At 42.1% G+C, this 121,896-nt stretch overlaps 1 protein-coding gene across 1 annotated transcript; it reads right to left on the reverse strand.

Annotated features, from left to right (window-relative positions):
• Positions 1 to 36,438: 36,438 nt before the first annotated feature.
• Positions 36,439 to 119,001, reverse strand: qsox1 (quiescin Q6 sulfhydryl oxidase 1). Its single transcript, XM_028812418.2, has 12 exons — positions 118,692 to 119,001; positions 114,444 to 114,544; positions 112,495 to 112,543; positions 109,851 to 109,950; positions 105,614 to 105,704; positions 104,445 to 104,590; positions 92,414 to 92,548; positions 92,005 to 92,134; positions 63,945 to 64,067; positions 60,649 to 60,796; positions 58,285 to 58,467; positions 36,439 to 37,794 (listed from the first exon to the last, which is right to left on the reverse strand). Exons 1-12 carry the CDS (start codon positions 118,966 to 118,968, stop codon positions 36,974 to 36,976), a joined length of 2,304 nt encoding a protein of 767 aa, XP_028668251.1. The 5' UTR covers positions 118,969 to 119,001; the 3' UTR covers positions 36,439 to 36,973.
• Positions 119,002 to 121,896: the final 2,895 nt, after the last annotated feature.

Raw genomic sequence — 121,896 nt, forward strand, 5'->3', positions numbered from 1 at the left:
AGGCAACTCCCCCCCACATGGTCCACATTGATAAAGGGGCACTGAAGAGTTAAGTTTAAGACGCCCAGATCCACACAGACATTGACACATACAAAAATAGACTTGAGCACAACGTGCTGACATACTGGCAGATGACGAGACGTCGCCCGCATCGCACAAGACGAATTCTGCATACTAGTGGGACCTGCGAGACGTCCACTGAATTTGATTAAGTCACTTCTGTGCAATGTGATGACATCATGTCGGCGCATGCCAAGAGTTTGCCCACATTCAAGTTTTAGACAGATATCCCTGAGGATGGCAGATTCACCCACAGGTTTGTGACTGAAAACTTCAAATAAAGGCTGCCGCTGTTTTCTCTTTTGCTTAGAGATGCTTGGCATCTTCCCAGTATAAAAATATTTAATAAGTGAACCTTCTGAAATGTTTACACTCAACGTCACTTTGAAGTCTGATGTGCGGTTATGAATTTTAAAATTGTCTGCTTTAATATTTCCAAAATAAGGATATTTATTTTAGATACGTCTCTATACCTCCCTGTGAAAATTAGATAGATAGATAGATAGATAGATAGATAGATAGATAGATAGATAGATAGATAGATAGATAGATACTTTATTAATCCCAAGGGGAAATTCACATACACCAGCAGCACCTTACTGATACAAAAAACAATATTAAATTAAAGATTGATAATAATGCAGGTAAAAAACAGACAGCCTATTCAAAGAAGGGGAAAACAAATCAAACTGTTCAGGGAAAAAAATCTTACAAAATCCTGTTTGCATAAGTGTGCACAGCCCTAAACAAACACTTTGTCGAATCACCTTTTCATTTCATTACAGCATTCAGTCTGTCTGGGTAAGAATCTATCAGCTTGTCACATCCTGACTTGGTCAGATTTTTCCACTCTTCCTTGCAAATGTGTTCTAGGTGTGTCACAATGTAAGGGCATCTCCTGTGCCCATGCTCTCTTCTAGATTCCGCGCCAGCTAGCTGCTCCACTTCAGGCACAGATATCAAAACGGACTCACAATGGCGTTTTTTACCTGATTGCTCCAAGACGTGCCCAGACTTATGGTAAACGACACAAGTCACATCATTCAAACATTCTGTCAAACGTCAGGAGCGAAAATGGAGAAGGGCTTCAAGTTACATGTTTCAAGCTACATCCACAATTATAAAGCTAAGAGCCAGACGTATTGAAAACTTGTGCCTATATAGGAATAGGATTACATTTGGAATTTGTCAGTAAACTTTATTCAAGGACAGATAAGCATGTATGTAATCTTAATACTGCAATAGCTCTGGACAAGTCATATCATCCATGGATGAGTCACAAAAGAATGAGCTGGCATTACACCATCAATAGCAGAAGCACCTATAAAAACGGCAACTCTGCACAGTCACACGCGCTTTTCCAACAAGTGCAGCAAAAGGCAAGCAATCCTTTTAAGGATAACATGACACCTCAAAGAGCCATGTAAAGAGCAGAGAATCAATCCATTTGTGGCGCTTGGCACCGACACTACAATACATAATACCATAAGTCTGCTGGACATCTTACCTTGTAAAAAATGCGAATGTCCGAGCAAACAAAATGGTGCATGCCAAACCGCTGCTTCATTGTAAGGATTTCAATTTGTTTCCTCAGCTGGAGGACCTTCCCTCTCATAGACACGATTTTTTTCAAGTGTTAGGTCGACAAATGCAGGATCCGGAGCAGAAGTGTAGTTGTGGTCCTCAAGGATTTTATCATTTTCCTCCTTGCCCAGTGTGTCACCCTCTGTTGGTTGCTTTCTCCTCTCCCAAAGTCTTGACAGTGGAATAGAGAAATTGTTCCACTAATACAACACAGGAACCGCTCCCTTTCTCAACAGTCGCTGCTCTGGCTTAGACCCTGGATCACGAAAAAATTAACCGTAAAGCTCTCTCCACAAATAGTCACGATCCATTTAGATCGGGTTTCCATATCAGAGGGAAATGTATGAAAACTAAGTACCTTGTTGTACTTACTGCAAGCTCGACACAGAGGTACTCAACAATGTTCAGCTGTACAACTATCTATATGTGGAAACAAACTTCTTTTTCTCAGACATTCTTACCCCCAAACAAAAATCACAACTGCAGCATGGACAACGGATGTGACTGAGCGGGCTGAGATTCACCGGACATATGTCAGCCCCACCGTGTGCATATGACCTATACCAGTGGTTCCCAAACTCAGTCCTGGGGACCCCCTGTGGCTGCAAATTTTAGAGTCACAATAAGTTATAATAACTGATCCTTTTAAATTAGCTGGTCTCCCCCCCCCCCCATTCTTCTTTCAGAAAAGCACAGTATGACTTTTACATTATAAGACATTTATAAATTACTATTTTTTTGCTGTAGCTTTAAAATGTTTAACTCTTTGTTGTTTTCCTATTATTTTTTTCCCTAATTCTGTGTAGACTTCTCTCTTCATTGCGTCCTAATAGTAACAAGCAAATAGACACCCAGGCAAACAACATTAAAGTATGAAAGGCTGCAACTGCTTCAGCGTCAAACCCACTAATTAGTCAGTAATGGAAAGGCAGAACGGAAATGAACATGAATAAAAAGTTTTTAAAAAACATCCACATAACATTAATTTTTATTAAAATGTATTAACACGGTTTTTTAATTTCTTCATTGACCCCAAACCACAGAAACTAGGAAATAACAACTCACTTAATTGGGCTAGGAGTGCAACTGAAAACAGAAATTGGTTGGAACAAAAAAACCTGCAGCCGAGTTTGGGAACCCCTGGCCCATACAAACATCAGCCGTAAGCGGAACAAAAAGACGCGCAGCACGTGTAGCCAGAGGGAGGAGTTCTCATCGCTGCAACGCATTGGGAAAACCAATGAAAAAGCAGGCGGGAAACTTTCGACATGGACGTTTACGCTTGCGCGCGCTTTCGAGCAGACTAAGTGTAATGGGTGAGTTAAAGAATTGTAATTTTTCCTAAAGTGTCATTTGCATTATTGCGGTTTCTGTTTTATTATAGCATTACATTGATTTTTGTTTCTTGGCTACTAACAAAATATTGTACGTAAGAAGGACACACACTACACTAAGTAGGCGTCTCCCGGCTGCTAAAGCCTACAGATCGAGGGCTGTGGCCGCTGGGGAAGCACGGATGTGGACCCTGACCTGAGGCTACATGAGGCGGTGCCGGTCGGCTTGCATTGTGCGGGCAAAATGAAATAAGTGCCTCGGAGCGCGTGGAGCCGCAAGAGCTGAGCGGGTGCGTCGGAGAACCCAACTACTTTCTTTCGGACCACCCAGCACCCGTTTAGCTTAACGTGGCTAATTCCATTTCTCCTTCTCTCGAACCCACGTGCCCTTAGCATATTTTGAAAAATATATCCTGTAACCTACTTACCGCACACTCCGAAGTGGTGTTAGCCTTAGGTGGTCGCTAATACGTAGTTGTTTTTTTTGGCGGGATGTGAAGCATTCTGGGTGGGCGGCCTCCGTCCACGTGTGGTGAGTGACGGTGTCCGGGTGAGTCTCCCGCCGAAATGTTCGGTTTGGTTGAGCGCCTTGAACAGGTTTGAAACGCCGGTATTCTTCAAGCTTCCCAATACTAGTCGACTTTCGCCCGTGCGGAGCTCAGCAGCACATCACAGCTCTAGTAACTGTCCATTTGCAGAACCGCATCGCCGTGACGTCGGATCAGCTGGGGGACAGACGTGTTAAGGTAAGAGTTTAGTGTGAACGGCGTAATACAAAAAGCGGTTTAGATTGAAAGTTAAGATTAGAGTTTGGGTGGCCAGGGTGTATGTAGAGTTAAAGGGATTTACATTCACCGCACTAGTTATTTCAAAAGCAGGACATTCGTTTCAGCCTGGGGAAGTCTTATTTTCTCACTCTATACAAAATCTAAATATTAAACTGCATTCCTAATCACCTCACCCTTGGATGTTTGCTTTTCTATCCACGTATGTAAAAGTTTTGGGATGCTCCTGTACACTTCCTTCTTAAAATTGCACTGACACCGAGGCGCATCGGCTCTGCGAAAGATGTTGCTCGCCACGCTTAATTTTAAATGTATTAGATAGATAGATACTTTATTAATCCCAAGGGGAAATTCACATTCTCCAGCAGCAGCATACTGATACAAAAAAAAAATATTAAATTAATGATAATGCAGGCGGCACGGTGCCGCAGTGGGTAGCGCTGCTGCCTCAGAGTTGGCAGACCTGGGGACCTGGGTTCACTTCCTGGGTCCTCCCTGCGTGGAGTTTGCATGTTCTCCCCGTGTCTGCATGGGTTTCCTCCCACAGTCCAAAGACATGCAGGTTAGGTGGATTGGCGATTCTAAATTGGCCCTAGTGTGTGCTTGGTGTGTGGGTGTGTTTGTGTGTGTCCTGTGGTGGGCTGGCACCCTGCCCAGGATTGGTTCCTGCCTTGTGCCCTGTGTTGGCTGGGATTGGCTCCAGCAGACCCTGTGTTCGGATTCAGCGGGTTGGATAACGGATGGATAATGTTAACGTTTACCCCCCCCCCGGGTGGAATTGAAGAGTTGCATAGTTTGGGGGAGGAACGATCTTCTCACTCCGTCAGAGGAGCAGGATGGTGACAGCAGTCTGTCGTTGAAGCTGCTCCTCTGTCTGGAGATGATCCTGTTCAGTGGATGCAGTGGATTCTCCATTATTGACAGGAGTCTGCTCAGCGTCCGTTGCTCTGCCACAGATGTCAGACTGTCCAGCTCTGTGCCTACAATAGAGCCTGCCTTCCTCACCAGTTTGTCCAGGCGTGAGGCGTCCCTCTTCTTTATGCTGCCTCCCCAGCACACCACTGTGTAGAAGAGGGCGCTCACAACAACCATCTGATAGAACATCTGCAGCATCTTATTGCAGATGTTGGACGCCAGCCTTCTAAGGAAGTATAACCGGCTCTGTCCTTTCTTACACAGAGCATCAGTATTGGCAGTCCAGTCTAATTTATCATCCAGCTGCACTCACAGGTATTTATAGATATTAAAACAGTTTTATAGCGTCCTTACTGTCACGTTCACGGAATACAGTGGCAGTCTTAACTGCTGTCTACTAACCATGCGCCCGTCGCCACTCAATAGATCCACAGCTAGAAGTACAGAATTAATTGTAATTAATAGAAAACACAAATGGGCTTACTAAAGGCACGCCGTTTCTGTGCTCCTGGATGCCGAACAGGACTGTCTTATCTGCATTAACCAAGTTGGCCTTCAGTGGCCGCAGGTTCGAACAATCGGTCTTAGAATCGGTGACCCATTTTACCTCGGCTTGATCTCATTGCTTAATTATCTGGTCTTATTTTGTGTTTAGACCAGTGTTTCCCATCCTCGGTCCTGTGGCTCCCCCTGTGCCTGACTGCAGGTTTTTGTTCCAACCAGAGTCCTATTCAGTGACAACACCCGATAACACTGATCTCATTTAATTAGCTACTATTTTTCTTGTATTCCACATTCAGAAAAGCACAGCAGCATGATTTTTGCATTTATAAGACATTCAGAAATATTTCTGCTTTTGCTATATATTTAAATGCTTAATTCTCTTTTGTTCATTATATTTTGTCCTTTCTCTGTGCAGTTTTTCCCCTTCGTTGTAACTTATTAATGACAATTAAAAATGAGCAGAGCAGACACACTGGCAAATAACACTGAATAATCAAAGGCTGCAACTACTTTAGCATCAGACCCACTAATTAGTAAATAATGGATTAATTAAACAATTAGAACACCTAGAAAAGTAGAATGAAAATCAAGATGAAAATATTGTTAAAAAGAAAAAAAATACATTATTCCCATATAACTGCTTGGTACATTGTTTTCTAATTTCTATATTGTTCCCAAAACACAGAACTTGGGAAATAACACATCACTTAATTAGCCCAGGAGTCCAATTAAAAACAGAAGCTGGTTAGAACAAAAACCTGCAGCCACACTGTGCCCCCAGGACCGAGGTTGGAAATCACTGGTTTAGAAAAATACAAGAGTGAATTACATTTTAAGGGTGAATTTATCCATTGCTTTAAATGCTTTGGTCATTTTTACTTTAATTTCTCATACACAAAGTACAGGTATAATATAGTAATCGTCCCAAAAATGTTGTTGAATCTCGATGTTTTAGATCTCCCGGAGTCCAAAAATATTATGTCTGTGTGTGTGTGTGTAAACAAGATAACCTGAGTAGATAGATACTTTATTAATCCCAAGGAGAAATTCACATACTCCAGCAGCAGCATACTGATAAAAACAATATTAAAGAGTAATAAAAATGCAGGTAAAAACAGACCATAACTTTGAATAATGTTAACATTTACCCCCCCAAGTGGAATTGAGGAGCCGCATAGTTTGGGGAGGAACGATCTCCTCGGTATCCTTTCATTTAGGTCAGGGGTCTCAAACTCCAGTCCTGGCTGCAGGTTTTCATTCTAACCATTGTCTTAATTAGTGACCTGTTTTTGCTGCTAATTAACTTCTTTTGAATTAATGCAGAGTAAGAGGCTTTCGTTGTGGCCTTAAATTTCAAATTAATGCAACTCCTTTTGTGCCCCCCCCCCCTTCATGATTTTATACTTTCTTTCCTGTGATGATGCTTGTAGACTATGCCATTTGCTTTTAAACTTTTTTACATTTTTCTCTTTTACTGGGTTTTAATAAGTCTGACACTTAACATTCGACAACTTCTTAAACCTGCTACATTTGGTTTATGGCCATGTTGAACTGGAGCCTATCCCAGCAGCGCTGAACATCTACCAGGAGCTGGGTGGGGTTGGATGGGATGTTTGGAATGCAGTATATCTCATGCCTCAAACTCACTGGGCCTAATTTTAAAGTCTGAAGTTAACAGAATTTAAAGAGTCTGTCAGTATTTCATTTAATAGAGCTACAAGTTAATTCAGACTAGAACATCTTCAGTGTTAATTTGGTTGTGTTAAAGTTCAAGAAAAGGTTTTCCCCTCTCAAAGGCATTTGTTAGGTCAGTACTGCAAGGATGGGTTTCATGTTCATGAAGGGCACAGACAGGTCTGGGGTATTTAATAATTTCAAATCTGCTTAATCCAATTCGGGGTCTTAGAGGAATATAAATGGTCGTAATTAAATCATAATGACAGTTCTTCCGGGAGACTAAATGTGAGAAATTTATTCCAAAACATTTAACAAAGTTAGTGTTCTTACACCATGTCCAGTCCTGCTTACCTGTTCCATTTGTTACCATGTCTAATCGAAAGTGTTCATTGTAGCTTAGTGTTGGTTTTTACCATGAACATCTCTGTTTAGAGCAGACTTGAAAGCATATGGGCCTGAGTTGAGGGAGCAGGGGTGGCATGCCGAGTTGTAAGTAACTGAAAGACGCAGGTGCTTGGAGATTTCTGGAAATTCCTTTCATTTTGCACCCATTATAATGACATTTAGTGGGAAACAATGAATTCATATGCCTAGAAGATAAGGTTTTTTTACAGGTAGAGTGAAAGGTATGTCTGTATGTACTGTGACCTTCTTTGTTTGCGATGTTGCATTTTTTATGTAAGTCCACAATGCAAGGCAAACAATGAAAAGGATCAAAAGATTTATAAAATCCAGGGTTCGGGCTTAAGCACAAAAATACGGCGTACCTTCCTGTAAGTGTTAAGACCTTAGATTATTCATTTAGAGCCTTGCTACTTTGTAAACCTTGGAGAAGAGGATTAGGAGAAGTTGGGCAACAGTGTGAGGTAAGAGGACTTAACTTCATTTCATTGTGCTCAGGTTGGGTCCTCTCTGTAGTGTTGGTCACATCAGGGACAAGCTGGAATAGCAGACAAAGGCACCTTACATATAACTGAAATTCCTGGGAGCTTTGGTGGTCCAGCCTTAACCCTGATGTTCCTTCCTTTGAAAAAATATTCACTATTTAAGGTGGGAGAGAAATGTCTTAACTTTTGGCTGATACCACAGTTGGTGCAAAGTACATGCTGCTTAGCCTGGTTTGGACAAAAATGGATAAAGGACAATCCTTCCACCTGATTTAAACTGATGTACTAAAAAAGACAACTGAATCCATTAAATGGCTTGGGAAAACCTGCTGAATATTTCAAAGACATAACTAACCCTATTTATGCTTTAATTTTGTTATTTAATACAGAGAGTATCTTTGGGGTGTGTGTGGTGTTTTTTTAAATTATGGTATTTGTAATGGGATTCTCACCATAGTGTTTTAGTATGGTGGAGGCTTACAAGACAACAGTTTTAAATGCCTAAAACAGTGTTGCAGAATCTGCTGGTTTTATTTACCAGAGTGATTCTATGCTATAGAACTGACTCCGTTTCAGGATAAAGTACAGCTTGAGGTGACTGTGCAAAGATCAGATTCGAGACTTTTGACAGAAAACAGAGTTTGTATTTGATTTAGCTTCTTTTCTTTAAATGGTGTTCTGTCTCTGAAAACTGAGAGCAGTTTTTTTCTTATTTTTGTGCTGCCTGGAGGAATGAGATTGGTTGTGTATTTGAGTGAACATGCATACACATGCACATCTATTTGCTCTGGCTGCTGGCTTATTAAAGGAATACCCCACCCAAAAATGATGATCTTTGTATCCGTTACACTCCCATGTTCTTTCTAGTGATGGCCCTGGGGAAAAAAAAAAGTTGTTTTCATGGAGAAGAACAGATATTACTGTACGTATGTCTCCCGAGGGGGAAAATTGATCTTTTACAAACAAATCAAAAAACATAAATGCCACCAACAACCATAGACAGGAATTATAAAAGAGAAGAAGAATCTTTTGACCTAGCTAAAGATAAGAGAGCAGTCCCAGTGAGGTATTTATAAAGTAATATTGCTGAAGGTATGAAGGATCCCCAGTAGCACTTCTTGACACACTTTTCTGCTTAATAGTTCATTGGCTAAAAGCCCTCACTGCTAATGTATCAGACAAGATTTGCAGCGTTGTTTGTAATGGCAGTTCTGTCTTCATTTTGTATATCCTCCAGAGTGTGCCCCATAACTGAGCTTGCCTTCTTAAGCAGCATGTTGTGGACCTCTCTTGAAGTGATGTTCTTGTTGGCTGCCCAGCACACCACACTGGCAATCACAGAGTAAATGGAACATGTAAAGGATGGCACTCCCCACATTAAAGAAATGCAGTTTCCTAAGAGAAAAAAAGTCTGCTCTGCCCATTCTTATATAGTAACTCTGTTACAAGACCAGTCCAGTCTGTCATTGATTGTGGACTCCCAAGTACTTGTAGCAGTGCAATGCATCCGCTTCCTGAATAGTGACTGACAGTGGGCTTCAATGGGGGCCCAAACTAAACAACAGATAATATAAAATATCCAGAAAGTCCTAGATAACTCGTGTTGCATAATCCAATTTTCAGGTATCCAGTCACATGTCATGCTCACCAACAAATTTGAATGCACACCTGCAATTTCAGGATCCCAGGGGTCTCTCAAGGTGGAGAAATGACAATAAAGTACTCTCTAGTCTGTCCTATACCATCGCCTGCCAATCCAGAGAATGGAAAAGTAGGATGAAATGAAGATCAAATCTTGATATTTCCACATGTTAAAGAATTTAAAAAAAAAAAAAAAAAAATGAATGGGTTGTACTCTTTCTCATGATTGTGTATACAAAAGTATAGTGTGTGGGGGTGTGTGTATATATAATATATATAATTACTTGTTCCTGTGGTTTACTGTTCATCAGCCTAATGGTTTGTGGGTAGAAGCTGTCTCTGAATAGATTGGTGTCAGTGGCCATGTACCATCTGCCAGAAGGAAGGCATGAGAAAAGTGTCTGGGATGGATGGCTGAGGTATTTAATTTATTCTGTTCCCTTTCGAAAGCAGCGAGTGTTCTACATGTCATGAATAGAGCTGTAAAACCACCAAAGGCAGACAAACTTAACACTGTTGGACAAATATATTGTGAAGTAATTAACCCTCTCACCCAATAAGTTGTTTGTTCAATTGATTGTGGTATGTTGATACAGTGAATACTGTGGATCCTTCCTAGCAGGAGGAAGGGGTGTGTGTGTGTGTGTGTGTGTGTGTGTGTGTGTGTGTGTGTGTGTGTGTGTGTGTGTGGAACTAGTATGTTCTTGTGTATCATTACAGGTTTTTTTCCCATATTCAAAACAAGTGCTTGTCAAGCAGTTGTAAGTTGTCCGGTTATGAAGGCATGTGCCCTATAAAAGAACAGTACATTGAGCATCCTTGGAGCTTTGGGAAGAAACAAAGCACATGAGGGGAGAACATACAGGCTTGATGGATACAACAGCCCGATTTGGAGTTCAAACCCAGGACACAGGATCAATAAGGCAGCCACTCTGATCACTCTGCCTCTATGCTGCTCATTTTATTTAATGTTAATTGAAAACCTCTAATAAACATTTATTTAACATGATCCAAGCAGGCCATGTACAGTATGTCCCCCTTTTTTTAGGCTTCAGTCCTTTGAGCTATTTTGCATAGTTTTTGTCATCGGAACTAGTGTGGTGCTGAGGTGTCACCTGTTGCATGGCTGTACTCAGGTCCTAATCTGGGATCCTGACTTGGTTTGTCATGTGGCGGGTGCGGCAATGCGCTGTATCAGCGCGTGCTCCTAACCTCCTCCTCCTTTGTCATTTTCCTTCCCTTCTTTTCAGAACTTAGGATGGGGATTAGTTGTTAAATATACTAAAAGACGTTTTTATTGCAATATAGTTGACTTTCAATGTAGTGTTCATAAACAGATACACATGACCTGCTTGGTCACCAGGTCACTCTTAGCACCAAAGTCTGTGCTTCATAAAGTTCTGTCTGTAATGAATCTAGTAAAATTAGAATTAAGGATGTCCTCTCTAAAAGAAGAATTGGTCCTAGGACACCTGACATATTTTTCTATGTGAAAATGCTCATGATACAGGATATAACTTTATGAAACCAGTTGAAAGAAATAAAATAATTTGGAAATATTAAAATTACAGAAACTGCTGTTTTTCGTTTAAAATGAATGATGCAAGTTTCAATACAAGAGCAAAGAGGATAAAGCAAGTTCCTTTGATTGCTTTTAATGCAATTATGACCGAGTGTTGACAACTATGGATGCTTTTTAGTGTTCCCACTGCCAGATGCCTAACCATAGATCTTTCTGCATGTCCTCTTGACAGTCAAGTCACCTGACTGCCAGGGTTGATCAGAGGCAAGAGTGATGTACAGTAAATGCCAAGACCTTGCCCTCTGCATACTCTTTAATGGAAAAGCAAAAGGCTTGGTCATGGTGCATTTGGGGTTAGGAGCTTAACACTGTATGTGATATATTTCATCATTAGTAAAAATTCATCACCATCTCGATGATTGGGCCATTATCGAGTAGCAGGCAGACTTGGGAGGTGTTTTATGGAAGGTGCACCTCTCTCTCAATGTGTAAATGGCTCACCTTTATCAGAGGTGGGCTAATGTTGCTCATATTTTTTGGACAAAATCAATACCCAGAGGGAGAATATAAAAACGAGAGAGAGAGAATCCAATATTGTGCCTGTGTTACAGTATTTTGTCGAAATGTAATGAGAGAGAGAGCAAGGAAACTGTGCTGAAACTGGCTGCTTTGCAGAGATGTGCTGCCCTTATGTGGTCTGCTTTTAAAGAAAAGGGGGATTGATTGCTTATCTAAGAAAGAAGACATTTGTAAATGTGTGCACAAGTTCTTTTTGTTTGAATCGTTTTTAGGGTCTTATAATGTGAAGCAGGTTTGCCTATTACACTGATGTCCAGATTTCTTCCATGCCACTTCTATTAAATGGTTGGTCTTTCTGTAGTTGTACTCGCTTAGTTGGAGGTGGCCCTTCGCATTGGAAGGCATGTGGTAGTTGTGCAGGGCCAGCCCAAGAGAGAAGAGTATTTGTGGCATCTCTTTGGATAAACAGTTTTGCAGAGCTGCCTTTGCTACCCATGCAGTGCGAGTGGAGGCATAGTGAATAAACAGATGGTGGGATGGCCAACTGCTTTTCTTGACCACTTTTACCCAACTGGCTCTCACAAAAGACAAAGCTAACTGGCTATTAGGTGTCATTTTTAAAAAATGGAATCAATATAGACTACACCTTTAGTGTTTGAAATAATTGTGCAAATGATCCTGCCGGCCTTGAATTCAGTCTTGATTTTCTTTCGTGTTTATCAGCAGTTTTTATTAATTTGTTTGTGAATATTTCTGAGTGAAAATTTACAATGTATACATCTATTTAGGGTTTTCAAACTCCTACGGTTATGCTGCAGCACCACTTTTTTTTTCCCTTATAGGATATGCCAATTTAGATCAAAAGCATCTGGTGTTTCCAGGGCATCCCTACCCATAATTCCCTAGAATGCACAGCATGTGTGATATCACCAGAATAACAGTATAAAGGTCAGCATTGGCATTTCTGGGGTGTCGAAGATTGTGAATGATCTCTGGTGTTGTGTGAGAACATAAATCGTTTTGATACTGTAAGTCTTGAAGTGTTTATATATTTGACAACAGATCAGGTTGCTTTTCAGCACTGACGTTGGCTTGTCCTGACTATGTTCATGTCTGTGCTCTGCTAGATGTGGAGAACTAGCAGTTTCAAAAATGTGTTGGACCAATGTACTGTAGTCAAAAAAGAAAACCGCAAAGTTATGACTTGGAAGTGACACTGTCGTCATATGAATAAGGTGAATCAAAAATCGTAGTTGGAATTTCAGAGTCAAGATCAGTAACCAGGGACATTTTATATCCATTCATCCATTATCCAACCCGCTATATCCCAATCCCAGCCAACACAGGGTGCAAGGCAGGAAACAAACCCCGGGCAGGGCGCCTGCCCAGTGCAGGACACTTTATATGTGTGTGTATAACTCGGGTAAAGGAAGAAAGGGAGAGATCTCATACTGTACATTTCTTGGACTCCTCAATCAAAATGCCTACTGTAGTATGTGGTGTTCAGTGTGTTTTTTTTTTTTTTTTTTTTTTTGCAGCTGCTATTACATCAGTACCATGCAGCTGTTGGGTAAACAAAAAAAATAAAATTAAGTGCATCTTTAACCCGTTGTGATCCTTCCTATTCATTTAGCTCAGAAAGGGTGACAAGCCTCAAAAGACAAAAGTCAAACCTGTGCATCAACAGCATAGGCTTCACCACTTCAGGCAACCGGGCCTCAAACTTGAAAGGCAGGCTGAGAAGAGGGGCACTCTACAGCCCAAAATATTTTCACAGGGTGAGAGGGGGGAAAAAACATTAAAAAAGCTCTGCCCCCCCCCTACATTTATGAATTTATTGAATGGATTTAAAAATATCATTTATACAATGTAGTGGCAGGAGGGGAATAAAGGGGTTTGCCTAAAAATCAATCCAAAATCGGGACAAACCAGGAAACCCCAAAAAAAAAAAACGTAGTCCAAAAGATGGGAACAAATCTCTGTGCCAAAGCAGCCATAATAAATTACTCTTCATATTTGATATAGCTTTGTCAATAGTTTTATTACTATTTTTAGGATTTTCACAGCTTTTCTTCCATCTGTCTTTTAACAAAACATTTTTTTTTTTCATTTTTCATTAACCATAATATGCCTGAATTGGGCATGACATTGTTCTTAACATCAGACTTGTTGTATAGGAAGGAAGGAGAGAACACAGAACATTTAATTTCTTTAAACTGGGCCTTCAATCAATCCAAAGTGTGCAAATGAGATGGGTGGCAGTTTTCTGTCCCGGTCTGCATTGCAATAGAGTGAGGTGGGAGGGAATCTGCAGTCAAATGAGATTAATTTGACCCTTTTTGACTTCAGCTTAAGGGGTAAATGCAAGAAACGGGGGTCACTGCTTAGACTGAATGTTTTAAGTGTATCATATATTCAAGCTCACTTGTGCCTTTTTAATTAATTCACCTCTTCCTCTGTATTAACATCAGCCTGAGAAGAAGCTTTATGGTTTTATTAAAATCGGCAGAGATTGTAGAATCATATTAAAAATGCCTGGCATTTTAATAAGGGGTTGGCCATAAAAACCTTTTGAGAGGTGGAGGCTGTCAAACGGGAGACTCCGCCAATAAAACTTAATGTGGCTTAATTTATGGAGTGCAACATGCAGCGTTTAGGGGGGAGGGGGTTGTGTCAACCATAAGGATGGAAAATGGCATTTCCTCTTCATGCCATCATCTTCATCAACTGTTGGGATGTCACCTAAGCCTCTGTCCTCTTAAATGTTTAATCTCGGTAATGCCAATCTAGTCCTTTTGCATAATTAGGTTGCAATATATTCGTACACAACCTATTTTATGGCATCTGTCATGACATTTCTCTGAACTGATTACATTTGACTATGAAATGCTTTTGTGTTTTTAGGGCCATCTTTACAGTTTAAGGAAACTGTTGTCAGAGCAGTGAAAGCTTTTATTTCCATTTTTTGTATTTGTACAGACCATCATGTAGACCTGACTAGTTTTACCTTTTTCTGAAGTGTTTACCAAGCAACCTAAGCCACTCACTCGAGGGTCCATTTTCTTTTTAATCCACTGCTGGTTGTCACTTTAAGGACTCCACTATAAACGTATTGCAGGCATCATGCATTAAAACGGACATGCAAAAGTGGATCAATTGCCCAACAGGTGGAAATAATTAAAAATTGCTGATGACATGACTAAAAATAAATGTTAAATAAGTGAAGATCATAATTCTGGAGAAATAATGCTGCGGTGGCTGTAACAAGGCCAACCGAAGAAAATGGAGAGTCAGGCTGTCGGATTTTGCTGCTCTACCTAGAAGCATATTTAGCTGTTCTTTGCATTTTTTACCTTCAAGGTGAGTCTGTCAAATGGAAAAGGAATTATCTAAGAATACATAAACACTGCAAAAAGAAACTGGGCTGTGCAAACTGTCATGATATGTTATGGAACGGTAGTTACTTTACACGTTTTGTAGGAATTTCACAGTATTTTTTTGGATAATGCATATTTTGGAGTTTTTCTACCTGAGAAATTTGTTTCAACATTTGTGGTTTTGTTTATAGAAGGTTTTAGTTATTTTTCAGTCTTTCGTTTTGTTTTGTTATGGGTGTATTGTTAATAACCATGCCAGTACTACCCTGAAAGACCCAGGCATACAAGATCTGTGATGCCACCAGAGTGACCGCTTAAAGGTCAGGGCAGTCCTTATCTAATTATCAGCAACCGGATAATAATCACTTGAGGCAGCACCTTATCCTCAACCTGGAGAGGGCACTCCACCCTTTTGCCTAGTGATGATCTGGCAGCCCTGATATTATTTGAAGTACACTTCTGGTGTCTGTGGTCTTGTGATTTGTAAGGCACTGACATGCTGCAATTCATCTGCAAAATGTATGCCTAACATTGTCAAACTATCTTAAAGTTCAGGGTCTGGGCAGAGTGGAGTCTCTCTCTGCAGCATCAGGTGCAAGGGTCCACTCGTGTACACATGGCCAATTTGAATCTTAATACACGTGGACTCTCATAATAGTCCAGACAGACATGAAAGGTGTGTATAATCTTCACACGCAAATGGCAACTGTTGCAAAATTTTAAAAGTTGCACGCCACACCCTTTGGGTGTTATTCTTTTCAAATTGTTAGAAATATTTTCATAAGAACAAACCATTCAGCCCAACTAAGCCTGCATATTCCATCCACCTAATGTCTCCAAAATAACATGAAGCTGGTTTAAGGCCTCTGAAATGCTACTTGGTAATTTATTCCAAGTGTCTGTGGTTCTCTGTGATCTGCTTGTCTTACCAGTCAGTGGGAGACCTGCAGTCGTCTTGTAATGTGGACATCTGTGTTGTCAAAAAAAAAAGAATCAAGTATCACTTCAGAAATTTTTGAACAATACAATACTTACTGTAGCGCCGCTGCCTCACAGTAAGGAGACCGGGGTTTGCATCCCAGGTCCTTCTGGTGTGGAGCTTCTCCCCGTGTCTGCGTGGGTTTTCACCCACTCTCTAAAGACATGCAGGTTAGGTGAATTGGTGACCCTAAATTGGCCCTGGTATGTGTTTGGTGGGTATATGTGTTTGCCCTGTGATGAATTGGCACCCTGTACAGGGTTTGCTTGTGCCTTGCAGCCTAGGCTAGCTGGTGTAAGTGCAGGAGTGGGTGGGTTTGAGGAAAACCTTCCACCAGGTCAGGAGGCCATAATGGAAACAATGCAACAATGGAGGCACAAACCAGCTGGAAACATCCTATGTTTCGATCCTGTTTGGCAGGATCATTTTAATTAACTGGCAATTTGGTCCCCAGAACAAGAGGTGGCGGAGCTTCTTTGACAGAGTCTCAGTTTGGACACTCACGGGGTTGCCTGAGATTTGTAGCACACAAGGGCAACCCTTTCAGGGTCGTTGGGTGCTGTTGGGCAAGGACCTCCCTGTTATGGGTCCACCTGACCCAGAAGTGTTTCTGTCGTGCAATGCTGTGACACCAGCAGTATTCCCAGGTCCAAGATTAAAGGAGCTGTCTTGCCTCATTCAGCGAGATTTAGTCAGGAGGTTGAGGACAAGGCTTGAATGGAGGAAATGCAGCATCGGATTGTGCTTGTGATTACTGGTGTGTTGGAGGAAGGACCTTTGAAAGGGGTTTAGTGTAATACACCCAATTTGTACTCTTGACAGTGTTTTGTATTTGTGTCTGATATCTGGGGCTGTAGCGTGTGCCCCCTTTTAGTTATATTGGGGTACACTCCAGCCCCACCCCTACAATTCTGGTTTGGACTAAGCAGGTTAGAAAATGACACTACATGACAATACTTGTTTTCAATCCACATCAGATGTGCTTTCCTACACACTCGTTCTGACTGCCAGTTTAACATTTATTTCTGATGCTCATTTTCATACAAGGTATCTGGCCCAAAGAGCGTTCGACCCACAGACTTTTAAATGCACAAACGCCGCCATTGACATGGAGCAGCGGCATCACCTCCTCTTGTTCACTGAGCTACTGTAAAAAAAGGCTGCCTTTAAACAAAGGTGCCCCATAGAATTCAATGCCACTTACAGTATAATATAGTGCTGGCACGTTAAGGCTGGATTGATTCTTATCTCTTTGTGCTCATTGCTTCTCCTTTTGTTTTGACCCATGCACTTAGTTCACTTTCCCTCCGACAATTTTACTATGTTAAGGAAAATCGCATAGACACAGGGAATTGGACAGACCCCACACAGACAAGGGATCTGAATCCAGGCCACTGAACCCCTGAGGTAGCAGGGATAACCCTAGCACCATTGTATCACATATGAAAGGTTAAATTCATTAATTAAAAAAAAAAAAAAAAAAATCCGATATTTCCTTGAAATACAGGAAAAGCAATGAAAGTAGTAGTAAATGACTGAGGAAAGCTATGCTAATGGGGTAATGGAATTACCTGGGCACAGTTTTGCAGGGCCCATTAAAACCGGATACTGTGCCTGTCTGAGTATCGCCAAGGTTGGATGTATTTTCAACATTTTAATATCTAGCAGGTGAACATTTTCTATTCTGTAACAGGTGGTGGTGGTTAGTTCATTTAGGATTTTTGGAACAAAAAACTTGAATTGCTTTAAGTCCTCTGGGAAAGACCAAGAGGATCCAACAGTTGCAGACAGAGCGTATGCTGGGGGCCACATGTCCTCTTATCTTAGTTTAAACTATCTTTTTGCAAACAGGATGGAATAAAATGCAGGGATGAAAGTTTGAACTGGGGCATCCAGCAGTATGGTGAATGGTGAGGAAGGATCTTTTGGCATTGCTGAAGCCGTTCTTGCCTCCTGTATGTTTAGCTTTTGAGCATTCCATGCAGTTTGAAGTCATGTCAAAGATTCTGTTGTCCAATCAGAATGCCCAGGAGAGGGTGACTGCCATTTGGCAGAGGCCTCCAGGACTGTGACTGACTTCTTCAGTTATAACAGACTGAGGACCTCCAACCCACAGAGGTTTATTTTCTCGAGGGACACTGCTAACTGGAGGTTTTGCTTTCCTCTCCTCCATTATCAACTGGCTGTAGTCCAACAGTAAATTAATGGGCAGACATTGTTAGATTCCATTTGTTAATCAGCGTCAAACTACTTTTCTTTTCCTGTCTAACTAAATAGGTGTCTTTGTGTTCTCATTATTTAATTAGTACAGTGGAACCTCGGTTCACGACCATAATTCGTTCCAGACCATACAAACTGTATGTAAATATATATTTTTTCAAAGTTTTTAAGCACAAATATAGTTAATTAAACCATAGAATGCACAGCGTAATAGTAAACTAAATGTAAAAACATTGAGTAACACCGAGAAAACCTTGAACAACAGAGAAAAGTAACATTGCAACAGTTTGCGCTATACTGTAGCCTTATGACCCGATCGCTGTAAACACTTTTTGAGTTTTAAGCACAGGGTGAAAAAAAAGGAACATTTTGAACAAATCTGAACTTTATTTAAAAACCAACCATAAACCACCAAGAAAGTAACATTGCAGGAGTTCACTCTAATAACCTTTCAACCCGATCACTGTGTAAACTTTTTTAAATGAGTTTTAAGCACAGGGAAGAAAATGAACATTTGAAAAAAGAGAAAAGTAACATTGCAACAATTCACGCTACGAACCGAAAAATGAACATTTGAAAAATCCGTGATACAAAAACTAACCATAAACCACCAAGAAAACTAACCTTGCATGAGTTGAGTTCTGGCATGAAGTGAGGAGGAACTGGATGGAGAACAATCCGGTCTCGTCGCCGTTGAAGACTGTTGTAACCTTTGTCCTCCACTAATTTTGTGAAATTTTTCACGAATTCTTTCGCAGCTTCAGTGTTGGAACTAGCAGCCTCTCCATGCCTTACCACACTATGAATGCCACTTCTCTTGCGAAACTTTTCAAACCATCCTCTACTGGCTTTAAATTCCTCACTTTCGCCACTCGTAGAAGGACAGTTTTGCAGCAAATCGCCATGAATCTTCCTGACTTTCTCGCATAACATCGCCTTGCTTACGCTGTCCCCTGCACGTTGCTTCTCGTTCAGCCACACTAGCAACAGTTTTTCCACCTCTTCCAGCACTTGAGGCCTCTGCCTGGTTAACGCTGTAACTCCTTTTGCAACATCAGCTGCTTTAATAGATTCTTTCTGCTTTAGAATAGTCGAAATTGTAGATTTTGACTTCTTGTACTCGGTGGCAAGATCAGTAACACGAACGCCACGCTCATACTTTTCAGTAATTTCTTTCTTTATTTCGATTTCAGTTTTCTGCAAAACTTTCTTCTCACCACTCTTCACTTGCTTAGAAGCCATGGTTAACTGCAAAAGCACACGAAATACTGTACAGTACAAAGAGTTCACAGGTAAAGCACGCACGTCTGACTGAGAACAATGAACAGGGAGAGGCTGAACATGTGCTTAAATACAGTAATCGGCGCGTACGAACCAGAAGGGAAATGAAATTGAGCACAAAGAGTTCACAGGCAAAGCATGCACGTGTGACCGAGAACAATGCAACACGTGCGGAAATCATTGGCGCGCACAAACCGAAAGGGGAACTGGCTTGTTCGTATACTGAGTGTGTGCCAAACTTTTGCCTCGGTTCACGACCAAACTTTAACTGTAATTTGTACAGTTTGTCCTTGCATTTACCTGTGAGCTTGTTACAGTGTTCAGTGCCTGTACTCTGTGAAAAAGAAACTGAATCAGTTTAACTGATGGTATGGTCGGAAAATTTTATAAAGTCATGGTTTTGATTCCTTGTAATACTGATTTTTTTTTTTTTTTTTATCTTTTATTTTCCTAGGTTGAAAATCACAAGTGAAAACTCTTCTTTATGCAGCAACACACTAAATTTTTCATGGACCTCCAGGAAGTTGTGCCCTGCTGTTTTACAGCATGCCTCTGAGTGGAGTTTGCATCTTCTACTCCTGGGCCGCCTTCATACACTATCTCTGAGACGTGAAGGTAAGGTTAATTGGAGACTCTAAGTTGGCTCTGTATAAGTATCTGCGTGATTGTGCCCTTCTGATGGGCTGGTGCCCCATCTAGGGATGTCTCCTTCCTTGTGATAAATGCTGTCATAATAAGCTTTGGCCTTCAGTAACCCTAAATTAGATTAAATGCGGGCCCTTAACATTTAGGCCATTCTGCTACTCAAGGTGGCCTTTTTTTTTTGGCAACAGTAAAATATCTTGGGAGCTCAACCTGTGTGACAAGGTGACTTTCGTATTATTCTGTGACTTCTCTATTAATGAAAGTTGGCTGTTGGTCACTGCTGCATAATAAACTGGTCATCTGTTGATCCTGGTATGGCCAGAATAATTTAAAATTGATTGTAAAAAATTGGAAAAAAAAAGTCTGTCTAGTTTTGGTGTTTCACAGAATTATGTCCTATGCTCTTTATGGAAAGGCCACTAACCATTCTTTTACCATGCCTTCCTGTCCCAGTGCCGTCTTTGTGGGCCTCACTCAAGGTTGCAGGCCCATAGCCTTATCCAGCAGACAACAGTGAATACACATTTAACCATCAAAGCTCTTCAGTTTTTGTTTTTTTTTTCTTTTTTCCAAGGATGCATTTCTCTTTCACTTTTTGTTCACACGCTGTCCTTCAAGCTGTAAAATGAGAATGGGGGCTGATTGATTACAGCAAGGGGGAGTCGGTGGAAGCCATTTCAAAAGCTTTCCCTCCATCAACGTAATGACTGGGCCATCCATATCCAAGAACAACAACAGCACCACTGGCCCCAGCCTCCTGTAGAAGATTGCAAGTTTGCAAAGGAAAAGGTCTTCAAAGCTGATTGTGTTCTAATAAAGTTTATTATCAAGAAGGGGTTAATCCTCCTGCTAATCCCCACGAGTCCAAAGGAAAGCTGGATTATGTACTTGCTATAATCCCAATGAAATTGTTAGGATTTAGTTAGTTTTAGGTGACCAGATGGCTTCAACTGGAATCCCCTCCCCACCTTTTACATCCCCAGCTCTCGCACCCCTGCCTCCCTCCTCATTTTGAGTTTATACCCACTGTTTCAGAGCTTGGAGTTCATAGTGTTAATGGGAAGTGATTTGAAATGGAGTCCTTGCAAGCTTAATTTCTGTTACAGCTTTGACTACTGTATATAAAGAGGCTGCTGACCAGCACACCTTTTTTTTTTTTTTATTTATTTAATCCGGGATATTGCATGGCATTGAACAACAGATCTTGACTGCCAGATTCTCTTCCCACTGCAATACGTAGTAGCTGTTCTTATTTACTGTATCTGTAGAAAGGTGGCATGGTAGTGCAGTGGGAGTGCTGCAACCTCTGGGTTCATATCTAATGCCTGGTTATTGTGCATATGGAGTTTGTATGGATTTTCCTCTGGGTACCTTGGTGGAACCTTTTAAATCGATTCAGTATCTTTTGGTGGGGTTGGTGGAGTGTAGCCTGGCAGCACCTGGTACAAGACATGGACAGAGGACCAGGCCATTGCAGGGCCCACAGGCACTCACTCCACTGGGGCCGAGTTAGAATCGGCACTTAAACTAACCAGCATGTCCTTTTGGGTGTGGGGAGAAAATGTCTGCAGACAGGTGGAGAATTTATGCACTCCAAACAGTGACAGGATGCATGATTTGAAACCATGAACACCCTGTATCTGTTGGGTAGTAGCACTTGCCACTGTGCTACCATGTGTTTCTACCTCGCTAACAAAATGAGCAGCAGATGTGATATACCATCCCTCCACTTGTGAAAGGGGTTATACAGAATAACATATTAAAGTCAGGCATTTACATTGGCTGCCTTCATTTGCACCCTGCATGAAAATTGTTAGTCTGTTTCTGTAGCATTGCATCATATGCAGGGTTTTTAAAAACTGTTTAATATGCTTGCCTTTTCACTTCTGCCATTGATGTCCCAGCCTAACTTTTTATTTTCCCATTTTTCCCTGTGAAGGTCCAGTGCGGTCTAATGAGGCAATTAAGAACGCAAATAAAATAGAGGATTACTTTGCCTTGAAGTGCAGAATATAAATCAAGATGCCTCAGTGGAAGGAAATGGAGAACTACATTAAAACAAGTGATTTGGAGAGATATCCTGTTGTACCCAGGAATGACGAGAATAGCAGAAATGTTGCTGAGGTGAGTAGAATTAGTGAGTGCAAGAGGATCACACTAGACATTGGCAAAAGTGAAAAGTAGACCACCAGAAGTGGTACTTTTCTGTGATGGCTGGCTGTTTTTTAAATGGTGTGGAGGTGAGGTAGTTTTACTGGACCAGCCAATTTGTGCTTCACTGACACACTTCCCACATCTGCTTCATTTGCTTATCTTATGTATATAATTTTGTGAGGCATTTCTGCAAACCTCTGAATTCATAGTGCATTGCACCAATACTTGGTTATGAAACATTTCTTCCAAAATGTACACTTTTCTGCTGCCTCAAGCTGAAACTACAAAGCCACTAGCACAGCAAGATTCCAGTTGTGGTGGCAGGTGTTGACTTGCATTCTATGATGAAGAACACATTTTTCTATTTCTTAATGGTGCTTGACATAAATATAGGATAAGCAGTTGCATGGGAGCAGAGGTTACAAAAGGGTGCCTGCCTCAAACAGGGTATCTGCCTTTCAGTCCGAATGTATGGTTGGTTTGGGGGATATATTAACTAGCAGCATCCTGCCTTCTAAAAGTACTCCCCTTCCAAACTCATCTTGGGTACTCCTCTGTAACTGTGTGAGCAAAATAGGTGTTCATGAATACTAGAAGTCTAAGTTAGTGTAACCGGATACAAGTGAGTAATATGACAGATGTGAATGAAAAGAAATGTCCATAGAGTATTGAAACAAGCCAGTAGTTCATTTTCAGGGTATACTATGTTAAATTTGGCAGCCAAGACTTTATAGTTTGCCCCTGATGTAACTCCAGTGTGTGTTTCTCCTTATTTGTGTTTGCCTTTTCAGTGGTGATACATAAAGTAAGATGGAGAGACTTCACAGTTAGGTTTTCAAGTTGAAATGAAAGAGTCAATCTTGTGTACAGCAGATTTTTTTAAGATTTCTGCCACATGGAAGAATATATGTATGATATGAGGCTTCTTGACCCTACTGGTCATTGCTGATAATGGGACTATGATACTTGTGTATGTGTGTCATGTCAGGAAGAATATGCAATGCTCACAGAAAAGTCAAAAATTGAGCTGGTCAAAATTGAGCTGGTTAAAAGGGAAAGAACTTTAAAGCAGGGATTTGTAATGGCTCATCAATGAAGAGAAATAAACAAAGGCACTAACTATTGTTTCACTTTGTTGCTATGGATTTATAATCATTCTTTTGTGACAATTGTCCGTATCTTCTTCTTTTGGCTACTACTGTTATGGGTCCAGATCATCTTTTTCCATATCTTCCTGTCCTTTGCATCTTGCTCTGTCACACCCACCACCTGCATGTCCTCCTCTTAGGCCTTTCTCTCTTCCTTTTGCCTGGCAACTCCATCCCTAGCATCTTTCTCCCAATATACCCAGCATCTCTCCTATGCACGTGTTCAAACCAACGCTTTGCCTCCAAACTGTCCAACCTGAGTTGACTGTCTAATGTACTCATCCTAATCCTGTCCATCCTTGTCACACCCAATTCAAATCTTAACATTTTTAACTCTGCCACCTTCAGCTCTGTCTCCTGCCATTTGGTCAGTGGCACCGTCTCCAACCCATATAACAAAGCTGGTCTCACTACAGTCTTGTAGATCTTCCCTTTCACTCTTGCTGGTGCCTGTCTGTCACAAATCACTCCTGCCACTCTTCTTCACCTCTCTTCTACATTTCCCATGACTGTGTACTACTGTTCCCAACTATTTAAACATGTATTCTGGCTTTCTCCTACTGACCTTCATTTCCCTCCTGTCTAGAGCATATTTCCACCTCTCTAGGGTCTCCTCAAGCTGCTGCCTACAGATAGCAGTGTCATCAGCAAACATCATAGTCCATGGGGACTCCTGTCTAATCTCATGTGTCAACCTGTCCATCACCATTGCAAAGAAGAAAGGCTGAGTTGATCCCTCATGTTATCCCATCTTCACCCTGAACACATCTGTCCCTCCTATTGCAGACCTCACCACTGTCACACTTCCCTCGTACATATCCTGTACCACTCTTACATACTTCTCTGCCATTCCCAACTTACTCCTGCAATACCACAACTCCTCTCTAGGCACCCTGTCATATGCTTTCTCCAGATCCACAAAGACACAATGCAACTCCTTTTGGCCTTCTCTTGATTTCTCCATCAACACCCTCCAAACAAATATCGCATCTGTAGTGCTCTTTCCCAGCATGAAACCATACTGCTTTTCACTAATCATCACCTCTCTTCTTAGCCTAGCTTCAACTACTCATTCCCATAACGTCCTGCTGTGGCTGATCAATTTTACCCCTCTGTAGTTGCTATAGTTCTGCACGTCACCCTTATTCTTAAAAATTGGTGCCAGTACACCTCTTCTCCACTCCTCAGGCATCCTCTCACTTTCCAAGATTGCATTAAACAATCTGCTTGAAAACTCCATTGCCATCTCTCCTAAAAACCTCCATGCTTCCACAGGTATGTCATCTGGACCAACAGCCTTCCCATTCTTCATCCTCTACATAGCGGTCCTTACTTCCTTTTGCTAATACTAATACTTTGCACTTCCTGGTTCACTGTCTCCACATCATCCAACCTTCTCTCTCTTTCCTACCTCTATCTCCTCTATCTGTCTATCTCTCATCATTCATCAACCTCTCAAAGTACTCTTTCCATCTGCTCAACACACTTGCTTCTCTCTTTTCACCTTATGCCTTATCTCTTTGTACTCCTGTCTACTTTCTTCATCTCTCTGACTATTCCACTTCTTCAACAACCTCTTCCTCTGTATCCTCTCCTATACTTCCCCTTTCCACCAACAGGTTTCTTTGTCCTCCTTCCTCTGTCCAGATGTCACACTAAGCACCCATCTTGCTGTCTCCCTTACCACTTCTGCTGTAGTTGCCCAGTTATCTGGTAACTCTTCACTGCTACCTAGTGCCCATCTTGCCTCCTCTCTGAATTCCACTTTACAGTCTTCTCCTCCCCCCCTACACCAATGTCCACCATTTAATCCTTGGCTTTGCCCTGACTGTCGTCCTCTTCTTGATCTCCAACATCATCCTACAGACCACCATCCTTAGGATGCCTAACTATGCTTTCACTGCCACCACTTTGCAGTCTCCGGTCTACTTCAGACTGACCCTCCTCTATAGGATATAATCCACCTAATGTGCATCTTCCTGTACTCTTGTACGTCACCCTGTGTTCCTCCCTTTTCTTAAAATACGTATTGACCACAGCCATGCCCATCCTTTTCGGAAAATTCACTACCATCTGATCTTCTGCATTTCTCCATCACCTCCTCATCCCCTCTGTTCCCTTGCCCAACATGTTCATTGAAATCTGCTCCAATCATCACTACCTCTCCCTTCGGTACACTTTCCATTATTTCATCCAACTCGCTTCAGAAAACATCTGTCTCAACCATTGCACACCCAACTTGCAGGGCATATGCAAGAAAATTTCTCATCGCACCTTCAATTTTCAGCTTCATAATCAACACTCCGTCTGACACTCATTTCATCTCCAAAACACTCTTGACATACTGTTCCTTCAAGATGACCCCTACCCCATTTTTCCTCCCATCCAAAGCATGGAAGAACAATTTGAACCTGCCTCGGATACACCTGGCCTTACTCCCCTTCTATCTGGTCTCTTGCACACACAATATATCAATATGTTAACCCAGGCCTCAACCGATATGGTATGGAAATCTGTATTGTTGTCTGCATCTCGATTTGGCAAAATTTTACACTGCATGCCCTTCCTGACGTAATCCTCCTCATATATCTGGGCTTGGGACCAGCACAAAAAAAAGCACGGATTTGTGCATTAACCCCGTGACTGTATAATATCTTTTGAAGGACAAGTTTGAACTGGTTGCTTAAAAGAAAGAAGCAGCTTTCTGACAGTAAGAAATACTTGCTGTACTCCCCACGTACCAGATAAGAACCAGTAAAAACTTTGTTCTAGCTCAATGCCTACAGTAAAAAGCTTAGTATGTTCAGTTTCTGCAGTTGTCAAGAGGTTGAGTTCTGAATGCAGAGCCTGCCTTTTCCTATGAAGAGCCTCACTTGGACACCTGGCATGTTCTTGATCTATTATAGTAATTTCGTTGCTTAGCTTTGATACCTGCTTGGTTTCCAATTTATTTCTGTGGAAAAGATATGAGATAAACTTGCCCTCTTAAGAAGGCCTTCAGGGTTTCCCAGAGTATTCCTGCAGAGACCTCTGAGGATATATTTGTCTCTAGAAAAAAAATGATTTGTTTTGATATAAATTCTGTAAAGTTCTCGTCTGCTAATAAAAGTGGGTTAAGATGCCGTCTATGAGGTGAGTATGTGGGGCATAATGATTTTATCTCCAAGATCAGAGGGGCATGGTCAGAAATAACAATAGCGTCGTACTTGCAGGATTTAATCGTAGGCAAGAAATGGGTATCTACAAAAAAAAATAATCAATTCTTGAGTAGCAGTGAAGCACTGGTGAGTAGAAGGAATATGTCTTTGAATTTGGGTTTAGAAACCTCCAGGGGTCTGATAAGTTGTGGTCAGTTACAAACTGTGCAATTGTCTTTACAGTGTTTAGATGTCATCGCCCCTGTGACAGGAGACCTATCTAGGTCTGGATTTTAAACACAATTAAATCCCCAGCCATTATAATTTTATGAGTACAGTAATCCCTCACCTATCGCGTGGGTTACATTCCAGAGCCCCCCGCGATAGGTGAAAATCCGCGAAGCAGCGACCTATATTTATTTTATTATTTATACATATTTTAAGGCTTTATAAACCCTTCCCACACTCTTATAAACCTTTCCCACGCTCTTATAAACACTTCCTATGCTCTTAAACACTTTCTACATTCTTAAACACCTCAGACCAACACTGCACGCAGCGATCAGACGTCAATGTGCCTGCACTCGCTTTGTGAAGGGGGGCAGCTGAACTCACGCTGAGCAGAAATGGACTTTGTGCTGCTTCTGCCAAAATGCCTGCTTGTTGCTCTGTGCATTCCGAAGGAGGAGTGTGTGTGTGGGTGTGTGAGAGCTGAACGCACCTTCGCTCAAACCCCCCCTCCCCGGAAGCGCAGTACGCTCCTGCCACTTTGCATTGTCAAGGGGGTGGGGAGCTGAATGAACGCGAAGGAGAAGTGGACTTTGTGCTGGCTTTGTGCTGCTTGTCGCTCTGCGTGTCAATAATTTAAAAGCCTGTACAATCAGGCTTTTAGGTGTACATCACCTATTTTCCTGTCTCACTGTCTTGTCTTGCGTGAGGTTAAAATGTTTTATAATAGTGAGATGTTACTCATATCCTTAGCCCGACATCCACATATTATATGTGTTAACAAAGTGTGTTTTATAAGTTTACATGTGTTTAAAGCATGTGGGATGGGTATTTTAAGGCTTAAACTATAAAAATGTTTATGTATATGGTCTTTCTATATCGCGGATTTTCTCCTGTTGCTGATGGGTCTGGAACATAACTTCCGCGATAGGCGGGCAATCACTTGTATTTAAAAACCCGCGAAGTCGTGAATCCGTGAAAAGTGAACCGCGAAGTAGCGAGGGATTACTGTATTCACATTGGGAATGGATGCAAATACATTTTGGATGAATTCCCGATCATCCACATTAGGTGCATAAACATTTATCAAAATCACTTTACAATGAAATAAATTACTCATAACAATCCTGTATCTCCCTTCAGGATCAGATACAATATCTGATACTACAAATGAGACTGTTCTATGTATAAGAATTCCCACACCTCTAGTTTTTTTTGTAAAGCTGGAATGGAACATTTGGCCAGTCCAGTCTTTTTGCAGCCGGAACTGACCCTTGCCTAATAAGTGGGTCTCCTGTAAAAAAATACTATTTTTAGTGTTTAGACTTGTTAGGTGAGAGAATACTTTTTCTAATTCGTGATTCAGGCCTTCAACATTCCAGCTCACAAAGTTTAACTGTCCTGTCTTGGAGAAATTGATTCTGAAGTTTTGATGTCATTTTATAGTCTTAACCAAAAGTGAGACAGCTTTGACCTTAATTTCCAATTTTCCCAGGGGTTATTGCCATGCAGTCTGTTGTTACATTGATAATTATAAAGATTAAAAGGATAGATTAGATAGAGCTTGCTCTTTCTCCCCCTCCCTAGAAATTTGCCTCCCCACGTGAGGCTGAACCCCACTTCACAAAGTCCCAGCCCTCTGACATACAGAGCACGTCCAAAACAAAACCAGCCCCCAGCAGCGGTGTATGTGAATTAAAATAGAGATATCTATTGCTAATACAGTCTAAATACTATAAGCATAACAAAGAAAAAAAGAAAATCTTCAACATTCTTGAAATGTTAAGATAGTAAACCCAGGGAATGGTGTTAAACAGTCTTCTTTAGAATTAGTTAAAAAAAAAAAAAATCTTACATACATACATACATAAACATGTATTATTGTAATTAAAATAAAAACCAGATAGTGACCGAGAAGGGAAGAGGATGTATAATTACGGTACCAGTGTCATTGCATGCGGATCAGGCAGCTGGTGATATCTTCTTTACAATGCCATGACAGGGTGCGACTCATGGTCGTATTTCAGGAAAGTGTCGGGATCAGCTCTCTTAACTCTTTATCTGCTTTCTCTCTACTGGTAAATATGTAATGTTTGCCCTGAATCTCCACTTTCAGTTTGGCAGGATACAAGAGGCTGTATCTGATATTGGCTTTTTGTAAGCGCTGTTTAATATTATAAAAAGAGGCACGCTTAGCAGCTGTTGAGGGTGAGAAGTCAGGAAAAATACGAATTGACATTACATTTAATTTGATTGTAACTTCTCAAAGCACACAATAAAAGTCCTAGGCTTAGAATTGTTCGATCCCCATATGTGATAAGCTGCAGCTATCTTGGTGTCTGATTTAAAGTCTTCTCCAATTATTTTGGAGAATAGTTCAGCCACGAATTTCACTGGGTTTGGACTTTCACGATTCTAATATTATTCCTTCTGCATCCATTCCAGAGCAGCAAGTCCGTCCTGAGTTTTTTGCATTCGGAATTCGCAGCTGTTGCTTTTCTATCAGCGGTGGATGCTAGATTTTCGGCTATTTCAATTCATGTCGTGAATGTCTGCTTAACATCCTCCAGCTGATCGGCAAATGTGCTCAGTTTAGACTCATTTTCCTGAATGTGCTCAATTTTTTCCAGTATAAATTTTAAAGACCGCCTCAAACCGATTATATACGTGTTTCTCCGAGTCTTTATTATCCTGCTGCAGCTCCCGCCGCAGCTTCTCACTTGTCTTCTCGTTTATCCTGAGTATACTATTTCTTTCTTTCTTTATATCATTGTTTATCTCTTGCTGAAGCTTCGCGATCATCACTTTCAGTTCGGACAAATCATTTCTGCTTTTGTGCACCGTAGGTGATTCGGTGGGCTGTATTACAACCAATGTTCCCAGCTCGCGAGGAGTAGGTGAAAGCGCGGACTGCAAGGCCTTTTCCAGTTTCAAGTGATCTTCTCCAATCCGCGAGCTATCGTGGCCTGCATCACTTGCACATTTGCTCTCAACTGGAGACGATGCAGCGGACCATGGTCCAGAAGAGTCTGGACTTTCGCCTGTCTGTTCCAGGACAGTCTCTGATAGGTCATACCTTGAACTTGAACTTGGACTTGCCTGTCTAGGGTTGGATGTAGCTTTAGGTTTCTTTTCCGTTTCTTTCTGAGCCCCTTTCTTGCCAACCATGTTTATATATTCTTGCATATACTGTAATAGAACCCTCGGGTTGGATAAATACAGGATACCTCGGGATGATAAGAAATAATTAAGAAATAATAACACAGCTGCTAATGGAGCTCCGTTTCAGACGTCCATCTCCCGCAACGGACGAGACCAATCCATTTCATCTCATTTTTAAATCAAGACATCATTACTATGAACATGGAGAGAAAGCTAATGAGCTTTTAGCTCAACAAATCCACAAGCAAGAAGCTCGCAGTGCAATCCCAGCAAATACCAACACAGAGACATAATCATTGACCATAAAAATATAATGCACACATTTAGAGACTACTATAAATCCTTATATTCTACTAAGTTTAAAGAAGACAAGACACAATCTAATGCATTTCTGGATGCATTAGAGATACCACAAATAGATACTCTTTGTGCAGAGAAATTGGATAAACCATTGGCACTATCAGAATTATTAGATGCTATAAAGTCATTTCAGAGTGGGAAAGCAGAAGGCTTCGATGGCTACCCTGCCGAATTTTATAAGAAGTTCGCCACTCAGCTAGCCCCCATCCTATTAGCAACATTCACAGAAGCTAGAGACAATAAAATTCTACCTCAGACTTTTTGTCAAGCATTAATCACCGTCTTTCCTAAACAAAACAAGGACGTATTACAATGTGCATCATATAGACCAATTTCACTTCTGAATAATGATGTTAAGATACTCTTAAGTCCTAGCTAGAAGGATGGAGAAAGTGCTGCCTTCAGTAATATCGCAAGATCAAACTGGATTTATTAAAGGCCGACATTTAGCGTCCAATCTTCGATGCCTGTGTAATGTAATATACTCGCCCGCAAAGTCAAACATCAGATTTTATTATCCTTGGATGCAGAAAAAGCATTTGATATGATTGAATGGAACTACCTTTTCACTACATTGGAGAAATTTGGGTTTGGCCCAAACATTTGTGCATGGATCAAACTACTGTATACCAATCCAGAAACTTCAGTTTGTATTAACAACACTAATTCAGACTACTTTAAACTAGAACGTGGTACCAGACAAGGATGCCCCTTGTCACCACTACTTTTTGCAATCGCCATTGAGCAACTGGCAGTTCACTTTCGAAATGCTTATGAGATAAAGGGGATTATCAGAGAAGGACTTGAACAGAAAATTTCTCTATATGCAGATGATATGGTACTGTATATATCAGACCCACAAAATACTGTGCCTGCAGTCCTAACAGAATTTCAAAAGTCTCAGAATTAATTTGATTAAAAGTGTGCTCTTTCCAGTGAATTCTCAAGCACACAATATTAGATTGGACACCTTCCTTTTTATCATCGCAGATCAGTTCAAATATCTAGGGTCAAACATCACAAGTAAACGTAAAGCTCTTTATCAACAAAATTTCGCTGTCTGTATGGAAAAAAATCAAGCAAGACTTGCATGGATGGTCAACCCTTCATCTCAATTTAGCTGGAAGAATTAACATTGTTAAGATGAATATCCTCCCTAAGCTTGTCTTTTTATTTCAAAATATTCCAGTATACATCAATAAATCGTTCTTTAAGAAATTAGATTCAACCATAACCACATTTATTTGGAATTCAAAACATCCACGTATCCAAAGAGTGACCCTACAAAGGCAGAAGGTGGCATGGTTCTACCTAACTTTCAGTTTTACTACTGGGCAGCAAACATACAACATATAAAAACCTGGACATTGACATACGTAAATAGATGAACATATGCAGGCTTGGTCTGCAATAGAAATAAAATTCTGAAGTTCCTCTTTATATTCCTTGCTTTGCGCCCCAATAAATGCAAATTATCACCAACATACTAATAATCCAATAGTTCTTCACTCACTCAGAATATGGAACCAATGTAGGAAGCATTTTAAGATAGAGAATCTTTTATCAGTGGCACCGCTGCACGAGAACCACCCTTTTCAACTCTCGCAAACATATGCAGTTTTTAATGTCTAGAAAACAACATTTTTAGATTAAATCACTTAGAGATTTGTACATAGACAACGTCTTTGCATCCTACGAATAATTACATTCTAAATTTAACTTTCCAGCAACACATTTCTTTCACTATCTTCAAATTAGAAACTTTGTTAAACAGAACCTGCCCAGTTTTCCCCACCTCCCTCTGTGCTGGAAAAAATATTGATCAGTTTCAAGGACTTAGCACCTCTGCAATATATAAATCATTTTACAGTCCCTCCCTTTCAAAGATCCAAGAGGACAATGGGAAAAAGATCTCACTCAACATATCAGAAAAGGAATGGAAGGTAGCAATGCAGAGAATTCACTCGAGCTCCATATGCACAAAGCATACAATTATTCAACTCCGAATAACCTATTAAGCACATCTGTCTCACTTAAAACTGTCCAAAATGTTTCCAGGGCAAGATCCAACCTGCGAATGCTGCAATCAAGTTCCAGCCTCACTGGGTCACATGTTTTGGGCCTGCACCAAATTAACATCATTTTGGACCAAAATCTTTAAATGCCTCTCAGACAGCCTTGGGGTCACAATCCCACCTAACCCATTAACAGCTGTGTTTGGTGTACTTCCAGATGTGCTTAAAGTGGAGAAGGACAAACAAACTGTGATTGCCTTTACTACACTATTGGCACGTAGACTTACTTTGCTAAACTGGAAGAATCCTAACTCTCCCCTTTTCAGTCAGTGGGTAACTGATGTTATATATTATTTGAAATTGGAAAAAATAAAATTCTCACTTAGAGGGTCTGTGCAGAAATTTTTCAAAACCTGGCAGGATCTAATCAATAACATTTTAGAATAAGCTTTTAAAGCACTGAGGAAGCAGATTCTCTCCCTATTTTTTTCCTTTTTCTTCTCTATCTATATTCAGTTAATTTATCTATTTACTTATTTTTACTAGGTTTAAGTTTTATTCTGCTGCCCATGCTCTCTTACTCAGGGGTGGGGGTTGATTTGTTTTCAATCCTATTCTTGTAAAATCCCTCTATTTGTATGGAATGCTGTGTGATTTCAATAAAAATCAATAAAAAAAAAGCTTAGTATGCAAAAGTTTCAAGGACACAAGTCATGTCTCAACAGGACTGGTCAAAAGGCATGCCTTAACGCAACATACAAGCCCCCTTACACTATGACGCTCCATTGGTCCAAGAGGTATATCAAGAAAGTACAAGACTAGCATAAATTCAGGTTAATGGAGAACCCCACGGTCTATGTCCTTTCCATTCATCTAGACTGGAGACTTGGTCTCTATCTGTCTGCCATTCCATTCATTTAGAATGCTGGATGAGAGACCAATTGGCTTACAACACAAAGATCCACTTGGCTTTCTAGACATATTGGATGCCTAGACTCCGAGCAAGAGAAGCTGTTATCCATTTAGATTGTGTTGGTATTATTTTGTCACAGTCTTATTACTCTGCTTCTGTTTTTATGTATATTTGTGAATTTCCCCTTGGGATTAATAAAATCTATCTAAAGTGAATCAATAATGTGTGAATAAAAGAGTAAATCTTCTCTCCTGCTTGTGTTGGTACTCTTATCTTGTCAGCTAAAGTCAGATATAAAAGAAAGGAAGAAGTATTTAGCCAAAGTAGCAGTCACCCCTAACAATGACTGTAAGTGGAGCTATAGATTGCAGGTGCATCTCTGTGGGGATTTCTGCTCAGCTTCACATAATCAAGAATTTTAAAGTGAGAGAAGGGTCACTGTAGGACCATTCCACAATAAAATGGTCATCCATAGTAGCTGATGTGAAAAGTTGTAAATTATGTATAAGAGAGCATGCAACTTAATCCACCTTAATAAAAGAATGTGTCGGTGTGTCTGTCTGTGCATCCATCCTGTTGCTATGTCTGTCATTCCAAAAGATGGCACATCACAAACATTTTAGCAACAAAATGCATTATATATATATATCAGAATAGATTGCACATCACAGACCTTAACACTGCTTTTTTATGAATCCCATACCAAATGGCATATAACAGAGACCTATACATTGAATTGTGCACTGCTAACATTAACACAGAGGTCTACATTGATTACTTAGATTTCAGCCCCTCTTAGATGGGTAGTACCGCTAGTACTGCATATAAGAGGGGGCACTGATCTGTAAGGCAGACAGTTAGAAAATTTGAATTTCCCTGTCAGACAAATGCAGTTCTGTCCATCCCATGCTTATGCAGATTGCCATCAGGCTGAAACCTTTATAAATAGTGTATGTGTGTAAAGCTTCAGTTGTCTGCAAGGACAGTCTTCAAGATATAATTACAAGGGAAGTAGCATCAGACATCCTCCAGTGTTGACATTACATCAAATGATCAAATGTGACTCATTCTTACTGAGCTGTGGCCCTCCTAATACTGTATTTAGTTATCTAGTATGTTCATGCTTAACACTGCGTGTTTAGATTCAACACTGTTTAAAAAACAGAGAGACATACTTTGCACTTTAATGTGTCAAGGTGAAACCAGGAAAGGCCAGCAATCAGCAATTCATTTATTCTGAAAGAAATCTGGGAAGATGACACTTTCCAAATGGCTAGGTTAAAGACTGGCAAACTGCAATGCTTTTAAAGGTGACAGACTAAGACAGGCACCATTTGCTAGGCATCTTTAATGCTTGCACTTGCAGCCTCCATGCCAAAAGTATGCAGACAGGATCCTCTTGTGTGTGCTTTATCAGTTGATTCAGTTCTGCAGGTGGCTTTCTCTGTAGACACAATCCTTTAGCTTTGAAGCTTTTCTCGTTCCCTTTCTCTTTTTAAATTTCGCACCAAGTTCAAAATATTCACTTCAAGTCAGACCCCAAATGGTGCCATATCAAAAACTACTCAATGCTTATTATGTCTGGAGAAATTGTGAGTTAGTAGGTTTTCTTAAGCTAAAATTTACAGCTTGTGTTATGAAGGAATGATACTGTCAGAACAAGAGCTTAGTATTTTCATAAATTATATTTTAGCACAAATACTGTTTGTGTTCCAGCTTCTCTAATCACACTTGATGTGCCTCCTCAGTTCAGCTAATGGTCATGTAGAGTATCATATATTAAGTTTTAAATAACAGCAAAAACAGTAATCATGTGCAGTTTTTATATAAGCCAGCATTTTGGGTAGCACAGCTGATACCTGGTTATTTTGGTTTAGATTAGGCACTGCAGAAATGCACAACCTTAAATAACAACCTTAAACAATACCTTCATTTGGCCTTAACATTAAAAGTGGTTATTTATCTCTGAAACATGGCCTACCCAAATAACTTCACTTCAAAATTTTTAGATGTGGAGTAAGAGAGACGCATTTCTCGATGTTGAATTCTTCAGTATAAGACCCAGGAGTCCTTCATATTCACCAGTAATATTAGCAGCGTATCAAAGTCTCTTAATATGCCACACTGCACAGAGATGAATAACTGCTTTGTAAGTGTTAGAAGATTTTATGGTCTCATTACATAACAGTATGTGACTAGCAGATGCATTATGGGTAGTACTGAAGTAAAATGTTACTATTTTTTTTCCCACATGCATTTTTCTTTGTGGCTGGTATCAAGGCTTTGATGTGAAAGCGAAAATAAATGGAAAAATTGGTCAGATTTACAAAAAGTAAAAATAACTGGTTGCAGAGATGGGAGCATAATCTGTAGTGGTCCTGGGGCTTCATTCCTCTTCAATTTTAAAGCACTGGTAAGATTTTAGCTTCTTTCATTTATCATATGAACTCAAGGACATACACTGCACACACATACTTTCTCAAGCCGGCTTGGTCCAATTCAGAGTGATGGGATGCTGGAGACTAATTTGATAACCCCAGGGAGAGGAAAAAGCAGAAAGCTACCCTGGAGGTGGTGCCAGCTCACCACAGACACCCACGCATATACACACACTCGCTCACTTACACTGGGACCATTTTGAACTACCAGCTCCCCTAACAACCACATCTTTGGGGATGTGGGAGGAAGGCCCACTCAGACAAGAAGCGGAAATGTACAAATGCAACATACTGTAGATGTCAAATAGGTGCAGGATATAGACTTAAGAGGCTGGATTTGTTAGCACTGTATCACTGTGCCTCCCTTACCAATAAACAAACATGCCATTTTGTTTAGGGTGAGGATTATGAGCAACATCTGGAACTACATACTGTGAATAATAGTAAATGATATCGGGATGCAGTCTATTGGTCAAATACATTTTGTTTTCCTGTAGTAGACAATCTTATCAAATTAAGGTTATTTTGTCATCACCAGGAATGGCATTCCAGTCCATTAGGCTGTACTTCTAACCACTATGCCTGTGTGCCACCTATGGACCCAAGTGAGAGTGTGTGGGCTTTTTTATTTATGTATTTATTATTTCCCCTTCCTGTACTTCTCTGAATAAAACATCTGTGCTGGTAACTGGTAGGTTGCCGGTTCAATTTTCAGCAGTGCCAGAAGGAATGCTACTCTATTGGGCTTGCTTTTTGGGAGTGCTATACAAAAAGCTTCTCTCTCCCTCTCTGTGTGTCTCTGAAGAGTAAGTTTGAGTATACTAAAAATGGAAAAATCCTAAAGCAAGAAATTGTATTTGACAAACAAATTGAATTCAAGTTTTATGGCAGTGAGTAGTAAGTGCACATACTTTAGGGCTAGAGAAGTTAGAGAATTAGTCTTATACCCTAAGTTGCTCATTTCAATGAACATTTAATGTCCCAAAGTATTCCCTCTTATATTCTCTGTCCCATCACAAGAAGTAAAGTCTCCACCATCAATTTTATAAGTTACAGAATTGTCTTTATATCTATGTCAAGAAAAAAAAAATTCACATCTGCACAGGGTTAAAGTGAAATCACATCATTTTAAGGGAGTAAACGGCTGTGCAAATTTCCCTGAAAATGGACCTATATGTCCACCAGCCAAGCACACCTGGAAAACTGAAATTAAAAATTAGGGATAGCAGCTACTGTAGACCCCCCCCCCCCCCCCCCCCCCCCCCCCCCCCCCCCCCCCCCCCCCCCCCCTCTCGTCTGAGTGCATAGTAAATCAACTGGGTGACTTTTTTAATTGCTTGATGGCAAAGTTGGTCAGTTTTCCAGTATGGGAACAGAATTTTCAACTTTGATTGATGCATTGCTATCTCTACCCACCTACTACAATAAGCACCCAAGCCCACAGAAGTTCATTTGGTTTCCTAATATGAAATTGCAAAAGATAATCCTTCATGCCAGCGCTTGCTTCTGTTTCCGCATGCGTAATCTCAGCTTGAAGAACATGTACATCCCCAGAAGGCACATGGTGGATAGCAGATAGAGTAACACACAAAGACTGACATCCAGACGAGAGAAGCCCACGCTAAACACAGACAGCCAGTGCTCATTTATCAGGAGCTCTTCATTGACCATTACACGCTTACTTGACAGCCCTCGTTTCTTCAGGCGGCTGTGAAGCGCCATGTCATCCTTTAGGTCCAAGTCTTCAGTCTGAAACTGAAGTGGCTTATGTCTTTCTTCCCGTTTGCTCAGTGATCGCTTTCTTGCTGCAGCTTGGAGCGCTTTACTTTTATAATGCTGGTCGACAAAAGTGTCCAAGTCTACAATGTCATCCTCTGTCTCCCTATGTCTCAGGCTGCCCTTGACAATACTAGGCTTGTGATTTCTTCCCAGATCCACCTCCTCCATGGGAGCTTCATCCCTCTGTTCTTGTGGGATTCCTGGGTCTTCCTCTTCTGGCTCATCTTTGCCCCCTTCTACTGCCAAGCCTACCACTGGCTCCTGGGTCCACTTCTGGTTCTCCTGTGCTAATCTGTCAGATTCTGCTTGCCTTTGAGCTGCTAATTTCTCTTTCTGCTTGGCTAAAATCTGTGACTCTTCTTCGAGGTAGTCATTGAGGATGCGGTCCGCTGAAAATCGTTCCTTCAAGAACTGCAGGACTTTGTCCGTTTTCCAGGTGTGTTCACCGTTCAGTTCACTGTGACAAGCCAGACAAACATCGGGAGGTGGAAACTGAATCTTGGGGAATTTAGGATCCTCACTTGGTGCACCTAATTAAAAGGGGAAAAAATAAAAACATAAAGTAGCTTTAGTACTGATTTTTGTCATTGTCATTCACACTTAAAATAAGTGTGTCCAGAGCTGTGCGGTATTGTGAGTATTTAGGGTTTACTTAAAGACCCCCTGCCTGAGTATGGTGGAACCTGTAGATGTATTAAACTAAATAACCAGCTTATTCTTAGCGGTGATCTGTTGGAGGCTTGCAGTTTGGTGACACATTCCCACTATGCTATGAGACCTTCTAAAGTAGCATGGTGTCAGTGATTTAGAACTTGTGGATACATTTGATGTGCTAGTGTACATTTTCTAAACGCATGGACCTCTTCATCCTCAAAACTGCTGCTCATTTGTATTTTTTGCATGCTTTAAGTTCCTTGTGGTGGTCACTTTCTTCAAAGAGCAATGAAGACAAAAAGCTTTATTTGTATTTGAATTTTGACATTTTAACATTGTCATTAATGCTGTTTCAGACTGAAATGTTCAAAAATCAGCCAGGTTTTAAGGTCATCGTGACATATGGAATGAAAAATGGCCACCTGCCTTATGCGCTGTTAATTCATTTATCACCATTACGATCTGTGAGAGATTTTAGTGTTACGAAGTAAAGACTTAGTAATACATCTGGTAACTGGACCAAAACCTAGATCTTCCAAGTTCTTGCCTTATTTTTTGTCTGTTGCACACAGTGCCTGCTGGGAAGTGAAGTACAAGTACTAGACCAGTGTTTCCCAACCTCGGTCCTGTGGCTGCAGGTTTTTGTTTCAATCAGCTTCTTTTTTAAATTGGACTCCTGGGCTAATTAAGTGATTGTGTTATTTCCCAAGTTCTGTGTTTTGGGAACAATATAGAAATTAGAAAACTAAGTTTGGTAATATATATATATTTTCATCTTGATTTTCACTCTACTTTTCTAGGTGTTCTAATTATTTAATTAATCCTTTATTTACTAATTCGTGGGTCTGATGCTAAAGTAGTTGCAGCCTTTGATTATTCAGTGTTGTCTGCTCTGCTTGTTTTTAATTGTCATTAATAAAATACAACGAAGTGGAAAAACTGCACAGAGAATGCGCAAAATATAATCAACAAAAGAGAGTTAAGCATTTAAATCAATAGCAAAAGCAGAAATATTTCTGAATGTCTTATAAATGCAAAAATCATGCTGCTGTGCTTTTGTGAATGTAGAATAAATTAAAAATAATACCAGCTAATTAAATGAGATCTGATGTTGTCACTGATTAGGAATCTGGTTGGAACAAAAACCTGCAGCCAATAGGGGGGCCACAGGACCGAGGTTGGGAAACACTGTACTAGACAATTAAAAATCAAGTTAATGTATCTCATCATCATATACTGCAATACTTTTTCAGTTAAAAGGGTGTAAATGCAATGAACATTTTGGTTGGTTGTAAACACTTCAGCATAAAGTATTAGTTTTATTTCTGCACAAAAAACTAAAATTATTTTTTCACCATGATAGTATTAACATTTATAGTATTAAAGAAATAATGTATAGACTTGGTATTCCTAATCCAAATTCTATATGATTGTTTGTATATTTTAATGATACCCTCATTTTGCTCCATTCCTACTAGGTCATCAACATGAGTTGAGCTGATAGATTAAAAGAATACAATACATGTTGTGTTTCTAGATATGTCCATGCATCTCAATGTTCATGTTTTTGCTTAGAATAACTTTTTAGCTTGTTTTTAATTATCTGCTGGTGTTTTTAAAGAAATTATATTCAATGAAGAATGGCTTTTTTGTTTGTTAAAAAAAAGTTGATGTTTCATATTGTATATTTTACCAAATGCAAAAAAGTATATTATTATAAATGTCATGAATAAAATTTTATACTGACAATATTAAGTCAGGTCGAGAATTTTAAGCTTTGTGGAGGACTGTAGTCTACATTGGCACTGTCTGGTGCATGGTAGGAACCAATCCAGTATAGGATGCCAGTCCAGTGCAGGGCTTATTTTTATACATACCCACAATCACCCTGGGCCAGTTTAGAACTATCAATTAACCCAACACACATCTTTGGGATGTGGGGGGTAAACCTATATAGAAACAAGAAGAAGGTGCAAACTCCTTCATACGGACAGGAGCTGGGAAGAGGATTCAAAGCCAGGACACTGAATTCATGGGGCACAGACATAACTGCCACATAGCTGTGTTTCCCTCTTTGTGTTTCTCTCTAGGGAAAAATGTGTGTAATGCATTAGTGTAGAAAATGATAACCTTCTAGTATTTGCCCATGGTTTGTGTTCTATTAAAATTCTAAATTATCTCTCAATCTCCATCCACCTGTCAAACTTGCTTACAGGTTTGTTTATTTTACGGTCCTATGAAAAAGGTAAGTACATATGTAGACATATAAAGATTTGATCTTGCTTTAAACAGTATGTATAGATAAAGGTGATGTGAAATATAGCAAACATCAGGCCACATTTGCATTTTGTAGTGCATTGTATAACTTAATTTTATAAATTAAACAATTTGTGAATTTCCCCTTGGGATTAATAAAGTATCTATCTATCTTAAACATGTCAATTTCACACGTGATAAAAGTAAGTACATACTTACATTTATTACAACTTCAAAAACCTCATATTAGAATCTGGTGCAAATGATTAGACCTATGTTAGACAGGATCTTGTCTAAAACCAACATGTTTAAACTTCAGACATTTAGTTTGATCTTCTCTATGTTGTTGAAGTGTGTGTTATCATCATGCAGAGATCAAAAGAGCTCTCGGAGTCCTTCAGAAATAAGGTTCTATATGTCTAGGAAGGGGTTTTATGAGCTCTCCAAGCATTTGGAAATCAACTATCCCACTGTCTATAACATCTGCAAGTGGAGAAGATTTCAAACTACTGCTGACTTGTCCAGGCCAAACCATCTCCGGATGTTCAACCATTAGAAAGGCCGCAAAAGTGAGATCTACATGGGAAGTGTGCCAAGAATAAACAAAACATCCAGGCAAGGCTAAAATTTTCCCATGAACACCAAGTCATGACCTGAACTTCTGGAAAAATGTGCTCTGGACAGATGAGGCAAAGAGAGTTATTTGGACACAGTAACAGAAGACTTGTTTGGCGAAAGCCAAAGATGGCATTTGGCAAGAAGAACTTGATGCTAACTGTAAAGGATTGTGGGGCAAATGTTCTGGTTTAGGATTGCTTTGCTGTATCAGGGCCTGGCAAACCATCACAGAATCCTTTTGGATTTTTTTTTAATTATTATTGTATCAGAGGGTGTTTGAGGATAATGTGAGATAGAGAGTTCTGGAATAACCAAGCCAAGGTTCCGATCGAAATCCCAACAAGATATGCTATAGAGGAATTAGAAATGGGTTGTGCAAGTAAAATGCCCCTGAAACATCGCACTGCTGAAAGAATTCTGAATGCAGGAGTGGGAAATGCTTTCTCAGAGTTGATGTCAGAGACTGCTAGACAGTTCTTGGAAATGCATACTTGAGGGGGCAATAGCAGCTATTGGAGCCAGTTAGAGCCATTTGTTTTTTCCACAGATGGAAATGGTGCATCTGGTTGTTTTTTTGTTGAAAAAATGTTATTTTTTTAATAAATATTAGTAAATCCCCTTTATCTAAAGATACTGCTTAAATGAAAATCAAATCTTGATAAATCCACATGTTTTAAAAGGAAAAACTTTTCATGAAGTGCACTTACAATTGCACATGACTGTATAACTAAGATGTATAATTGATTTATATAGTGACTCATCCGTTGCTAATTTGGGGTAAAGGGAGTGCTGGGTAATGAAAGAAGAGTGCCCACTCCTGAAATCAGGCCAGCATCTTCACTTTGTGGCTGCTAAGTGGAGATGCTAGTTTTATAGATTGCTTTAAGAAAATGGTGGTTAAGATGTGATTAAGGCAGCTCTTTTCTGCTTCTGTTTATCTGACTATGCAGGAAACGTGCTATTGAATGTACCATACGTCATTTCATAATGAAGCCTGCTGTCAGCAGCTTTATAAGCCACTATCATCTAAGTCCATGGTATGCATGTTGTAAGGAAGAAAACCTAATGTTACGTCAAAATTAATTTTTTGCCATTTCTTCTCTGTTTCATTTAGTTATTGGCTATGTTATAATAGTAATTATGATAACATTTATATAGATAAAGCCTCCTACATTTTTCTCCATAGCAAAGATGTTATCTAAAAGGTTCCCAGTATACACAAACACTTACTGCATTAAAATTGATGTTTGAATTGACATCCTGCTTGCTTGTTCATTCATCCATGAATAATTTTGTATAGGCGGAGACTGAAATTTATTTTTGTTTTTTTTTTTGTGTCACAGATCGTCACTGAAGATTAAGTATTGAACCCATCACCAGAGACAAAGATAGTTTAGTTAAAATGTCACCATCAAAGACATTTAACATTACTCCTTCAACAGAGAAATTCACAGACACTGTGTTTTGTGATGCAGAAGCAACTATTTTTGTTAACATTATACTAAGTGGTCAAACTCCTATCTGTTCATTAAAAATGTTCAAGGGGTTTAAGGAAAGTTTGACATCACACAAATGTCAGTGAATTATTCCCTCAACCTAATGATTCACCACCATAAACAATTTTAAAACCCAGGATGTCGCTGTAAAACTGGATTGTTCCTCCTTATCCACCCTACAGCCCCAACATTTCTCAATTACATTTACTTACTAGACAAAGAGCCCGTTTCGACAACATAAGATGAAACGGACACGAGTTTGTGTCAGCAGTGTATGAAGAACAAATGATAAGTAACGAAGAGGTTGTTTTGTAATGATTGTAGCCCGCTTTACTCATTACTGTACAGGCTTGTACTGTTAGTTGATGAATTTTCCAGGCCTGTAGTATAATATTGAATGATGAATGTTCCAGTACAATATGGAATAGTAATAAGTATAAGCACCACAAACCTGATATAGGTGTACTGAATGAATGCGTAATTGAATCAGAATGCGTAATTAGGCCTCGAGCTGTAGTCGAAATCGCCTTTCAGGCCTCTAGAGCTTTAATCGAAGTCGCCTTTCTCTTTAATTTTTTGCGGACGTAAATCCGCCGCCTGCCGCGATGTTGGGGTTGGATGTCGGTCTCGTAAGGTTTTTCGGGCAACTGCGCAGAAGGCGACTACGCATTCGGCTTCGGACGGACGTGAGTGAGTGAGTAAGTGAGGAGGCAGGCGAATTATGTATTAAGATATGGCTGATGCCTTTATGCATGGTGACTAACCACATTTGAGATGAAATTGGGTACAATTCTTTTGATTTTCCAATTGGAGGACACAGCCTCAGGATTTGAGGTCCAAAATCTTAACCACTACACCGCACTGCCCACTACACTTTCTTCCTCAAATTTAAACTCTTTAGATCCCTCAAAGTTGACATCTTTGTGAAAACGTTTGGGAATGATAAAAAGGTTATTGAAATGACAAGTGCAGGATTCAGATTGGTACAAGTGGAGAATGCCTGCAGTTCTTTACTGGTCAAGGTTGTTTAATTTGACAGAGGTTAGATGTGGAAGATATGCCAGTTGATTATAGGATGTAAATCTTTTTGTAAGGATTTGGGGGGGCTTTTACTAGCATGCCGAAACGAACTAACAAATCCATTGAAATGTAAATCCCAAAATGTGCAAATCTGTGCATGTAAAAGGAAACAGGAAATGTGTATATGCTTTTTTTTCCTGTTAGTATAATTGTCTTGTAGGTAAAATTGTTGTGTATGGACCTGTGTGTGAACGGTGTAAAGTTAGTGATCCAACCACTTTAAGAATATTACACAGATTGATGTGGAGTTCAACCTGATTGGGAAGTACATACAGACTAGAAGGTAAGACAAAGGAGCCATGTCTTGTGCTGTGTTTGCTTGGCAGCGTGAATGAATGAATGAGTGAGTGAGACACAACCCATACTTTAATTGGTCTGAGTGGTTATATGTGAATAGCCATTTAGTTTCCTAATTCAATATAAATTACAAATCTGTTGTTTCAAGCAGTAATAGATATCTACAACTTCAGTAATGCATTGGCTGTATTTTAAAATCAATTGAATTGTACCTTGATAAAGAAGACTATTCATTTCTATCAAAAACATAAACCCTTCTGGAAGAGTCTAAACTTTTTGAATAGAAGTGTATGTTTCAGTCTGAAAAGTATATACAAATACTACCAACAGCAACAGAGTTTTTTTTTTAATTATACAGTGATATGAATTTTTGGCCATAGAGGTAATTGAGATAAATGAAAAGTGTACCTTCCCATGGGCTCACCACCTATGGGAGGGGCCAATGAGGTCGGGTGCAGTGTGAGTTGGGTGGTGGCCGAAGGCGGGGACCTTGGCGGTCCGATCCTCGGCTACAGAAACTGGCTCTTGGGACGTGGAATGTCACCTCTCTGAAGGGGAAGGAGCCTGAGCTAGTGCGCGAAGTTGAGAGGTTCCGGCTAGATATAGTCGGACTCACCTCGACGCACAGCTTGGACTCTGGAACCAATCTCCTTGAGAGGGGCTGGACTCTGTACCACTCTGGAGTTGCCCCCGGTGAGAGGCGCCGAGCAGGTGTGGGTATACTTATTGCCCCCCAACTTGGAGCCTGTACATTGGGGTTTACCCCGGTGGACGAGAGGGTAGCCTCCCTTCGCCTTCGGGTGGGGGGACGGGTCCTAACTGTTGTTTGTGCGTATGCACCGAACAGCAGTTCAGAGTACCCACCCTTTTTGGAGTCCCTGGAGGGGGTGCTAGAGGGCATACCTTCTGGGGACTCCCTCGTTCTGCTGGGAGACTTCAATGCTCACGTGGGCAATGACAGTGAGACCTGGAAGGGCGTGATTGGGAGGAATGGCCCCCCCGATGAGAACCCGAGTGGTGTTTTGTTATTGGACTTCTGTGCTCATCACGGATTGTCCATAACGAACACCATGTTCAAGCATAGGGGTGTTCATATGTGCACTTGGCACCAGGACACCCTAGGCCTCAGTTCGATGATCGACTTTGTGCTCGTGTCGTCGGACTTGCGGCCACATGTCTTGGACACTCGGGTGAAGAGAGGGGCGGAGCTGTCAACTGATCACCACCTGGTGGTGAGTTGGCTTCGATGGTGGGGGAGGATGCCGGTCAGGCGTGGTAGGCCCAAACGTGTTGTGAGGGTCTGCTGGGAACGTCTGGCAGAGCCCCCTGTCAGAAGTAGCTTCAACTCCCACCTCCGGCAGAACTTCGACCACATCCCGAGGGAGGTGGGGGACATTGAGTCCGAATGGGCCATGTTCCGTGCCTCTATTGTTGAGGCAGCTGACCGGAGCTGTGGCCGTAAGGTGGTCGGTGCCTGTCGTGGCGGCAATCCCCGAACCCGTTGGTGGACACCGGCGGTGAAGGATGCCGTCAAGCTGAAGAAGGAGTCCTACAGGACCCTTTTGTCCTGTGGGACCCCGGAGGCAGCTGATAGGTACCGGCAGGCCAAGCGGAATGCGGCTTTGGTGGTTGCTGAGGCAAAAACTCGGGCGTGGGAGGAGTTTGGGGAGGCCATGGAGAACGACTTTCGGACGGCTTCGAGGAGATTCTGGTCCACCATCCGGCGTCTCAGGAAGGGGAAGCAGTGCAGTGTCAACACTGTATATGGTGGGGATGGTGCGCTGCTGACCTCGACTCAGGACGTTGTGGGTCGGTGGGGGGAATACTTCGAAGACCTCCTCAATCCCATTAACATGCCTTCCAATGAGGAAGCAGAGCCTGGGGACTCAGAGGTGGGCTCCCCCATCTCTGGGACTGAGGTCACCGAGGTGGTCAAAAAACTCCTTGGTGGCAGGGCCCCAGGGGTGGATGAGATACGCCCGGAGTTCCTCAAGGCTCTGGATGTTGTAGGACTGTCTTGGCTGACACGCCTCTGCAACATCGCATGGACATCAGGGACAGTGCCTCTGGATTGGCAGACCGGGGTGGTGGTCCCCCTCTTTAAGAAGGGGGATCGGAGGGTGTGTTCCAACTACAGAGGGATCACACTCCTCAGCCTCCCTGGAAAAGTCTATTCAGGGGTCCTGGAGAGGAGGGTCCGTCGGATAGTCAAGCCTCGGATTCAGGAGGAACAGTGTGGTTTTCGTCCTGGTCGCGGAACAGTGGACCAGCTCTATACCCTTAGCAGGGTCCTGGAGGGTGCATGGGAGTTTGCCCAACCAGTCTACATGTGTTTGGTGGACTTGGAAAAGGCATTCGACCGTGTCCCTCGGGGAATCCTGTGGGGGGTACTCCGAGAGTATGGGGTACTGGCCCCCCTGATAAGGGCTGTTCAGTCCCTGTACGATCGGTGCCAGAGCTTGGTCCGCATTGCCGGCAGTAAGTCGAACCCATTTCCAGTGAGAGTTGGACTCCGCCAGGGCTGCCCTTTGTCACCGATTCTGTTCATAACTTTTATGGACAGAATTTCTAGGCGCAGCCAGGGCGTTGAGAGGGTCCGGTTTGGTGGGCTCAGGATTGGGTCACTGCTTTTTGCAGATGATGTTGTCCTGTTTGCTTCATCAGGCCGTGATCTTCAGCTCTCTCTGGATCGGTTCGCAGCCGAGTGTGAAGTGGCTGGGATGAGAATCAGCACCTCCAAATCCGAGACCATGGTCCTCAGCCGGAAAAGGGTGGAGTGCCCTCTCAGGGTTGGTAGCGAGATCCTGCCCCAAGTGGAGGAGTTCAAGTATCTCGGGGTCTTGTTCACGAGTGAGGGAAGAATGGAGCGTGAGATCGACAGGCGGATCGGTGCGGCATCCGCAGTAATGCGGGCGCTGCATCGGTCTGTCGTGGTGAAAAAGGAGCTGAGCCGCAAGGCGAAGCTCTCAATTTACCAGTCGATCTATATTCCTACCCTCACCTATGGTCATGAGCTATGGGTAGTGACCGAAAGAACGAGATCGCGAATACAAGCGGCTGAAATGAGTTTCCTCCGCAGGGTGTCTGGGCTTTCCCTTAAAGATAGGGTGAAAAGCTCAGTCATCCGGGAGGGGCTCAGAGTAGAGCCGCTGCTCCTCCGCATCGAGAGGAGTCAGATGAGGTGGCTCGGGCATCTGATCAGGATGCCTCCTGGACGCCTCCCTGGTGAGGTGTTCTGGGCACGTCTAACCGGGAGGAGGCCCCAGGGAAGACCCAGGACACGCTGGAGGGACTATGTCTCTCGACTGGCCTGGGAACGCCTTGGGATTCTCCCGGAAGAGCTAGAAGAAGTGGCCGGGGAGAGGGAAGTCTGGGCATCTCTGCTCAAGCTGCTGCCCCCGCGACCCGACCTCGGATAAGCGGGAGACAATGGATGGATGGATGAAAAGTGTAGTAAATGCATTGAATTATGGTATGTTGAGACAGTTTGAGAATAAAAAGCATTTTCGAATAGCTAGAAAAGGTCTTTATTTATTATTATTATTAAATTACTAGCAATAAATTGTATTTCAAGACCTTCCTTGCAGCTCCTCATATTTACTGTTGTATGAGTCCATAGTATGTGGTGTTGTTTTTTTGGGTTCACATTTGTGTTTTTTGCACTTTTGTTGCATGTTATTTTGTCTGTACTTACTTGTAAAGGCACAATGGACTGGAACTCCATTCAGAGCTGGTTCCAGCTGGAAGTAAAGAAATTGTGAATTCTCCCTTGGGTTTAAACTCTAGCTCCCTCAAAGATGCCATCCATTTGAAAAAGTTTGGAAATGGCTACCTCTGTCCCTAAAGTTTTAATTAAGCAGAATGGCATTGTGGGCTTGCATATGGAGAAGTGCTACGGTATAGTGCACTGAATAACCGAAATAAAACAGCAGCAGTAGAATCCAGACTGCAAATCTCAATATTATTTTAGACCTGTTGAGTAAGAGTGAAGTGCCTTCCTTTGTGAATTTTCTAAATGTTCTTTTATTTGTCTTCACAGTAAGGCAGTCAGGAAGTCCATTCAGTTTATATTTATATGGTTTTTTTTGCTGAATACAGGATCAGAGAGTTTGCACATATTTACAATTATAATACTGTATACCGTACCATTTTCTATGTCTGCCTGATCTTGAGCAGGGTCAGGGAGGGCTGTAGCCTATCCCAGCAACCATAGGGCACAAGGCAAGAACAATGCCAGGGCAGGGTGCCAGTCCATCACAGGATGAACACACTCAGACACCTGCACAACATGCATACTAGGACTGATTTAGCATTGCCAGTCCACCTTTATCTGCATGTCTTTGGGAGGAAATTGGAGCAACCAAAGGAAACTCACAGGGAGAACATACAAACTCTACACTAGGAGGACCTGAGACATTTTCCTTAATGCGAAGCAGCAGTGTTACTACTGTACCACTGTGACACCCAATTATAATATAAACTGCTCAAAAAGATTAAAGGAACACTTCGAAAACACATCAAATCTCAATGGAGGAAAAAAAAAATCATGCTGAATATCTATACTGATATGGAGTGGGTAATGTGTTAGGAACGAAAGGATGCCACATCGTTTGATGGAAATATAGATTATCAACCTACAGGGGGCTGAATTCAAAGACACCCTAAAAACCAAAGTGACAGTCTGCGGTGCAACCTGGCGACGTCGGATGGACTGAAACATAATGTCCCAGAGGTGTTCTATTGGATTTAGGTCAGGCGAGCGTGGTATCAAGTCCTTCATCCTCCAGGGACTGCCTGCATACTCTCGCCACATGAGGCTGGGCCTTGTCGTGCACCACGAGGAACCCAGGACCCACTGCACCAGCGCAGGGTCTGACAACGGTTCCAAGGGTTTCATCCCGATACCTAATGACAGTCAAGGTGCCATTGTCTAGCCTGTCGAGGTCTGTGCGTCCCTCCATGGATATGCTTCCCCAGACCATCACAGACCCACCACCAAACCAGTCCGAGTAAATTGCAATTCGTACTATGTTTATAAACAAATGCACAGCAAAACATGAATGATTAATATAAAAAAGAATTACGGCAATATAAGTTGGACTGACAAAAGATGACAGGAAAACAAACTCCAGTCACTACACTACTGGAAAAATAAACTTCTGGGAGGGTCCGTTTTTAATGGGAAAAGTCAGTTTTGATGACATCGGACAAATGGCCACTCAGCATTTCCTGTGCATTCTAAATAAGTACATGATCAACACAGTATGTACTTCTATAGAATGATGTAATTAAAATTGAACATGCCATCAAGGTATTACTTTTTATTTTGTTTGGTACTGTGAGTCAAGAAATGTACAGAAAAACAGCAAACGTTTTGGAAAGAATAGCCTCCCCTTGGTGTTCGCCCATGAATAGTGCAGGATTGGCCTGTGTCTGTGAGTGGGGGGCTGGTCTTTCTCCATGTATTTACTTGGTATGCGTTTCACTGACCTATCAATGAAAGGATTTCCTCAGTTTTATCCAAATCACATATACTGTTAGCTGGAGCAGCAACAGGCAATTTATTAGTGAGTTTGTCCTTCTGGGATAAACAAGGTGGAAATTCAATTAAAACAAGAGCCCCCTGAGGAGTCTGATTCCACATTCAATTTCCATATAGTGCTTGCTCCCTTCAGAGGTGTCTGGGGAAGGAGGATTTCCTCTTGAATTTCTTTCTGAATGATATGAATGAAGCCAGTGGTTCCCAAGAGACCCAGAGCTACAAAGCAGTAGAGAAAATGTATAATTTGAGGCGCTTTCATCCACTCCAGCCCAGCAGGGCTAACACCAACCCGCCTCCACCCCCCACCCCAAAACCATTTTCTGCCTTCCAGAAAACGCTCAACAAAGCCTGCCAGGGAGCCATTGTGCCTTTCTATAGCTAGGATTAGTAACAACTTGTTAACATCTTAACCTCTTGGACTGACATTCAAAGCCTTAGAAAGAGTTGTAAATCTTTGTGCTGTGTATTTAGTGTTAGGGAGTGCAGAGAATTCCACTTGAGTGCTTTCATGAATTGGTGTTGCTGACACTTTTTTTCAAGCAGCATGCTTCTGTCCCCAACTCGTTTCTCCCACTAAGCACTCTATCCATTTTTTGATCAGCCTGTCTTTTATTCTAGCAAGAGGCATAGTCCAGGATTCCATTTTGTAGGAAGCATTCCAGTCCATTGCTGAGCATGCATTTAGTGATTCATACTATAAGTGTCAGTCAACCTGTGTGCAGTAATCTGGTCAATGAAAAGAAACGTATTAACATGTTAAGCACATGTAGGCTTCCCAAAGATGGCATCAACATTTTGCGATGATTGAACTCGCTTATCTGCTGCTACAATTTGGTTCCTGAATGCCAAGCTGACTTACCAAAATCCATACTGACTCAGGTAAATGTTGGATCATCCTCCACCAATGCTTAAATTAAGCAGAAGGAGTTGATATATTTGGTTGACTCTTTTATTCAAGACAAGAATGTGTTACTAGAACAGAATATGTTGGGGGGGAAAAAATTTTCAAATACTTGAACAGTTGGAGCACAGGTAGTTAAAGTTGCAGCCTTGGGAGGGTTTAAAAGTCTGCCACCTTAGCCTCTGTTCCTCACAGCCTGCATGCTTGAGTTAACATTATATTTTAGATTTGTATTATGCAGTACTTGTCAGCCATCAGTACCTGGTATTCTGTCAGATGGTTTTGTTTGGTGTGAGACATTAAGAATATTAAAAAAAAAAAAAAAAAAAATGCATTTTAACTGGGGGGACCTCAGACATGCTGTGATGGAGCCTTTGTAGAACCTAACAATGCCCCACTGAAGTTCATGGGATGAGGTATGGTTTGGGCTCAGTGGTCCTGGTATTTCAGTTCTCTGATGACTGTTTGCATTAGCATTAAATAAAATGATTCATATGGAGCCCATGAGGTGCTGCCATAGATAGATAGATAGATAGATAGATAGATAGATAGATAGATAGATAGATAGTATTTTCTTTATCCCAAGGGGACATTTTGAGTGTTTTTACAGAAGAACAAAATATATTATAATAAATATAACCCCCCCACCTTGAATGCACTCAAGATAAACAAAAAAGACTAAACCCTCTGCATTGGGTAATAAGAGGCATTAGAAAAGCTTATTGCTGTAGGTACGTATAAAGGAGCCCCTTGTAAGTGTTGCAGTTCTGCTGAAAAATTAGTTGCCTAAAGGTCCTTCATGCTAGTGAGTCTGAAAGAGGATGTACAGTTTTGTTCATAATGGCCATCAGCTTTGACTTAATTATGTACTACATCTAGGGGGGTCCAGAGTGCGCCCCATTACTGAGCCTGCCTCATTAATCATCTTATTAATTTGGTTGGCTTCTTTTGGAGTGATGTTGCTGGCTCACACTGTAGAAGATCACACTTGGTATCACAGAGTTACTGAACACGTAAAGTATCTCACTACCCACATTAAAGGAACGTATTTTCCTAAGAAAGAGAGTCTGATCTGCCTTTTCTTATACAGCTCCTCTGTGTTACTAGACCAGTCTAACTGGTCACTGATGTGGACTTGCAAGTAACTGTAGCACTGCACAACCTCCACGTTCACTCTCTTAATAGTGACTGGGCATAGATGCTTTTTGGTGGAGCAAAAGTCAGTAAGTAGTTCCTTGGCTTGATGATGGTAAATTGCAGACAATTCTCAATGTTCAATAAATGACTCCTAACCCCCTTGCCAATAAACCCTATTAGTAAAGAATCATTTGAGAGTGTCTGCAACTGACATGACCTGGTGTTATAGTCTGAGGTGTATATAGCCAACAGAAAAAGGTGACAGGCCTGTTCCTTGTAGAGCTCCAGTTGTTGCTCACATCCGTATTAGAGATGTGGCCTTTGAGCTCAACAAACTGTGGTCTGCCAAACCAATAGTCCATTATATAAGACAGACACCATAGGCTCATTCATCTGCTTATTTCATATATAAAGGCAGCATGGACTAGTGGCTAAAATATTGGAGTGTACATGACAAGGCATCCAGTTTGGCCTCAACTACTGACTCACAAAGAAAACCTGGATGGGCACCTTCATTTTTAGATGTTCTGATGGATTTGTAGCTTAGTGAGGTTGGTCCACTTTTATTTTTCTTTGTGTGTGTGGGTGGTTTTTTTTTTCTCTCTCACCTTCTCCGAAAAATCTCAAAACACATTTTTCATTTTGGAAAAATGTTTAATAAATGTAAATGTAAATAAACAATATAGGTTAGTAGCTGGGTATTAGAGGCCTGGCGTTTCATTATATTATACAGTTTACTTAAGTTTTTCTATTTGGAGATATAGGGGAACAAATAAAAACCAACCTTTCTGAGTGGCCTTTTTTTTTTTTTTTTTTGCTCTCTTGAATGGACAGTTTGTTTGCCACTCAAACGATGGCATCAAAACCCCAAGCAAGACCACCAGTCGCTGTGGTGTGTTTTGCCAATAGATTTAATTGTCTTACTGCTTTACAAATGGGCCTCTTTCACGCCTGAGTGAACCACAAAGGGGATTTGTTAAGAACAGCATACTTTGAGGGTGAATCCCCACGGGAGAGGGCAGCACGCGTGTACATGCAGTAGTGAACTCTGGGAAAGGGGGCAGGGGAGGTATTGTGACTGCCACGTGCCGCCCCAACCCACAGCGTGTGCAGCCATCCATTAATCTTTGCTGTGTTGTGAAGGCTGGGAGAGCCCTTGGCTGGTGCCACCTGCTGTCTCTGTCCCTAAGGAGTTGCAGTTGCATCTCCTGCTGCTGCTTTAAGAGTTGTGCGTGTTAGTTATTCATTGTCGGGTGGAACAATGGCCCAGTGCTGGCCCAGGAGACCCACTCAGATAAATCTATGCTACAGCCTCAAGTGCAAATGCATTGGCTTGGGGATTGAAGAGGAAGGCGTCAGCGAAGCTAATGCAAAAGAGAGACGCAAGAATACACAAAGCATCAGTAGGAGTGGTGCTGCTTGAGTTCAAAGACTGTCCTGTCTATAGCCTTTCCAAAGATCATACATTGTGTCTGCTACTTGTGCTCCTTGAGCAAAATGTGCAAAGTTCCCTCCTTATTTGAGAATAGCATGATACCAATGAGAATTTCTGCTGTGCCAACTTAATGGATGATCCAGAGCAATGCACCAAACTAAGGACTGTTGTTTTTGTTTTTTTTTTTGTATTCTAAGTGATTGCTCAAAGGGTTCAGTTTAATCTTCATTTCATATCCTCCCCATGGGAGACGCCTTCTCTTCCATTCAGGTCCCTTTGGCTTGAATCATATATGGAGTAGTATAGCACAACTACTGTGTGTGTATATTTATTTACTTATGTATCTATTTATTTTTTTAAACAGCTTCTGTAAAATGCCAAATTTCCCCCTGGGGACATAAAAATTACTGTATCTATCTAACAGGCAGAAATGGACTCGGTGAATCGCTGAAATGTCAAACAATTGCTTGTTCTTTTTCTCTTTTTTTCCCTATATTTTCATTTTTTACTTTTAGATCATGACCTCCCCTGTACAGAACTGTGTAAATGTTTTAGGATCCATTCACACTTAAGTGTTGTAAATTTCCGCTGGCAACATCTTGAAAAATTCCAGGATTACACACGGATGTCTAAGCATATAATTGCACTGCTATATCTTAGTGTCTTTATGACATTTTTGTCCAATTTAATATAGACTTTGTGAGGTTAAATCAGAAAAAGCAGATGTCACAGTTTTTATTTAGTGTTTTATAGAATCGTGTAAAGAAGTGTTTCTTAAACTATGGGTTGTGGTAACTCAGCCCCGGACACAGACAGACAGACACCGATGGTTCCAACACGTTTATTTACAATATGTACACTAAAGTCCCACACAGCATACAGTGCCCCAGCACCAATCACCCTTAAGTCCGGGCCTTCCAATGCCTTCCTTCACCACCTCCACTCCTCTTCTCCGAGCTCTGTCCTCTTCATCCCGACTCCGGCTAATGACTGGAGGGAGGCGGCTCCTTTTATTTCCACCCGGACGTGCTCGACGTGCTCCAGGTTCCACTTGATGAGCTTCCTGCGGCACTTCCTGGTGTGGCAGAAGTGCCGCATGAGTACCCCGAAGCACTCCGGGTGTCCCTGGTATTTCTTCCGCCAGCACCCCTGGGTGTGGCAGAAGTGCTGACATCCAGGGCTTCTTACTTGTCCGGGCGCCCCCTGGCGGTGGCCATGGGCCCTTATAGGGTTGAGCTTTCATGCTTAATTCCTGTGGCCCCCACACAAACCAGGAAAGCTGCCCTCTCGTTGTCCGGGTGGGAGGCATAGTCCCTCTTTCGGTCCTTCTCAGTGTCCTGGCAGGGCACAGCCGCGTACCACATTGCCCCTCCGTCAGCTGAGACCCGTAGGGGCCAGCAGCCCGTCCTGCAAGGGCAAAAACTGAAAAAGGGGTGGAGATGTTGCCTTAACGCCACCGCTCGGCTTCTTTCTTCGTACCATATGGGCAACACTCCCCTCTTCAACCGGAACTTTGGCCATCCCTCCAAGGTCTCTGTGCCCCCCAGACCGGGATATCTGACTGGACCACTTGCGCCCCCATCTTCTCAGCTGCCTTTGGGGTTTCCCTCTGACACCGCAGAGGGCGGCCCATCACCGGACATGAGCTCCCAGCCTCACGTCCTCCCTTGTCGGATGAGCCGGCTTTCTTCCTCCGCATCATCCGCTTTCTCTGGGGCGCCCTGACGATCTGAGTCTCTCTATGGGAAAGGAAGAGTCCCCATGCCGTTTGCGTCCCTGTAGAGTGGTGTGAGACCACCGCCGGCTCTGGGAGCAGGGCCCTTTGACACACGGCACACATCAGCCGGTGTGGTGTTTGCCCTCTTGCTCTTTCTGCCCCCACCACACGATCGGTCCTCACCGACGTGTCCACTGTCGGAGGTATGGCTACTCGGTACCCAGAACCAACTGATACCGGGCCCCCTTCGCACGACCCTTCTTTTCCCTTTACGGCACAGGTATTACTTACCTGCACCGCTGCGTCCCTCCGGCCGGAGAATCCAGCGTCGCACCACTTTGTCCACTGGTGTAGAGTCTTCAGTGACGCAATCGCCTTCTCCTCCAGCTTCTCCACTGTCTCACGGAGGACGCGCATTACCTGTAGGAGCGACTCTGCGGGCTGAAGGCAATCGTCCAGAACGCCAGCCGGCGGTGGACTTACCCTTTGATCGATCCTACCCACCGGCTGCATGCTGCGGAGCCTTCTCCTTGGCTCAGTCGGGTCCTCCCCTGGCTCAGGACGGACATTCGTTGGTCCCGTCTCCGACCAATCATCGATGGGAACGCTACACACACCGTCCAATCCCTCATCAGCCTCGGGGAGGGACTTCCGGTTCTCTGCCGTCTTCTCCTACCAGCTCCCGATGTGGCAGCGAGCCTCCTGGCAGCTCCTCTGATGCGGCTTTCTGAGCTGCAGCGGTTCCTCCTCCCCAGTTCTTTTTAATGCCATCGCACTGACGTAGCTCCACGGATCAGCATGCTCCGGCCACCGACACAGAGCAAGGCAGTCCCTGCCTACAACACAAAAACAAGGTCCAGCCCCCCAGGGCCAACTGCTGTTTGGTGTGGGACTTACCTCCCAGATCCCGTCTGTCGGAGGCAACTTCCTCCTTGTGGCCTTCCCAGTTGCGATGCCAACCCGGGTGTCCGTAGCGATGGCGTGCTGTTGGGAGTCCGCTGCTGTTATGCTTAGCCGGGTCTTCTCTTCCCGCATCAGGAGGAAATGGCGCTTCTTTGAACCGCTCGGCGGTCATTAGGTGAGTCACTCCTTTTTGGCGGTGTGTGTGCATGCTGCGGTACAGCGGCGTGGGTGGGGGGGTGTCCTTCTGTTCCGGGCTGACCACAAAATTATTTTATCGACGGGTCTCCGCCTTGTATCAGGTGGAGAGTCCCATCTGGGATGCCATTGTGGTAACTCAGCCCCAGACACAGACAGACACACCGATGGTTCCAACACACGTTTATTTACAATATGTACACTAAAGTCCCGCACAGCATACAGTGCCCCAGCACCAATCACCCTTAAGTCCAGGCCTTCCAATGCCTTCCTTCACCACCTCCACTCCTCTCCTCCGACCTCTATCCTCTTCCTCCTGACTCTGGCTAATGACTGGAGGTAGGCGTCCCCTTTTATTTTGACCCAGATGTGCTCCATGTATCCCTTGATGAGCTTCCTGTGGCACTTCCTGGTGTGGCGGAAGTGCCGCATGAGTACCCGGAAGCACTCCAGGTGTCCCTGGTATTTCTTCCGCCAGCACTTCTGGGTGTGGCGAAAGTGCTGTTGTCCAGGGCTCCTTACTCGTCCGGGCGCCCCCTGTCAGTGGCCACAGGGCCCTATAGGGTTGAGCTTCCATGCTCAATTCCCATGGCCCCCACACAAACCAGGGCAGCTGCTCTCTCGAGGTACAGAGGAGGCATAGTCCCTCTCTCGGTCGTTCTCGGTGTCCCGGCTGGGCACAGCCCCCAGACGCCTGCCACAGGGTTTTGAAACATTTTGGATGGGACTTTGAAAGAAACCAGAGCACCTAAAGGAAACCCACACAGCCACATAGAAACGTGCAAATCCCATACAGTAAGCACTTGAATTCCAACTTTCCTTGTTGCGAGGCAGCAGCACTACCACTGCACCATCTTGCTGCCCAATTTGACATATCTTAGCAGTTACTTTTTTTGACTCTGTTTCTTCTCTCTCTCTCTCTCCCTGCTGGTTTAACAGACATTTTCTGAGTTCACCTCCTTTGGCCTGTTTCACCCAAATCTAGGGGTTAATGTAGCAGAAATGTTAATAGTCAGATGCCCCTCCCGACGCCAGCCTCCTTTTGTCATCCTTAAAGACATGTAAAGAAAAATGGTGACCTTATTCTAACTCCGGGTAATGGGGTATAGATACACATATATTTATAATATATAGCAGGATAAGTCAATAATTATCTGCACTTTTGTGATCATTTTGTTTGACTTGGCTATAGAGCTTTCCCTGCGCATGTGTAGACACACAGTGTTTTCTCTGGACACAGTGGTAAAGGTTTGACCTTGATCAGTCACTTTTACTGTTCTGGCCACTGCACTCTCTGTTTGCACCAAATACGAACATGAACACCTTTATAGTATTTTTCACTTTGACTGGCTGTTCATAAACCTTACAATGAAGTACTCCCTTTAAAGTAAATAATGTTAGTGAGTTTTTGTGGTGTAGTTAGTGTCTAAAGCCAGAGGCACGTTACATGAATTCCAATCAAAGCAGATGTCAGACTTGACTTAACTGCCATTACTGGATCTCATCTTATTGAGGGTGTCATGACAAGGAGTTGTAGGGGATGACAAATTACACAGCCCTATCCAAAGTTTTCAACAGTTTCACATTTCCAAAGTATTGCAAGTTTTCCACATTTTGACAACTAATAGCGTGCTGCCTGACAATACCAGTGCTTTTAGGGTATGGCCTGTTTCACTCATTACTGCAAGTGGCCTTCACTTGTGATTAATCAAACCTGCACCAGTTACCTTTAGAAATTTTAAAGCATTGCTGTAATGTAGAACTGGCTGTCACAGTAGTAGTAACTGGTTTTGGTATTGCTTGGGTCCCAGTTTGGTTCACTGTGAAGCCTTATGTGTGTTTTTGTGTGTCCTTTCTCCATCTAAAGATATAAAATACTCTAAATTGCCCTTGGATGTACAACTCTTTTGTAGTACTTTGCCATTGGGCTCCACAGTTGTACCAATTGTTCATACTAGATCTTCACATCAGTAACTAATGGCACGGCGGCCGTTTTCTCTAAATAGTGTCCAAAGTTTGCTTTGTGTTTGCTGCTGCAGTTAGGATAGGCTCTGGCACCCTATAGCTACACAACAGAACAGTCCAGTAATAAACAATGATGGAGAAGAGTCTGTATCATTCATTAATGTGGTGAACCTTGTTTTAAAATGTTTGCCCCAGCACTCTTTAGCATATCCCTTTCAGATTGCTTTAGTAATAATGCCAGACTTGTGGAATCAATGTGTTCCTTCTGTACATTAAGTCAAAGTGTTAGCACTAAAGCGGGCTGCCCAAGTGCCCCCTGTTTGGGTGCTGTGTCCTCTGTCCTACTCCTGAAGCCAGTGCCTCAACCTCTACTAGCAAGCCAGAGGGGTGAGGGGCCTGATGTAATCCTTTTGCCACCGAGACAGTTGGGAACAGCTGCTGTCTGCAGAAAGGATAGTATGGCTAAAGAGATTAGCACTAAGGACAAGTGGTCACCAGAATTAGAAAAATGGAGAAACTTTTCACCCGGCCTCCTTATTTAAACATCCTGTTGTCATTCAGCACAGGGTGGGGTTGAGGGAAAATGGTGAGAAAAAAGGCATAACCAAAAGACTGAGCATGCAGGGAAAAAAAGTGTTACAATCAAGAGGCCAGTGGAAGAAGGCAGTAACACAGAGCTGAGGGCAGAGTAAAGAATCGTTTGGAGGAAATGTCAGTCCTGCCAGTTCAGTTCACACTCAAATGAACTCTGCAACTTCAGTCCTGATTAAGTCTCAGACGGCTGCTCCTAGCCCTGTAGCCTAACAGTCATGCTCAAGGATTACCTGCAAGACGGCTGTTGACATGATTGTGACGCTGCCAAAGCCACAGGACCGACTGTTCAAGGCTCCGCACTGAACTCATGGACTCCGTCGCCATGCTCTCAAAGTGAGAAGCACACTCCCGGCAACCAAAAAAATTCTTGATGTAACCCAGCATGGCCTTGAGAACCTCCTGAGGATCTGCATCTAAACACAAGAAATGGATGTTAGTTGTTCATATAATGGCTGTCACAAAGAACTGGGTGTCAGATGCTAACAGGTTGGAAACATTTTAGATTCAAATAACCATTCTGCACTGCTGATACTGAAGGGGTCAAGTTGGGTCTGTGCATGACTGATTTCTCCAGGATGGCATGAAAACCTGGTGTCCTCCTATATTTAGGATTGAATTCCAGAAGGTGGAAACATGCTTTTTGTTAATTTGGGCTTCTAGAATAAGTATGTGAAATAGTTTAAGTTTGGTGGTTTGCAATCCATCAGCCGAAGAACAAGACACTGTAATGATGACTTGGAGACAGATGACACCCTTTATAACCAGCTTTTTGAGGGAAGAAGCACACTGTGAAGGTAATTTTACAGCATAAATCTATCACACACACATTAGCTCAACTGATCAAGTCTTTTTATCGAAGTATGGACTCCGTCACCAGGCCTTAAATTAATCTGACTTGTGCTTTTTTTTGCATTACCTGAAATCTCTTCGAATTAATTACCTTATCAACACAGCTGAACATATGATAACATTAGTTGTGTGACCAGCCCAGCAAGATGGCAAGAACCTCTTCAAATGTGTTCCAAGAATTCCACAAGAGGTTACCCCTTGTAAGGTTCAACCTACCAATTATGACATTCCCACTACAGCTCTGTCTCCCAAGCTAGATTTCTGCATTTGAAGAGCTCCTGGTCTTATGGAGGATTGGTGCTGGCCTGGCACAGAATACAAGGCCCTACTAAGTTATATGACCCACACTCTTGAAACTAAAAACGCAGATTCTCTGAGGGCTACCCTGGCATGGTTTCTGTCCAACTGAAGCTAGGATTCCACACAGAAAGACATCTTACTGAATACAACGTGGTTATGACTCTCAGCTACTCCTGGCTTCCATACCACAGCTTGAAATGTGGCTCCATGTGTTGTCCTTCACTCTTCTTGCCTTATTTGTACTTTAATATGTAGATGACACATTGTTTGCTTACATAACATTTCATAAAACATTTGGGACAATCCTAATCATGAAAGGAGCTGTAAAATAAATATTGTGAATCTGTAAACTGAGTAGGGGAAAACAAAATAATGCGAATTGCAGATAAAGGTCTACGTGTCAGGTGTTTTTTTGCATTATTTTGGAAGATTAAACCCCAAGCAATCCCAGTGGACAGATGGACATCTCTGGCTGGGCCCATCTGCGGGTCACGTGAGGGCCCCCTAAGCTCTGGGATTAACCCTGTATAAAGGGGGAAGAGAAGGCAAAGTCAGCTGTGTTGTTCATTAACTGCTCAAATTCCACTAATCTAAACAAATCCCTTTTACCGCCCCTAAACGAATTACTTTTGCAGTAACTCAAAAAGGGGGATTTCCCTGAAATATGGGGAGCCCTGTGTCATCTTGTATAGGCCTTATTTATTTATTACTTTTGTGTGATTTACTGTCCTCGGCCAGTTGTTGCCTTTTTTCTCTGATATTACAGCGTCCATAGAGCATTTGAAACTTTGCAGCTCCCAGCATCCTTAATGACTATGGTATGATAATTGGAGTGAGTCTCTCCTGCTGTAGTGGCAACTCAGACCCACTTTGCATACAGAAACTCTTCAGAAAAATCTGATACTCGTCTGACACCTAAGCAGTGCACTCTGTTTGCTTCTAACAGTCTTGGAGTTGCCCTTTCCTTGAACTTTGACCGTGATGTCTGTCATTAAAACAGCTAGCTTGATGTATCCTTTTCAGGAGCTGTACAGCACAGTCCTGTAAACTGTGTAACCTTTGGAAAAATGTTAATCCCAGACACGTGGAATATGGTCATTAACTTTTTAAACAAACTGTTGGTTTCAGCTGTAAATTTAAACTCCATTTTATCCAACAGCTAATGAGAGCCTTTTAGCATGAAATCGTACTACTCATCAAAACAAAGAGTTGAGCCGGGGGTGGGCAGCAATCAACTCTATTTAGGTCTCTGTAGCTAGAGAGCCCCTTCGGACAACAGCCAAATGAATATGGTGATCTAATAGACAACACTTCCATCAAAGAACAAAGCACTGGCACTGGCGTATTGGCACTCGGGTTAAGGCAGCTCTTTAAATAAAAAAAAACCCATGTGAGGCTGCCAATGTGCAAACAGCAGTGAGCTTAGAGAAGGGCAGTTCACCTACCTCGTGATGAAGCCTTCTCATTCTGCAAAGCCTGCACGGTGAGCAGGTGGAAGAGGGTCCAGACGGAGCATGGGTACCCCCTGAAGTGTGTCCGAGATCCCTGACAGGCCACCCACTTTATTGTTGGAGGAAGAGCCAAGTTGGGTACCTGGTGAGAAAAACAAACCAGATGAGCAGTTATGAGTGCCGCTCATTTGGACAGATGTGAAGGTGGTCAGTGTAGGTACACAGCCCAAGTGTGAATGGGTCACTGAGCGAGTTTAAACAGAAAGAGTTCAAGTCGGGGACGTGTACATGCAACTCGCTTTGGAGAAAAGTTTCAACTAAATGAATCCATGTTATGAAGATTGCCAGAAACGTTTGCAACACTTTCTGTGCTTCAGGTAATCTTTCTAGAAAAAGTCTTCAACTGTGGCTAATTTGACACGTTCAGGGTGCTACTGCATTTTCATAGTGCACAGCCAGTTGACCCTCAAAATGATGTTATGTGGTGATATGTATTTAAAATGTACAAAAAATTATATGGCGACAATGCCATTGATAACCTGCACTATTGGACACAGGTCTTCATAAGTCAGGGGTTTTGAGAAAGGCCAAGCAGAGCTCAATGACACACTCTGAACCCACTAGAGGTAGTAATGTAGGAGAGGATGAAGTCAAAACTAATGGCCATTATGAACAATGCTACACATCCTATCTCTGATAGAGTAACACTGAGGTCTTTCAGCCAACGAATTACTCAGCAGAAGTGTGCCAAGTAATTCTACAGGGCTCCTTCAAACGTAAAGGAAATACACCTTTATAATGCCTCACTGGGACTGCTTTCTTAATATCCAAGTCAGGAGTTTGTGGTTTTTTGTTATAGTGTGTGTACTTTTGTTGTTGTTGTTGCTCATTATAGTATTTGTTGAACTTCTATAAAAACTATAGTTTCCCCTCGGAACAAACAAAAATATATGTATGAATGAACTAGAACGGCGGTCACTCAGGAAGCTGTTTACTTTCCAGGACAACGACTGTCACCCTCTGAATGAGGTTTTGCCTAAACAGAGGAGCACATTTACTAACGGACTGAGACAGCCATGTTGCTCCATGGAGTGCTATGTAAGGTCGTTACTACCATCCGCCATCAGCCTCTGTAACGAGGAGGTATTGTTCCCTGTGTGCTCAATGGTACTGAGCTGGTCTAGCCAACATCTTTGTAGTCAATAACGCTATGTGTAGAATGCTGTGCCAATATACTGTGTGTAGAGCTGACATCCTGAACTGTAAAATTGTAATTTACAATTAAATGCAATTCTAATCACTTTACACTTAGTAAATACGTTCATTTTGTTAATTCTTGGTTTCTGTGTATTTGTACCTTGTTAACATACCTAAGATTATTATAATTCTTGTTATATATGTAATTGTGCCTTTTGGTTTCTGCAGCTGTTGTAGCCTTGTAATTTCCTTCAAGATTAATAAACTATCTAGCTAGCTGGCTATCTAACATGACATAGCTGCTCCTTTGGGGTTAATATAGGATCTGTCCCTCTATCTAGCTGGCTAGCAAGCTAACATGGCATAAATGTTCATTCAGAGTTAATAAAGTAAAAATCTATCTATCCAGCTAACACAACATCACTGTTCCTGCATTGATGATTTTGTATAATTGTCCAATAAAAAAACACTGGGTGACTTACAGCAGAGGATTTTACATGGGGTGATTGCTTTTAATTCATTCATTTCTGATAATTATTGACAAGGTCATAATGATCAGCATCCCTTTTGTAATCAAATGGAAGACATTTAGGGTTTCTTTCTTACTGTGGCAAGTTAATACTATAAAAATGCTTTCATTTAACTCTATGAGAAAATAACAAGGAGTGCTTACTTGGCAACTTTTTCTTGGGGGTCATGCTAAAACAGCTGATTTTTCAGAGAAAGGAGAAATATGGATGGAAATGGACAAAAGATGAATGCTTTATTAATGGTTGAAATGGATCGCTTTCAGTATCCAAGAGAAGTGTCAACAACATTATTGCTGCCTTAGGATATTTAAAAGTGTGTTCACACTGTATTTTTCAGATCATAATGATCAATGTCAAACCTGTACAGAAGGAGGTGTATTTTCTCTCCTGTTTCACTGGGAATAAAACATAAATCCACTATTTTTGAACTGAAGACAAGACATTGATCAGCAGAATGGCATCATCCAAGTGCTCCTTGGGGAAAAGGTTATTTTAGGTAATCTCTTCAGCAGGGAGTGTAAGCTTTGGGGTGTAGATGGGGTGACTTTTGGTAGCTACATGACCAAACTGTTCATCATTCATTCATTCATTACTTGACTCGGGTATGTACATTCAAACTGTTATACTTGTATCTTCAAATAATTTTTGGAAATGGTATTCAAGCTTAGAAGGCTTTGTTCCAAAGTTGTTAAAAAAAACTATGCTACCAATTTCTATCTGTTTTAAAATACAGTGTAAATGAATTACAGAAATCCTTAAATAACTTCCTGCTTATTTAAAAATATGAACAACTAACAAGTTAAGAAGCATTTAATGAAGATTAAGCTTCTCAAAGAGACAGCATGACCATGCATGGCTGCACCCCCAGCATGAAATGATAGGAAGCAACTGCAAGACCCGAGTGGACTGCTCTGGCATCCACATTGCCACGTAATCTAGCCCTCTCAGATTTCTCCCCTTTTTGGAGCTTTTGAAGATTTGGGAGTGATGATGAGGTCAGTGAAGAAATGGCTGTGAGTCCAGGATTCAGACTGGCACAAAAAGGACATACATTTGTAGGTTTCTTGTTGGCACAAGACTGTTGAACTTGATGGAGATCGAGGAGAAAAATGAGGATGGTAGAAAATATATGAATATAATCCTTACCCTCCAGTAGGCACTGAACTGGTAAACATTTAAGTTGGACAGTGAGGAGGAGAAAGATTTTTTGAAGTTAATTTAGAAGTCATTAAATACAAAAAATGTTTAGTTTCTTATATACGGTATCTGGATAAATTAATTAGGGCTTTCAGGGCGATTAATGTTACTTTTTAAACTTATTTGGGGACAGCAATGGCAGTGTTAGATCCGGATCATGCCTTGCTTTCGCTTCAGTACTGATTGATACTTTTTGTTTCTCTCCCAAGAGTCACTGAGGGCTCAATGAACCTCCCACTGCATCTCACAGTTGCTGCACTTCAGTCTTTGAAAAAGGAAGATGGTTTTGTTTACCATGGTTTGAAATTCATGTCATCACCTAATGGAGACCATTGATTTGAGGTTAGGAGTTCTATAACTACTCACATTAAATCCATTTTCCATTTCTTTCTCCAGGGTGCTGTATGGCAATTCAGACTCTGTATAGGATTTCAGCCAGCTGTTGAGGACCTGAAGGAAGTTCATCATGATGGGGCGTCCAGGAAAGTACTGCAAAGGGAGACAAAATTAAAAGGTTAGTGGGCATCTGACTACTGTACCTCGACAAGCTGCATATGACATGCTGGAAAAAAAATTATTTATATTTATTTTTAAAAATCAAATTATAAGTCTTTCTTGCAAACAGAAAATGAGATAATACAAATGTATGATTAAGGAATTTGTGACAGACATGCTGTGTGTGAATTTGGTCCACTGGACTCGCAAAAAGTCCCCTGAGGATTTTCATTACAATCATAGTTTTGGTGTCCTCTCCTCTACTGACCCCAGCCCTTAGGCTGGCCTAATAAAAATGCATTATGTTGTGACATATAGTCTGGGCTTTGCAGTTTGCACCAATAAAGTGGTATAATTTCATTCAAGGTAATTGGAATTTATTTTTTGTGGTGGTAAGCAAGGAATGTGAAACACACACGAGGCTGCCATTTAATGTCCCTTAAAAATAAAGGTACCAGAGTGGTTCTTCAAAATGCTATAGGGCAAAAGAACCAACCACGTGAAGGTTCCAGAAAGAAATTTTATTAGGATTCATAATAGGCTCCATAAATAGTCATGAGTAAACGATAACAGATGTATTAAATGCCAATGGTTTCATGATTTTAATAGAAAATATAAGCAAACAAGATTTTCTTGATCTGTCAGTATCCGACTAGACATTAATGATTTCTGCTTTTTCCACATATTAGGAACATTTTCAAAGCCCAAAAAAAAGATTCCAGGACTGCAGGGATGAGTTATGAGGAAAGATTAAGGAAGTCAATCTCCATTTGCTTAAACTGAAAAAGTTTAAGAGGTGGCATGAATGAAGTTTTTAAAATTATGAAAGGAATTAGTACAGTGGATCAAGGCTGTTACTTTAAATTGGGTTCAACAGGGACACAAATAAACACTTGTTAAGGGTAAGTTTCACACAAACATTTTTCTTCACACAGAGAATCAACGATGCATGGAGTAAATTAAGAAGTAGTGTGGTGGACAGTGGGACTTTTAGGGATATTCAAAAGTTTACTTGATATTCTTTTGAAGAAATTAGGTGCTTTTAGTGTAGATCGGTTGTTCACCACCTATTAAAACATCCAGAAAGTCACCTTTTCAGCTCAGAACTTTAAAGAGTTTTAGTAGTGTCCTAACTTTACAAAGAGCAAAAAAGTTTCCAAATGTCAAATTTATTTATTATTTATTTATTTATGTATTTATTTAATTTATGTAACTTTTTTTTTTTTTTTTTAAACAATTGCTACAAAATTTCTGCATAGCAATGTCCTTCAGGTCAGTTTTGGCCCACCTTTGACTTTAATGGATTTTTGTTGTGTTTAGTGTGGTTTGTTTGTTCACAACCCGTAAATGTCATCTTGTTCTAAATGTTAGGATCATCTGTACTACAGGTTAAGATGGTCAATCAATATAAAATAGATCCAGGGTGAAACATTTGATGTCCAGGGCACATTTGGGACAAAAAAGACAGAAGACACTCAAAGGTTAACTTAATTTCTGCTGTTTACTTTGATAGGATTGCCCCTCGTGTCTTTCAAGTTAGTCAGTGACACTAAATAAAAACCTACATAGGAATGGTTACCATTCAGTCCATCAAGCATGTTTGTTTTGCTAATAGTGAAGCTGTCTCCATATCTCATCCAGATGCTTCTTGAAGGTTGTCAAGGTTTCTGCTTCAACTACATGGCTTGGTAGTTTGTTCCAAATTCCCAAAACTCTTTGTGTATTGAAGTGATTTCTGTCTTTGGTCCTATATGCTCTTCCCCTTAATTTCCAGTGGTGTCCTAAAGTATTCACACTTAAGATGAAAGAATTCTGCTTAATCTAAATTGGTGCCTTTCAGGATTTTTTGAGGACCTGGATTTGGTCCACACACAGTCAGAACTGCCTGAGACTAAACGGGTGTAATTGTCTGAGTCTATCACAGTAGGGCATGTCCTTAAGTCCTGGGATGCACTTGTGCTTCTATGTCTTTCTTGCAGCATGGTGACCAGAACTGCACACAATACTCCAGATATGGTGTTACTAGTGTGTCGTATAGTCTGAGCTTAACAGCTCTTGAATTATATTAAAAAATGTAACAATATAACCAAACATTTCATTTGCCTATTTAATCACTTCTGCACATTGCTTAGATGATGAAAATGTTATGTCAACATAAACCCCTAAATCCTTTTCAGAGGTTGCTTCCTATAGGACAGTGTCTCCATCTGTATTTAGAACTGGCATTCCTTTTGCCCACATGTAGCACTTTCCACTTTTCTAAATTAAACTTCTACATTAAGTGTAGTAGTATACCCTGCGGTGGACTGACCGCCCATCCAAGGATGGTTCCTGCCTTGTACTCAATGATGCAAGAACAGGCTTCATACCACCCTCATCAATTGATCCCATTGGGATTAATAAAGTATCTATCTATCTATCTATCTATCTATCTATCTATCTATCTATCTATCTATCTATTAATTCAGAATTGGATAAACAGGTATGGAAAAATGAACAAATTAAGAGTTACGGTAAAAAAAAGAAAATAGTTTCCTGCAGAACAAAGGAAATTGCTCACCTCACTACAGTATCTGTCTAAAATTGGTTTAGAAAAATTGCAGGATTTACACAAGTGATGGAGAATCTATTTTTGGAAGCAGGCCCAGGAAACAAAATGAGATGCGGTGGCACAAATAGTTGGAAGCACATCCTAGATAAGTAATGCAGCTTACCTTTCTCTTAACGTAACATTGTCAAACCTGCTCAGTGCAATTTGGGGTCACATGGCCTGGAGCATATTATGGCAGCAGGGAGAGCAAAGCCGAATGCAGTACTGCACAGGGCCCATGCACACCTACTGTACATGGGGGCTAAGATGGAGTCAGCCATTAACCTCAGCTGCATGGTCTTAGGAAAGAAATACATGCAGACACCATTCTGAACTCTGCATGAACAACATTTATTTCTAAAGCACATTTTTATACAAAACATGTAGCTCAAAGTGCTTTACAAAAAGTAAAGACAAAATGACAAAAGAATAAACAAATAAAATTAAATGTAAAAATTTAAATATCTACATATCTATATTGGTGTCAGTTCACGTGTACATTTCAGTCAGATTATCAGATGTCTTGTTTGGGGAAAACTTTAGAAATGCTTGTGGCTTTTGCATGTTCTCACTTTGTGCGGATAAATTGGGTATTCTCTTGCGTCTCATAGATGCATGGATGGACAGATGTGAAAGCAACTATATAACAGATAGATAGATAGATAGATAGATAGATAGATAGATAGATAGATAGATAGATAAATGAAAAGGCACTATTCAATAGAAAGATATATAATGTGTGTGTGTATTTGTATGAAAATGTGCTATATAAATAAATGTTCTTGTATATGTATTTATACATACACACACACATATTATATATATATATATATATATATATATATATATATATATATATACACACACATACATAATATATGTGTTTGTGTATATGTATTGTAATAAAGGCGCTGTATATGCGCCCTACCCAACACAGATGCACACGGAGGCACGTGTAAAATAAATAAACTTTTTATTTTCTTCAGCTGGAGGGCATGTCTTCCCCGTGTCGCCCAGCCACAACACAGTCCCAAAAGACCAACACACTGCAAGCAAATCACTCCTCTCTCTGGCACCATCACTCCTCCCAGGCAACCTCATCCTCCTCCACCCCACTCTGGCTTCTGAGTGGTGGTTGTTGGCCCCTTTTATAGCCCACCTGGAAACACTCCAGGTGCTTGATCACCTGTTTTCGGTTGCACTTCTGGGTGTGGCTGAAAATTTGTCCAGCCAGGCTCTGGGCCCCATGTAGCGCCCCCTGGTGGCCACCCCAGATCCCAACAAGGCTGTGGAGAACTCCATCTCCCATGGAGCTCTGCGGGAAACTGAGGCACCGCTCCAACCCAGGGGGTCGGCCATCCAGCGTCCAGGGGGGAGGTATTGCAACGTCCAGGGCTGCTCCCCCTGAATATACAGTGAAGGGACATTCCGGCCGGGCATTGGACCCGGCCATACGCCACAATATATATGTACAGTGGTGTGAAAAACTATTTGCCCCCTTCCTGATTTCTTATTCTTTTGCATGTTTGTCACACAAAATGTTTCTGATCATCAAACACATTTAACCATTAGTCAAATATAACACAAGTAAACACAAAATGCAGTTTGTAAATGGTGGTTTTTATTATTTAGGGAGAAAAAAAAATCCAAACCTACATGGCCCTGTGTGAAAAAGTAATTGCCCCCTGAACCTAATAACTGGTTGGGCCACCCTTAGCAGCAATAACTGCAATCAAGCGTTTGCGATAACTTGCAATGAGTCTTTTACAGCGCTCTGGAGGAATTTTGGCCCACTCATCTTTGCAAAATTGTTGTAATTCAGCTTTATTTGAGGGTTTTCTAGCATGAACCGCCTTTTTAAGGTCATGCCATAGCATCTCAATTGGATTCAGGTCAGGACTTTGACTAGGCCACTCCAAAGTCTTCATTTTGTTTTTCTTCAGCCATTCAGAGGTGGATTTGCTGGTGTGTTTTGGGTCATTGTCCTGTTGCAGCACCCAAGATCGCTTCAGCTTGAGTTGACGAACAGATGGCCGGACATTCTCCTTCAGGATTTTTTGGTAGACAGTAGAATTCATGGTTCCATCTATCACAGCAAGCCTTCCAGGTCCTGAAGCAGCAAAACAACCCCAGACCATCACACTACCACCACCATATTTTACTGTTGGTATGATGTTCTTTTTCTGAAATGCTGTGTTCCTTTTACGCCAGATGTAACGGGACATTTGCCTTCCAAAAAGTTCAACTTTTGACTCATCAGTCCACAAGGTATTTTCCCAAAAGTCTTGGCAATCATTGAGATGTTTCTTAGCAAAATTGAGACGAGCCCTAATGTTCTTTTTGCTTAACAGTGGTTTGCGTCTTGGAACTTTGCCATGCAGGCCGTTTTTGCCCAGTCTCTTTCTTATGGTGGAGTCATGAACACTGACCTTAATTGAGGCAAGTGAGGCCTGCAGTTCTTTAGACGTTGTCCTGGGGTCTTTTGTGACCTCTCGGATGAGTCGTCTCTGCGCTCTTGGGGTAATTTTGGTCGGCCGGCCACTCCTGGGAAGGTTCACCACTGTTCCATGTTTTTGCCATTTGTGGATAATGGCTCTCACTGTTGTTCGCTGGAGTCCCAAAGCTTTAGAAATGGCTTTATAACCTTTACCAGACTGATAGATCTCAATTACTTCTGTTCTCATTTGTTCCTGAATTTCTTTGGATCTTGGCATGATGTCTAGCTTTTGAGGTGCTTTTGGTCTACTTCTCTGTGTCAGGCAGCTCCTATTTAAGTGATTTCTTGATTGAAACAGGTGTGGCAGTAATCAGGCCTGGGGGTGGCTACGGAAATTGAACTCAGGTGTGATACACCACAGTTAGGTTATTTTTTTAACAAGGGGGCAATTACTTTTTCACACAGGGCCATGTAGGTTTGGATTTTTTTTCTCCCTAAATAATAAACACCATCATTTAAAAACTGCAATTTGTGTTTACTTGTGTTATATTTGACTAATGGTTAAATGTGTTTGATGATCAGAAACATTTTGTGTGACAAACATGCAAAAGAATAAGAAATCAGGAAGGGGGCAAATAGTTTTTCACACCACTGTATATGTGTGTGTGTGTGTGTGTGTGTGTGTGTGTATATATTTGTATATGTATGTGTGTGTGTGTGTATAATAAATATACACTAGGGGGCTTTGCCTCTGCTTGCTTTGCTCGCCAACGCCCTGGCCTGCGCTATGCGCCAGCCACTTTGCATCTCTGTCGCTAAAGTATGTGGATTTCACTTTCACCAAACAACAAATCTTTTAAATCTCGTGGATACGCATCTTCATTGAGAGAAAACACTACTTTTCCCTGATGGCAACATGAATTAGATGATCTACAAGTCTCCGACTTAATGTTTAAATCCGAAACAATACATTTGATCTCTTTTCGCTGTTCTGTTATTTCACTGAGTAATCACTTCTGTTTGTTAGCGCTGATGTGATCTTTACTATCAGTTTTTTGAGACTTTAGAATTTTAGTACTTTCATAATCTTTAACCTACTCTGCATGTGTATCGTGCCAACGTTTTTGAACCTCTTTATGACGTTCTACTTTGTCTTCTACTCTTTGTCTTTTATTTCTGACCCCTCTAGGAGCTGAGAGCGCAGGAACTGTATCTGACAATAGCATTCACACAAATGAGAAGCGATTGGACTGTGGGCATGGTTGTAAATGTTTGAGAGGAGACTGGGACTTGTCAAATTCTTTTGGCAAAAAGTCTTGTCTCGTGGGGCCTGAAATTATCTCCCGCGGGAGTTAAAATTATCTCCAAGAAAGTCTCATCCCAGGATTTCCTTTTATAATAAATATATAATCCAACGTCTGTCTGTCTGGTTTTCATGGGATAACTACTTAACGGATTTAGAGGAGGTTTTTTCTATAAATTGCTTGAACATTCTGGTTGATTTTTGCGACTTCTCTGAGCACTAAATATCATAGTTCGCTTGCAGGAGCAATTTATTTGCGCAAATCCAAGAGAGAGGCTGCAGGCCAAGGGGAGGGGAAAGAGTGACGTCAGGAGTGGGGAGCCGGGTGGGGCCCTCCTCACTCACACGCCAGCCTCCATTAAAGTTGGTGTACTTCACACCACATTTTGGAGCGTTCCTTGCCTCCACTTAGCTTAGCTAGCGATACCTGTTTGTTTATTGATTTTTTTTTTAAGTTTGTCCTGTTTCACTACTACATGGGCAGAGCCTTGGGGGACAGCTAGTATAATATATATACATATATATATAGAAGACCGTGCATAATAGATAGATAGTAAAGAACAGCACCATATAGTATAACAGATAGACAGGTAGAACTTTATTTGTCCCAAGGGGAAATATAATCTTTTGCAGAAGCTCAAGAAATACAGAAATATTCTAACGAACAACAAGATGCTCTCTCAAACGCACACAAGAATTATATAAAAGAAGAAAAAAAAAAATGTGCATGTTGCCACTAAGTGGATGCTTGGTGGCGCTGTTGCTCACCTTTACCCTAACAGACAGTCTGAAAGACACGAGATAAAATCACTAAGAAGTAATTTTAATTTCTTCTTTTTTCAATGTTGTGACCCAAAGCACCACAACCACCACAATAAACAGCAAATCAATAATCACTAATACAATTCTCTCCTCCCAGCAGCTCTGTCACACTCCCTTCCAACTCCGGCTCTCCTGCTGGGTCTGCACTAGTCCTTTATATAGTCCTTGACCCGGAAGTGCTTCTGTCCTTCCATCCATGTGATTTACTAGCACTTCCGGGTCAGATGGAGACTTGTATTTTCTTCAGCCCATCCCCATGACTTGGGAGTACTTCCGGCTATATTGGAAACAGAAGTCCACGTGTCTCCCTGCAGTGTCTCCTGGCGGCACCCATAATAATAATAATAATTCTTTGCATTTATATAGCGCTTTTCTCACTACTCAAAGTAGGGCTGTGAAGTCGAACTCCATATCCTATAGTGCCCTGCAGGAATCTGGGGCACCACTAAGCTGCAGGGAAATCGCCATCTAGCATCCTGGGGGTTGTGTCCGGGTGGAGCTGCCGGTTGTCCATCACAATGTACAGGTGTGAGGGAGTGCAGAGATGGGTGTGTGTGTGTATGTGTGTGTGTGAATGTGCTCAGCAATGCGGTGATATTATATCTGGATTTGGGTCCTGTCTTGTTTCCAGTGATGCCAGGAGAAACTCCTGCTTCCTGTGGGCACTAAATTGAAAAAACTCTAAGGTTTAAAAATGTTATCAGTTTTGGCCTTTCTACTTCCAAAGGTTTATGTAAATAAATTGTCCTTCTCCACCAAAGACAGGACTCAAACCTTTAGAGGTTTTAGGCCACAACATAGATAGATAGATAGATACTTTATTAATCCCAAGGGGAAATTCACATACTCCAGCAGCAGCATATAAACCTAAACCATATAAAACATAAACCATTGCGTCACTGTGCCATCTGAGTATAACAGTAAAACACAACATTTGTCTTTCAATGAGTATCTCTTACTTAAGGAGGCATTTTTGAATTTGGAAAGAGTATAACAAATTAGCAAATTAATTGTGGAATAATTGCTACAAATACATCCTCCTGATATGGCTAACCTGGACTTCACTTACCCTTCTGTGGCCATTGTGCCAATGGTTGTGTACTCTATGAAGAGGTTGGGAGCAGGAGCTCATAGTGCGTTGCCGCACCCACCACACAACGAACTACCTGGATTGGGACACGAGTGCAGCAGGTGACAACTCAGCACTACACTTGAACAGCATGAGGTTTTTACAGTGGCTGGAGTGCCAATCCTACAACCGACCCCCATGTTTTCCCTGTAGTTGGAGGACCTGCTTGCAGGATTGGATGAAGGTAAACCTCATACCCTGGACAAAGCAATTGCAGGTTAATGGTCTTGCTCAAGGGCCCAATGGAGAAGAGACAACTCTGACATTTATGGAATTCAAACTGGTAAACTTCCAATTGCCAATGCAGATCCCAAGCCTCAGAGCCACCACTCCACCCTTGTATACTATGTCATTGACATGTTGCTGCTGTGTCAAGATGATATACAGAAAAATACAATTTACAGGAAAATCTGCACTCTTCATTGCTTTGAAATGTTAAGATTTGACTTGTTACTTTTTTTTCTAAAGTTTTTTTTTTTTTTTTTTTTTTTAGCTCAGTGGTTCTCAAACCCAGTCCTGGGAACCACCTGTTGTAATATCTTAAATGACTAGGATAGTATTTTAAAAATGTGAACAGGAAAGAAGACGTTCTAGGATTTGAAAAAGCAGGAAATCCAGCTGTTCAAATCATCAAAACAATAGATAAGAATCAAAGTCGATGCTAAAGGGCCAATGCCAGAAAATGGAGTAAATAACAGAATTATAACAAAGTCTTTTTTAGGGGTTAATTTGTCAAAATCAGATAGAAAGTGACCATCTAAACTGACCTTATAACCCTTTTCTGTAATTGACTCGAGACTGTGACATCTACACCACACCCCTAGCAACCTGACCTGCACCATAACGACGGGGATGCCAAAAATAGCAGCTTCAGTAGACGGGACAAAATTGTATCAGAAATGGTGCAAAATAATTCTTACCCCTCTAGATACACTTAGGATACATGTGAGCAATGGATACAAATTTTACAAATAACTAGAGAACTGGATTCCTCATATGTCAAAACCCTAAAATAGTCAAAAATTCAACATATAAATCTGACTAGTACCACACCATGGGGGGTCATCATAACGGAGTTTACGATCCACTGCTTTAGTAGGTTTTTACTTATCAAATTGAAGAATTTAGAAAGTGAAATGATGGCTGCCATTCAGACCCTTACAGGCACCTTTGTTTGAGTGTTTAATTTTTTTAAAACCCTTTTTCACTATTTCAACCCTACAGTCAATCTGTTTTTGAGGTTGTATTTTATATGGCACCTTACACAAAGCACAACATCTTTAAATCCCATCAATGGCCTGTTGGCACTAGTCACACATGTCCTTGCTAAAAGCCACCAGGGAAGCGCCTCCTCTGTTAGGGGCTTTGAAGAGCCGCTCTTCGCTAATTGTATAACCCTGATAGACATGTTTCCACTTTAAGGGAAAAAAAAAATCTAAATCGAGTTAAAAGCTTTAAGAAAGCTCCCCATGCTCACTTGCTTACTAATGGAAAGACTAAAGAAATGAAATCATCTTCAGACTTGACAAGGCTGTGCTTAATCTGCAGGTTTCAACCCAAATCCAACAGAGATGACATCAAAAGACAGGATCCCACTATGCCGGAGAATCTTTGATGTCACGCTACCCCCTCTAGCTGCCTTATTTCCAGATGAATGGAGTTGTCAAGCTTTGTGTCACTGTCACCTTGGAGACACCATCTTTGGGCATTGGGATCCTCGCGCAGATAGACACTGCATGGAGCATTTGGATAGAACTATCAGAGTAGCAGCGGCATTCCCCTGTTTGTTTTCTTTCATTTCAAGTATAAGAAAGATGGTGAGGACACAGTAGGTTAAGGTTTGGATAGCTAATACAGTTAACAGTGAAAGATCTCTATGTTCTCTCTATATAAATATGAAGTGTGTTTGAAAAAATTGCATTTAAAAATCTGGCATGGACAATACAATTTTCCCAATGCAGAGTTTTGGTTTTAGCAGTAAAATATGAATATAACATTTTTTTTTTACCTTGCCCAGACAGCTATGGGCACAACAATATTTATTTATATAGCACATTTTCATACAAAAAAGTAGCTCAAAGTGCTTTACATAGTGAAGAAAAGAACAATAAAGGACAAAATAAGAAATTAAAAACACAAGGCAGAAACCAACTATGGATTAGGCATTAGTCCATCTTAGGCCTTACTCACACCCACACTCGCAAGCAGGCAGAATTGAAATGATAACTGAAGCTTGTATGTGGAACTGCTTAATGACTTCTGTTGCACCAAAGAGCCTCAGTGCCTGCAGGTAGTAGTAGAGAATGAAGACAAAACAGAGTGCCATTATGATCAACTAGTCGACGCGTAAGAATAGGAACGGATAAATGGTGAGAAAGGAATTCAGAAATCAAGAAGAAATAAATACTTCTTGAAAGACGCAGTGTCCATGTAGAATTTCCGGCCAAGCAGGATTACATGTGAAAGTGATAAATAAATCAGGCTTTCCGAATTTACGTACTATGGCCATGGCATCCTGATAGTTTTGTTGCATGTACCTTGGACTTCCTGGAAATGTGGATGGTAATATGATCATTTTGCCTACACATACATTGTTATTTTCATCGTTTGCTTGCAGTGCGTCTGAAAATCCTTTGTATTGTTCCACGTGCAGATCTTGTTGATGTAATCTGAGAAAGTTGAGACGTGCGCCCTCTGTTTTAACATACACATCTACGATGTACTGTTGGAATAGTTTGCCGCTGGAGTGCAAAATACTAAATGTATTCCTCATTGCTAATCTATACGCGTAAAATTGGCATTGAGTAAGCCTTATTCGCTTGGCAGTTCTTTTATCGGGAACATGTTGTAAATCTTTGTGCCAGCCAATGTCTCTATAAGGGAATAAAAGTGGGTAAACCATAGGATCGCAATTCATATTGAGCGTGAAAATCTGTTTACAGGAGTTGCCTATGGGATAGACGCAAATGTCCCTTTCAGCAGGCTGTTCGCCATCTTCTCCGACGAAAATTGCTGCAACATCGGTGTGACATGTAGTGGCATTGTATCGTCATAAATCCTGCCCAGGGTTTTCCTTGACAACCATTCATACAGATACTGTTGGATTGGACTGAGCGATTTCATGCATGCGTTTGTATGATTTAGTGAAGGGGTTGATGGTTCTGAGCATGGAATCTAGCTGGAGAAGTAAATTTTCGCCACATACAGAGTTTGCTTTATGTTGTAATCGTACTTCAGTAGCTTGCGCTGTGTCAAAAACATAAAACTGTCCATATCCTGGAGAGGTAGAAGTGTTAGCATATAGTGGAGAGATTTGGTGATAAATTTGCCTGTGTATTTTAAAACAGTATGGTCCGTGGCCAGGAGGTTGAGTTATCTGTGTGCCCATGGAAGCGAACGCTAGAGAAGAGTTGTATTCTCGAATGTGTTCACGATAATTTTTAGCTTCTGATGTTTGCTGTGTAAGAAGCTGTTGTAAAGACACAGGTGGCTCCCGCAAAGGTGGTAAAGCTACTTTACCGTTGTGGCAGCACCTCGAGTACTTGTTGGATGGATTATGCTCAGCAGGCCAGTATAGTGCATGACATGGAAGAGGACGAATAGGAATCGAGAAATGCCGTGTTGGCTGCGTGTGGGTGGGACCGGTTTTGAAGTGGAAGCAGGATGAACCAGAAGAGAAATATATATAAGAGATGCTTCATCTCCTCTCTATGACACCTGAATACTCAGGACTTTTAGCCAACAAATTATTCAGCAGAAGTGTGTCAAGAAACTATGGGGGCTCCTGTAAACCTACAACAGTCTACCTTTATAATGCCTCACTTTGACTGCTTTCTTGTCTTTATCCAAGTTAGAAGTTTGTGTTTTATTTTTTTGTTTTTGTAGTTCTCTACCCCTTGGGATAAGTACCATTTTTCTATCTATTTCTGCATTTGGGGATGTGGGGTGAAACGCACAAAGTAATCAGAGAAAAGCCCACACATAAATTACGAGAAAGTCCACATAAAAATTGAATGGGGAAGGGGATTTGAACCCAGAACACTAGATCTTTGAGGCTGCAGTGGTGGTCCTGCACCTCTGCAACGTTCACAGTACAATATCGCAGGCCAATAATTTCATTATGTAAAACAAACCTTGAAAATCATATCTTGTTGAAAAAAATGTTTGATCTCCTTTACAAATTGCTCTGTGGTTGGATGATAGATGTGTGCAAAAAAAAAATTGTTTTCATTTTAGAGAAAAATCACAGGAGTGATTTTGATCAAAATCAATAGGCTTCTAGAATTTTAGTGCTAATAATGGTGCCAGGTTTCATTTGAATTGTAATGATTCAGTTTTCAGTTCTCATGCCCAATAACAGAGACATACAGCTCACTCTGAATCTAGTTAAATCATTATCAGAGGTGCCTACAGTGTCTAAACCCATTAAAAACAAACTTGACATTTTGACCCTGTCACCATACATTCTGTACATGGGCACACAGAGGGTAGCATTGCCACATTGCCTAGAATTGAATCCCACAGTAAGACATTGTCGGTATGGAGTTTGCACTTTCTGCCATGTCTATGTTGATTTAGTTCCCACATCCCATAGATGTGATGGTTAGGTTAGCTGTCAGTTCCTAACTAGTCCCTATGTGGGTGTCTGTGAGTGGGCCTTGTCTAAAGCCTAATCCCAGAGCTGCCAGGATACACTCCACCTCCCTCTATTCTATCTTGAATTGTATTAAACAGGTTTGAGAATGTTATGTCATCTACTGAACGATATACAGTACAAAGGTAAAGTAAAAACAGTATTCAGGTATCTAGTTTGATAATACTGTATGCTCCGTTTGATAATACTGTATGCTCCACTATCAAACACTTCTGCATTGCACCATGCTGCAGTCACGTGCCTGAATACTAGTTGGTTGTGTTTGTAGCACACAACAAAAGCAAACAAAACACAAAAATAATCCATTAAAATGCACGCAGTTTTTGCCCTCCAGGATCACCGCTGCTCTTGCTACACATTTTCTTCCATAGGTGAACATATTTGTCCCTCACATTTTTCCATTTTTTCATATATATTCGCTGACTTACAAACTGATGTTTGCAAATATTCCCCACCACAAACTGACCGCCATCTGATTGTCTGTAGGGGTTGTGTGATGAGGTATCGTATAAATGTGTATAAATATTGTATAAATATTTTCTAACTTTTTCAGCAAGTCTTTTCTCAATTTGCTCCATGTTCACTTCAGAATAGCAAAATACTGAACAGAAATGCTTTTCAGGAAATACTCGTCTGTCAATATTTCCAAAGACTTGGGGGTCATTCACATGTTCTTTTGCAAATGCAAGGTGGGCGCTGATGTTACTCTTGGATAGCAGAGGTTTTCACTTTGCTGCTCCTCCATGAATCCAATTTTTTACTTATCATAGAGTCATAAGGGACTTTCATAAGTTGATGTCATATTTAATGGCCTGATCTAGTTACCAAACTTGCAAATCAGAGTGGTAGGGTCTGTGTAGGTCCATGTTATTGTCTAAGCCAGCGTGAAACATGGTCATATTTTTGAGTAGGCGCATGTGAGGCTATGCCATAGCTATATGGTGTAGACTCGATACAGAAGTATAAATCAGCCTTTAGTCTTATAAGTTGAAGAGAACTGCTGAGTGGTTGCACACATAGCCAAATCATGAATTTCTGTTCAGACCACCATGTGAGGCAAATCCAAGATATGACAGATAATGAAGCTAATAATAATAATGCTGGGAATTGTTTTGGTTTTTTTTTGTTGAATAAACACATAATCCACAAAGTCTATCACAAAGTACTATCATACAGTCAGTTTCTATGAGGTTTCCAATGATCCAGGGAATGGCCAGAATAATTAGGTGGCCATTGCAAATAATGCAATGATATGTCGATAGCCTGCTGTATTCTACATTACTTTCAAGATCAAACTGAGACTCAGTACCATTTAGTGTTTCAGAAGAACGTCACATAGGCATCTAGCCAGAGGAGGTGTGCGGGAAATCTGAACATTTCTCCAGTAAGTGAACAGCTGGGGAGGTGGAGGCTTGGGGCTGAAAGCTGATGGGGGTGGATCTACATAATGACCAAGCAGGTTCAAGGGAGCCATTTGAAAGTAGGGGGAGATGCCAAAACGCCACCTTTTGATTTGTGCCATTGCTGAACAGCTCCCATTTAAATTTGCCATCTGTTGCCTTACGCCACTCCGGGACCTTGACCAATTCATCACGTTTGCACTGATGCCCATTAAACACTTTCAGAATGGCCATGATTTACTAATGTCACTCGCTATTGTCAAACTCGTAAACACTGCAGCTAAGTACATGTACTCGGCCAAACCCTCAGCTGCACTCATTATTCTGTGGGGCATGTGCACGTGGACGCCCATACACCCACCCTCCAAGGCTGTGTGTATATTCCAGGAAGAAATGCAGTGCAGCATTACAGTGGCTGGTTTAATAGGTTTTATCGATGACCACACAGACAGAATGAAGTTCGCTTAGCTGGGGGATAAACATGCAACCAACATAAGCAGCTCCATATTTAATGAACCTGCTGACATTTACAAGGCCTAGTGTGAAATGGCAAGCTCTGAATGGTCCAAAACACTACGTGCAGGATCTACAGGGCAAAGAGCAATGAGTCTCAAATTGTGTTTTCCTTTTTATTATTCATTTTTAGGGAGTTGGATGGAGGGGGTCACATATGCAGTGCTGTTTAAGTGGGACAAGGTATGGGGGTAGGGATTGTGCTAATTAAATGAGTGATGCAAGGATCTCCCCATTCAGTTTGAAATAAGGCTACACTTACACCACATTTTATACAAGAATGCAAATTTAAAACAAAGCAGTTATGTGCGGGTGCAAGGCAAGGATTCTAACAGCCTCACAAATTTACACTTCAGGCATGTTTCTAATGTTTCTCTACACATTATTTTCAGTGTATTCTTATCTTTTTCTAAATATATCAGTCCTTTTTGGTTCTTTTTGCACTTATTAAAACATTCTCAAACTGTTGTGTTTCAGCCAGAGTGCTATGAATGTCACTATTATTACAATTATGTTCTGGTCCTATTCACATTTTTTCTTTTGGAAAATGTATTTTTCTCTGTGAAGTAGGGAAGTCTTTTAAGAAAGATTTATTTTCTATTATGTACCTTGTTATCACATTGCTTTGGTTTTTTTTTTGATACACGCCGATATTTTGTGAATCTGTTGTTAAGATGCTAGTCCTGGTTGCCAGGGTTGTATTTTTGCATGTTACAATTTGAGATGTCATTAGCGTGACACATTATATGCTGGTACAACGCACATTCATTATTTCAATTTGGATTAACAAAAAGTGGTGTGCTTCTTTGCTCTAACTTCCTGGTTTTGTATATCTTGTGTGTCCTTTTCAACTACAAGTTTACTTAATGATTTTTGGCTTTGTTCTGTTCAATCTGTCCTGTTTCCATTTTTTGTTCTTGATCCTCTCTTTATTTCTCATGTTTTGCATATCTTATTGTTAATTCTGTTCTTAGTTTGTTCATATTCCATGTATCGATTATTGCATTGTTTTATTCTGCCATTTATTAGTGCTTGCTGTTATCTGCCCCATGACCTGTATGTGGAGCCCAAGGAGACAGGGCCATGTGAAAGCCCTGCCGCATTATGCAATTTTTTTTTTTTTTTATATCGTAGACTTTATATACATAATCTTAGTTGGACTCTGCGACTTGCTAGAGTCAGGTGCATGAATGTGTTAGAGCTGATAACCAATGTGTGTCACCTGGAAGTACAATGTATATACTGTAATGCAGCTAACAAGGAATAAGACATCAAAAACAGAGAGTAGACTCATCTGTCTGATGCCTCCTGTTTTATATACCACAACAGAATGGAAGAAAGAACAAAAAGCCTGGGCCTAAACACACCACACCTGGAATGCATTTTTACAGCACCAGCTATACTGGGCAGCATGTTATTGGCTGTCAGAAAAATGGGTGAGCTTGTGAAACTGTGCTGGAAAGTCATCATGTAGTCATCTAACTTGTCATTCCTTGTCATTACTAGTTGTGTAATGTGACACTTTAAAGCAACAAGATAACAACTGTAGTCTCAGTTTAACATCTCCTTTAACTAGAAGTCATGTAATGTGATGCTAGTCCAGGTATGTAGCTGGTGTAATATCTCAGCAAGTACTTAAGGAGAACCTGAAGCTCTCACTTCAGCTTTGGCATGGTTTCTTTATGATTTGACTTGCAGTTTTTTTTTTTAATATAATTTACTGGTTTGGACATTCGCTTCTTCTTAAGGTAATGTTTATTAGCTTCTGTTGAAGGCAAAAACCTGTTTTGCCAGTTGATGGTAGGGCCCAGTCATGCACACACACATATGAGGCAAATTTAGATTCTGCATGTCTTTGAGATGCAAGAAAACCTGTGCAGACACAGATAATGACTTGGTATTAGATTTTGAACGTCCAGATGCTGGATCCATGAGGCAGTGCAGGTTTAAGAATGATATGTAATGCACATTTATTTTGAAACTTGCCTTTTTCTAATGCAGTAAGCAACTAATTTTGTTTTAATAAAACTTGATTCAATTTTTTCTGATCCTTTTTTTTAACTGGGTAAAACAAATATAAGAAAAAAAAGAACAGTTACCAGCAGCTATACCTACAGCACTTCAGAACAGGTAACCCACCTTGAAGCTAAGCAAGTTTAGGCCTAACCAGTATATGGATGGGAGACCAAGTAGGTAAAGCTTGGGTTGCTGCTGGAAGAGGTGTTGGTGAGGCCAGCAACGGCCACTTACCCTGTGATCTCTTGTGTGTATCCCAGTGTCAGGGACACTCATTGACCTCATTTGATCTCCTTGAGTTATTTATCAAGTTTGGCTCACCTAAACCCACTCTTAAATATAAGCACCACCACACACTAGCATTGCGCTGTAGTCTTGGCACCCTTGGACCAGGCAGCAGGAACTTGGCTAGCAGACCACACTGATGTAACTAATTAACCTGCCAGAACAACAGTGCCGGAGATCAATCCATGTGGCCGCATAATTAAATAGACATTCTCTGGGCCAATCTATTTAGTAGTTAGAGATTATTGTTCCAACAGCCATCCTTTGCTACCGCCACAGTGTGCACTTCAGCTGTAAAATTAAGGTGGGAGGGCCACATTCCTCCAGCCAGAATTCACCCCCACCTTCCTAAAAGTAAGCCAGTCTAGTGCACCTCAGCAATATGTCATCTCAAACCGGATTAGTATCAGCACTTGAGAAACCGCAGCCTCCTCAGAGAGTCGCTGTCCAGTATCCAGCAAAAAAAAAAAAAAATTCAATCTCTCCTCATTGGTCTGAATGCAGTTCTGGGGATTGAAGCAGAATGTATGCAGAAAAGTGTGTGTCTGGCTGTCATTTTTTTTTGCTGGAAGACCAGCAAGTCTTTACAGGATGGCCACATTGCTATAGTGGGATTAAAAACTGGATTGTTGACGTTTCATCCACTGTGTTCTTGAGTCACATGATGCAACCTATTGAGATGTGGTAGATGAAAACAGTCACAGAAAGAACACAAAAAAGACAAAGCTGTCCTTCGAGATATTAATAATGAAGCCATGCAGAAATAAATGTTAAAATGCAATGCTGAAACTGAAGCCCTGTTCAAGTCAAGCATTTTAACTTCTGAGTATAGCCTGCCCGATCTGCTGAACTGACATCTCGCAAAGTTCATCATGTGCGTGTAATAGTAGCTGTGGTATTGTCACGTGTACAGAGTAGAGTGAAATTCTTACTTGTTCATCCTAATAATATGCAACATGCTTCCATAATAAACCAGAATGCTCTAAAATGTGTATTTTATGATTCTATGAAGGCATGTTTATACTTGCATCCTAAGTGAGTAACCACTGAAATGTAACATTGTTAGTGTTATAATACCATTTCGTATTTGATTTTCCTAATGGATATAACCCTCACCCTAACCCTGTAAAAAGCCCGGCTCCTAGAAACCGTGGATTCTGGCACTTCAATCAATCAATCATATTGGTTGTGCATTAGCGGTGAAGCGAGGTTCTCTTTCCTCAGAGGTTTCGTTTTGCCAATGCACTTGCCTCGCTTGTGTATTAGCAGCTAAGCGAGTTTCTCTTTTCACTTTGGTGACAGAGTAGCTTTCTTTGAGCTTCATGCTGTAGCCTCGCACTTCCTGGCCGGACGGACAGACAGACAGACACACTTCCACACGTAGATGTTTATATATAAGATTAGGGCGCTTCACTCGCCAACCCCTCCACATGTGCTATGCACCATCAACTTCACGTCTTTGCTGCTGGCGTATGTGGATTTCACTTTCACCAAACAACAAATCTGTTAATACTCGCGGATACGCCTCTGCATTACGAAGAAACACTACTTTTCCCTGATGGGAACACGACTTAGACGATCTACAAGTCTCCGACTTAAAGTTTAAATCCGAACAATATATTCGATCTCTTTTTGCTGTTCTGTTATTTCACCGAGTAATAATTTCCGTTTGTTTGTGCTAATGCAATCTTTACTATCATTTTTTTGAGACTTCTGAATTTTAGTACTTTCATTATCGCTAACTTGCTCTGCATGTGTATCGCACCAATGTTTTTGAATTCTTTACAACGGTCTACTTTGTCATCTACTATTTGACTTTTATTTCCAGCCCCGGCGTGGTTAAGTCTTATGGCACAAAGACTCATCTCGCGGGAAGTGACAGAATGTCTCTGAAAAAGTCACGTCTTGTCCCAGGAATTTTTTTTATTATAATAGAGAGCTATATATAATTTTTTTTTTTTTTTTAATTTCTTTCACCCATTTGGGTTTTTTGACTTTGGAGATTGTTTTCCGCATTTTTTTTTTTTCATTTTGCCAATTATTGAAGATATTTAAAATGTATTTGCAGCATTTCAGTGTTATTCGTGGGTGCCACCATTTGTTTATTCATTGCCTTGCATCGGAGCAACAGGATATAATGCTGTCTCCGATGACCTTTACTTATCTGTGTTTGTAGATATTTAAAAACCAAAAAAAAAAACACTTGGTGCTTCTTTAAAGAATCTTTAACTTAGTTTTTGATCTGCTGGTTCAAGAATTTTTTTTCATCCTTTTCACTTTGATTTGTGGTCCTCGTTTAAAAGTTTTAATGGCTTCATAAGAATTTACCGGTCATGATTTTTGTCTACCTCTTGACCGTGTCTTGTCTACTGATCCCTTCATCTCCAACACTTGAAATGTCCTCCCCAGACTTGATTACAGGTCTAATATCCACTATTTGACCAACAGTATACTTGTAATCTTGTTACCTGCTTTGTGAAGTGCTTGCTATTAATGCTACTATATAAAATAATGCTGGAAACGTAACACATTTGATATATAAATGATATTTTACCTGTATTATACTTCACCAGTAACGGTGCACTGCACGTTACACTTGACTCGAGCATTCATAGTTTTCAGACTCTTTCTCTGTACGCTTAGCATTCGTTTGCTCAGAGGTTGATGGGCTTGCTTCTTCCTGAGCAGCTCTTCTTCTCTCCTCCCTAGCGGCCTGCTTCTTCTCTTCTTTCGTTAGCATCTTTTCACGTTAAAACTGATTGTCAGTGTTTGTGTTGCAAGCAATTAGTACGTTTTCTTTAATTTTTCACTTAAGCTGGCACTTAAATAATTCTTGAGGCAGATTGAAGGCTTAAGATATGAAGAGGTAGGGGAAGTGATGGTGAAGGTGGTAGGGAATGAGAATGCCGCCCATACGCATGCGGCGCACGCATGCCTGCCCTGCTGCCCGCTTTTGAGAGTAGATTCTACAAAAAAAATAAAAAGAGGAATAACCTTGGAGGTCAATCATCACCCCAAAAGCGGATAGTAGACTTCACGTAGTACCAAATTTCAGGTCAATAGTTCAAACAGTTTGTGAACTAAAGGTGATTTAAAATCCTGGACAGACAAATGAACAGCCACTTTAGCGTATTATATAAGTAGATAAGAAGTGAAAGAAAAGAAGGAAAAGTTCTAAATCAATAAAACAAAACTGATGCTCAAATCAACAGGTTGCTCAGCAGGTGTCTTTTAGTTTACCTTTCAAGCCTACTCACTCTTATGGCATAATTTAATCAGCTCCAAAAAGTGCATTTGACAAACCTGTCCTGGGATTGTTTGAATTGACAAACTGAAAAACTAACTGGTGGCAGTGGAGGGAAGCAAAGGATTGCTGTTTTTTCTTTGGATTTGTATAGCTTTGATGGCTACTAAAAAGACCAAAAAGGCAGGGCAACAACCTAACCAACCTGACCGATGAGACTCAACCCCGAATCCAACATGGGGAGCTGTCAAAATCACAAGAAATGTCCCAAAAATATATCAAAAGCACCCGAGTGAAGATGACTATAGACCCTCGGCTAGTGCACAAGGGCCAAAAGAAAGAGTCTTAGTAAATAAAGAATGTATTCACAAAGATTTAAAAAAAAATACAAGGAAACGCTCAAAATAACAAAAATAGACAAAAGGAGTTGCATAAAAGGACATCCTAGGTTAAGTCGCAATACACAATCTGTAGTCGTAATCCTTAAAACAGAACCAAGAAAGCCAGCAAAAAAATAAAAACCTAAAGGAAAATCAGAAATACTGACAGAATGCCAACGACAGTAATGATTGTAAGATGTGAGCTTTCTCTGCTTTGGCCTTAAATAGCCAGAGAGAGGGCACAGGAGTAGTGATGTCAGGGTGATCCCGCCTCCTAGGGCTTCACCCACAAAACACAAGGAATGGAGGCACATTTAAAAAAGGCAGTAAATAATAGTAAACATAATAAAAAAAAATACATAAAACATGACACAACTCAAAAATAACAGTAAACTACTCGCATTTAGAATGATGCATAACATGAATGCTCCTGAGTGTATCAACCAATAAAGAAAAAGACAAAGGGAGACCAGCCTAACCACATTCATCCCTGCTGAATTTCAGTGGGGTTTTCCCCAGTGCTTGACGTGATTTGTACACTGACTGATTATTAAATTACAATGTGTGTTGTGATTGGTGTTTGTTGTTATGTCGCCATTGTGGCTTTGAGGTGGTACTATAAGCATAACTTCCATTCTGCTGTTTCATTTCCCAATTGTGAACCTGGTGCATCTGTGGAGCTACTTGCTCTCTGCTAGACACAATATTTAAAGCTATTAATTTACATTTGTATATGAAGCTATTGGTGTCTGTAATTATTGTACATATTAAAGGGTTCAAGTAAAAGCAAGTTTGCCCTTCTTCAGTGGCAATGGAAGGGTTAGGGGATATTTCATTATGCACCACTTTCCACTATATGGTGTAATTAGGAGAATACCCCTCATATAAAATGAGGCTTATATGATAATTGTAAACAAATTCTGTCTGCTTTTTGTTTTTTGCCTAGGAACCTTAATACCCAAACATGTTACTTTTATTCTAATGAATCTTTTCCTTTGATATACTCTTTTCTAGAACTTACCCGATTCTATCAGTATTAAACAGGACTGCTGATTGAGTACTGTCACTCATTAGCTGAATTCTGGAGCCAGCCCATAAGAGCTCCTGTTATACATGTTGCAGTTTGCCCACGTGCCACCCCCACCTCCCTACCCAATTCCTTAGAAGCCGCTTGAGTGATTCTGTGACCTGCTGGTCCCTGGTATGAAGTCTGATCAGCGCCTCTCTGGGGATAATGTGTCAGCACACAGTATACTCTGGTTTATTAACGAGCGCGTCAATCAGAGCCTTGCAGCGCTCCATTCTAGAAATCCCTTATGGAGATGGAGGGGGAGTCTACTGTCTGGAGCGGCACCTGATTGATATCTTTGACACACATCAATATTTCGAACATCAGTGCGTTCCAAAGCCATCCAGCTGCTAGTTTAATTTTCCAGCGGGAGCAGGCAGCGTATCGACAGCACAAGCCACAGTGAATGAAAAGGCCAGCCTAAAACGCCCCTGGGGACAGCAGGCAATAATTATTCAACAGGATGCCGGAGGGTGGTCTCAGTCAAGAAGCCAACTGGGAAAATCAAAGAAACTTAGACTAATTAAAATGATACCCAGCAAATTGCCGTTTATGGACTTGTTGGTTATAATGCGGTCAGCTGGGTTCTGAACCACGAGTGCATTCCACTAGCCAGCCACTGATTGGAAATCTAGGGGACATCAAATGAGGCAGGCCCTTGTCTTCCTGCTGCAACCCCGCAGCTGATGGAATGTTAATCTATATGCACACAAAGTGATGAAGCAAACCTGCTCCACATCCCACTGAGACTTATCTTTGCCCACTCAAATTAATCTTGGTATCTCCGGGATGTCCCAGTCCTCAATGACAAACAAAAATACATAAGATAATGTACAGAGTAGTTATGAAGATGTACTTATCAGGTTTATGCAGCTTAATTCCCCTAAAAAAATAAAACATGAACAGATATGGTGTTGTTTCACCTGCCTGGAACACTTCCCTCTGTTTCTACTTACCTCTTTAGCTTTTTATGCTTCATTTCGTGATATTTATCACCCCCTTTCTACATGCATCTCGTGAGCACTTGCGTTAATCAGACTTGTCAAAGAGAGCACTATATTGTGTATCTTATGCGGAGGGAGACCATTCAAGATCAGGATTGTAGGCCTTTCAGGAGAGTTGGGACAAGAATCCGCTGTCAGTGCCACCTGAAAATTACGAGTTCTGTTTAACCATGTGAGTGTTGTCAAACCACCACCACTTGGGACATTAACATCATGATCTGCTGTAACGAGGTTTACATCGCTTTTGGGGTTTTGGAGAATAAGGAATTCAGTGATGACTTTTGGTTTTATTTAACCTGGTTTTCCTTATGATGAAATTATTTCACATATTCTCCAGTATTAGTTTATATTTCCTTGAGCACCACATTCTTAGCATTCTGTTGCTGAGCTGGTTCCAGAAGTGGGATGCCTTAAAAGTGGATGCTTCACATTGCCTCCTTTTTGGAGTTTGTGCATAAAAACAATGCTACTACATTATCATTTAAAAACATTTTTAAATAAAAACGATCTCCACCTACACTACTGTTTTCACGTTGATTACAAAAGTATCTCCATGCACACTAAAATAACCAAAAACGTTTATGATGTAGACATTCACGTACACTGGGCATGTGTGCATCTGAAAAAATCCTTGAAGGGTTGGTAATGCTGCCACTCAATGTATTTATCACTAAACCGATAAATAATATTTATAATATAAATAATGTATAAATCACTAGACCAGTAAATTACTTGCATTTTGCGCTGTCACAACTGTACAAAACGCAATTTATTTGCATGAAGGTAAGCAACTCCTCTATGTCCACTATATGGGGACATGATTTTTTTCAAATTACTAAGAACTGGTGATGGTGGCGATGCTGGTGTTCCAGGGGTGGGGGGTGGGGGACGCCTGTTAAAAAGCCCTGCTGCAAAGGAACAAGCATCTTTAGCTAATGGATGGATTCATATTAATAAATTCTATTTTCCAGACGTAAACGGGGCATGATTTATTGAATAAGCAGTGAATTAATATTCAGCCTAATGAAAGTCATGAGGACAACCGCTGGAGATAATCAGACACCGTAATTAAAGAGTGTGTTTACAGGCTGTAACAGTTTTGTCACAGTGGTAATCATTTGCATTTTATTTAGAAAAAAAATACACTAATCAGACTAATGAATACTTTGGCAATATAGAATCTTGTGCCCCGTTATTTGTTCTCTTTATTATAATTATTTATTTGCATCTCTAACACTAAGGCAAGCATCGTTACACGCAGCATGACACTCAAGTGCTGGTAATGTGTGTTCCTCTTCTTCGAGTATGTAAACTCAAGCATTAGATGCCCTCTGCTGACAACTTGTGCTAACTACATCATCAAAGTACAGAAGCAAGAGATCGCTCTGGACTGACAGTCACACAGTAAGCAGCTGACAGATAGATAGAAAAGGCACTATATAACCGGTGTGAAAAGCTCTGTATAATAGAGATTGATGTGAAATACACTATATAATAAAAAAATAGATGTGAAAAGCAGTATACAGTGGTCATGAAAGATGCTATATAACATATATTTGAAAGTTAATATATAATAGATTAATGTGAAATGCTCTACATAGTAGATGAGAAAAGCTCTATATAATAGACATTGGTGTGAAAAGTACTATATAATTAATATATATTTATATGCTTTTCAGGTCTGTTTCTTATATAGTGCTTTCACGTCCATTTAACTAATTGATGTAAAAGGCACTATTTACAATAGATGGATGTGAAAGGCGCTATATAATAGATAGATATTAAATGCACTATATATTTGATGTGAAAGGTACTATATAATAGTATCTTTCGCTCTAATAGATCAACGTAAAAGACACTATATAATAGATGGCTGGATGGATGGATAGATTTGAAAAGTACTATATAATGGATAGGCAGGGTACCACAGTGGATAGATGTCCGAACAACAAGCCTTGAATTACTAAGGAGCTAAAAGGTCTCCTGAATGAGAGAAAAGAGAAGAGCATTCAAATCCGGTGACAAAGAGGCTCTGAAGGACACCCAGTGCGTGCTAAAGAAAAAGCTGAGTGTATGAAAGAAAGCTTACAAGGCTAAAACAGAAAACAAAGTCAAAATAACATGAAGGATGTGTGGAATTTACTGGTCTTCATTACTGGACTCAAGCAATTCAGGGCTCAGGTGCTAGAAGGGGATGTGGACAAAGCTAACACCCTGAACCAATTTTTTAATAGATTTTTCCCTCCTACTGCTACCTTCTTCCAATGACCAGTTTTCCCACACCATCTGTACAACAGCAACAACTCCTGCAACGTCAACTCAGATGGCCAGTGACGAGTCTACATCTGACCATCGGTGTTCACTGTCCATAACTGAACACCAAATAAGGAGACAACTGAGGAAGCTACACACAGAAAAAGCTGTGGGACAAGATGGAGTCAGTCCTTGAGTTCTTAAGGCCTGTGCTGACCAACTTTGTGGTGTCCTCTGTCACCTGTTCAATTTGAAGACCTTTGAGGGGCTGTTAGACCACCTGGATGCACTGCAGTTTGCCTATCAAACAAAGATTGCAGTGGAGGGTGCATTTATCTGTCTGCTCCACAAAGCTGGAAGCACTGTGAGAATTCTGTTTTTTGATTTCTCCAGTGCCTTCAGTACCATCCAGCCATCCCTGTTAAGGGATAAACTCCAAGATATGCAGGCGGAGCAGCCTGTGGTGTCCTGGATAATGGACTATCTGTCTGTAGGCCACAGTTTGTGAGGCTCAAGGATGGGTCTCTGACACAGATGTGAACAACACCGGAGCACCACTAGGAACAGGCCTGTCTCCTTTACTCTTCACTCTGTACACCTCAGACTATAAACATAACACCAGGTCATGTCACTTGCAGAAATTTTCAGATGATTCTGCACTTTTGGAATGTATAGGGGGTGAGACAGAGAAGAGGAGTCAGGTGGATAAGTTTGTTTCTTGGTGTAAAGAGAATTGTCTGCATCTTAACATCAGCAAAACCAAGGAACTGGTTATTGAGTTTCACCGCACCAAAGAGCCTCTATATCCGGTCTTTGTTTAAGGAGTGGATGCAGAGGTGGTCCACTCCTACAAGTACTTGGGGGTCCACATTAATGACAGGTTGGACTGGTCTTGGAGCACAGAGGGACTATATAAGAAAGAGTAGAGCAGATTCTTTTTTGAACACCTTAATGAGGGAAGTGACATTCTTCACGTCTTCTATAACTCTGTGATGGCTGGTGTGGTGTGGTGTGTTGGGCCGGTAACATCACTTCAAGAGAGGCCCACCAAATCATCAAGCTAATTAAAAGGTTATAGGATGCCCTCTGGCGGTAGTAACAAAGAAGAGAATTAAAACAAAACTCAGTGCCGTTATGAACAATGTGGCACATCCTCTCACTGACAAACTAACACTTAGGACTTTCAACCGACGAATTATTCATCAGAAGTGTGTCAATAAATGTTACGGAGGCTCCTTTTGTATCAACAGCAGTACATCTGCATAATGCCTCACTGTGAGTGAGACAGCCAAGTCAGATCTTTTTTTTAATTTTCTTGCTTTATTGTCATTCTGGTGTGTGTTCTGACCAAAGTAGGGGTGTGTGTGTGTGTTTATTTATTTATTTATTTATTTAAAGGGCTTCTGTAAAAAGCCAAATTTCCCCATGGGGACAACAAATTAACTTCTGTCTATCAAATCTTGCCCCACCCAGTCAGCTGCCACTCAAACAGCTAGCCCCACCCATCATTCTTTATTATCCTTTCTCCTCCTCCTTCATAATTTAACTGTAGTTTATGTTGTATACATTTAGGAGAAATATGTGCTGAGATTTTTCAGGTATGGAAGACAAAAGTTTTGAGATCAGGTAGTTTTACTTTTTACTGCATATTTTTTAGCACATGCAAGTAAGAATTTCACTGGACTCTGTACACAGGACAGTAATAAGCCAATATACCTATTTAGTCTGAATGGCAGCAGACTGGGTAGGGCATCTAACTCTGCCCAACCGGCTACTCCTTAAGCATCTAGCCGTAAACTTCCCCCCATCCATCGGCACAACTCAATGCCAAAGAAATGTCTAGCCCCACCCATTCTGCTGCCACTCAAACATTTAGCCCCACCCAGCCTTCTATTTTAATAACTACCGATCTCTTCCTCCTCCTAACTTATCTGAAGTGTATTTTTTATGCATTTAGAACAAATATGTTCTGAGATTTTTCAGGTAAGAAAGACAGAAATTCGGAGTTCAGGTAGTCACACTCCCTAATTATAGCATCGGAGAGTAGAGGTGTATTACATGTTCATAGGCATACGCATGTAAATATTTCACTGGACAAGCGACAGTAAGGAGCCCTAAGAATAACCTATAGAAGGGTCCAAACACTGGAGGGCAATGTAGTCAAAAATACAATCATTTCAAGGTAGGGAGTTACTTCAGGTAGAAAAGACAGAGGTTTTGAGTTAAGGCAATAATGCTCACTAATCACTCTGTTGCGCCATGTGATTAGCACATGCATGTGACAATAATAGCCCTATAACACTATATAAATTCACTTGGGCTTCAATTACTTGGCAATTCGAAATCAGCCCTGTGTGAGTGGGTCCTTCTGTGCAACACTGGCTTCCTGCTTTCACTTAATGCTGTCTAGAATGGGCTCCTGCCTTTCAAAGGATTGTTTTATGTTTGAACATTACTAATTTGGCAGGCTTTCACTTTATTTTTGCTCTCCTTGTCTTTACCTGGAAGCATTTCTATGATGTGTCTCTCACCACTACCTCTTATGGCCGATTTACCTCATTGCCTCTCATTTTGACTCCTTCATCTGTGTGGCTGGTTTTTTTTTTTTTTTTTTTTTTGAATGCATGATATATTCCTGAAGTGTACAATCTTTTGTCAGTTTGCAAAGGAATTACGCTGGACTTCTACAACACTGGTGACGAATCTCCAATGCTGTCAGACATACAGTAAGTCCAGCTGAAATGCTACATCTTTTAACACTAAAGACAGATGATGGTATGGTAAAGGGGTTAAGCAAAACGTGGTTTTATTCCTATGTGATGTGCTCCTCACCTTGACCAAGACTGAGACGTAGCTTTTAAGTGCTGACAGCTGCTTTCTTGTCAGGACCCGATGAGTCCCCACTTCTACACGAAGTGCATAGGACACTGATGACTCAAGGTCAGCCATGTAGATCCGGGACCTGTACAAAAACAGCAAACAGGTCACCAGACAAGGACAGAAGTTCTTGGTTTTTCTCAGCATTTCTTTTATCTACTAATTGTATGAGGCTTTAAATGTGTGGTGTTGTATTCCTTGTCTGTTGTTGGTATTATACTGCTACCAGTAGTCTGTGGGAGACTTGTCCCTGTATCATGGATATAAGACAACAAAACCTAACCTTGAACCACCCTGCATGTCATACAATCATGTTAGACGTTTCCTTCATTAAAGAATCCCATGTGTTGTGTCACTTTCTCACCTGTCAAACTCTTGCCAGGCCTCCGAGATGGTGGCATTATCCACACCAGAGATGCCAACGTTCTTATAGCCTCCACGCACAACACCAGGTAAGTTCTGGAGGGCATATGTGTAGAACCATCGATTTTCTATCTGCCTGCAAAGAAGGAGATAATGATTAGTCCAAACATACAGATAAAGACTATCTGCCGCTAGAGGGAGCGGTCTGACACCTTTGATGAAAGAACAGAGCTGAACTGGCTTAACATCCCACTTCAAGAGAGCTGAGCCACTCCATTTTGGATGACTGAGTGTCACCTCAAACGCCTTTTAAGCAGCAAACAATGTGAACTGGTCTGTCATTCCAATTCAGATTACAGTGAAGGCAAACTCCTCTGTCTTTAAAAATCCATCAGGGTAGATGTGTAATATCAAGCACATTTGTACGTGTGCTTTTGTTTAATTTGTATAGATTCTGAAAACATTTCATTTTGCGGTTGTTTCAGTTTTCTTTGTTTGAGACGCTTCACATATTATTTGTCGTGTTTGTGATGGCACAGAAATTACCCTTTAACTATGCAGCAGCTTTGGCATGTAGATAGATAGATACTTTATTAATCCCAAGGGGAAATTCACATACTCCAGCAGCAGCATATTGATAAAAAAACTATTAAAGAGTGATAAAAATGCAGGTATAACCAACAATAACTTTGTATAATGTTAACATTTACCCCCCCGAGTGGAATTGAAGAGTCGCATAGTGTGGGGGAGGAACGATCTCCTCATTCTGTCAGTGGAGCAGGACGGTGATAGCAGTCTGTTGCTGAAGCTGCTCCTCTGTCGACTTTTGTCCAGTGTGTTGTCTCTTGAATCCTAGCTGATTGGTTATTTTTTTCAATCTCCTGGTCATTTTGTCTCTTGTCAAAGAAACCATCTCCTGGTCTTTTGGTTTACTCCTAAAGATCCTCAGGCAAGTTACATGTCTTGTATAAGAAGTGTGAAGTGAGAGACCCCTGTATTTCAAAAACACACACAATGACCTGGCAGAGTGGCATAAATTGTGAATGTAACTTCCCCTAACTCCACCTCACACATCATTAATGAGAACTGGTGATGATTGAAACGGCAGAGTTTCATTTTGCATACAGTTTTGCTAAATTGCCCCTAAAAACCGTTTTGTGTGCAGTTTTGCAATTGAAGAATGTGAAACTCACTGAAATACAGTGTTTGGGGGTGTAAAGAAAGGCTCCTACTCCCTAGGGGTTACTCCACAGCCGAAACCACTATATCTTTCCTCGCCTGCCTTCCTGCACCTGTGTGAAGTTGCACATCTCCTTCCATGCAGCTCAGTGCAATACGAATGCCTGCCTACACATTCACACCACCAGTTCTGCCTGGCATCTGTCATTTAGGGTTATAGGTGCTCAGGTTCCCCAACTCCATAAGCCGATGCAAACCAGGATCCTCCTGGATGCCACATACCCAGTCAAGTGGACTTTAGCAGTGCTGAAGTGCTTTACACCATAATAAACTGTGTCATGCTTTTGCAAATGGACAAAAAAAAATGAAAATGGTGTGAATTGTGGAGAAAAACAATTTATTCTGCTGCAGCTTTAACTTTTTGTGAATCATTCATCACGAGAACGTAAAAATGATCCCTTAAACTGGTCTCTCTTGCTCTGCCCTGCTACGTTAGTTTGGACTGATCTGCATCTCCATTTTATATCACGATTAAACAAACCTGTCCCACTACTCTCCATGTTAGTGAAGAAAACTATAAACCAGCAGAGTGGGGCTCACCTTTCTCCTCTCCCAACAGCGCGAGCCCATCGGCCACTCCTCTCAGATGCAATTGTAATGAACAAGTGGCACTTGGCTCCTGTTAAACTGGTTTCACTTCAGTTCACCACCTGTGTTCCTTACTAGTTTTAAGTTGCCTGCCACCCAGAAAGTGGTGTCTTGTGTCTTCCACTGAAGATGGCTGTGGCTTGTGCCTGTCCCTTTGACAGCTGTCAGGTTCTACGTCTTGCCTATTTGAGCCAGCTCATCTTCAGTTTGTGGCCAGTCTTCTAATACCACACACTCGCGTCACGTAAGGTTTAGCCTGGCGTAAAAAGCTAGAAACTTTTGGCTTGCTGTAGTGTCAGTACACAGGTCCCAGGAAGTTCTGAAAGGTGGCCGTAGCTCTTCCCTGTTTAGAAGATTCCATATATAAAGCTGCAAGAGAATTCACAATCTACGACGCAAGCACTAGTGAGACTGCCAGAAGGGGGACTAGCGCAAGGGTGCAACTCCAACCCAACAATCATGTTGATTATCTTTATTACACCATGACTAATTCTCAAAATGGACAATATATATTCGGTTAAATGCCTCCCTAACCACAACTGCTTATTAATCTGCTCTGGCGGAAGCAGCCAGCTGCTGAATCAGTCAAGCAAGTGGAACCACCTTACCGAAGAGCAAATTAATGTGCGATTAAAAACCCCTTTTTAATCAACTAATAACCCTGCATGTGCCCCCCGTGCGTTCAAGTTGAGAAACCAGAACAAGCTTAAAGTCGGGCAGGATTATCTGCTCGATAACAATCAGACCAACCATCTGGTTTACTTTCAGACAAACAAGTGAGAGGGTTCATATTTATCAAAAAAAAAAAAACAAACCTAGACAGAAGTGGTAAACACTCACATGCCAACAGGAGCATGAAGGGTGTGCAGAGCCCTGCACTAATACTAATACATAATTGCTTTGCATTTTCCAATTCGAGCCCCATTCTCAGCCAGCCAGTAATGGGGGTGCTACCACCCTTGTCCTGAACGGCTCTTATTAAACCAGATGGAGTGGCAAGGCTGACTGCCCAGGTGCCCATCCAGTGTGGGCAGTGCTGTCCTTTTTGCCACTCCATGCAAACAATTGTGCCACCCCTTTGAATTAGCGACATGACAAGCTACTGGTAATAAATAACAATATACCTGTATACTGGGAAACGCCCAGTCGTTAAGTGCGTAATTAGGACAGTGTGAGCCCTGGAAGACCTCAATGGCAGTCTGATACACTCACCCAGTAATAATGCAAAATTTCTTGGTAACATGCTGTCTTATCCCACATGCATCAACAGGCAAAAAATGGAAATTCCACATAAGCTGACAGTGTTACTTAACTCAAAACAGCATTAATATACTGATGAATACTACTATGTTAATCAAAGTTGTTTCTCAGAAGTGTGTGCACTGGCCCTTCACGACTGCAAAGGTCTTAGTTGCATCTTCTGTTTCAATGTTCTAAACCAGTTCATGTCCTGCGGAGGAGTGCAGGTTGGTGGGGTAGCTTTTGTGTGTGTTTAGCCTGAACAAGGGTCCTATGTTGGCACTGTCACCACTGGTACATTGTGAAGGGCCGCTGACATTCCAGTTTTCAGCAGTCCGTTAAGACTGTCCTCTGTCATTTTTAGATGCATTCACATAGAAAGCTGGCTTCCTGTAGCAATGCACATTAAGTTCCAATCCATGATGCTCCTCTACAGAATAGTCAAGGGGTCAGCACACCTTTGTATACGGAGGCACTCATGAGGCCCACTCAGGTCAACTAATTAACAGCACTTGGTGACACCACCCCCTGCATGCTAAAATATGGCACACGTCTTCTAGAAAATTGGTCCGGAAAGTTCCATCTTCATCCATATTACTAACCGAAGGTTGTAAACCGGATGGGCGCAGGGCTCACCGGATGTACGGAATCCCCGAATCCCCAAAGGTCCATGCTGTGACACCGCGCGCGGCTCAAACCAAACGTCCATGCTGTGCGAAAGGAGTCACGGCTCAAAAACGAAAGGAGTCACGGGCTCAAAACAAAGGTCCATGCTGTGACAACGCGCGCGCCTACAATGCGCTTAAGAAAGGAGTCACGGCTCAACCCCACAGTCAGACGCAGCGGCTTCCCAGAGTCAGTAGGTGGCCCCCAAACAACACAACCTGTTCAAGCAGTCGGTGTCAGCGAAGGCAACAGACTCACGTCTCCACAAAACGAAACCGCTTTAGTACAGAGAGATGCTGAAAGTAGACAAGAGTACAAGGAGATGGGGCGCAAAGTGAAGAGAGAGATGGCAAAGGCTAAAGAAAAGGTGTATGATGAATTATATGAGAGGTTGGACACTAAGGAGGCAGAAAAGAATTGATGGGCTAGACAGAGGGAGCGAGGTTGAAAAGATGTGCAGCATGCGTGCATGCCAGAGTGTACAGCCGCCCGAGCGCGACCGCCCACACCACCGCATATACCACGTTCGTTTAGTGATGTAGCCCTCCATGCCCGGAGGAAGCCCGCTGTAGTACATATATGTTTATTTGATTAAATGAAACCTTAACCATGGCTATAACCTGTACACTAAACCTGAGGTGCAGCGTGCACGCCAGAGTGTGCAGCCGCCCGAGCGCGACCGCCCACACCAACGCATATACCACATTCGTTTAGTAATGTAGCCCTCCATGACCGGAACCGCCGCCATGGCCACTTCAGCACGCGAATCTGCCGCCGTCAGCAAACGACTTATCGCTGACGGCACAGCCATAGAAAAACAAACGCGCGACTGCATGGCTGAATACAATAAACGAAGGCGCCTACAACTGAGTCACACCTCCAAAAAGAAACCGCTTTAGTACAGATATGTTTATTTAATTAAATGAACTGTCCCAGGACGCACCCACCCTCCATGATATTTCAGAAGGAACTGAAAGTGATTGCCATTCTTGGATTTGCGATTCTTTCGAGAATCGGGGGCTTGCTGGTTGAGATATAAAAAGTGGCAGTGCAAGGCTTTTGAAATGGAATGGGCAAGCGTGTAAGTGGGCCCCTGCAATTCTCCACGTACCTGGCGCAAAACGCACATAAGGTTTTTAGCATGTGATTGATAAAAGCTCTTATGATATCCGTGGTGAGTGTTAGATTTTAGAAGCAGAGAGGATCGGTTGGGATAGCTTTTATGAGTGTTAAGCCCAAATGAGAGTTGTAAGTTGGCACTAACACCACTGGTACATTGTAATGGACTACTGACACTGTAGTCTTCATCATTTGCTGCATGCTCCCTCATTATTATTAAGAGTTTTCATCGGCATCCATCACAGTTTCCTATTGTTTGATCTTTCCTCTCACACGTTTCAGAGTTATGGCTACTTTCTTCATTGGACTATCCGCTTCTGTGTCTGTCCCTTGTCATTTTGGTATTTATTGTCATTGTAGCTCTGACCAAGTGTAGTTGGATGGATTGAAGCAAAAAAAAAAAAATTGTAGTAAAGGAATCAAAGTTGAGATCAACAGAGCCCTGTCCAGCCGTTTTCTGCACTCCAACATACCTGACTTTTGCTTTTCAATTGCAAGTGTGGTGACATGGTGTGGTTTTGCAATTAAAAGGTGCCTTTTTTTAAGCTTCAAAACTTCATTCTATAATATATATAACTTTTATACGAGTCATTATGTTAGGAAGTAGCAGCGTGTTGGTAAATAGATTTTGTTTTGTGAACACCCCTCCATCCCCTGGCTGGCACTTTGTACAAATTTTAGAAAATTCAGAATCTCCCACTGAAATGCATTGACAAACTAGAGAATTTGTGTGTCTTAAAACAGTGAACTAATTCATAATTTGAGTCGCTCAACATGTTTCTCTATTTCAGATTTACCTTGGGGGTCACTAATTTGTATATTTTTGTATGTATTCCTGTTTCAATTGTCCATCAGCTGCTCCTCACAGCAATACAAGTTTTATTCAAATGTTGGGTGAGGCGCACATGTACGCAGAAGCCAAATGTACGTCAGTTCACATCTCCTGCTGCTTGAGGTAAGTTAACCATGTGGAATATGGCCGGCAGCTTATCCCGGCCAGTACCCCCAAGCCGCCAGATGGAGCCATCCCTGCAACATGGAGGGGCCCCGAATTCCAGCAGGGCATCATGGAACTTGAAGTCTTTCATCACAGCCCTGCTGGATACCATGGCCGCCAGGGGACGCTGCAGGGAGGCTCAAGGACTTGTATTTTCCGTATAACCCGGAAGTACGTCCTAGTCACAGGGACAGAGGAAATGACATACTTCCGGGATGAAGAAAAGGAGTTTTCACCTGACCTGGAAGTGTTATAAAGTCACATGGACTGAGGGGTCAAGGACTTTAAAAGGACTGTGGGAAATGCCAGCAGTGAGCCGAGTTGGGAGGAAGGGTGACTGAGCTGCTGGGAGTGGAGGATTGTGTTTATTTATTGTGTATTGAGATTATTATTGAGTATTGTGGAGTGGAGGGTGCTTTGTGCACTGTAAATATTAAAATAAATAATTATTGGACTTTTATCTGGTGTCTGACGTCTGGTCTGAGGGTTCAAGGGGACGACAGTGCCCCCTATCTGTCACAACCATTAAAAAAAAAGTCCCTTATCTAGAAATGAATGCAAGAGGAAATTAATCATGTAAGCGTCACTCTGTACACAGAGTGAACAAATATGTCCTCAGCATTTACATTGCACTAAAAACAACCTCAGGGCGGCTGCCTTATCGGCACATCCTAGTGATTCAGTATTTCTGACACTAGAATTTATCAGCAAAGCCCTACACCCTCTCTCCATCAAGGTCCACAGCTGCCAACAATTTACATTGGTACTTAAACAGATTTACTGTAACTCTTTGGGTACATCTTTCAAAAATGCATGTTTTGAAATTTGAATTAAAATTAGTCACAGATCCTCCACAACCATAACAGCGAACAATAGCACATCAATTTTTACATCACTTGAATTGAATTGGGCTCCATTTTTAACTACATGCCTTTGCAAAGTGCTTTAAAAAGCATGTATTTAATGGGGTCTACTAACCCATGCATTCTATTATTGCTGTTACTTTTTTAACAAGACTCACTGTTACAAAATATTTTAATAAACACACATGTGAGTAACTCGGTGAAATAACTGAATTGTAAATTGAAGCATTTATAATTTTTCTTAGTTAAGTCCCCAAACTGAATGTTGTACCATTTTACAGCTTTTTGTAATAACTTTTTAGCTTACATGAGCTGCATTCTCCTGGCCCCACCGTCGATGTGTTTTAAGAATGAGCCACAGTGTATTTGTAGTTCCCATCCTTTTAACAATCTCCCATTGTTCTATTTGCAACCACACAGTTTTGATCATTTTAACACGTCACACTTCACCATTTATTGATAATCTCTCACCCCACTGAACCGAACTGGCACCAGCACCATAAAGTCCAGGGTGGGAGGCCTGTCCTCAGACTGACACATTCCTCTGTCATTCAACAAGATGAGAGTGAGAATTGGAAGGATGACTTGCTTTGCCCTCATGTAGCACCTAAATAAAGTATTAAATGTGACCACAGCCACTGTACATTATCGCCTATATGGACAGGCCGGCGCTGCCACCCAGGTCCAGACTCCACTTGACATAGGGTATATTTGCATTGGACAGTTGTTCAACTTGTGCCATTTTCTATAAGTATCGACATGACTAGGTTAATGCCCATGAGCTTCTTACTCCACTTCACCCAAATTATGCCTGCTGCGCTACTTTTCTTGGCCGAACTCCCCTAGTTGCACTAAACTGTGTTGTATTCTTGTGTATTGCTTTCTATCTAAAGTGTGACTGACTGACTGATTGTCCTAATCCCACACACACTCAACAATCTGCCCACATTTAAGTTAGTGACTCTCCTGTACTGAGGAAAAGCTTCTAGATCTCCTGACTTTTTCAGAAATTCTTGGGAAACTATAGTGCCACCTGCCAAACCAGGACAGTGCTAGGGAGATGGGGAAATCGCAGATCAACTCGGCGTGGCAGAAGACCTCCTCATGTTCAGCACTCGAGATCGTCAAGTGGTCAGATGCAAATGATTACCAGTGAAAATACTGGCACAGCTGGCCTTCAAGTTCATTTTATTCACGGTCTATAATCAGAATCCTCACTTGTTCAAGTGGATTTTAAAACAAATGATTAGGTATCCCTTTAGACATTTGTGGGTGTGGATTTGTGCTTAAGTGGTTCCTGTGATGGACCAGAAACCTTTTCATGGCTCTTACCTTGCTCCCAGTGCCACTGGAATAGGCTTCAGTCCACCATGCACCTGGACTGGATTAAGCAGCTTTGTTAATTTTGTAGGTTATGCTTGATAGGCTGCATTTGTAACACAGAGAGCATCAGGTTGGGTGCCCGGCTAACAGCAAGCATCTACGCCAAGCCAAGTTCTCTTGCCCATCAACCTGCTTGCTCAGAGTTTATATTCAGTGAAACAATAACAGCATCACACTCATATTCATTTAGCTCCCCCGCAGCAGATGGCAGGGTGAGATATCATCTCCAGTAATTTTCCCCTCCGCTAGCGCTGCTGCAAATACACAAGACTTCATTTTCCTGCGCCTTCACTAATCGGTGCGGGTCTCCCTGGAGAGGGAAGCGCTGCAGCCGGGGACTCCATTCCACCTGAGCGGGACCCCAAGTCTCCCCAGAGCGAACCGAGCCACGAGCCAGCCTCGCCCCGCCACATCAATCATCCATTGAGCATGACGTGAGGCCATCTGCCGCGTAGTGTTTGGCAGGCAGAGCATGCCACAAAACCGGCATTGTTTTCATGGCAGCAGATTAAAATCTTCTCCCTGCTGCACACCAGCAGAGACAAATCTGTAATAAATCATTTCTTTCCATTTGCAAACCTGCGGCTTTTTTTATGCCAGGTTATTAAAACAAACAAAAAATAAATAAAGCAAGCTCGTGATTTATTCATAAGCCTTGGACACATAGTCGCTTTGAGTTCACTGCTGCCCTTGGAGATGAATATCTGCCTGAATTAGAAAGCTTCATCCTACAGGTGTATCCAAGCTCCCATCAGCTCTTAACAGCTGAGAGAGCTAAAACTCAAGATTGTCACGTCTGATCTTTTGTTGCATACACTCAGTGATCACCTTTATTTGGTTACCCTACTTTGGATATGCTAGGATGCCCTTTTGTTTGCAAAATAGCCTCCATTCTTTTAGACTTGGATCCAGCAAGATACTACAAATATTTCTTAGTGATTTTGACCAAAGCTGACTCAACATATGACACGGTTTCTACAGATTATTTGGTCCATTACCCTTTCATTCTACATCATCACAAAAATCTTTATTGCAATGGTTATATAGGTTTGGGACCATAACAATCCAGGTGAGATTCACATTCTTAAAATCAATTTCAGCTGTAAATATTAAATATGTAGTTTTTAAATAAACATAACTCAGTGTTCTTCAGTTGTTGCTTAAAACTAGTCCTGTATCAGTATAGTTATTTCAGAAACATGAGTTTCTTAACCTGTGTGGAACACAAGCACAAGTCAGATTATATGTAAGGGGAACTGTGGTGTTATGGGTCCACAGCTCTCCCAGCAAAGGCCAGTTCGTTTTTAAATGAATAATCACTGCGCTCGCGGCTTAGCGTGGTGGCTGAAGCAAGCCGCAGGGCGATCTGCGGTGTGGGCATTTCTCACCTAAGTGCACAGGTGAGGGACTGCCCACATCCGTGATTGTTCCTGTGGCTAATGGGCTGCAGCTGCCATGTCCTCTCCTCATATATAGAGAAGCGCGAGCAGCTTAAAGAAAGAAAGAAGTAAAAGGAAAGACAGAAAGAAATGGAGGTTGCAGGAGGAGGCAGGAAGCAGTGGAGAGAGAGAAAGTCGGTGCGGGATAGCGAGCGAGCGAGTGCAGGCTCGTGCAGCAGCTGTACAGGTAGGCCGACACCCGAGGAGTAGCAGTAGTGGTCGCTCCCGCAGAGTTGATTTTGTGAAGGGCGGGAGTGACCGGAAGGTGGATGACTCTCCGCATAAGGCCGCGGAAGGCAGCGGGAGTTGGTGACTTGGGGTGTGTATTCCCCAGCGTGGGCGCCCCGGTCGCTGTGGAACCCAAGTCGCTGTCTGAAGGAGCCTACCGGAGCCAGGGGTCGGTGAGGTGATCCAAACAGCTGAAGCAGGCAGAGAGAAGGTCAGCTGCATGTAGGGCGACTCTCCGGTAGAACAGCCCAGATGGGTGTAGCAGGGGAGCCGCCAGGCTAAACAGAAGACACCGGGCTTTTTGGTTTTAACATTGTTGCTTCCTGTACTATTTTACCTCGTGGTTTTTAGAAGAGTTTTTCCTAATGGATTTTAACCTCCACGTTTGTTCGTTTGGTTTTTCACTTGCTTTTTTATGGATTATTTATTTAATGAAGACATTTGAACTGCACAGCACTTTATTTTGAACACTGTTTTGTTCTATTTGAATTAAAGCACTTTGCACTTTTATACATCATCCCCTTGCTCAATTGTTTATTGCCTCACTGTCTAGCTCATCGGTGACATTACCGACGGTGTTGGGTTCAAGGGCTCCCTAACAGCCGATGGGAGCATGGAGCAGAACCAGCATCATCACAGGAACATGATAAATAAATACATGAATAAATAGGAAAAGGCTGACCCGTTAACCCTTTAACCGCCAACTCCCTAAATATTCCCCATGCCAGGAGAAATCTGAACAATTTTCGTTTTTTTACTTTACATTTATTCAAGCAGCATTTACCTGCTGAAATACCTGCTGAAATGTTTCAAATAAATGGTCAATCAAAGGATGTAGCTTGAACAAGCGGTCACGGTTTGGATCTTTCTTATCTGGCTCAGATAACGGGCAGCAGTCCAGTTGAGATGCTGGGGATACACCCACTCATCGCCATCATCCGATGCGTCGTCATTCACAGTATCATGCAGCGCACGTTGCTGATCATCATTGTCGCTAAAATCTTCTTCAGAACTGCTACAATCATGATCAGAATTATTTTCCAAAATCACCTGCAAAACCTCACTTGAAGTCAGTTTACGTTTCGCCATATTCACAGCTTTCACTTTCGAATCACGTCACGTGAGCGGCCAATACAACCGCAGAGTTGTCGAAATACAACGTAGTAATAATACCCATGCCAAACTGTCAGTTATACTACGCGCCAGGCATTCACATAACCACAGGCAAATGTGCCGGATAATTCCGGCAGTAAGGCGTCAGCAATAACGCTACGATGCCGGATATATCCGGCAGAGGGCGGTTAAGGGGTTAAAGAATTGATGTTTCACAGCAGCCTAACCCAAGTCTCCCTGCTCGGCTGCGTTTCAGTTCCACTTTTCAGCCTCACGAGGCTCCTGCCTTGAGACTTCACTTCTGCCAACACCACTTTCAAGTGTCCCTCTGCTCACATGGGGTCTGAGATGACAGCTAACTTTCGTTCCTCACTTGCACCACACTACCACCCAAATAAATGCATTGCCGCACCCACCACATGACAAACCAACTCAGGGCCCCAGATTAGGACCCAAGTGCAGCCATGCAACGGATGACACCTCAGCACCACACTAGTTCAGATGGAATGGAACAGTGTGAGGTTTTTTTTATGGTGGCCGGAGTGCCAATTCTGTCACCTGCCTTCAGGTTTTTCCCTGCAGGTTGGAGGGCCTACATGCAGGGTTGGATGCAGATTAACATCATACCCAGGACGGAGCAATTAGAGGTTAAGGGCCCTGCTGATAGTACAGGTTTAATTTCAAGAAAATGTGATTTTTTTTATTCCCCCCTACCTCAGGGATTAATAAAGTATATCCAAAAAAAAATTCTGCTGCTACAAGAAAAAATAAGCAGATGATAACAACTTGCCTAATGCCTTGTCACAATACATCACCCAGTAATTTGCTATACAAATCAGGCAAGTGTACAATTCAAAGTAACAAAATGAAAAACAAGCTTATTCACAAGATATTACAAGGTAAGAGGAACATAAATGGACTAATTGTGCATGACCATAGGTGGACAGCTTGACACCTGCAGGATTCAGCCAAGCTGCACCCCAAGAATGTTCCATTTTTCCAAATCTGTGCGCCTCCACCCCAGCCACTAGTCTCGCGATCACAAGGTCACAACACAAACCAGGCCTGAGGAGCAGGATTAAAACAAGCAGGCTCAAGTCTGACCCCAACCACAGTTGTATAATGAGCAGGAATGGTACATGGAGGAAGTTTACTTACACACTGAGCCGAGTGTGCGTTCCATTGGGGTAGTAAAGGTAGCAAGAGGGGAAGTCGGTAACTGCCAGCTGGGAGACTAACGCTTCCTCTGTGTCTTGGACTCTTCGCACAGCAATGTTCTCAAACTGTAGCAGATCTAGGGTGACCTGCAAGAAGAAGTGGTGGTCAGTCAATGCTGTCTGAGGATTGCTGTTATGTTTCAGACAGAGTCTCTTCCCTGGCTCAATAAGTTCTTTATTTATTTAATCATTTGTGTTTTCAAATATTAGTTTTCATGTTATGTTATGAATACTGTTTTTGGTTTTGTTATTTCATTATATTTAATTATTTTGTAATTTTGTGTTATACTGTATTAATATGTGCAGTAGTTTTAGGAGTTTTCATGCTTAGTCTCATTTATGTGGAGCCTAAGAAGGCAGTCCCACCGAATTATATAGATGGGTTTCTAGTAATTTATTAGATTTGATTTTTGGTTCTTGGACTGGTTTTGTTTAAAAACTCTGCCTTTGTTAAAAAAAAAAATAGCCTTATTATTTTGATATTTTTTGCATTTCCTTTTTTTTTTTTTTTTGCATTAAAATTTCTAAAATATCTTTTGTTGGGTTATTTTTAGATCGAAGGTTTTTTTAGTTTTCTCTCCTTTTTGAACATTACTCTATGATTATTAAGAATGACGTTCAGTTTGGGCTTTTCCCCCTTGAGTTTTTTTATGGTTTGAGGAAAGGCCCCTCAGGATCACTAGGCCTCAAGCCTGGGGCTAGATTTAGGAGGCACTCTGAGGCTCCTTTTTCAAAGGTTTAGCTCTCATATTGTATTTAGAACATTCTTTGGGCCCTTTTGTGCATTTGTTTTGAATTCTTAATACATTCCTAAACTATTAAAGGAATTTTGCTTTATTTGTTTGTGACCAAAGATTTCAGTGTCCTTCTCCTCTCTTTTTTTGTTGCCATTATTTTGAACACTTTGATTTTAAATTCCTTGGCACCATTTTTGGGCCTCTGCAGGTCATATGCCAGCAATAGGTGGTGAAGCCTAGTCTGTGGAGCCAGACGTGCGTGAAGTGCTGCACTGGCTCGTGTTTTGCATTTTTACGAAGCAGGAATCACAACAGTTGTAGTTAGTGCAGAAAACTAGCATCAGTGTGTAAGCCTGGGGGATGTAACACTCACCTCTCGTCCAATAAATGAGCTGTTTTTCTCAAACACCAAAGCCAAATATTCAACGCTGTTTGTTTCAAAGAAGCTGCCAAGTTCTGCCTGACTGTAGAAACAAGAGAAGCAAGACAACAGGTTTTAATAACCTCTGGAGACTCTTGACAAGTTAAGGACATTCTTCACACAAACAACCCCCAGATCTGAAAGTCTGGCCTCAGTTTACAACACATGGCAAGCAGATGCTCATCCCAGGGTTCCAGCTTGGCATTCTTAACATTTGTAGCTTCCTTCCACCACATGGATCAGCCAAAGGAGAAGATGCAAGGTACACTAGTATGCATTCAGTTTATAGCTACAGCTGGTCCAGTGTGCACAAAGCTAACTAGTAGCAATAAAGTGGTGCATCACAGCAGAGATGGAGTTCTTGAAGAAGTGTCTGCTTAGCATGATTGCTGACTGGTATTTCAGGGACCCAAGTGCCATTCTGTGAGAAGCATTTTCTTCCTAGATAGACATACATGATCCTGACAGGTCGAAATATTGACTGTACTTCTCTGGCATGCACCTTATGTGTGCACCTCCAGCCCCTTTCAGCATCTGTAGTGTGTGTTCTCATTGTTCAGCCTGTCCCTAACTGCGCTGTAGCGCCACCTGTGTTTAGTACTTGGTAGGTAATGATACTGAACTCTGTACTGCAACTAAGAAAGAGCAGGCAAACTATAAATGTCTGTGTCTAATGTAGAGCATTTCATACCAGAATATTAATGTTATAAACCAGTATTCATATTTTTGCACTAAACATCTAAAATGGGTTATGTCACCTTCTCAAGATGGTGCTAGAAGAGGCATAACGCATCATTCCTCTCTTTCTGCTGTATGGCACGTGCATCTTTTTTTCATTGATCTCTGATTGTTTCATCTTCTCTGAGGAACCACCTCAAGACTGCTGTCTGCCTCCTCTTCTGTGTACTTTATGCACAAGGATAGACAGTCCTGAAATGTGCAGACAAACTCTGTCATTGTGAGCCTTTTACAAGATAAGGAGGGCAGTCATTGACCTATTATTGAGTTTGTCCAATGGCGTCATCATTCTTTTTTATGGCAAAATATCTCTAATACCAAAGATGTGGCTGTAGATTTTATGTACTGCTCTCCTCCTGCTTTTTCAACGATAATTAAAGGGGATGTGGTGGAGTGCTACAAATATCTGATAACAGGTTAACTTTTAATCTCATCACAGAACAGATTAGTAAGCAGAATTTCTTTAAGTGTTTTTGGAAATGTTTCTATTCTTTGGTTTTTAACCAGAGGAAGCCAAATTTAACACTTGTTTTTCCTCTTTAAAGAGTTTTGAAAGAGTTTAAGTATTTGCATAATACTGATAAACCATTTTAGAGTTATAAGATATGTTGTCGCGTTGGCGATATTATCCAGAGCAGCCTGGGAATGTGCAGCGTGTAACATCACTATTCGCAATGGCATAAAAGTCAGTGTGCTCATTTCCAGGTCATCTGAGATAACTTCAGGTGTTGGGTTGTGATTATTTTGTGTGGAAATTCCAGGGGAAGAATTCGGCTTTTGTATTTAAAAACTTTGATTTGTGGTTAGCTTATTGGGTTTGACGACAGATCAGTCAGACCTCTTGGTTATATAAAAAATTAACTGTTCCTCTATCCTGGTTCTCTCATTAATTAAATACAAACTGCCCCATTCCCAATCTGTACGGTTCTTTTATTGTAAAGTTTGTAGTTTTGCCTAGGCCCCTTTCCTCGCCCAAAGTACCCCATATAGTTCTTCTGTTTGCTTCAGTTCTGTGCTGAGAGATTCCCTTTCCTGCGGCTCCTGCTTGACCCATTTGTTTTGGATTGTTTGTTTTTCAGTTCTTCACTTTGGATGTGTAAGTTCTCTGGTTTATGATTTGTTTTTGTTATCTTTGGTTAAACAGTTTTGTCTTTCAGATTGATTTTTGTTTGTTTCCGATTGCCTCATGAAGACTATATTTTGTAAGCCATTTTGCTTTGGAGCATTCATTTTTGAACACGCTTTTATCAAGAGGTTCATTGTTTTTGTTCTTTTGAGCCAAGGGGTTTTTATGGTTCTTGCAAACAACCCTCTCCTCTCCCAACTCAATGAAAAACATAAGCTTGGTGTTATCAATTACCAGCTCCATGAAACTCAAAGTCTTAAAACTAAGCCTCAGGGCTCCAAGTGAGATGTAGAAACATTAAGACAGTCTGGCCCTGAAACTCAAAAACAAATATATGGCCTACACAAACACAAGAACAAAACCAAGCATACAACTTCAAAAAGGGAAGTGGGGAACCACATAAATCCCCTGGCCCAAAAGAACCAGAACCAAAACAATGTTTCTTGTAATAACAACATGTATGCAGAAAACTAGCACCTAAAGAAAAAGATGAAAAATAATTACAAAATATTGTTAAAGAAAACAAACCAAAAAACAGAGTCCTAATCAAAAACCAAATACTTGAAAGAAAATCCAAAAACCAGAACAGTTAAAACAAGAATTTACAGTAGCGCAGAACACAAAGGTAATTTAAAGGTGGCAGCTGAACAACATAAGCAATAAGTAGCAAATGCCTCCGCACAAAAGTAACAGAAGTAATATATCAGCGCTTAAGATTATTTATACCTGTTATGAGTGAACTTGTTATCACAATTTTGTAGAACTTTCTTTTTTTCAAGTATGAGGAATCCATATTTGTAGTCAGTTTGAGATTCAGTTCTAATTTAAAGTTAGGTAAATTATTTTGCGCAGTTTCCAAAATCATTTCCTTTTACAGAACGGAGCCGTTTTTGGAATCCCATTGCTAGAACGCTGCTTCCAGTTACCAGGGTTGTGGTCTCTTGAGATTGCAATTTCTGACGTCAATGACATGGCAAGTTAAATATTCAGTGGTGATAACCTTTCCTATCCAAGATTGCAGATAACATGACACTTTGCTACAATATTCTTTCAGAAAGTCGATTTGATTTTTTTGATCTTTTCACTCTAAATTTTGTCCAAATTGTTAACCAAAAATTGAAGTCAATTTGTTTGGCTGCCTGTTTATTGGCTTCAGCTTTGTTCTCATACATCGTCTTCTGCTTCTTCTCCTTTAAATTTGCTATGGATTTGTCTCTAGGTTAACAGAACTTGGCGGCTCTAATTGCACAAATTTGAGGAAAGGAAATGGGGCAAAACTACAAGTTGTATCAAAAATGTGAATAAAGAATAAGCAAGGGAGAGAGAAAATGACAATCTGCAAAGAAATGCAAAACACAATAATAAAAAAAAAAACAAAAATAGCCTATTCTCATTTCCTGAAAAACCCTGTAAATTCTGTAACTGTGGATACTGACGCATTCATCTTATGGAGAAAAACTAAATTGGGTTCCGGCGGGATGCTGTCTCTGTGGGAGGACTGGGCAGGGGAGACAAGCAGGCCCTCTTCTGTCATCTCTTGTGGCTTGGTAATGATCCTTCCACGTGTTCACCTACGGAAACCTTGCTACAGCTTTTACTTCCTCTATAGTCATGTTTGATCATCTTTTAGGTGCTCCAGAAGAGGTTGCAAGCAAATGCAGTGGGGCTAATCTGAAGACCCAATTAGTATACATCGCCTACCGATACTACTAAGGACAGGAACTTAATCAGTGTGAGCTACTGACCTGCACTTACTCTGAATTCCTGCTTTGTGGGGAATAATTGCAAGCCCTAGTACCCATCAAGAATGGAGTTCAACAGCTTTGACACACCTCTTGGCGTCGGGTAGACACACATTGCTATATCCAGTGAAGTGAATACAACCCCAGACATTTAAGAGCATCATGGGCCTGTTATTTCTGCTGTGAGAGAGGCCTCTCAGAGGGCATGGCCATGAATACAACCCCCTAATGTCCACCCCATTCTGCATCCCATTACAAGAACCTTAAACACATATAGGCACAGTTATTCTGTGGGTGTCATCAAATGGGTTACACTTTTCTAATAGTGGATAAGCTAATCAGTGGGAGCAGAATCTGTGGCTATGGAGGACTTACTATAATCCTAAACCTTCTGTGCAGGCCACAAATCCTGCTTCTTGTGTTTTGGGAGCCAGGCCACCTTGTGCTGGTGAGGCCTTCTTGGTGTTTTCAAGCCTGTGTTGGGCATGAAGGCCTGACCTTTGAGTTTGAGACCTCGTTTTGAGTTTTCAGAGCCCTGTATATCACAACACTAGTTTCCTGAAAACAAGCCCCAGTGACTTACCTGATAGGCTCAAGAGGTGGGCAGGCAGGAGGCCATGACTCTCCATGTTTCTCCAGTAACGTGATGATCGTCTGCCTCAGGCTCTGCACCCGTTTTGCAGCTGTAAAGCAAAAAAAAAACAACAAACAAAATCAAATGTATTAGAGTCATGACAACCTGATGTCACTTGGGAGGTGACCTCTGACCTAAAGTGAAACACTATGTCTTGTATAAATGCCAGACTCTCTGAGCCCCCCTTTGCTACGTGTTCTCCCACTTCATTTACTGCTGCCCTGTGGAAGGCCAATGCAGAGTCCTGTCATGTTTTCAACAATAGCACTCCTGACGCTTTTAGGCAGGGTGTCCAGATAATTTATAAACTCCTAATTTATTCCGGATGACCTGCACTTGTTCGAGATGGACCCAGAGGGGTAGGTGTAACAAATCGGAGGCCAAGCAACACCCTTGTGCCTGCAGTTAATGCAGTCCAGAGCTCACTTCTAACCTCCCATCCTTCTGGTATTCTGACCTCCCTGCAGTAAGCAAATGTCCTCCTCACGTGTGCTCACTTAGCCATAGGCTGCCTCGGGGGAATATGCCACAACTGACTGTTGTTCTGTGGAAACTACTGAAAAAGCAGGGAACACCGCAACGTGTCTGAACCCTTAAAGGGACAAACGTCAAGTAACCCCATTGTCATGGCTGAGCTGAGGTAATAACCCCGGTTCACATTTATTATCTGTCTCATATTATTTGTCATCCTGTGCAGTTAATTCTGTTGTTGGTTTTGTTGTGTCTTTATTGTATTTACTGCATGTAGTACTATGAGTTTAATTAATATTGTGGGTGCTTTGTATTATTTTAATACTAATGACACGCACACCTACAGTACTAAAATAAATGCTTCAAAGGGGTAGATATAACCAACAATAAACTTTCTGCCAGTGGCTTACAAACATAAAAACTTACACTTGATTATGAACTCTGAATACACATGTACCGTGTCCTGGGGGATTATCAATAGATGGGCTTGCAGGGATAGTGCTTTAATTACAGTAAACATTTCTGCCCACCAGGTTGCCATTACCTACATTTATTTGAATCTCCTGAACATCAGGTCATAAGCTTAAGACCAAACTCAATCTCCTAGTCCTTTTAGTAATTGTATGACAGACATTAGCATTTTATATCTATATCTATATCTTTGTGTTCTAAATCTGTTCTAAATCCTTTAGTAAGTAATCTTTAAATATAAAGGCGTTATTAATTAAAATGAGACACTGCTTCGGGAGTCATAAGTGAAGAATTGAGTGACTGGTTCATGGGTAATAAGATTAAGTTTAGAGAATCAAATGAATGAGAATCATGTGACTTGATCATGGGGAGTGACTCGGAGTATCAAATAAATGAAAACTGTGTGCCTTCTTCTTGGGTATTGATTTAGTATGAGAATCAAATGAAAGAAGTCTGTATAACCTGTTTGTGGCGAATGATTCAGTTTGAGTATTAAATGAATAAAAACAGTGTGCCTCATTCTCAGGTAATGATTCAATTTGTGAATCAAATGAACAAGAATTGTGCACCTCGTTTGCAGCTTCAGGTTATTAGTCAAATGAATGAGAATTGTATGCCTCATTCTTTGGTAATTGTGGTGGCTCTGAGGCTAGGGATCTGCACTGGCAATCAGAAGGTTGCTGGTTCGAATCCCGTAAATGCCAAAAGGGACTCTGCTCTGTTGGGCCCTTAACCTGCAATTGCTGAGCCCTCTGAGTAGTGAGAAAAGCACTATATACTGTAAATGCAAAGAATTATTAGTAATGAATTGTTATTATTCAGTTTAAGGTTCAAATCAACGAGAATCATGGTCCTTGTTCTCTGGTAATCATTTAATTAGAGAGTAAATGAATGAGAATCATACGCCTCATTCACAAGTTCATTTCAAGCCAGATAACCCAACAATGAGGTGCACAATTCTCATTTATGATTCAGATCCAGCTTGAGAGAGGCAGTGAATGATTTATGGCTGGTGCAGTCAATGTGCTGCAAAAAGGTATGCATTAGAGTAAAATTGACAGCAAACCAAGCTTGTGACAAGGGAATAGCCTTTAATCTTAATGCGCTTTGTGTGCCTTTTCGTGCAATTCCTGCTAACTTTAAAGCTGACTGGTTGACGCTGTAATGACAATGTGGATGTTGTTCCAAGAACAAGAGAAACCCGACGCTGTCAGATTCACCAAGTGATCCCACTAACGCCCGTTACCGTTTATACCTACTGGCCATTCTAATGGACGCTGGCCAGTCCACTGTCCCTCAGCAGCTTAGGCGAGGAGAAACTGCTGCCATTTTGATGTAGTCAGCAACTTGCAGTTTGGATGTACAAAGGTGAGGAAATGTCTGTGCATTAGTAGCTTCATTACATCATTGAAGTCCCTCTTTATTACATTATGCGATTTCAGGAAATTCATATAATCGGAATGTAATGGAATCAAAAGGCGGTCGGTGCTGCTTTGCATAATGCAATTCTATTGATTGAAAGGTGAAGTAAACTGCCTCTGCCCCCACCCCCCCCACGTTCATTTTTTCACTTGCATAAGCAGAGGTGCTGAATGACCAGTGTGCTGTGCTTCTAAGGGCCAGCAGGGGGCGCATGAATTCAAGCACTTGCCTTTGACTGGTTCTCCCACTGAGTCAGGCGGTGAATAGGCCGGGAAGAACTGTAAAAGAAAAAAGAAACCATTTGCGGTGTCAGAACACAGCAGGCTCTCAGTAAAAGCCCTTCATTCTCCACCCAGAATTCTAGCCATAAGGAGAATTACATAGCAATCAATACAACAAGAGCAAGAAGACATGAACTGGGCAAAGAGATGGCAAAAGAGAAATAATGGCACATCTTGGGTAGGAACAGGCAGAAGGTGGCTGTGTGACCAGAGTGGCGTTTAGTCCTTGACAGATTCCCTGCTATGTTATAGCCAGGATTTTCTCCTTGGCTTCTGTGCATGTTCCTCTTTATTGTTGTTGATTTTTTTTTTTTTTAACGTTTTTTAAGTAATTTCTATTAATACTAGTGAATCATGTCGACCTCGCATTCCTTTCTCTGTATTTGTCGTTCCTGCAGTTTCCATCCTACCCTTGATGGTGCTGCTCCTATTCTTCTTCCTATTATGGTGTTGTTCACTACATCATCAGCTTCTGAGATTTGCTTAACGGTCAGCAGATGTTACCCTGAATCCATATCACTTCCTTCATTTGCCCATCACTTTGCCATAATAAACCCACAGTCATAGGTCAGTTGGGCAAGGTTGCCACAACCTGAAATCTTTTGAATTTCCAGCATGTTGCAGGTCAAGAACTTTCAGTCAAGATCAAGATTCTAGCCCCAAAAGTTACAGCCAGACCCACCGCCTCCATCCCCGTCCACAGGCATTTCTCCGTCATTATCATTCTGTATCCTTCACTTGACGATCAGCTGATGCAGCCACAAAATGGTGGCAACCGTCAAATAAACAGAACACAAAACAGCAACGCTGGAACAATGACAATGATGGTGTGAATAACTCCAAAAACAAAGTAAGACTGTCCAAAAAAGAGAATTCAAAGCCATGAAGACCATGACATGGTCTGGGTGATGCAGTGTTTGAATATGTGCAGTGCAATACCTTGATCACTAGGGCTACCCAGTGCCAACCATTTTACAAAGCACTGCCACAAATGACATCAAACCTTATTGTATTACATCTTCAACTCACTTAAACCATTACAGGGCCATTGGGACTGGCAGCACTGGGCGCAAGGTAGGAAATAACCCTGGGCAGGGTAAGGGCCCACTCACCGGTACACTGGGCCAGTTTGGAGTTGCCAGTTATCTAGCAACCAGTATGGCTTTGGAAAAAGGGTTGGGGGATCTGGTGTGTGTTCAGACCAAAGTGTGTGTATTTATTTATTTACTTATTTACTTACTACTTATCTATTTAAAGTGGATCAGTAAAAAGCCCAATTTCCCCCTGGGGACAAATTAAGTTCATTCTTTCAGGAATATTAAGGTACCCATGCCCAACATACTGCCATTCAAGCATCAAACCCTGCCCTGGGCCTCCACTCCAGCATCTAGCCCCACCCACATAGTTGCCACTCAACCATCTAGCCCCACCCAGCATGCGAGCACCCCCAATGAGCTTTTCTGTGCTCTGCTTTAATTGTTTTTCTCTCAAAGTCAGTAATGGGCATTGAGTGAATTATAACACTAAAAAGTTGTTGGGTGTTAAAGGGTCCCCTAATCATTTTCACTTTCCAGCTGCTCATGGATTTATTTAAGGGGTCACACACCTCTGGACCCTCCTGTATTTTGTACCTTTTTCAATGACATAGGACCACATTCCAATCCATGAACCACTGCATGGACAATAACTAATGTTGTCTTATTTTAATTTCTTATTTGTCTTTTATTCTTCTTTTCTTCATTATGTAAAGCACTTTGAGCTACTTTTTGTATGAAAATGTGCTATATAAATAAATGTTGTTGTTGTTGTTGTTGTTGCATGTGTCAGATGTACCTGCCCTGCAGGGGGTGCCACTAACTTGAAAATGAAAGTCTTAACTTGAAATGCAGGCTGGTACCTTCAGAGTTGGGTATCCGTCCACCTCAAAATTGGCACATGTGAACCGGTTGGTGATATCAGCACAGTTGATTGCTGCCAGATTGATTGCAGGTTTCCATTCTGAAAGAAGAAACGCAGAGGGTCAGTCGAGATGAGGCCAGCATGTTGACAGCTAGGTGAAGGGTGGTCCTGACTAGAGGTCTGTCTGCCCATTCCTTCAGGGTGGTCTCACTAGTGTCTAGAAAGCAGAGGGCATTTGTCATGTCATGAAAGAAAAACAAAAACAGTAAAGTCAATGAGGCAGGCGTACCACCTGCGCCACTCTAGGCAATGCCACCTTGGGGGGGGGGGGGGGTGGTGAGGTACGGTGAACCTCATGTTGAAAGTCGTTATACGTATACTGTAGAAATGAAAGCTACAATAAGTGTCAGGTGAATTCAATCTTCAAGCCCCCATATAAGGACAAACGTCAAGCCTGAAAACAGTTGTGTGAAATTGGTGGCACTCTTGTTTTGCACTGAGAGGCGCTACATTAGAACTGACCCTACAGCCTCACTATGACGTTTAATTTTCCAAAACGTTTGGTTTGTAAGCCCCCCAATCCAGGCCCTCTAGCGATGATTTGCACTTCTCTTACCTGTGATAATGAAGTGCCTTTCGGTGTCCTACTGCATCAGAACCAGACCTTCAAAGAGACCACCACACATGCACCTCCAAGGTCAGCAGGGAACAACAAGCAAGAATGTCAGCAGTTTGTGGATCGGGGGGCTTGGGGAGTGGGCAGCCATGCCAGCGAGCAGCAGAGAATAGCCTGACCTCCATCATGTGTTACCCCTCCCTGCCAAAATTACCCTCAGGTACAGGGTCACCTACTCAATCAAACCTGTGCCCAAGAGGACAGGCTGACACACAGACTTGTAGGACCAGATGTGAGGCCACAGTGCCACATCTAAATGTAATAACGGGGTGGCACCTTTGCTCTAATTACCCGAGTCCTGTGCCTCTCACATGAACATCCTGTCTGCGGGGGGCACCCTTCAGCTCGCCCTGCACTTGCAGTTTTACAGGCTCATTTATTGTCACGTGGGGCCCACTGCCCACCCCTCGGTCTGGCTGGGAATGCAATGCATGCCATGAGTGCACTCAAGTGTGTCTCTGGGGTCAGCCATGCCAGGGCACCAGCTCACTTACATCTGCGGTGACTTGACCCTGTGGTGTCACCGCACTGCCTGATATTGTGTGGTGGAAGTCAGGCTGTTGTACAACACTGTGGACACACGGCAGGAGGAATCCTCTCTACAACACAGCTGCCATCCCATAATACTGGCACACACAAACAAGGGACTTGCTGATGCAAATCATGAAATGTCAGATGGGTGTGAACTCGGTGTCACCAGCCGTGCGAGGTCTGTGCCTGAAGGGGCCTTGTGCTTTAAGTGAAGCTTTGTGCCAACACCTGAGGGATAGAAATGTCAGAGGCTGTGCCACCCATACCACCCATGTCTAGCCTGGCATCACCTCACCTTAAAGTTTACAGATCTGGGAGTCTGCGAGGAGGGCCAGCAGCTGACCACCATACTGGTGTGATGACAGAGACTCCAATGTGGCTGGACGTGCCCCCCACCCCAGCCTCATGTGAAATGCCTCATGAAGGAGAGGAATGTGTGCCATGGGCAGGAAGAACAGTGGAGAGAGGCGTGGAGCCACCTGACAGACCAGTGACAGGGCACAGTGAGCCGAGGGGGTCTGTGTGGACCCTGCACTGAGCTGGGCTGGACAAGAAGTGACCTGGGAAACTAAAATAGAAAAAGGGACGAGCGGCCTGGCAGTGGCGTGAAGCTTCATGACGTAAACGAGAAAAACCACAGCAGAAACACAAAAGACAACAGCGGCCTGCAGCTCCATGAGATCAGCAAAACGACATCAATGGAAAACAGAAAACTACAATCCAAAACACGCAAATGGCCTGCGGCTGAAAAAGCTGAAGCTCTGCAGCAGTGGCCAACAATTCAATGGAGAAACCTCATCAGAATATGCACGAGAAAACAAAACAGGGACGTCTAGACGAGGACCACAGGGGGAAAAGCCACACGAGGAAACTGAAATTCAGAACACACAACGGCCCCCAAAACTGTAAATGGCCTGCAGGATGAAGCTGCACACAGTAAGCCACTGGCCTGCCGCTTCACATCAACGACACAGATGAGGTCCATGGAGGAACGGAAACACAAAAGACGCACGAGTGACCAGCAGCTTCATAAACCGAACAACAACACCTACACGGACACTGAGGCAGAGCTGAAATACAAAAACACACAACAGCCCTGCAGCTTTATGATATGAAGACACACAAAGCCGTCCAATGGTGTGAAGTTACACAAAATCAAAGAAGGTCCAAGGAGAACCAACAACAACAGGAAACACACAAGTGGGCTGCAACCTCACGGGGTAAAAGTACAACAGACGGCTCCATGGACAAAACTGGCCTGCAGCTCCATAAGAAAACGTCCGCAGCGGCCTGGGGGTCTGTGGGGACACCCAAAGACAGAAGACACAAAGGGCCTGCAGTAACAGCCGGAGATAAAGGCACAGAAAACCGACAAGGGACTTACAGCTCCAGCTGCAGAACCCACAACTGACCTAACAATAAATAAAATCACACAGGTGACCTTCAAGGAAACCACAAAAGAAAAGGCAGAGGTGACCTGCAACTGCATGAAGAAGAAAAAGAGAACAAAACTCAAACGTAACTGAACTACAAGGTGAAGTTACACAAAAAACACACAAGTGACCTGCAGCTCCACCAGAACACCACAGCCATGATGGGCAAGTGACCTGCCAGGTAACGTCACACAGAATAAGCAGCTGACCTGCAGCTCAGCAACTGAAACACAAGTGACCTGCACCTCCACACCACCTGCCTACCTGTCCAAGGGGACTATAGGAATACAAAAACAAGCAAGGTGCCTTCAGGGTGAAGTTACACAAAACTAGCAAGCGATTACAACTCCATGAGGCAAAAACACAACTGGCCTGCAAGTCCATTGGAAACAAACAACTAATGAAAAACTGGGCGGCAGGGTCAAGCCTTCCAAAAAACTGGCCTGCAGCTCCACACCCCAAAAATCAGAGAAGTGGCCCACCAGTCCAAGAAGATGTGGAAATACAAAACACACAAAAAAACACACCAGTGGCCTACTCAAGGAAACCAAATGACTGGTCCATGGAGGAAATACAAGAAAAGTGCAGAAGTGGTCTGCAGCCCCCAAAAGAAAAAGCCACAGAAAATCACAAACGAGCAAACGCCTCAATGGGCAAAACAGCCAAAAAAAGAAAACACGGACATGTGGTCTGCAGCTCTGTGTGGAAACAAAACCCCCAACTGCCTTTAAAAAGAACAAACTGGCCAGCGCTGCGTCCTGCCAAGAGGGTCTACAGGACTGGAGCAGCCGGTCAAACGGTGGCCTACAGGTTTGTGTGGAAATTAAAACATAAAACACACAAGTGGCCTGCACAAAAGAACAGAGGGGCGCACAGGTCTGAAGGGAAAGGAGAACACAAAACACACAAATGACTTGGAGCTCCAGTGCGATCGCAGTGGTCTGCAGCATAGAAAGAAATCAAAACACACAAGTGGTCTGCAAGGGTAAAAAAAATAAAAGGAACAAAACACAACTAACTTACATGTGTGCAAAAAGCAAAGCCCACCAGGGGTCAGAAAGCACAACTGCCGCTACACAAAACAGGCACTGGGGTTACAACAGGCGGACAAAAACACCACAAACAAGGGCGACCTGTAGTGTGAAGTGACAAAAAACATGCAGGTGGTCTGCAGACTTGGGGGGCACATAACTGACTTACATCTCACATCTGAGGAAGAAAAGCAGATCACACAAGCGGTGCGCAGCTCTACAAGGGGACGCCACACAGAACACGCAATGGGTGTAGAGCTCCACTCAGAGGACCAAACTGGCCGATAAGGTGGGAAGAAAGGAAAAGAACAACTGGATTACAACAGATGACAAAAGTCAAAACTGGTGTGCAGCTCACAAACGGGACAGCAAATCCCACCCTCCTCCGACCTATGGCCAAAACACGAGTGACCGGCGGCACCGCATAAAGTTGCGGACCACCTGGTGAAGACCACCAGAAGTGTTGTGACGAGTGCACGCTGCTCAGCCCGCAATTTGAAGCCGAAGCGGCTCAACAAGTGGAAGGCGGCCCAAGAGTCCTGCACAAGTCGGCTAACGGCGGCGGCCGCACGCACCTCGGATATCCATGGCCAGCTCCTTCCATAGCGGGGCGAAGCGCTGGCAGTGGCCGCACCAGGACGCGTAGAACTCGACGAGCCAGGCGCTCGACGCGTTGAGGATCAGGGCGCGCACGTTGTCTGCCTGCAGGATGACGATCTGGTCCGTGGGGCCGTAGAGACCGGCGGCGCTGGGTCCGGCGTAGGCGAGGAGCAGCAGCAGCAACGGCGGCACGAGCAGCGAGGTCGCTCCGCGGCAGAGGGACGTGGCACAGCCACCGACGCGCCGCGCCATCTTCCAGCTTCTGAGCTCGAAGGAGGAGCCGCCCGGCCGCAAGGTGCTCGGCAAACACGAGCGAGTCCGGCCCCGGAGGGGGAGGGAGAGGGGGCAGCGTCCATGCCAGTCTCTGTATAGCGCCTTTAACACGCTTCGCTAAAAGTTTGTATAGCGCCTCTCGGACAGCCTAATGCAGAAGGGGAGATTCAGCCCGTCGGTGTATAGCGCCATACCAGTGGACCCGCTTAAATAGAGTGTTCTTGAGCGTCGTATATCGCCCTCCGGACAACCCGACGGGGGAATATAGCGACATTATAGGTGACCGCACACTGAAAATGGCCTTGAACGCTGAAACAAATATAGCGCCCTTCGAGGCGTTATTAACTCCGCCAGTTTATGGCGCCTTTGTCGTGATTTTGTGACTTGAGTGTAACCGAAGAGATGACAAGTCCACGTATAGCGCCGTTCGGGCAGATTGAGGGGTCATGGACTCCGCTAGTTTATAGCGCCTTTGTTTTGTTTGCGTAAAGTGAAAGGGACGACATCCAGCCTAAGCGCTTTGAGTAAGGGAAAGGCGCTATATTAATAAAATGCATTAGTATATCCTGTATAACGGCTTGCAGGCAACAGGACGGGGGTTATGGACTCGTTATGGACTCGACTAGTTTATAGCGCCTTTACAGTGGACCTGCACCCCGAGAACAGCGCTGCGTGCAGCTAACTTTAGCCAACTTGATGGTGGCTATGGACTCTGCTGGTCTATAGCGCCTTTATGGTGTTGATGCGTAAAGCGGAAGAGAAGACATCGAGTCTGAGTATAGCGCCTTTTAGAGTTTGATGTTTGGGGGGGGGGTCTGCTCGTTAGCGTATAGCGTCTTTGCGGTTGGTCATCTGTGTGTGTGATACTTAGAGGGGCTACTGTGTATAGCGCTCTTCATACAGCCGGACCAATGCGGGGGGGGGATAGTCAGTTCATTAGTATATAGCGCCTTGTTAGTGAACCCGCATACACTAAATGACCTACAGTGGAACAGATGCCAGTTTGTGTGTAGTGCCCTTCAAGGAGCCTTAGCTGCAGGGATGTTCAGCTTGTTAGTATAAAGCGCCTTAACAGCGAGCAAGCCCTTCATAATCGTAGACCTGCTTAGGGGGCTTCAGCTCTCAATTTATATAGCGCGTTAAAGGCCCACTCGCATCACACATGGCCAGTTTGTGTGTAGGGGTCTTCACGTGGACATGACTGTGTATAGCGCCTTAGCAGTGCTCCCTCTAAGAAGTAAAGGCTTGGGAGAGCGTAATGGGGGTTTCTTAAATTCTCAATATAGCGCCTTCATAGCGGGTCATTCCGGCCAAACGAGGTGTGTGTGACACGCGTGTCTTCATAGGTCTGCTCCACCAAACGAGTACAGTATAGCGCCTTGTCATTTAGCCCGACTTGACGTCATGATCGCCTGTTTGTTTGTTGTGTCAGTCGGGGTCAGGGGTCTGTAAACACGTGACCAGTCTGCGTGGGAGGGGGGCAGCCCTGTTTGTTTAAGGCGCCTGTTTGCTTGGACTTTGTCAACTGACAGGCGGGGGTCACCGGAGCGGTGGGTCAGACACAAGGGAAATGGCCGGTTAGGGAGGAGGTGGGGGGTCTTAATGAAAGGCCATCTTCGAGGAGGGTCTTGAATGTCACAAAATTAGCTATCAGGGTGAGAAATCCTGGGCCCTAGAACCCGAAAACCTTTTTTTTTTGTAGCTATTAGAAAATGGAGATGGTGGGACCCTCTGATCAGCACAGTTGGGGGGATGGACTAGAACAGTCAGTGCAAGATAGCTGTTGGCTAGCTCTAGCATCAAACGGGCAAGTTGATATGTTATATAGCACCTTTCAAAGTCTCCGGCTACAACACCAATTTCAAATGACATTTCCTAGAGCAGTTCAGACAGCACTGCAGGAGCAGAGGAGTGGGCCATTAAGGACCCCCAATTGAACTTTACGGGCGGGGGGGGGTGAGTTTGGTTGCCTGAATGTCTTGGGGGGGGGGGGGGGGGGGGGGGGGGGGGGGGTACCTGTGTTCCGGTCAGCTTGTGCTGTACAGATGGACTTTGCAAAATGGCAAACTCTGAAGGTTTGTGGTTTCTAACACAAAAAATAACAAACCTCTCCAGACAGGGTGGCATCAATCAAGCAGCAGCAGCGCCTACAGGCGTGGTGGGCTAAAAAAAGGGGAAAGTAAGGGCACTATATTGAGTCATAGCAGCAAGGGGCAAAGAAGAGTCAGTTGGGGGGGGGGGGGTGGATGGTTAGAACAGCAAGGTTATTATGGGATGGGTGCAGTAAATATGCTAGTTCAGTGGGAGGAGAAGCTGAACAGGCAGCTTAGGTGGGTTGGCATTGGCATCACAGTGGGCACAATTGATGTGTTATATAGCGCCTTTCCGAGTCACAGCCCAATACCCTCAATTCAAATGAGGTCCAGCCAGTGCCTCTGCATCAGCTTAAGGATCCCCCAACTGAAGTTTATCAGGAGGTGGTTAGCGATGATACGTCACCAGTTACAATTGAATGCCAACCAAGTTTAAGGTTCTCATGCTTTCTAAAATGAGATAATTGGAGGCGGACCCCCAGAAGCATCCATCAGATACATTGCTCAACAGCTCATGTGGTCTGTCCCCCTCAATGCTTTAGCAACGGGGACCCTCTGGTACAACACACCGTCTTTCAAAGCTCCCACCAGAAGAGCACAATCAGAGTGGGCTGCTACTCACCACTAGAGGGCGATAAAAGCACTACAGGGAGCCCCCTTAAGATGATGAGTCATCAGAATACACAAGCTGGCATCTCAGATGGCCAAGCCAAGCTGCAAAGAATTCCATTTTGATGGCTTCTCTTTGACTTAAGCCCACCAGGTACCAGAAGGTGATGGGGCACCACTGGGACTGGACCACCTTGGTCTCATT

Source organism: Erpetoichthys calabaricus, chromosome 10, assembly GCF_900747795.2.
Source record: "Erpetoichthys calabaricus chromosome 10, fErpCal1.3, whole genome shotgun sequence".
NCBI lineage: Eukaryota > Metazoa > Chordata > Cladistia > Polypteriformes > Polypteridae > Erpetoichthys > Erpetoichthys calabaricus.

Coding starts and splice junctions, on each gene's coding strand:
- qsox1 (XM_028812418.2), bottom strand. CDS start 118,968: ATGGCGCGGCGCGTCGGTGGCTGTGCCACGTCCCTCTGCCGCGGAGCG. Junction 92,135..92,413: donor GCCTGGCAAGAGTTTGACAG/GTGAGAAAGTGA, acceptor GTTTTTGTACAG/GTCCCGGATCTACATGGCTG. Junction 60,797..63,944: donor AAATGGAAAATGGATTTAAT/GTGAGTAGTTAT, acceptor TTTTCTCACCAG/GTACCCAACTTGGCTCTTCC.